This window comes from Pituophis catenifer, unplaced genomic scaffold (genome assembly GCF_029215685.1).
Source record: "Pituophis catenifer annectens isolate HBS135680 unplaced genomic scaffold, rPitCat1.0.hap2 SCAF_6, whole genome shotgun sequence".
Lineage (NCBI taxonomy): Eukaryota > Metazoa > Chordata > Lepidosauria > Squamata > Colubridae > Pituophis > Pituophis catenifer.
The window spans coordinates 35,710,673-35,843,579 of record NW_027256886.1 but is presented as its reverse complement, the minus strand read 5'-3'; the positions used below and the strand labels follow the sequence as shown (position 1 = coordinate 35,843,579).

Genomic DNA, 132,907 nt, shown 5'->3' with positions numbered 1-132,907 from the left:
TTTATACAAGATGATGGAAAGCTCAAAAGCCTTTCTTTAGTCTTGAGAATACAAAAAGCTGTTTATTCAGAATTTATTTTGGTAAATAATACCTGGATACTTTGGAAATCAATATTCTACTTTCTTCAGATCATATAAATCTTTTGCCTTTTACAGTACTAAAGATTTCCACGGCATGGAATGTTTATATTCTATGTTTGTAACTAATTTTGGTCTCTGTCTTGTGGAATACTTTCCCCGTTGAGATCCAGTAGGCTCTATCCTCTTAATCTTCCAAAAAGCAGTTAAGAGCTGACTTTTCCCTTGGTTGGGCAATAGTTCTGTTAAACCAAGTGATTGTATAGTTGGCTGGATATAATTGATAGAGTTAGGCGTTTTTTTTTCTTCATTGTGTGTTTTTATTGTCTTTCAATAATATATTACTGCTGTTTATTTTTCTTTGTTGTTTCACAGCTATAGTACTTTACTGCTTATTTTTTAGATCTGTATCTCCATCTTTCCATAAATAGATGCATTAACAAATGAACTAAATCTATCATCTGTCTGTCTGTCTGCTTTCTGTCTGTCTGTCTGTCTGTCTGTCTGTCTGTCTGTCTGTCTGTCTGTCTGTCTGTCTAGCTAGCTAGCTAGCTAGCTATCTACCCATCTATATCTCTACCTACCTACCTACCTACCTCATCTATCTATTCTTTGACTCATTCTTGACTCCTTGAGATTGTCTAGAGAAAACCGGGTAGCTTTTTAGGCAACATTTTTGGAAGTGGCTTGCCCTTGCCTTTTTCCTAGAGCTGAGAGAAAGTGACCTGCCCAAGGTCAGCCAGCTGGTTCTGCCCTTAAGGCAAGATTAGAACTCACAGTCTCCTGATTTCAAGTCCTTAAGTACTACATCAAATTGGTTCTCATTAAAAATATAATTACACATTCAAATTAGTACATCAGTAAATCTACATCATAATCATATACACATATTCCAAAGTAAACTAAGTTTTGCTGCTTAAATAATACTTTAGCAATACAAGTATTTAACTACTTATATACTTATATCCTTATTCATTTCTCCAACTCTTCAGCAAGCAAAGACTTGCTTAATCCACTTCCTCCTATTTGCTGATGTTTTCTGACAAGTTCCCTAACCGGTGGTGAGGCCTCTCCTCAAGAAGCCGTCCCTGGATCCGGCAATATTGGCCAACTATCGTCCTGTCTCCAACCTTCGCTTCCTGGCGAAGGTTGTTGAGAGTGTGGTCGCGCGACAGTTTCCACAATTCTTGGAGGAAACATCCTATCTAGATCCGTTCCAGTCTGGTTTCAGGCCTGGGCACAGCACGGAAACGGCATTGGTCGCGTTGGTTGATGATCTCTGGAGGGCTCGGGACAGGGGTTGTTCCTCTGTTCTGGTCCTGTTAGACCTCTCAGCGGCTTTTGATACCATCGACCATGGTATCATGCTGCACCGGCTGGAAGAGTTGGGGATGGGGGGCACCGTATTACGGTGGTTCTCCTCCTTTCTCTCCGACCGGTCGCAGTTCGTGTTGGCAGGTGGGCAGAGGTCGACCTCAAGGCCTCTTATATGTGGAGTGCCTCAGGGGTCGGTCCTCTCGCCCCTCCTGTTCAACATTTATGTGAAGCCGCTGGGCGAGATCATCCGTGGCTTTGGGGTGAGATACCACCAGTACGCTGATGACACCCAGCTGTACATCTCCACCCCAGGCCACCCCAACGATGCCCTTGAAGTGATGTCCCAGTGCCTGGAGGCTGTGCGGATCTGGATGGGGAGGAACAGGCTCAGGCTCAACCCTTCCAAGACTGAGTGGCTGTGGCTCCCGGCATCCCGATATAGTCAGTTGACTCCATCACTGACTATTGGGGGCGAGTCGTTGGCCCCCACAGAGAGGGCTCGCAATCTGGGAGTCCTCCTGGATAGGCAGCTGTCCTTGGAGGAACATCTGACAGCTGTAACCAGGGGGACCTTTTGTCAGGTTCGCCTGATCCGCCAGTTGCGGCCCTTTCTTGATCGGGATTCCCTGTGCACAGTCACTCATGCCCTCGTCACCTCTCGCCTTGACTACTGCAACGCTCTCTACATGGGGCTCCCCTTGAGGAGCACCCGGAGGCTCCAACTGGTCCAGAATGCAGCAGCGCGGGTAGTGACGGGAGCAGCCTGGCGCTCCCATGTAACACCGCTCCTGCGCGAGCTGCACTGGCTCCCAGTGGTCTTCCGGGTGCGCTTCAAGGTGTTGGTTATCACCTTTAAAGCGCTCCATGGCATAGGGCCTAGCTATCTTCGAGACCGCCTGCTGCCACCGACAATCTCCCATCGACCCGTGCGCTCCCACAGAGAGGGCCTCCTCGGGGTGCCATCAGCCAAACAGTGCAGGCTGGTGACCCCCAGGGGGAGGGCCTTCTCTGTGGGGGCACCTACCCTCTGGAATCAATTGCCTCCAGAGATAAGGAGAATCCAAGACCTCGGTGCCTTCCGCCGTGCCCTTAAAACCTTCCTTTTCCAGCAAGCCGGGCTGGCCTAATTTTTTTAAGTGTTTTTAAGTGTTTTGTTTATTGTTTTTAATTAATGGGGCCAAATTTATATATGTATATTTTAACTGTATTTTAATATTTGTACTTGATGTTTTTACTTGGCTGTTCACCGCCCTGAGTCCTCAGGGAGAAGGGCGGTATACAAATTCAAAATAAATAAATAAATAAATAAATAAACCTATTCCATATTAATTCAATAAGAATCATCTACAAAATATGTAGTTAATTCATTTCTGTCACATTTCCAACAGATATACATCATCTTGAATCTTAAGACTGGATTCTAATACACTAAACCATAGCATATTAAATTTTGTATAAGCCATGAATTCTTAGCTGCAATAAGTCTATTTCTGATTTAGTCAACAAATCATGATTAAGCCAACCATACTTTATGCAGAACTGTGTACCTGCACTTTTGGGTTATACTTGGTTCTATGTGAGGTGCTGAGATGTACACTACTAAAGTAATGGATTTTTAAAAAAGGAACTTGGGATTTTTAAGAGCAAAATAAGATTCTACAATGCTTTTTGCCCCTTACCTGCCACTGCCAACCTATTAGAAATGCTAACACACAGAGAGAAAGACAGGGAGGGAGGGAGGGAGACTTCCAGGATTTGAGAATGCAAAAAGACATTGGATGACTGTATACATCTCAATGATTGCAAATTGACTTTGTCTGTTCTTCTGTATGGATGTTCAAGAACAAATACTTCTCTTTTAGTTACATAAGAATAGAAGAGCAACCTGTTCGGATTAGATCAGGCATGATCAACCTTTTGGTTTGTCAGGGCCACATTGAATGAAGAATTATCTTGAATCACATATAAAATATATCATATAGTCAATGCATATATATGTACCAATGTTAAAAGTTTTCAATCTTGTGGGGCTGCACTACTAGCTGCTTAGGTCCACATGCGGTCCATGGACCAAAGGTTAGACACGCCTGGACTAGACCCATCTTAGTGCAGCATTTTGTTTCTCACCTAATGCCATGGGAACACAACATAGAGACATATCCTTACCCACTCTTGTTCCCTTACAACTGATGTTTGGAGGTAAGCTATCCCCATCAGAAAGAGATAGGAAAAAAAATCTCCCTGCTTATTTTCTCCAGGCCATCCATGATTTTATACACTTCAGGAATGTGCCCACTTAGTTATCTTTTTTCCAAGCCAAATAGTACAAATATTTACCCTTCTCTCATAGGGAAGACATTCAAAGCCCCTCATGCTTTGGATTGCCTTCTCCTTCATTTTAGCCAGTTCTTTATATCTATTTTTAAGTTTGGCAATCCGAACTGTGCACAGTATTCCAGATGTTGAAACCTCATATATTTGTTTAACAGCATTTTGTTATAATAAGCTTTAGCTGTGAAATTAGCCTTTTTCTTCTCTATGTATATAGACCCAATATCTGATTGTACAGATTGTACAGATTGTGTTTGCCATTCGGTGGAACACTAAAGTTTATTGAAAGAGGTGTCCTTCTGGTGTTTGCCTTCTGGGCAGAGCAAAAAGGAAATGTGTTGGAGGGAATTTAGATTGCAAAAGGATAAGCATATATATTTCACAAAAATAGTTGCTTCTGAATTGTAAAGCCTTTTTAATCTCATCATACTTGAGAATGGCTTTTGTTAGTTCAGCCTGAATCATCAACTAGGTGCTTCTTACATCTGCCACAAATGTTTCAAATTTGCATCTAATAAACTATCTTAAAATGCAATATAAAGTTGAGTTTCATATGTAATTCGTGTAACCCGTCGCTACCAGTTCGCTTGTGCATGTGTGTGTGTGCTTGGGCGTGCGTGCGATGCTTCTGCGCATGTGCAGAAGCTTCTGCACATGTGCATAAGCGTCCGGCGCAGGTGGGCGGAGCCTACTGCTGCCTCCGCTACCGGTTCACCAACCTGGGTAGAACCAGTAGCAACCCACCACTGCTTTAGATTATTAAAATATTATGTTTATATATAATACTTATATGTGGGATGCGGGTGGCTCAGTGGCTAAGATGCTGAGCTTGTCGATCGAAAGGTTGGCAGTTTTTGTTTTGTTTTTTAAATTTGATTTGTATGCCGCCCTTCTCCTGATTCTCAGGGCGGCTTACAATGCGTTAAGCAATAGCCTTCATACGTTTGTATACATTTTTATACAAAATCAGCTTATTGCCCCCACAATCTGGGTCCTCATTTTACCTACCTTTGAAAGGATGAAAGGCTGAGTCAACCTTGAGCCTGGTGAGATTTGAACTTGCAATAATTGCAGGCAGCTGCTGTTAATAACAGTGCTTTAGTCTGCTGCTTTAGTCTGCTGCGCCACCAGTTCAGCAGTTCGAATCTCTAGTGCCGCATAATGGGGTGAGCTCCAGTTACTCGTCCCAGCTTCTGCCAACCTAGCAGTTCGAAAGCAGGTAAAATATGCAAGTAGAAAAATAGGGACCACTTTTGGTGGGAAGGTAACAGCATTCCGTGTGCCTTTGGCATTTAGTCATGCCAGCCACATGACCACGGAGATGTCTTTGGACAGCGCTGGCTCTTCAGCTTTGAAACGGAAATGAGCACCACCCCCTAGAGTCGGGAATGATGAGCACATATGTGCGAGGGGAACCTTTACTTTTACCTTTATAATACTTATACAGATAGTAAAATTTCCTTAGAAGAAAAAACCTTTCAAAAAATAATGCTTCTTTTTAAGGTGCGGAATTAAGAAAAATATCATGGAAATATCGTTAAATGTTAAAATTGATGAAATATTACAACTAATGAGGTGATTTGTTTATATGTAATGTTGATTTCAGCAAAGGAGTTGAACTCTCTAATTTCTTAAATGAATATGCTATATCTAGTGTTATTTTGACATTATCAAAAAACATTTATGCTCATACAATTAAGACATCTAATATTCCATAAATTTATCTTTTCTTCTAGAAGGTTTTCAGATTTTAGGAACCATTTTTCAGATTCTGCAAGACAGGAATTCCTTTGCTTTGATTGATCCCTTTCCATTCTATTTAGAAAACATCTGTTTAGAACAGATGTTTATTCTATTCTGTTTCTATTTAGAAACAGAAAAAAAGAAATGGAATTTATTCAGTTTTATTCAACTTGTGTTAACGAAAATTCTTTTTGTGTCAGCATCAGCTGAAGATGCCTATGGAATTGGCCAGACATCCCTTAACATGGCATATAAAAATCCGAGAGCGGTCACTGAGTAGACCCCTCCCTCTTATCTTTACTAAATGTGCTTTTAGAAGTGGTGAGCAGAAAGAATGGTAATTCCCAAAGTTCCTAAAACTTGATCAGGCTCAGTTCCTTAAGCCATTTGCTATCTTTTGCATTTATTTCTGGTTTTTAATAATACCTTCATCATTACTGAGATGTGTGGGAGTGATTCTGGGAATTCTTAAGTGTCTTGAAAGTTGAAAAGCAAAAACTATGAACATCTGACATAAAAGAAAACCTATGGGTATGCAATGCTTTCCCTTGAGGATTCCTGACTGGAAGAAAAGGAGGAATAACAGGCTCAAGCAAAAACTGCAGGCCTACAGTTGCCTGAGGACAAGGCTTGCCATGCTTAGAAAAACAGAGCAAAAACGCACTTGTATACAGATAGTCCTTGACTTATGACCGGTTGCTAAGTGACCATTTAAACTTCCAATGGACTTATCTGGTGGATACTTATAACCTGAGTTTGAAGTTCTGATGGTCACCCCTACCCCCAGTCACATGACCAAATTTTGGGTGCTCACAACTGATCCATATTTACAACTGTTTGCAGAATCCCTCAGTCATGTGACTACATTTGATGATGGTTTCATCAAACCCCCCGCATTTTTCCAGTTTTAAGCAAAACTGTGACTACAGAATGCTAAATGACAAAAAAAATATATCACAAAATCATGCAACAGACTTGCTTTGCGACCATCATGAGTTATGACTCCGATAGACAGGATTGTAACTTGAGGATTCCCTGTAGCTCCAATCAAGTCCTCAACAAAGAGGCATTTGAATTTACAGATATGAAACTGATCAAGCTTCCTTTCCTTTCCCATTCTCTTCTTTTATGGCACTCTAATTGCTAACACTTGCATCAGAAAGAGGTCACAGCTCAAGTTTGTACCCCAAATTTAATGATTGATTCATTAAATTGTCTCTGTACATTCTGTGCATTATAGCAATCATATTCGATTTGGCAAATTGCATTACTTCCTTTATTTTAGTTACTGATTTTCTACAATCTTGCATATTGACTAGTCCCTATTATATTTTATTGCTGTTTTATGAAGTATACAATAAATGTGACAGAATGGCCATTACAGTTAATGTCTCTCCCTTCCCCTTTTATTTACCCTACCATCTTAATGACAGACTATGATTGTAAAATCTTGCATTAAATGGCATCTCTGCAGTTCAGGTACAAGCTAAGGAAATTACACCATTGGGCCTCATTAATGAAATGGCTCTAAATCCCAGTTTTACATAATTGGTTGAAAAAATAAAGGAAAAAAGCACTGATGTGTATGTCTATGAAGACTCTCGGTCATCCAGGTCAGAGCTGTTCCAAAAGTGGTTTTTATTTTTGAAAAGGCAACTGGACTAATTTTTTGAGGAAGGAGGAGATGTTTCGCTTCCTACCCTGGAAGTTTCATCAGTTGTATTTGGATGGTGTGAGAGATTCTCTTACACCATGGTTCATGCATAGGTACATCCCTGCCTTGTACAGGTAGTCTTCGACTTATGACCACAATTGAGGCCAACATTTCTGTTGTTAAGTGAGACATTTTCTAACTGAGGTTTGCCCCATTATATGACTTTTCTTGCCACAGGTGTTAAGTGAATCACTACAGTTTATAAGTTAGTTACCTGGTTGTTAAGTGAATCTGGCTTCCCCACTGACTTTGCTTGTCAGAAGTTCGCAAAAGGGGATCCCATGATCCAGGGACACAGCAAAAGTCATAAATATGAACCAGTCGCCAAGCATCTATATTTTGATCACATAATCATGGGAATGCTGCAAAGGTTGTAACTATGAAAAATTGTCATAAGTCACATTTTTCAGTGCCATTGTAAACTTTGAATGGCCCCTAAATGAACTTACGTCAAGGACTACCTGTTTATTACTTGTTTTGATTACTTTTCTAGAGGCCTTTAGAAATAGAGGTCTTTTGAAAGTCACTGCCAATAAAAAAAAAGAAAAAAAAACAGCATTGTGAAATACAAATGAAATGATTACCAGGATTGACAGTAATTTCAATGTAGGGGAAAGAAAGAGTTCCTTATACTCAGAACAGTTAGTCAGACTCACAGCAATCACTGACTTCCGCATCTATTATAGCATAGATGATACAGGTGCAATGTGTCTTTTACACATATGCTGAGCCTGAAAATTCAGCAAAATAAGATTTTATTCCTTATTTTATTAATCTTGTCAGAAGAATAAATTTAGTTCTGGATACAAAAAGATTATTCAAAGTGTCAATACTGACATAACTGATTATGAAAGTAGTAGATGTGGAAAGCCGTCAGACTTACTTAAAAGAGAAATAGGTTATATCCAACATTAAGTAGAATAATCCATTTTGGAATATTTGAGAACTGTAGTTCAATTATTAATGCTGTTAAATTCATGTTCACAGAAAAACACAATAAAAGAGAAGAAGCTGGCACTTGGGGGAATTAATGAATTAATTCAAGTATATTACCCGAACTGCATATATTACAAGAACTTTGCAATCATTTTTCAGATATTTCCATGAAATCTTGAATAAAATAGAATAGAATAGAATAGAATAGAATAGAATAGAATAGAATAGAATAGAATAGAATAGAATAGAATAGAATAGAATAGAACAGAATAGAATATTTTGGGCAAAATATTCATTTTGATCGTAGCGATCCTTCCCATAAATGAAATTTGTAAATTTTTCCAATTATCTAAATCTTTTTTAATTTGCAGTAGTAATTTGTCATAGTTGTGTTCCTTAATTGAGGAGCATCTTGCAGTAAGCCAAATCCCTAAGTATTTTTTTTCTTGATTATTTGAATTTTTGTACTGCATTCTAATTCCTTCTCTTGTTTCTTTGTAAGATTTTTAGTTAATAATTTAGATTTATTTTTGTTAACTTTAAGTCCTGCAACTTCGCCAAATTCTTCTATTTTTAAAATCAATTTTGGGTCCAATTCTAATGGTTCCTCCACTATAAACACCAAATCATTGGCAAAGCTTATATTCTTCTGTCTTTATCTGTAACCCTTTTATTTCTCGATCCTCTCTAATTCTCTTCAAAAGTGTTTCTAAAGTTAATATAAATAGAAGTGGAGAAAGTGGGCATCCTTGTCTCATCCCTTTTGTTATATCGAATTTCCCTGTCATATCGTCATTCATGATTACCCTTGCTGTTTGTTTTGTGTAAATTTTTCCAATCATATTTTCAAATTTAGTCCCAAATTCCATAAATTTCAATTGATTTAACATAAATTTCCAGTTCAAATTATCAAATGCCTTTTGGGCATCAAGGAAAACCAGTGAAGCTTGTTTTTCCAGATGTGCCTCATAAAACTCTAGGATATTTATTATTGTTCTCGGATTGTTTTAAATTTGTCGATCTGGCAGGAAACTGTTTTGATCTGAATGTATATGTTTGTTCAAGATTTTTTTTGTTCTTTCAGCTATGATTGACATAAATACAGGGGTGAATGCTCCCGGTTTGGACTGGATTGTCCAATCCAGTAGCGATGGCAGCGGGTGGTTCGGAGAACTGGTAACAAAAATCCCTGCGCCCCCCCCCCCCCATGCCCAGCTGAGCCACATGATCATCAGAAACTGTTTTTTTAACTTTTAAAAGCATTTTTTCTACAACCTCTCCAGCTGAAAAAATGCTTTTAAAAGTAAAAATAAAGCCTCTGATGATCATGCGGCTCAGCTGGGATCGTCAGAGGCTTTTCAAAGCATTTTTTTCTGCAACCCCTTCAGCCGAAGAGGTTGTAGGAAAAAAAATGCCTTTAAAAGCGTCTGGCGATCCCAGCTGACTTGCCTGATCGTCAGAAGCTTCTAAAAGCATTTTTTTCTGCAACCTCTTCAGCCGAAGAGGCTGTAGGAAAAAAAATGCCTTTAAAAGCCTCTGGTGATCCCAGCTGACTTGCTCTTTTGTTTTCCGATCTCTCCGGGATTGGAATTGCTCATAAAGAGATTCTAGCAGAGAATATTTGGGATTTTGGGGATGACACTTCGTTCCCTCTCCTACTTGCAATGATGTCACCGCCCAAAAAACTATTTCTCTTCCAAATTATACCAGTAAAATTAGAGAAGACTTTCTTTGAAACATTAAATAGAACAATTACCAAATTTATATGGCAAGGAAAAAGACCGAGAATTAGATTAAAAACACTGCAAGACACAAAAGATAGAGGAGGAGTAGCACTCCCAGAATGGGAAATATATTATCAAGCATCTTGTATAATCTGGCTGAAAGAATGGATGGAATTAAGGGACAAAAGAACATTAGTGATAGAAGGGCACGACTTGCAAGTGGGATGGCATGCATTCCTTTGGGACGAAAAATATAAAATACATGGTTACTTTAGAGGACACATACTAAGGAATGCATTGCTACAAATTTGGATCAAAATTAAAAAACAACATTACACAAAAATACCAATTTGGAGCTCACCTACAGAAACATTAAAACATCCAAATTTAACTGAGTGGGACAAGATAATAAGATATAGAGATATATTAAAAGAACAAGGAAATCTGAAAACAAAACAGGAATTGGAACAAGATCTAAATAGAGAAATTGATTGGTGGACATACAGTATACGCAAATTCAGTCGAAATATAAAAAAGACACACAACTAAATGCGATACACACTGAACAAAATGAATTGGACAAAATTATACAAGAGACAGAGGAGAAATTAATCAGTAGAATATACAAATTTTTGCTGCGATATAAAATGGAAGAAGAAATAGTTAAGGATACAATGATTACATGGGAAAAAAACTTTAACCACACATTAGAATTGGAGAAATGGGAAAAAATGTGGCAAATAAATACAAAACTAACAATGTCCACGGCATACACGGAAAACCAGTTGAAGATGTTTCATAGATGGCATCTACTCCCAGCTAGACTTGCAAAGATGTTTCCGAGTAAATCTCCAGTGTGTTGGAAATGTAATAAGAGCTACGGAACATACTACCACCTTTGGTGCACATGTCCAGCTGCAAAGAAGTTCTGGGATAAAATTAAAGCTAGAGAAAATAATAGAACAACCTATGAGCGGAAAACCAGAGACATTCTTATTAGGGATATTTATGGAAAAATAGACCAAGGAAATAAAATATTTGATCTTAAACATCATAACAGCTGCCCGTATAGTATACGCACAAAATTGGAAAAAGAAAATATACCAACAGAAGAAGAGTTGATAAAAAAAATCTTAAAGAGTGTGCTGAAATGGATAAATTAACAAAAGAGCTTAAAGAAAAAGAGGATACGGAATATTATATAATCTGGCACAAATGGTATAAGTGGCTGGAGAATAGGAATAGGAATAACGGAGAAGAAAAATAGGGGTAAAAAAGGAAAGAATGAGTATGTCAATGTATAGAAAATATAAAGTTAATAGGGGTCTTAATAAATACACTGTAATTAAAAGAGAGGGGACAAGAAGAAACTGGAATAATATAAAGGGAAAAGGGAGAAAATGTAAATACTAGAAAATTATCACAAAATAGTTGTTAAGAGAGTATATATATAAATGTAGTATGTCTTGTAATGTCATTTTATGTAATAATAATAATAATAATAATAATAATAATAATAGAATAGAATTATTTATTGGCCAAGTGTGATTGGACACACAAGGAATTTGTTTTAGGTGTATATGCTCTCAGTGTACATAAGGAGAATAAAATACATTCATCAACAGTAAAAAGATACAACACTTAGTGATAGTCAAGGTTACTAATAAGCTATCAAATCGTACTAGGAAACAAATAAAAACAATACAATTAACTCTAGATTGATTTGTTGGATGATCCATTTATATCTTTTGCCAGCTATCCATGGAATTATCAGAAGTACTCTCCAACATCATGCAGCACCGTGCCTTCCTTTTGGAGCACCTTGCCCCCCCCCGGAGTGACATTGGCCCCAACTCTGCTGATCTTCCATCTTCTGTAAGGGCTTAAAGACCTGGCTCTGCCAGTTGGTTTGGGACTCCAATGGGGGGGGGGCATTGCAATGGAGGTAGTTGATAAATTAACAACATATCCCGCCTTCCCCTCCTCCTACTCTGCCCTTCCCATCTTTTCATTGGGCTGTTGTATTTGGCTCTGTGTAGTATTTTATTTGTGTAGTTTTTATTTTTTATGATTGTAAGCTGCCCAGAGTTACCCTGAGGTAAGATGGGTGGCCAATACATTTTATAAATTAAAAAATATATGATAAACATCAAACTTCAAAAGCATTAATGTTCTTCCTATCCTGCTTCTTCAACTTTGGTTTCCATAGAATGACTTAAAACCGTTCCGGCTTTGTGGATCAGTGGCAGCAGCAGCAATGGCAGAAAAGAGAGGATGCTTCTACACACGCAGACACCCATTATTGTGAAAATGGAGTTTTGTGTGCCTCAGGCAAGGGAATTCATTGCTTGCACTATCTGATCATGGTGCCTAAATACCTTTCCCAAGCTTTTCATGGCTGTTCTGCTATGTGCTAGTCTGTGGCATATTTCATGGCTGCTTCTTCATTTATAATTGATGGTTGAGCCTAAAAGGCAGAAGCTATCTACCACTTTTGATATTTTCATTGTCAGTTTTAAAGCTGGTTACGGCTCCTTGTATAATTAGTTTGGTCTTTTTAAATATTAACTTTCACTCCCATTTTTTCCACTGTGCTCTACCTTTCATTGCGGAAGCTTCATATTCTTTGCATGTTTAACCATCAGTAATGTTATTAGCATAGTGCAAATTATTATGTCTTCCTCCAATTTAAAAGAAATTAATCTTCTTCCAATCAATTTCCCTTACATATTCAGGGGGAGTCTCATTTTGTCGTCACTCTGAACCATGCTTTGCCAATATTTTCCCATGTTCTCTCAGACTGATTTCCTAACCTCTTTGTAGATTTTGATGAGGACAATGAGATATTCTAGAATCTCATTTTTAAAGCACATTTCAGAGTTTGACATGACTGACATAAGGCCTTCTATAATCATTAATGTCTATAATCAACAGTGAGTTCTTTCTTTCACTTACTCAATTATCCAGTGTACATCAGCAATGTTTTGAATTCCCAGCCTTTTCTAAAGCCCTTAAACACTATTTGTTATCTCCTACTTTGTATAGAGTTCTAATGTTCCCAATTTTTATTTTGTTTAATACTTTGCAGTCTTAAGTTTTTCTGCAGATTTACCTCTTTACATCTATTCACTGTTCTTCTTCTGTCTGGCTAGTTCAGGGGCGTCAAACTCGCCACGTTGTCGTCATGTGACGTATCACAACTTTCCCCCCCTTTGCTAAATTGGGAATGGGCGTGGCCAGCATGTGACGCATTCAGCCCACAGGCTGCTGTTACAATGGTTATGTCTGCTGTCTTGGCAGGATTAGTTTGAGATGTATTCCCTGACTCTCGAGGAGCTGCTTTCAGATGCTCCTGAAAGGTATTTCTGGTTCCTGTCTTATGTAGATATATACCTGTAATGATGGCTTGTTGGGCGTCCTTCTACGATTAAAACTACCTGGCCTAGCTGGTTAGAATCTTTACTAATCGAGAATTTTCTGTCTTTTGTTGTTATACTGTACATGTTTCTGTAGAGATTCTATCAATTTGTATAGCCTTCCAACTTGGCAATGACTGGAGTACTTATCTAAGTTCATTTTCCAGAACTAGAGATACTTGTGACTAGGGAATATCTTCAAATGTATCTTTGATGTTGACATCTCTACTGCATAGTATTTCAATATACTTTTTCCATCTTTCTTTGGTCTTTTTTGAATCAGTTACACTGGTGTCCTTTGGATAGTAGAGAGATAAGCATGCCATAGGAAGCATGTTTCATCCTTGCAGGGTTTTATTTGCTGTTTATTTATTTATTATTTAACACATACATTAGTTACATTAACACGTTCTATGCCTGTGCTTAATGTATTCTAATAATCAGGCACGGGGCTTTTCCTGTTAGCCACTGCATGATTCAGACTCCGTATATAAGATGTTTGAAGCTTTGTGTACTGAATCAAACTATTTGAAAACAAAGAAGAAAATGTCATATAGATGTTTGTGATATCCGGCTATAAATGAACGTTCATAATGGATCGTTTTACAAAGTGCAGTTTCTACACACCATAAAAAATAGATAAATTTTATTTAATTTTTATAGCATTTATGCCATTAAGAAACCATGTTACATTTTAGGGATGGATGACTCAGACCTTCTGAATGCTATTGTACTACATGATCCCTGACTTCCTTATATCATAATTGAGACAGTACAGAGCTGTGGTTCAATTGAAGGCCTAAAGTTCCCTTATTCTGGTTTGTTTTCTAGAACAGACCTTGAAGACAAGATGAGAGGATCCTTAGGAAATAGTATTCCTGAAGCTGCCAATGTTTTCATTCAGATCAGAAAATAAAACTGTGGTAGATAATACTGGGAAATGAATCCAGTTCAATTGTTTTATTCTTCTTCTTTAGAAAAATAGAAAACTGGCTCTGGCTTCAGAGTTTATTTACAAAAAGACCTGATACACCATACAAGCAATAGATTAAAACTTCCAAAAGAATCATTGTTCAACCTTTGATGGTAATGTTTTATAAGGGTTTAAAATTCCCTTAGGATCTAACATAACCTTGAACTGCTGCATGAGAAGAATGGCCTCTTTTGGCTTACTGTAGTGGATGTAATGTTTCTTCTTGAACCCCAGGCCATGCTCTGCACTGATGCTTCCATAATATTGTGAAACCCACTCATACACATATGGCTCAATGGCATCCAGGAGAGAATGACTATATGACTCTGCGGTGACATTCAGGTGCAAGTTTCCATCTCCTGCCAAAGCAAACCAGAAATAAGAATTGACTTCAAAAGAGAAAATAGACAGTATAATTATTCCCTGTCTGTGATATGCATTAGTACTGAGAATTGGTTTCAAAAGAGAAAGTAGACAAAACTTTACTAATTCCTTAGCTGTGATATGCAATAGTATATTTTTTTTAATTAAAAGGCAACAATTTCCATACTCCTTTGCAGTTAACTGGAGATAGTGGAAATGGTAAGCCAATAACACATTGTAATGCTGGTGATCTTTTCTGGAATGCTGAAATCTTGAGGGTACTAAATTGAAAAAGTCTATTCTAAACACGGGATATACCAGTCTTCCATGGTGTTATTTTTGAACAAAAAAAGAACTAAAAGATATAACTATTGTTCTGTCCTCACTACACGTTAGTGGGTGTGCAGCTCGACAAGCAGCTAAACCCACCTATCCTCCAATAAAACAGACCATGTGCGTAGATCTAAATGCTTTATTGAAAGAGGAGGATATGGGAAAATTGGGAAAATAGGAATACATACAATGAGAACCAAATACAGCATTGAGTTACTGCTGAACATAACAATTAATAAATACAAACAATCTAAATCTCACTAGCGATGTTGTGTGTGTGGGATGTGGGTTTGTCCTTGCATGACCATGTGCCATAGATTAAGATGGATTCTTCTTTGTGCTTCTGCCTTCTCCAAATGCTAAAGGAAATGGAGTCTGGCTTCCCAGCATGCACTTGTTTTGAGAGTGCGGGCTGATGGGTAAAGGGGTTGGGTCAGCTTCAGACAATATAATTGGTATTTGTCTCTCTGGCTACTAGATGGTGCTAGAGAGCAACAACAGTATATAAAAATTATATGCTGGGGCATGACAACTATCATATTCTTGAAAGAGAAAAAATAGAGGGACTGGTTTCTTGGCAGCAGGAAATAACTGTATTTTAATTTTTGTCCATAACATTGCATGTCCATATTTGTTATAAAGGCTGGCCTTCTGTCCCTTTCAAAAATGCTCCCTATTAGCTGCTAGAACAACTTTGCCAATCTGTGCCTTCCATAAGGTTAGTTCATGGGCTAAGGAAATAATGCCCTATCCATGTTGAGTAGTCTCTTTCTGAAATTTCTTGTCCAAAGAACTTATATGATTTTAGCATTTCCAGAAAAGATCATCCAAATGTTACAATCCGGCAATGGATTATTTCATTTTGAAAACATAATTTATTCTGGGCCAACAACACTTCCTCCCCTAATATGCATGCTTACAGTAATTCTGTCAAGTCAGCTAATATTATATCCTTGCTGCAGATGCCTGAACTATGCACAAAAACACCAACTTGACTGAGACCAAAAGATAATGGCTTAACATTATCTAGCAATTGAAAGCTGAAAGCTGAGATTTAAATCCAGAACTGAAACACAATCAGCTACTTTGCTACCATGATTCAAAATCCAAATCATCCATAATTAAGGCAGTTTTTATCAGCATAGTGGAACTCACCTAGATGTCCATAGCCAACCACATTCTTAGCAGCTGTATCCAGTCGTACTTTCATGTCAGTCACAAGATCATAGAGTTTTTCCACAGGGAGTGAAATGTCATATTTATAAACAACTCCATCACACGTCAGAGCTTCTGTGATCCGTTCCCGTAAAGCCCATAATGCCTGTAGTTGACCAAATATATTGTTTGGAGGAAACAATACACAATATATGATTAGGAAAAATTATGGTTTTAACTGTGTCTTTATGTTGCTCTCATTTCTGAATGTTGTATTATTTTTATTGGTTTGTTCCGCTTTATCCTGCTTTAGATTTTTTTTTTAAAGAAAACCAGGTTAAAAAGGCCAAACAATAAGCAACTTACATTATATTCATTTAGACGTGCACATTGAGGAGCAATGCTTCCATAGAAAACATCAGCACTGCAGGATTTGGGTCCAAAAGATCCCTTGTATAAATCAGGGATAGGAGGTGCATTTTGGAATTAAGAGCATCATCTGTACACTATTCCAATATGGCTGACATACCTTCTATAGAGAAAGGCAATTACTTATTCACAAAATATGGGCCATTCTATATGTAGCCAGGCCCCCAAACCCTCATTTACTAAAAGGCAATCTGATAAAAATGCTCTCGTCTTCTTTAGACACAAAATGCACTCTGCCAACTCAAGTTGTCTTTGTCTTTTTTCTAGCTCTGGGCATATTTCCAAACAAAGCATCACATTATAGACTTTCAACCACTTTTTTAACTGTCTAACACATATACGGGAGTGACAAGGGGTTTAGAGGCATTCTTGTATAAAACATTAGACTAGAAGCAAAGATGGGACAACTTTTTAAACCTAGAAACTGCACTCTGATCTTCTGTCTTCCCTGAGGGTTTAAGGAATTAAGGTAATGATACTGAGTCTTTAAAATGCAAAACATGCAAATTTTAGACTCTCTCATTCTGAGGGGTTCTGAGGATTGTAGATGGCTACTGGTGATCACACAAGACCCACATATTAAGTTTTGCAGCAGAGTAGTCACATTCCCAGGTCCCATAAGATTTGAGCGATGGAACCCAAATGTCTATGGAGAGTCAGTCATCCAGGTCATTGTTGTCCGAAAGTGCAACTACTCTGTCTGATTGTACTGGACTGTCAGAAACATTTGGAAATAATATTCCCTCAGATAATCTAGACAGTTCTTTGAGACTTTTACTCCAACTGAGCTACAGTTTATAGTTTGAATTTAGCATTCAGTGATCACTTATTAAAATTACATGGCCAATAGTTGCAAATTCAACTCAAGTATGTTTCAAATTTAAATCATGTTTGAATCCAAACCAAACATGTCGGTAAGAAAGAAAAAAAAATTACCTTTATCTTTTTTCCTTCTGAGGCCAGAGTTCCATCTACCACCAAATCTGAGCCCATTACATGTTCCAGGAAATGGCTGAGTTTTTCCTCGTCATGAGTAGAATTGGAGCCTGAAGTCTCAATTAACACATAAAAAGGACTTTCTAGGTTTACAAAAAGCAGAATTAAAGAGTCATACAGTTTCAAACACATACATCAACTGAAGTTATGAGATTTTACATGTAAAAATTAAGTAAAATTTCCTAGGATTATGAAAATTGAATACTATAGAGCTGGGACACACATACACACACACATACACACAAAGTCCTGCTATAGTGATGGGATGTTCCTGGGAGGGATGAGCAAAGAATATCAGGAATGTATGCCAATAATACAGATTCCCAGCAGGGATATCCAAAGTGTGAAAGTTATCCCAGCTGCCCAGCTAAAGTCAGAGTACAGTGAAAAATAGGACTAAAATTAAATATAAAGAAGACCAAATTAATGACAATAGATACAACAAACAACCTTAGAATTAACAATAAGGATACTGAAGTATGAATAATTTTTGTCTTTTAGGATCAACCATCACCGTAACGGAACAAGCAATCAAGAAATGCACCCTACACAAACACTTGGTAGAGCAGCCATTAAGACTTTGAAAAAGGTATTTAAATACCATGATGTGGGCTAGGGAATTCTGCAAATTGAAGTCCATATATCTTAAAGTTGCCAAGATTGGGAAATACTAGTCTATACCTACAAAACTCAGAATTATGCAAGCCATGGTATTCCCAGTGACACGCTAAGGAAGCAAAGTTGGACTTTAAAAAAACAGGATAGGAAGAATATTGATGCTTTTGAACTTTGGTGTGGGTGAAGACACCTGAGAATATTGTGCATAACCTAGAAAACAAATGGATCATCAAATAAATCAACCCAAAGATCTTACTCAAGACATAAATAGCCAAGCTCAAATTATCCTATATTCAACACATTGTTTTGAGAATGGAACTTCTCTCTTCATAAAGATCATTCTCTTTATTCACTACAGGTTTTGCCAAATTATCTTCTGTAATTCTATAACGTCAATGACCCTTATATTTTAGCCAAGATCATGAACAATGATTAATACAATCCTTATGGATTGAATCAGGATTTCAAGAATTTCTGGCCTCAATTAGCAGAATGAAGAAAAAAGTCCAGAACAATGGCAAATCACATTTTGAAAGCATGTGAAATAATGTATAACATCTATAGAGAGATGCTTTTAATAAATGCATTTGTCCAAAATCAAGTTTTACTTAATTGTATTCCTGGAGATTATAAACTTCCTCCTAATTCTTTTTAACTGTTCTACACTAACTTAAATTATAAAATACAGAAAATGGCAAAGAAATAGCTTTTTCCTGATACCATGATAAATTGGAGTTTTGTTAAAATCATAGGTTTAATAAAGATTTTTTAAAAAACCAATATTCTCATGCACAGATCACAATACCTACATAATCATGTAACTATGAGCCAAATATATTGAGACCTAAATTAATTTAGGTAACAGGGAAGCAAATTAAGTACAAATGAATCTAGTACATTTAAAGCCAATCATCAGATTATTTAAGCAAAAATGAATTTGCATACATAGAACTAATAATGGGAATCCACTTGTGGAGCAGCAGGTACCTGTTACTGGATTGGTCAGTTTCAGATGTCTCTCTACCAACTTCATGCATCCATTGTCCATGAACTCATAAGCAGACAGAATTTCTCCCAACATATCCTTGCAGGTTATGAAGGTTCTCAGGACCTGAGAGAAACTTGGGCAAGCTTTATGGTGAAAGCAAAAATCACAGAAAATAAGTAAGAAGACAAACAAAATAAAAAAAATGGTAGGGAAAGCACTGGAACTTTTCATATCTATTCTTTCTTTCTTTAAATATGTAATTGCTACCTTCATTCATTCTACCTTCACTCCATGATTAACAGAGAATGAAGCTGACAAAGTCATTTCTCTAAAACTAAAAGATACCATGTTTCCCTGAAAATAAGACCGTGTCTTATATTTTTTTGAACCCCGAAATAAATGCTTGGCCTTATTTTTGGCGATGTCTTATTATTTTGGGGCATATGGAGTAAGTTGGGGCTCCTCTTGCTGTCTTATCTGATTTCCAGCTCTGTCTCCCTAACCCTAACCAGAGGAAATGGCGGGGACCAGCTGCGTATGCATTTAAATATTTTCAGGGAGGGCTTATTTTCAGGGGTGGGTGAGTATTTTAGCACATGCGCTCAAAAGCCCGATTGGGCTTATTATCAGGGGATGTCTTATTTTAGGGGAAACAGGGTAATAGAAATTGAATTGTTCTCATTTAGTATATGCACGAAAGGCAGAAATTAGTCCATTCCCCTAGCTTTCACGAATGAAGGCAAATATATGTATCCCATTATAATGTTGCTGGATCCAATCTGACTCGGTCACCAGAGGTTTTGTCTTCTGAGCGTTTGGACTTCTGCCGGAGCCCATCCTCAGGGAACACAGAGAAGTTCTCTGAAAAGGGGCTCTAGCATGAGTCTGAAAGCTCGGAAGACAAAACCTCTGGTCCCGGTGACTGACCGGGACCAGAGTTTGGGTGCCCTAGCTTTGCTTGACACTTCCCACTGACCCCCCAGCAAATATCACCAACTGAAGGGAAAACACCCACTATCCATCTTAATATGATGAAACAGGGCTGGAGGAGAAGTTGAATTCTGACATTTGCTTTGTTTTTAGGTCCAAGTGTTTTGTAAAGGTGTTCAAAGGGATTATGACTCTTTGCTGAGATATGTGCTATTCCAAAAAAGTACTAAAGTCATATTCAAAAGCATCCCAGACAACAGCTGTACAGGTGTGGGAAAAGACACACTATGAAACAGCAGAGCAAGATCTTCTTTTCCCAACATCATCATGCACTGCCTGCATCCTGCAACTTATCAGCAGCTATTCAAACTGATTCAAGTTTTGCAACCAGGAATAGCTTGGAGATTTGGTAGGTATTGGGCAAGAGCCTGGTTTTAAAGACCCCGAGTTACCCATTGCTCGAATCAGAAGATCCAGAAGACAGTAGCCAAGCCTCAAAGGGCACCAAAACTAATAGGACCAATAGATCCCAGGTTGAACCCATCCCTTAGAAGCCACTTGACTGCACCACCAACAGATCAGTTGGCGTAATACATTATATTGTATACATGGCAAAACCTATGTCAAAATAAGGAGGAAAATGTTACTTCAAAAGCAGTACAGCTAAGAAAACCTTAAAGCTGCCCAGATATGGTGTAGTGAAGGCAACTCATAAAGGCAGAGGGAAAAAAGGAGATAGCCAGATGTGATTTTGTTGTAGTTAGGTATGAGTGAAGAATTAGTTTGTTTCATTCTACATGAGAGCTGTAATTTGCCACTGACAACAGTTTTGAGGTGACATCTATAAATTAGACAAGATTCATGATAATTCTATTTCATATCCAGTTATGATTTCAGGATGCCCCGGTTTCTCACGTTTGCCTGTGGCTTCCATAGTAAAAAGCAGTTTGCTACTGTGTTTCCCTGAAAATAAGACCCTATCTTATACCGTATTTTTCAGAGTATAAGACACTCTGGAGTATAAGATGCACCTTAGTTTTGGGGGAGGAAAATAGGAAAAAAAAATTTCTGCCTCTGCCTACCAGGTATTCATCTGGCTAGCATCCTTAGCCTGGTCAGCTTCAGCACATTAGTTTGCTAGTTGTGAGCGCGTCCAGCCTGTGGCTTCCGCACGGGTGCTGGTGGTGGGGCCAGCAGCATTGGCTGCGAGCTCAAGGACCTGGTGCTCACTGGCTTTGCCCACATTGACGTGGTGAGGCCTGGGAGGCGCGCAAGGGGGGAAACAGGCGCTCACGCAGCTTGGCGCCTTTGGGCTGCTCGCATTCCACCACCCTCACGGGAGCAGAGGGGCTTGATGACAGTGTGCCAAGGGAGCTTCTCTCTGCTGGACTCCCGGCTGTGAGTGCGCAGGCTGCCCAGAGCCTCCCAGCTGGCTCTCTAAAGGGAAGGCTTGGTTGGCCTCGGAGCCGTTGTTGGGCAATGCCATTTGTGCGCTACCGAAAGGTTGTGATCCTGGGATACCGCTCCGTCGGGCCAGAGATTGTCTGCTGGGTGGGTACCATGTGGCAAGAGGTGCTGGGTGGCTGCTCTCTTGCGAGTGGGGCAGGAGTTTGCAGGCGAAGGGGATGGATGGATGGATGGATGGGAGGCAGGCGAGCACCAAGAACGCTGGGGAGAGATAGAACGAGAGGCAGCTCCCAATCAGCTCAGCTGATCCACGGGTCGCGATTAAGGGGCTCAACTTCCATTAGTGCTGGCCATGCCCACCCTTTCACTAGGGCTTATTTGGGGGGGGGGCTTATTTTAGCGCATGTGTTCATAAACTCGACTGGGCTTATTATCAGGGGAGGTCTTATTTTCGGGGAAACACAGTAGTGGCACAAAATATTTTCTCTGTTCTCATCCCTGTTTTCATTACTAACACTAGTGATCATATCAAATGGTTGCAAAACCTAAATATAAGAAAGTAGCATTGATAAACTAACTGCTGTCTCAGATGCACTCTTCCTGTGTAACACTTGGAAGTACAGAAAATGCACTAAAAACAAGAGACAGCAATGACTCGCACCAAGGAATGCCAGATTCACAGCATTTGGTTTCCGTGGACAAAGGATGGACACAGCAGTGACCATCCCCAAAGTTCCCTCTGAGCCAATGAAAAGCTGCTTCAAGTCATAGCCAGTATTGTCTTTCCGCAGAGATGCCAAACAGTTCAGGATGGAGCCATCAGCCAGCACCTGAAAGAGGACAAACTTTGGTCCAGCATTAATGAATCTGCTTTATTTGAAATAAATCAATGCAATGTTCTTATTTTAAATTTTGTTTATGATGGTTACACAGGCTGAATTAGAGAAACAGTATTTTCTAAGTTACATTTTTGTAGAAAAAAGGAACATACAGTAGTAATACCTTTGAAATAGAATAAAGGGAATGGTAGAGAAAATTTATTTTAAACAATTAAAAAAAAACAAGAAGTGCTTTTTTGAATTTCAACTTACCACTTCCAATCCAAGAACTGTCCCTCGAAGGGACCCATACCTCAGGAGGCGCAAGCCCCCTGCATTTGTAGCTACATTTCCTCCAATATGGCAACTGCCCTTGGCTCCAAGGTCAAGAGGCATGACAAAGCCCTTTGGCTCCAAAAACTGGTTGAGGTTCTCTAAAATGCAGCCCGCCTGGCAAATCAGGATTCCTAAAGCATAAGTATCAAATCACAGTATGTCAGATATAATTCTTTCTAATGGAGCAGCTTTCTCCAAATTCAGGCATAAAACAAGCTGGTTGGATTTGTGGGATACAATTAGCAATCAAAGATCTAGCAACTGCATCTTCAGGACAGGCTAAGCTCTAATTAATTTTAACTTGGCCCAGTTGTTTTCACTTTAGGATGCTGCCTAACCCAGTCTCTGGTGAATTTATGGCTCAATATATTGTGGGGGAAAAAACAAGAAAAGGAATTAAATTTAAAGGTGTGGTATGAACTCAGTTGGATAACCTTGAGTAGGTTTCCAACTCTTCAACTAACCTTCCTTGCAGTAGTCAGGTGACTATTATATATGCAAGATCCTTTCTTAGACCACAGAGCACTTTGAAGTCTTACAGATGAGGACACAAGTATTTTAAAAAAATTATCTGGTATTTAGATCCCTCCTCCCACCCAATGTGGGGAAAAGGTGTGGAGAGGGGAGAGAATACTTTTATTAGGCTTTGTAAGTCTGGGAACCATCTTCCCTGAAAAGACAATTCTATCGAGCCACCAGACTTGCCCCCTAGGCCTTGACAAGAATTTACCAGAAATATAGTCAAAACTGATGATCTGGTTCATAAGTCCTGTAGAAAGAATGATCTCATCAAAGACAGGAACGCTGCCACCAACAAGGCCAGTATTGCCTCCCTGAGGATTCACAGCCAAGTTCTTCTCATTGCAGTACCTGAAAAGGAAAACATTTTTGACTGTTCTAGAAGTTAAAAATGCTGCATCCATGACACGATTACTTTAGGTCTGTCCCCAGATCAAGTCAGAGTAAACTTTCTGGCTTCTAGTCAGAAAGTCAGTATGATTCTATACTAACACATGAGGATGGCTAGCAGTGGGAGTTCATCCAAAATTCAGGAAACAATTGTCAACATTTGCAGCTAGTCCTCACCTTACAACCATTTGTTTAGGGACCGTTCAAAGTCATAACAGCACTGAAAAAAGTAATTTACCATCAGTTCTTGTACTTACAACCATCAAGGCATCCCCATGGTCATGTCATCAAAATTCAGGCGTTTGCCAACCAGCATGTATTTACAATGATTGCAATGTCCTTGGATTATGTGATTGCTATTTGGGATCTTCCCTGCCAATTTTTGAGAAGCAAGATTAATGGAGGAAGCCAGATTTGCTTAATAACCATGTGATTCAGTTAACAACTAGTGATTCACTTAACAATTATATCAAAAAGGTTGTAAAATCAAGTGTGACTTACTTAACAACCACCCTGTTTACTAACATAAATTCTGGCCCCAATTGTATGGTATATTGAGGACTACCTGTAATGTCAGCATTCAGTACACATTTGTACTAATGACTGTCAGCATTTGGTACCTATTTAGTTGATACTGCTTCTTCAAATGGTTATATGCTTACATACATGGATGTATAAATATGTCCTAGGAGAAGCTGTATCTGTTTCCTAGGAAAATTGACATGCAGAACTCCCTTTGACTATAGATGCTTCTATACACTATAGATGTATAGATGCTTCCTGACTGAAGGTTGATTATACCGCTTCCAGTCAAAAGATACCAGCTATTCCATTATTTTTCCACTTTTGGTAGAAAGGCTACAGTAATAAGAAAAAGATAAAAGTGTTGGGAAAATTTGGAAAGATTATAGTCAACAGTATTTAAATCTTCTATAAAAATCATTTGTCTGTGGGAGGGGATTAAACAAATGCATGATGAGTCTGGAAGTAACCTAGGGTAGAAAAATCCATCTATCTGGAAGCACAATTTTGACAGCATTTTTAAAAATCTGTTTTAAGGTTAATGTCTTCTTAAAAGCACAAGGCTGATATGGAGTATATTCTGATGATTTTTTAGTGTTGTCTCAGTTTCTCTTTTTAGACAAAGATTGAGTCAACTGAAAAGTATAGAGAATCGTTCTGTGTCCCCTGCATAAAAATTACTTGTTCATCAATTAAGAGACTATGAGAAGATCCAGGAGATAAAAACTACTGTAATGTTTTATTCTCTCTATGTAGTAATTATAAGGTTTCTTCTATCCTCTTAAACATCAATTCATTTATCATACAAAATCATGAGGAAGTGGGGGGGAGGGAGAGAGAGAGAGGAAGAGAGGTGGGGGAAGAGACAGAGATGGAAAGAAGATTCTTCTTCAAAAACTACAATAGTAACTCCTGAACTATTCAGTCTTCAGAAATGTAACAGGACGTGGCCTGTTTTGCTTCACTCTATATTCTGTTCTTCACATGTCTATGGACAATACAGAAGTAAGGCACGTTCTTCTGAATAACAAAATTTCTAACACTGTGCACTATGTTCAAAGAAACATGTTTACTTGAGAATCTGAGATACTTCCATTGTTGTCCGTGGCTTTAGCAGTACTGTACTGCAGCCTGCAATGGAAATAAGATGAGAGAATTCTATTACAAGCATGACTGAAGTCCAATTACCCAACCCTTCATGCACAGGAGTTAGATGGGGAAGGAAATTAACCCATCCCACCCTCCTGTTTTCCCATCACTTATTTCTTAGCTGCAAAAAGCAACAATCCAGAATAAAGATAGCTACACAATGCAATTTAGTTGGTATTACACTATGGATTCTCCTATGCAGTACAATTCCATCCCCCCTTCAATGCCAAATTTATCCTTAAATAAATAAATAAACACCTGTCCTGGGCTGTTTGCAGAACTGCTTTATCAGGATGGCAACTATAGCAATGTTCAGTTGTAATAAAACATTAAAATGATTTACCTCTCACAGACTTTAGCCAGTCCACATTGAAAGGTTTGAGTTCCTCTGCATCAGTAATGACTCTCCCAGGCAAAAGGTGCTCAAAGAAAGTTAAATCAGAATCAGAAATGCGAGCAAAGGGCAGCCTCTCTACCCTATACCGTTCACATGTGAGCATTACTTCCTGGAGATGAAGCTGGCTGGTGTGCAGATTTCTCTTAGCTATGTTGCTGATGTTCCACTGGAAAGAAGGTAAGAACAGAAGTGCCTCCAATGGTTCTGTGGCTTTCTTCTCGATTCTGGATAGAGTGGCAGTCCTATTCCATATGCTCCTAGTTTTTCTCTGGCATCTGGTAACCAACCTGGGTACAGTCCCAATGTATTGAAATAGACAAGGCCAGACAAGGCTGGAAATAGCCATAATCAACCTGAAACACAAAAATAACCGGATGGAATCCCTCTTTCCAAAAAGCTCCCATTACATTTTTCCCTTTTTAAAAAATGAAGGCCATTTAAAATGTTTATAAAGTCATAGTCATGGATAGGATCACCTGATATAGCAAGTTGCTAAACTACTCTGAGGGGAGGTTAGGGACTAAAAATCCATCACAACTGATTTCATACTCCTGTTTATTTCTACATTGCTATGTAGAAGAAAATGCATTTTCAATAAAGTATACTTGCATTAACTCTGCAAGCTGTGAATAATTGCTTGTGCTCCCATACATCAATGGTCCTCATCCAAAATAGTTCGGTACTTGAAATGAATTTTTTACTATACAAGAAATAAATATGAAAACTTGATTTATAAAGCATGCACAAAGTGCATAATATCCCCAGAAATGGGCAAGGAAGCTGGGCTTTTTAGGTGCAAACCATAGAAGAGACTAAATCAGATAAGCCTTCTAAATCTCACTTTGCCTATCTTCAAATTATTTCATCACTTTATTTAACGCCCTAGTTAAAGGAATACCCGTTCAGCAGTGTTTCCCAATCTTGACAATTTCCAAATATAATATATTAATTTCAGGTGCTTTAGAGTTCTCCACTTGGCAGGTCATTGTGGCTGAGAATTCTGCTAGCTGAAGTCCAGCAAACGAACTTTGACATTTGGCTTGAACCTTTTTTTTCCCCTCTTCCTACTAATTGGAAAATATCAAAAATTGCACGCTATTTTGTGACCTCGAACTGGCTTGCAGTCGGCTTTATTATTCTTTTTTTATGATTGCTAGGACTTAAATAGGAAAGGGAACAAAACGAGGAGGACAAGGCAGAGCTCGATGCTTGTTTTTTTCGAGCTGCTGGGAAAATTCCATCAGGCGTTTAGGGCGGGAGGAGCACGGGAATCGCAGGACCTGGAGGAGAATTCTGATCGACGGTAGCAGAGCGGTAGGGAAGGGAAAGGAAGGGAAGTTTCTTCTGTGCACCTCGCAAGCAGCAGTCATTTCCCTACTCACTTTTGCACCAGACCAGGGCCGACTTTTCCCCCTCGGGCAGATCTAGGCGGTGCCTCGTTCGCTCCGCCCCAGCTTTGCGGGTAAAGAAGCGACGCGCCACGTGGGCTCGCTTAAAGGCTGGTCGCCTAAGCTCGGTTGAATCGATCTGGTACGGATGTTGGCGGCGTTCCTGCTTCCCGACTTTTCCCTCGCAGCGCCGCATCTTTACTTTTAATGTGCACCATCCACTCCGCCCATTCAGAACAGACGCTTCTCAATCTATTCGGTCATAGCCTAATGCCCCCCCCACCCCCTCGGACTGTCGAAGAGGCAATAGAGATACGTTTCAAAAGTTTAACGAATATATTAAAAAAAAATCTAAATTTGGGGGGCTGGGAGTTAACATGGCAATGTTAATATTCTGCTTAACGCTCGTATTAAAATAGCTGGTGCTTCGGGAGAGTCTGAAAGTGAAACTATATCTTGCCCCACCCACTCGGCTTTTTGGCCACAATAGAAAGGCGTGGCGGGGGGAGATAGAAATGTGTTCAATTTCCCACCCACCCAGACTTTAAAATGTAACTGAAAAGTCAGTACATAAACATCACTTCTCATTCTCAATTCAGCGTCGGGAACATTGAGGAGCGGTTAAGGCATTGGCTAAGCATGCTGGCATGGGGCATTCTGGGAGTTGAAGTCCACACACCTTAAAAAGTTGCTGTGGTTGAGAGACACTGGGTTAAGGTGTCAAGATTCAGAACTCAAACTGCAATCACCTGGTGACTAGATGTGCTGGAACTATTTCTTGAATTGAATCCCCCGAGTGCTACTCTTTCTGGAAGGCACAAACTTGGCAGAAGCTGTGCTGTTAGATCACTCATGCTGGATAGTAGCTACTATGCTAGATTTTACTAAGCTAGCATTCCTGGTTAAGATAATGCCATTAAAATCAAGAAGTTGTAAGATGATAGCATTACCTGTTCTAAGATTCGCTCTACCCTGCACTGCTTTAATTAATCTACAGCTCAGTGAATTCTGAAAACAAATCTTAACAATTTTATTTCATTGACTTTTATTTAAATAAACCATTAATATTTAAATTGTAAATGTATTTTTCTAGCACCTTTCCTTTTCCAACAAAGTTTGTAAAATGTTATCATTCTTTATGATGTTTATCAGCGTAAACATTTAGAAGGTTAAAAAAAAAAAAAACTGACCATATTGAATCTCTCTCCACAGCAATCATACTGGAGGTCCCATGTGAGCAGAGAATGTGCCCGTGGACAAGGGATCATTCAAACTATAGCTCTTACCCTGTTACATTGCACTCACAGATCTGAATCTCCTTACCACAGAAAAATAACACAGAAATTCTGATCTCTTCTATGTAGTTACTATCAGCATTTCTGAACATAGCTAAATTCTCTTATACTAACTGTAAAGTTAGGCTACCATTGATGATCCCATCATTAATTCTAATAGCCATTATGTTTTGTTTTACTTTGTTCTATTTTATTTTAATGTTTTAATTTCTTTTAGTCTGTAGCTGTAATAAAAGATTGACGTGAACTGAGTTGCAAAAATAGAGGTTTGTCATCAGGATTTTACTTGGATTTAAAATCTCCAACTAAAATGAAAGTCAAATTTAGAAATGTAAAGGTTAAGTGGAGGATTACAAAATCCTGTAATCACCCTAAGGAAGTTTTGATCTGATAAATCATTCAATGCAGGGAGATTAAACATTAGAATAGTAAGGGCTGAATTTTACTCTTTAGAAATAGACAGGAAATTAAATATTGTGACTGAAATAACTGCTAGAAGTGTGGATGAATTCAAAGTGGTTATGCCATCAAATGTACAACCTTTAAGCTAGATGTTTTGAACAAGAATGGAATGAAACTGGTCAAAACCAATGATTCTTCTTCTATAGTTATCTATAAGATTATGTTATACAGTGGTGAAAGTGGGTTAATTCCATTTCAAATATCAGTTATACTCCAGATTTTGTGTAAAGCATAAAAGTGAAATTTAAACATTCAAAGGGCTCCTGGTATGGAGCTTAAAATAAAAGTCAACTATGCAACTGAGTTTTCTTCCCAAGAACTTAGAAGCACAACTTAAAAGTTCAAACCTTAAATATAGATTATAGATATCTAGATAGATAGAATTTTGTTTGCAAACAAATTCACTTCTAGTTTGTGCACTATTTTCTTTCTCAGAAACAAAATAAAATATATCCATATATTTGTTCTCAAAAATACTTTATTTATATACCTAATATATCCATAACATGATCAAAAATACATTTCACATTTTAATAAAAAGATTTATAATATTCTCTTCATTTACAAAGAAAACATAAACCTAAAGCTATGACTAGAAAATTTACGCTGTGACATTTATTTGTGAGGAACAATGGGGAAAAGATAATATTTCTTTTTGAAAAATGGAGTTCTTTATTTTTTAAAACATGTATTTGGCTCCTCATGTTCAAGTTTCAATAATGAAACAGGATACTGTACAAGCAATATTCAGAATAGTTTCTCAAAAGACAATCAAGGTGACAAGTTCAAAACCAATAAGGATTTTAAAACTTCAAATATAAACTAGTTGGTATCAATGCAAAGCCTTCTTTCAAAATAGACAAGTCAACATGGAACAATTGCTCTGTCCAATACCATTTGTCAAAAATTGGATGATGAAATTTTACTCATTCACTCACTCATAAGGTAAAGGTTCCCCTTGCACATACGTGCTAGTTGTTCCCGACTTTAGGGGGCGGTGCTCATCTTCATTTTAAAGCCAAAGAGCCAGCGCTGTCCGAAGACATTTCTCTAGTCATGTGGCCGGCATGAGTAAACACCAAAGGCGCACAGAACGCTGTTACCTTCCCAACAAAGGTGGTCCCTATTTTTCTACTTGCATTTTTTATGTGCTTTCGAACTGCTAGGTTGGCAGAAGCTGGGACAATTAACGGGAGCTCATCCCATTATGCAGCACCGCTTGCATTCAAACCGCTGAACTGCTGACCTTTTGATCGACAAGCTCAGTGTCTGAGCTACTGCGTCCATTCTTCATTCACCCATACTAAATACCTAATTCCTTGGGACTGAACGAGTTTCAATCTTGTTTATGATAAATTAACAACCTAATTTGCTTCAGGAACAATGTAGCAGCAGTCATTGTTGGTATTACATAAAAAGAGCCTTTACCATCAACCTATAGTACTGTACTCTTTACTGACAGAAAAAACATAATTTAAAAGTAACTGCTATTGTAATATGTCACTTTCTTCTAAATCTGGAATGGAAGGTTAAACGCCATAATTACTATTTGTTAGTAATCTGATCTGTGAATTCTTACAAAAACAGCTGTCAATAAGAATGCATACTGTTTTATTGGAGGCTAGAAAAACTGGCTTTGCAGCTAATATAAAAACTATGTAACATTTCTCAAGAAGGTACTCAATATAATTTTTATTATGCTACAATTGGGATTGTAAAACAATTACCAAGCATCTGGCAGACTGTGAAAGGTAAGTCAACTGATGCATCACTACCTACAGAGGCACCCTTTATTTTATAGCATATCAATATAGTACAACCACAATTTCACATTTATCTTTTGCTCTCTTCTAGGAATTTACCATAACCTAGGGCAGAGACTTGGGAAAAAGCCTGTCTTCTAAAATTCTTTAACGTTGAAAACAGAACACTATACAATGGTACCTTGGTACTCAGCTGCTTTGAAACTCATCAAATTTGGTACTCAATGCATTCTGATGAAAAACTTTTGTCCTGGTACTTGTTTGTTTGGGACTCAACACATAAGGTGTCAGTTGCCTCATGATTCACTAACATTTCCAGCCAAAACAAAGGGTGATCCGTTAGTCACGTGATAGTCCTTGCCCTGTGCACATCCCCTTGCAGTCTTATCTTAGTTTCTGTGGTCATTTTGTGTATTTTTGCATGTTTTTTCCTCATCAGTACAGTTAAAGTGAAGTTTTTATTTTATTTAATCTATTAATTTTTAGGTTTGTTTCTCATGTAATGATATACAATCCTAGCTTTTTACATATTGCCTTAAAATGTGCATTGTTTTTGGTTTGGGAACATATTAAATTTATTGACATTATTCCTTATAGGGGAAAGAAGTTTGGGTACTCATTGCGCCTCCCAGAACCAACGAGTACTGAAGTACCACTGTATAGCTATACCACATTTCAGAAGCATATAAGGACCCTATGGCATGAATACTACATCATTATTTCTTCTCTCCTTAAGAAAATAATGCAGTTTGCACTTTTAGAAAGCAAATAGTTACAGAAAACATAAAATGGTACAAAGAATACTGTAACTGAACTGCATTACTAACTACAAAATTGTGTGTATAAAACTATAAGAATTTGCATTCTTCCATAATAAAAACCAAACTCTTACATAAGATTTTTTTTCTAAATGTAAACTAACAATTTTGAGGGTTTTGCAACATTGTAGAGATCAGCTTTTCCAGATTGAAATGGAGTTCATTTTGATATTGCAGATGTAATGGTGACAATTGTTTAAAGAAAGGTATTGATTGCTAACATTTCTGGCAATCATTTTTACATTACAAGCTAAAACCAATTCTAGAAAATTAGGCAACTGGATATTTTCAAAAGGGTATTCCTCCCATTTAAACTGACTTCACTTTTTATTTTTTTAAAAAAATTAAAATATACTATTTAAAAGCTGAGGGTTGTATGGCAGAATCCTTGGCAAACAAGTGTATGTTTTTGTCTAGCTGAACAGAATTGTCAGGTTGATGAATTATACAAAAGCATGCAAATCTTGATTACCTATGAGAGAATGACAGATGGACAACAAAAAGCAGTGTGTGTATGTTTGTGTGTTTGGTGGGGGAGAATGCCTATCTCTTACCTGAGAAAATCAGAAAAGAATGCTAATATTTACAGTTGGTAGTAGAAAGTATCTTAGTGAAGTCAGAACATGAACATACTGCATAACATTCTATCAAACACTTGTGCAGTTATGTGAACTTTCTGAAACTGTTATTCCCTGAAAACTAGTTTTCCTGGTCCTTTATTTGTTAATCCAAACTCATTTTAAAATATTAAATCTTATTTTACGAGGGATTTATACTATACTGATATCACAGGTATTTGTTATCAGCAGGAATGAGAGCAATGGATCCAGTTTCAGTGAAATAAAAATGAAGTTCAGAGGGGACAGTACACAGAAATAATAAGCATTTTGAAATAAGCATTGTGAACTCTCCTAATCAAAAACAAATTCTGTTCTTTTTGTGAAATATAACTTTGCAAACTTATTTCCAAAGTGGCAAAATTGCACATTGAAAATCTCAACCCACTCCTTGACAGAATCAAATATTATACAAATGGAAAATCCACCTGCAAAAGTGAAATAAGTGATTCTACATCTTATCAACAATGATAAAGATTTTGATACTGGATTTAAAAGACTTCAAGGCTTGCATCAAAAATTATGCAAGCCTATCCTTCTCACATAACAGGACTCTTAGTTCATTTCGAATCTGTTTCCCAATGCTCATTCCAAACCTCTAAAATAATTTTAGAGGATGCATTGGGAATACAAGAGAAAACATGTCATTCCGCCAGTGAAATGGCACTGGTGAAAGCTTCCCAAAAGTGACCACATTTTATGACAACAAAAGATGCTATCTTATTCACATGAAAGGCCACAGGCAGTTTTCACAGATTTCAGTATATTAGAAATTCCAGTGCAGATCTATTCTTATGTACTTCTTATCTTTGATTACAGTGACAAAGAAGTGTAATGTGTAACCCAAATAATCATCACTAATGAACTTCCTGTTTACCCCACTTTTATCATTCACATGGCTAATAAAGAGAACACCTGGCTACTGCATTGTTTAGGCCAAACAAGATGGGTTGGTGATGAAAACAAAATACTGCAACATATGAATATATTAAAACTTTTTTTTTCATATTATACATCATTTCTACTTCTTCTTCTTCTCCTGCGCACAGCGAGGACAGTACCTAAAAAAAGAGAAGCATTATATTTAGCCCTATGCACTTCTATGAAACCACTGTTATTTGACAAAGGAATAAATTGATTTATGAATATATTAGCACAAAGACCACTGGAGGTCCCATGTACCCTATTAATATTATCAGAGACATATTCACTTCACCTATTTTCATTCATTCATTCAATACACATATCTCTGTATGTTGGCCTAAACGTCCTAGACCTACATAAGATATGTACAGTATATTACATGTGTGGATATGTAGTTTTTTTAATTTGCCAATTTAAATTTGCAAATATGCAAATGTATAAATCCTAAAATATAAGTCTCACAGATTTCAATATTTGCAAATAAAGGAATAGTAATTTCTTCATACAGCAATTTGCTAAATACATTCCTAAATTCAGTGGAATATGTTTCCCAACAAATATGCTTACAGTAATTGCATCAGACCACTTTTCCCTAAATTGGTATCTGACAGATACGTTGAGACTATAATTTCCAGCACATTCAAAAGGTTGCTAGATTGAGGAAGGGTTGCCTTATATTATAAACTCAAATATCAAAGGATAGCTCTTCCACAATAATTTAGAAAGCACTGAATCAAATATAGCTTGGTAACAGTATTTTCAACCTTCTTGGGACAAATGATCTATAAAGAAATAAACAAAAAGTAAACAATTCATGGTACATACCATTTTCCTTTGGGTTTGGTCGTGAGATCCACACAAGCAAAGTGAAACCATTCAATTGGACACTATATTTGGGGTTGAAAAAAAGATGAATGGCATTATGTTTTCCTCAACAGTCTTATGAGCAACATGAGTTTGGCTACCTAGTCCTTCGATATCATATGCAGAATAGGAAATTTTATTACAATATTCTTTCTTGCAAAATGCTTACATTGTAGAATTACACGGCTTATTCTTTACAGCAAAGGAAACAGGAGTGTATTATCTGATAATATATTCATGATTTCATAGTAATATGTATTCTGTGTGTTTGTGAGAGCTATCTAGTATAAAATATGGAGCAATGATATATGGAGAATGTTAATGTGTAGATTTTTTTCAAATTAAAAAATATAATTGAACTTTTCCAAAATTGTGTACAAAGAAAGTCTGCAGAAATTCTCCATGGTGTTACTATGACTGTGATTTTTTTTTGCTTTGAATCTTTTTTTTCTTTCCTTTAAACTTATACATCAGTGTAATTTTAAATAGCTACTGCAGTGCTACTTTTTCCACATTTGCAATACAAATTCTTGCAAAATAAATTGTATTTTCTGAAAGGGTACAAAATGACTCAATATTCCAACACTCTGCAAGAACTAGGGATGGGTTTGTGATTTTATGAAGAATCCTATACTGGACTGGCAGTTGTTTTTGCTTTAGACAGCAAATTTGAACTCATAGTACAAATGGATAGCATTTGTCATACTTTGGTTTATTTCAATACTCACATCGGGGTTGTCACACCCAATCATTTCTCCGTAAGATACTTGATGGCACAAGCAGTACGTAGGTTCATTGGGATCCACTGGCATGTCCAAGACATCAGAAGGGTGAACCGACAGGATGGTATCAGCTAATTCAGATCTGCTATGGTATAAATTCAATGGAACTGGGTGAATGTCAGTGACTCAGTAATTCAGAAGGTTTAAGAATTTGTCATTAACTAGAAGAGGTTCAAAAACTGAATTAAAGTTTTGCCAAACTAACTCTATTGCATTTTTAAAAAATCAACAAACATCCTTAATGAATTACGAGAATGCTGTACATCCTATATCATGATTTCAGCAAAACATCTGACAAAGTATTCCATGATATTCTGATAAGCATGTTGGCAAGATCTGGATGGTTGACAATTAAGTGATCAATATCCCTTCTATTTCTCAACATTTTTATTAATGACTTAAAAGAAAAGATGAGAATATGCTTAACAAGCCTGCAGAATAGTACAAGTAGTCCTTACATCCATTTGTTTAGTGACCATTCAAAGTTAGAACGGCACTGAAAAAAGTGACTTATGATCGTTTTTCACATTTACAACTGTTGTAGCATCCCCATGGTCATATGATCAAAATTCAGATGCTTGGCAACTGAGTCATGATAGTTGCCGTGTCCTCGGGTCATGCGATCTTTTGTGACCTTCTGACAAGCACAGTCAATGGAAAGCAACCCAGATTCAGTTGCTAAATTAATAACTGCAGTGATTCACTTAACAACTGTGGCAGGAAAAGTTGTAAAATGGGGCAAAACTCACTTAACTGTCTCACTTAACATCATAAATTTTAGGCTCAGTTGTGGTCATAAGTATAGGACTACCTGTATTATTAACGTCTCAAAGCCAGAAATAAAATTTAACACAATATTAATAAACAAGAAAGAGATACTGCAATGGGTTCAGAAAGGCTATGAGAATGATCAAAGGGCTGGAAAGTAAATTATATGAAGAAAGACTATTTCTGTATGTTTTATTCTTTAGAAAAAAAGGTGAACAAGACAAGATTCTTCAAATCCCTGGAAGAACATTCCAGGATATAAATATGTACGATCTTATGTTTAAATGTTATTATCAACAGATCTTTTTCAAAGATGATACATAGCAGAAAGACATCATCATTAGGTTTTTGAATAGCTTAAACATTTTTCTGTACTGTTTTGTCTTGCTCCAGCTCATAAATTCATGTCATCCAATAAAAATATTCTCTTCCATTTTATTCACTGCAGCATAAGACAGAGAGTTATAAACCTATGGTTTTCTACTTCAATATGCATCTGCAATCATTTAGATGATGCCATTGGTTCCTTTCTGATACCTATAGTTTCATTCATAATTAAACTTACAACTTCATCTCCTTGTAGTATCCATCAGCCACATTAAACAAGATCAGATCACCTTCATTCAGATCTATTACATAATTATCAATGTTCTTTCATTCATTCCTTAATGCTTGTTCTTTATCATTTATTCCTTGTACATTCCAAACTGCAATCTTTTATAAGCAATGGACATCACCAGACTGGCCCACAGACATTAACCTTTGCGGCTTTGGTCAAGCAAAGCTTTCACATGCTTTTAGGAATTATAGGGAAAGTATATACTAGGTTATCAGCTGAATTACTTCTCCAAGCATTTCTCTGTGCCACATTTGAAAATACCACTTTCCTGCCAGATAGCTTTGATCTGATTTCAACTTGCCTTACCAAACTTTACCAAAGGCTGGCAGCAAAATGGAGGTCTACTATGTCTTCAACAAAAAGAAAACAAGCCATTTTGGAATTGTGGTCAAGAGTGCAGTCTAGATGAGCACATTAATGACACGTGTCACATGAAGTATTTCCTGCTAAAGGTATGGATAATATCAATTAGTTTGGGCACATTTTGCCCATATGCTACAACTGTTATCAATGCTCAATTTTTTACCCCAAGCACATGGGAACTACTCTATGTGAGCTAGGATATCTAAACTAGGGATTGATATTCCCAATAGCTGTTTTCTCGTCATTCTCCAACCCTCGTCCAGATTGGGTGTTTTTTTAAAAAACCCATCTGAAGCCAGCCAGAACAGAAGGCAAAAAACAAATGCAAAATGGAGTTTCCCTTCTCTCTTTTTAAGCCTACCTGGAAAGGAACTTTCTTGCTTTTGACTAGTTGTTCAGAGGTTGGGTTCCTAAGCTTTACTCATTTCTGTCCACTCTCTATAGAGACAGATCTAATTTGAATCATCTTGAAATCTTTTGTATTTGAATGGGATTTTTCCTTCTTACAAAAAGCTACAATCCAAAACATACTTACCCTAGAATAGTTTCCTGGAGTCTGGAATGAAAAAGTGTTTCTACTGCAAGTTGACTTGGGGGGAAAAAACCCAAACCCAAGAGCTCTTTCCTATAATTTGTACTAATTTCTAACCTTCGTTTTGGTTTCTTTTTCACTGGAGCATCTTCCTCTGATGTCCGCCGGCCTCGACCACGGGAAGTTTTCTTATCCTTTGGAATTCTCCCCTCTAAAATACAAGTATTTTTCATTAACTACATTGTTAAGGAAAATAGTATGATTTTGTTTTAAATGTGTGTACTAGTATTATCACAGGAAGCTTTTATCCATTGCCACTTTCAATTGAGAATGCAGTTTCTCTCAAATTGTTTCAGGGACTATCACTCTCTTGGCAGCTAAAGAGTCCTGTTACAGGAAGATTGATATGTCTGGTTCAAACAACTTCTCTTCACAAAATCTGCCTAACTGAAAGCATCAATTTGAAGTACAGGTAGACCTTGACTTATGACCACAATTAAGACCAAAATTTCCATCACTAAGCAAGACAGTTGTTAAGTGAGTTTTGCTCCATTTTACAACCTTTCTTGCCACTGTTAAGTGAATCACCATAGTTAACTTAGTAGGATGGTTGTTAAGTGAGTGACTTCCCACTGATTTTGTCAAAAGGTCACAAAAGGTGATCACATGACCTCAGGATACTGCAATTGTCATAAATATGAGCCAAATGGTAAACAACCAAATTTGATCATGTGACCATGGGGATGCTGCAAGTCTTAAGTATGAAAAACAATCAGAAGTCACTTTTTTCAGTGCCATTGTAATTTTGAATAGTCACTAAACAAATGGTCTTAAGTCAAGGACTATCTGTACCAAAGTAGATGTGTCAAATCTGAAAAATTGCATCCCTGGATCTTTCTCATTTTTTTCTCCCAAGAACAATTTATCCCATAAATCATGTTTGGTCACATAATAGTCTTTTCTTTCTCCATTCCCATATTTGAGTATATAATTATATCATTAATCATACACTTCCTCATATTACGAACTTCCCCATATACAAATATGGGTACACACCCCAAGGACCAAGTTTGTTGGCTGAGGCTGATTAAAAAGTTAATTCAAGTTCTAGAGACTGTATCATATTAGTCACAATATCCATACTTTTTAAGTTTTGTGTCACAGGACTTTCAAAATCACTGCCTTCCAACTTATCCTTCAGATCAGCTTCAAATCGGGCAAGGTCAGCATCTAGCCGTCGAATGTGCTTGTCCACCTGAAACAGACAGATACCCCACAGAGCTGAAGAAAACAAATTTTCTTAAATAGTATTTTAATTAAAAATCAGACTGTTTTTCAGTAATACAATATTAAATAGAAGTTTGGGTCTACATGTTTAGAAGGTAAAATAAGACTAGGTTTAAAGTACAAGGAAGCAGATTTTGGTTGGATGTCAGGGAGAATTTCCTAATCATAATAGCTGTTTAACAACAGAACAAACTGTCTCAAGGGACAGCATACTCTCCTTCACTGCAAGGATATAAACATAGCCTGAATGGCCATCTGATGTTATAATAAGGGATTCTTACACTAGATGATTAATAATGTCCCTTCCAACCATTATATTATTCTTTTAATTAAGCATTTTTAAGAAAAGGAAAAACAGGAAGAGAGAAAAAGAAAGCATCAAATAGATTAATAATTTATAAACAGTATAAAACTAGGTCACATTTTTCAATATTTCATTAATTTTAAATAACTGAATATACAATATTCATATATTGTATATATTTTTATAATTTTATAAACCACAGAAAAATATTTGTACGTCTTTCCTCATTTACTAATGCAGCTAGCAGGCACACTAAATTTGGCTGCTTGCTAGCTGTTCTGAAGCTTCCTAGCAGTAATAAAACATATGTGGTGGTTACAATTCTTTTTTTCCCAGACATCATTGGAAATATTTTTCTATAAGTGCAGAAACAAGGGAACGTTATCATAAGAATGGCACTTCTTTTTATTAAGCAGAATCAGTTATGTCTCAATGTCAAATGTGCACAATATAGTTATTCTAGCTGTCAATAAGCCAGGTCAAAAATCATGACTTAATACAATGTGTGAGTACCAATTCTTTCAAAGCTGTTAATATATTCTTCAATGAAATTCTAATCCACTCCAGAAATATGGATGAAGAGACAATTTTGATAAATGTTTTTCTGACAAATATAGTTACTTGTCAGACACATTCACTCTGGACTTCACATTTTTTACTATTTCTTCATTCTGCAAAAGATTAAATGAAGAACAATCTTATACACAATCCCTGAATCAGAAAATTTATAATGATAGGTGTTAGCTGAAGTCCAGCACAGCATCTCCATTTGTCAGTTAACAGTTACTAAATATTAAAAAAAAAAGTTGCCACCTAAAAGACAAGCTAAAAGGTTAGATAAGAAATTTATTTATTTATTTATTTGTTTCCATTTCTATACCGCCCTTCTCCAAATAGGACTCAGGGCGGTGAACAGCCAAAGTAAAAAACAGAGCATACAAAATTTAAAAAACAGTATTAAAATAATTAAATATTTTGGCCGTAAATTAAAACAACCCAATGTCATAAACATATTAGTCTTCTGCAGTATCATTGCTCTATTATTTAATCTTACCATCTCATAGGTCTGCATGGCCAATTGCACTTTGTCATCACTATACTCTTTGCATTTTGTATAAGCATTTTGGATCTTCTGCAAGATTTCTACTCGTTGCTCTGATGACAGATCCCGCACCGTTGAAATATATTGTGCAGCAAGACTATCAATTTCTGCTTTCTTGTCTGAAGGATAATGAGAAACAGTATAAGTATAAAACTGAAACTGCAATCCAAACTTCATCATACCAAAAAGCCTCAAATTGTCTAAGTAGAGAAATAAGAAAATGTATTTCAATGCTGTAGTTAGGAGTTCATTTACCAGGGGATGTTTTACTAATTTGATTTGGATTTATTTTCACATAAACACAGTAAGTATCTAATAGTATTTTATAGCTGAAATGTTTCAAGAACCATACAAAATAACTTATTTATTTTAAATACAAATATATTTATTTTAAAATATAGGATGGAAATCCCAACCCTAAAATGTCATTTTAAAAGTCTTTAGCACTGCAATTTCTAAAATTTCAATATCTCAATCTCCAATGAATTTATTTCACCCACAAATTCACTGGCAACCATCTATCACAAAATCTTTAAGCATACTACCAGATGGATGGAGCCTATTACTGGATATCTCATATGTGATTTGGGATGCTAAGCAAACACTAGCATCAGAAGAGAGCTAAACAAAATATCTCACTTTGCCACAAAAAACCAGCTAGTTAATGAAAGACTAATGTATTATTTGACTCTCTGAATGTAAATGTCTAGAATAATAGTTCTGAGGATTGAAACATTAAATTTCTGCTGGTAGAAGGAAACATCCCTTTGTATTCAGATCTCTGAAATAGTTTGATTTAAACAACATTTTTCCAACAATATCTTATAAATGCAAACACAGTACTTGTTTCCCATATGCAAGCAGAGGACCAAAGTCAAAGAAATAGGCTACTTCTAATATATGTTTTGCTAATGAATAGCACTGCAGCACCAGACATGTACTGTTTGTCCTTTAAAACATGTCATATACAAAAATAAAATATTCAATAATTTGATTCTTATCACTAGTTATTGTCAAGATGAGGAAAATAATATTGTTTGACTTTTAGTTTAAAAATGTATGGCAAGTCCTTAAACTTATCTTCTCAGATATACATTACATCAAAAATGGGAAATCTTTCTTTCTATTAAAGGCTATATTGCTTAGGAGCAAAATGAGAAATATATTGCTTTGAAGGTAACGTGAAAGATATGGCTTAAAAAAATCAGTGAATGGGGCTAGAACCAAAAGTACATAAGTCATTCTTTTTCTAATGCCTTTTTTTCTCTCATTCTCTTTCTGATACTTTTCAACTCTCTTCCAAGAATAAAGTGTGGGAGAGGATGTGTATCTCTTACCATGATTCTGAACTGATCTCTTGCGAAGGGCTTTTTAAATTAGACCAAAGGCTACATATGATCCTAAACTATCAGTTATATCCCTGTATTATCTGAAAAAGATCTGAGAGTTAGTATACTTGAATATACCTTCTGTTCTCTGATCCAGTTCACGCATAAGTTGGAAGTTTCTCTGTAATTCACAGGGCAGGTTTTCAATGCCTGAAAAAGAGAAAGACTGAATTCTTTTCATATCACAAACCTATTCAAATTAAATTTCTGACCACAGTTTGTAACTATCATTATGGTATCTTCCCACCACACATCATTCCCAGTTGCATATGCTGCTTGGTTTCATGGGTCCCAGTGCCTAAGGTTGGAAAACAAATATTGCTAGAGCCCAAAATACTTTAAAATCTCCAAATGGGAATTAAAAGTGGTAATTGTAGCTCATAAACACTGCTCACTTCACTAGTTCTGTTCACTAATATTCTTGCTGTCTCTGAATGTTCTGTTATCAGAAGATATTAGCAGGGGAAAAAAGGCAAAAAAGCTAAAGTTGCAGCAATGTTACCATGCCATTTCCCTGTTTTCTACAATATTATGAATAATGGCAGAAGATATTGCTCAGAAGTCTTTCACCAACTTTACTTCTATCATCAGCATGTATAATATATTTTTGGCACAGAATGTATGCCTTTTCCATTATGATAAAACGTTTTCTGTACATTTGATGTCTCTGACATTTTACATTCTAATCCTATGGACCCTTTATCAATGCTGTTGGGTATCTGAGAGAATTCCTTATCCTCACAGTGGTCTGTCCATCTCACCAGCCTACTGTATTACTGAGTAAGGGGGGTCTGAATGCAGTCTTCTATTGGAAAATGCATTAAAACCTTCTATGTGAATGATCTGTTATATGGAAGAGGAGTATAAAAGAGATCAGCAACATGCAAGGCTCTAATTCTTCTGTTGCAAGACCACTCATCCCATCCAGCCATGGGAATTTGTTGTTTCATAGACATTTCTGTTCTTGCTGCTGAAGAGAAAAAAATATCAATAATGCCACTTTTCTTCTTTCTTTTGTAATGAAACTATTGATCTTGTAGAGCAGCTCTTCCAAGAAGTTGATATTCCCATGTACTGTATCTACAAATGGACTGCCAGTGACAACATGGTTCCTTACTTTCTTTAGCTCCTCTGTCAAATCCAATATTTTGCTTGCTTCTAATGAAGTATCTTCAGCTTATTAAATGAATCTACTTATTTTTGTGATACTTCACTCATTGCCCAGCTGATTCCTGGGTTCTGCTTTGCTGCCTTTTACTAATAAAAATGTGAGTTTCAGAGAATTCAATGTACTGTACGTTATTTCAGCTGCTTGCTCAAAGTTGTATCTCCCTGCCACCCATCTTTCATCTCAGTTTTCATGTAATAAAACAATCATTTCCTTGGAAAAATTAAAAAATGACCAATATAATAAGCTGATAGACTACTTAGTCTCAATCCTAGTTCAGTGCATATTCAGGGCTGGAGAAAAGCAGAACACAACATCTTTCGTGTTGCAAGCACAGTTTTCCAGAGCCCTAGGCTAACCAATCACTTAACATAACTTTTGATACTTTTTATACAGTATAGGCAGCAGTAGATCCCTTGCTACAGAAAGGAGGTACAAAGACAGAAGCATCTGGGGGGGCATCTGACTTCCATTTCTTCAAAACTTCTCCCCTGATCTTTTCTAGTGCAATAAATCAATATCAGCAATCCCCAAACCAAGTTCAGAGAACTCTAATGATGCGACATGTTAGGCCTGAGCTGTATGTATTTGTAGGGACATACTTTTCTCCAGCCAAGGATCTGAGGCATCCACATCCAAGAGGGTATATGGATAAGCCTAATAATGGGGGCAGAACAGATTCTCAACTCAACTTTTATACAGGTAGTCCTCGACTTACGACAACTGAGCCCACAATTTATGTTGCTAAGTGAAACATTTAAGTGAGTTTTGCCCCATTTTACAACCTTCCTTTCCCCAATTGTTAAGTGAACCACTGCAGTTGTTAATTAAGGAACATGGTTGACTTTGCAGGGATGCTGCAATGTTGTAAGTATGAAAAACGGTCCCTTTTTTCAGCACCGTTATAACTTCCAACGGTCACTATATGAACTGTGGTAAGTCGAGGACTACTGTAGATAGTGAAAGCTGGACTGTAGCCGACTTCCCTCTTTGCCTCTTGGGAGTTTTTCCTCACTGCGGTTCTGAATTCAGTAATGATAGCCTTAGTTTCGACGTTTGCACAATTCTCTCGTCGGTATTGAAGGGAAGCTTTCGGTCGAACCCTTCTGAGCCAGTCAGAAGAATGCAACTTCGCTTTAAAAATCCGCGACAGCTCAATTGTTTCAAGAGCGAAATCGGTAAAAAGATGGTTCGCTTTTTGCTCTTGAAACTGTTTTAAAGTAAGTGTTTTAAGCAACCGCGCCGACCCGCAGCGAGGCATAAAAAGGAAATACTTTCATGGCCACGAGGTTCTTCAAAGAGAAGATGGGGGCCTGTTGTAAACGGGGCGGTCACCCGGGAAAATGCTTCAAGTTTAAAGTTTAAAGTGTTTGTGTAATAAGCTTACAGGTGGCACTGACGGCGAGGAACGCCGAAGCGGCCCCTACAGGCCAAGACCATCAACTACATCCCCAGAGCCGGCTGAATGAATGTGTTTTTCGGCGCGCGGTTAGAGGTGTGACGCAGCAAAAATACCTCTCCGGTTAGTTCCTCTCTGCACCCCCCCCTCCCCTCCCCTCCCCTCCCCACACACACACCGGGGCTATGACGCAGCTGTAACAGCCGGCGAGACCACGCGGCGCTTCAACCCTCCCCAACGCCGCACTCACTCACTGTCCAGGTAGTGCTCCAAATACAAGGCCGCTGCCGCCATCTCGAGTCAGCCAACCGCCAACCAACCGGCCGACGCCCACCTTTCAGCCGTCGCGCGCTCGGCGCTGTCACCCCAGCGCCTTCGCAATGGCCGGCCAAGCTTTCATCGCATAGTCATGAGGCGCCGCCACCGATTGGTCGCGCCGCCACCGTGCCGCCTATCAATGAGAAGGCGGGGACGAGGACTGGAAAGCCGGGAGCAGTCCGGGTACAGCTTCTCCCCCAGCGGGCGAAGTTGGCTGGATGCTGGAAAGTTTGCACGACACGGCCCGATGCGCGCCTTGCAAGGAAACCCAGCCTTTGCTTAATATCAAATGCAGTTTGGATGCCTAACGTTCTCGGCTCTAAGTCTTTTGGACGTTCGTATTTTGTTTTTTCCAAGTAAAGAGAGCTCTCCCCTTGTCCTGTTCCGGCCACTGCCCTTTCTCTTTAAGTCACGCCAACGACGAGGCATTGGACTTAAAACGGGCTGCGAACTGCTTATCCCGTTTGCCAAACCCTGAACATAAAAGGTATTTTGCACAACGGATTCCCTGAAAATAGACACTTTTCACAACGGATTCGGTTATAAAGCAAAGCGTGCTACTTTGGAGGGTTCTTTTCCAATGGAAAGAATTAAGGAGTGGGGGGAGAAACAAGATTTTGAGAGTGATGCTTTATTTGTCACTTGCAGAAATGGTTTGAAAAGATTCAATCCTTCCAACTACCCGCTTAGTTTATTGAAGGCAGCCAATCTCGTGCAGAGTCGTTGTGCGGATAAATGAGGGAGTGCCACGTGCTCAGCCGAAGCAGAGGTTTGGCGTACTTAAGCACGAATAAAAATCCTCGGAAATTATATCCATATATATATATAATTTTCAAATGAGTTTAGGACGTTCTCTCGCTAAATAAAAATACTGCATACGAAAGTCGTCCGCGATCGCTGTCTTGAGTTACCACCCCGAATTAACGATTTTTAAAACCGTATCTCGCAGCACGTGCAGTTCTTCCACCTACCCCCTGCAAATTAATCGGCGACTGTTTACACTGTATGGAGTTTTTTAGAAGGTGGCCCCTAAAAGATTGGTGGTTAATAAATGCGGTAGGTTAAGAGATAAAAGCGAGAAGAAGCGAGCAATCGACTTCCCTGCTCGCACCTTTCATGAACTCGTAGTTCTTTTTGGTGCTCAAAAGGAAATTCGGGTCCCCCCTCCCCCTCTTCTAGTTAAACTTTATTTCTTGGTATTTTTCCAGGATCTCGTGTAAAAAAAATGTTCGCGCGTTTCCGGTTTCGCCTTCCTATTTGATTACCATGGCGACAGGGGCCGCTCTGCACGCCGGAAGTATCATTTCTATGACTGTTAAGCGCGGGGAGTTGCAAGTTTGGTGACTTGTTGTTGCCTCGGGTAGAGACTGGGAGGTTGTATCAATGGCGGGCCGACGAGGGGCTCTGATTGTCCTGGAGGGCGTTGACCGAGCAGGCAAAAGCACACAGAGCCGAAGGCTCGTGGAGGCTCTCTGGGCAGCAGGGCACCAGGCCGAACTTCTCAGGTTTCCCGGTAAGTGGAGTGCAGACCTCGGGAGTGGATCCATACTGCAGGAATGGCGTCGCCTCTAATTTCGTTAGAGAAAAATGATCTCAATAGAATGTCGCAGAGCAGACTGAAACTCAGTGGGTACAGCCCTTCAGAACCAGACAAGCATGGTTTAGATGATTTGGTTGAATTTATATTTATTGAGCAACTGATAGTAGAAGAAAGACATGGTAACAGTAAGAGGGTTTTGCGATGGTGCTATTGATGGGGAAAGTGTTTTACACCATCTGTACTTTATTATAATTGTGATTAATCTATAGTTAATAAGTACTCAAAAGTAATCCTGTCCTACACTTTGAAGCTTTTCTTTAAGCTATTTCTTTTGGAACACTTGGAACTGGCATTTTCAGCAGCTGGTTCTTTATAGAATATGCTTACATCTAATTATGTTCAGCATACTAGTGAGATTTTAAACAATATTTCCTTTATTTCCACTGCAGATTATTTGGTACAGTAATGCTTCGGTACTCATTCTTAATTGGTTCCAGGAGGCGTGATGAGTACCAAATTTTTCCCATAAAGAATAATGCAGTGAATCACGAGGCAGCCGACACAAGTTTTAGCTTGTGCGTTGAGTACCAAACAAACAATGAGTACTGGGACAAAATTTCCACGTCAAAATGCATTGAGTACAAAATTCAATAAGTTTCAAAGCAGTTGAATATCAAGGCACTATTGTACATACAGTATTTAACTAAATTAATACTCCATTGGGATCTTGTTTGTATGTTCATTTGGATTATGGCACTATAGAGGGGAAGTGCACATACAGCTTTATTTCTTACACTTCAAGACATGAAGTGTAACTAACAAACATGGAATCATAATCTTTATATGTACTTGCATATTGAAGTCATGCCATACTTTTCAACTGAATTTTGAGAGAGATAAAAATTATCAGATAAAGCAGTTATACTTTATGTAATGCATGTTTAATGCTTGTGCTGTATGTTTAAAGAAGAGACTGAGGAATTGTGTTATATTTCATTTTTTCCTATTTATTTATTACAGAAAGGTCAACAGAAACTGGACAGCTAATAAGTTCTTACTTGGAAAAGAAAAATAACTTGGAGGACCACACGGTGCATCTACTGTTTTCTGCGAATCGTTGGGAGCAAGTGTAAGATAATTTTTTATCTTGTACTAGGGGGTCCAAATATTTCCCATTAAATCCAATTTGATTTCACATTTTACTTCGGGAAAATTATGAATGTATGACTTTCAAATATTGTGTTAGGCTGCAATCCTATGGTCTGTGTAGAATATCCCAAGATCCAAAATATTTTAGATGCCCTTCTCAATTTCAGTTCCAAGAAGGAAATCAGGCATAAAGCCCCTTCTCCCAAGAACATTCAAAACTTCAGTAGTTCTTTTCAGAAAAAGATGAAAGAAGCAGGTTGGAATTTGATTATTGATATTAACCACTTGTTACTATAAACTAGCATGAATTATTTCAAGAGGTTAAGCATTATTTCTGGGAAGATAAAGCAGAGTGCCTTTTCTTATTTCTGCCCTAAAAAGTGCACTAACCACACAGATAGGATTGTTCTCGACATATTTCTTGAAAAGGATGGGAAAGGTACCCAGGAAACAAAATCAGGAAAAGAATACTATCTCTTGTCAGGATTCAGAAATTTCAGAATTATGATATAGACTTGCTGGTAAAATATTTGAAATAAAGAAATGTTATAGAATAATATAATGAAGCAGGTGCAAACTATCTTTAACACAAGTTTAAATGATATTGTTCCAAAAGTTTTTTAAAGAATAGATTCTACCACCCATTTAAACCTGGTACAGGTATGATACAGAATGGCATAGTAAGAAAAGAGGATGAAATCAACTTAGAATTATAACACACAATTCCATAGGCCATAAGATTGCAACTCTGGTGTAGTATTATATAAACTTACCCAAAAATTTGTACTGAAATTCTTGTAAAGACTTATCTCTTTATGTGCCTTTGAGTCATGTTGACACCTGAAGACTACCTGGATTAGCCCTTGCAGTTTTCTTGGCAAGGGTTTTCTTAAGTGGTTTGCCATTGCTTCCTTCCTAAGACTGAGAGAGTGATGCCCCATGATCACACAGCTGGTTTCATGCCTAGGCTGGGTCTAGAACTCATGGTCTTAATTTCTGGTCTTAAAACAGCATCAAATTGACTCTCAAAAACATAATCCAGTTTTTAAACTGTAAGTAACAAAATGAAGGCATTGAAAACTATGATATTAGCAAAATACATTTTAATTTAATTTAATTTAATTTAATTAATTCAATTTATATGCCGCCCCTCTCCGAAGACTCAGGTCAGCTCACAATACATTTTAAAAAATCATTATAAAAAAACATTTAAAAATTAAAAAACATTAAAAACATTAAAAACTCATTCACGCCAATATGGCCGGATCTTGCCAAATCATAAGAGCGAGATCAACGGCCCTAAGCCTGCTGGAAAAGCCAGGTCTTCACCGCTTTTCTGAAGGCCAATAGGGTGGGGATGGTCCGGACCTCAGGAGGTAACTGGTTCCAGAGAGTTGGGGCAGCCACAGAGAAGGCCCTCCCCCGCGGGCCCGCCAGCTGGCATTGTTTAGCTGACGGGACCCGAAGGAGACCAACTCTGTGGGATCTTACCGGTCGCTGGGAGCTATGCGGCAGGCTATACTGTCCTTAAAGAGCTGCCCAAGTACCAATGACTATATATGCCTTTAAAAATTATCCAATGAATTAATTGGTTATAAAACTAATTATAATTGATTATAATTTTGAAGTAGCCCAATTTGTGTGGTATATTATTTTCATTATATTAAAGGATGTTATGAAACAATGCAGTCTTAAAAGTAATCTATATAAAGGAGAAGTACTGAAATCACCCATTTTGCACCATTGCTTTCTTCTGGAGTTCTTCCCTAAGATGTGTGAACATTGACCCCTCCCACACACACTAAATGAATAGTCATGGAATGCTAGTATTGTAACTTAATTTATTTTTACTTTTGGTAAATAAAATGCCATTCTCTTGTTCAGGCCATCTATTAAAGAAAAATTAAGCCAAGGTGTCACTCTAATAGTGGACAGATATGCCTTTTCTGGAGTAGCCTTCACAGGTGCAAAAGAAGTGAGTAAATCAGAAATGTACTAGCCTAGCATTGTATCAAAATTTTATTTTACCCTTTCTAGCAACAGTCTCTGGAAATCAGATAGTTTATGTCAATTTTCTGCTTGCTGATAAGATTTTTTTATACATTTTGCAGTGTTGCAAAGTTTTGTTAGTATAAAGGCTTTGACAGGAAATCCATTTTAACATTAAGATTGCTTGTTGTATATGCTTATTTGTCTTTATTGGACTCTGGTTTACTGGCTAAAGGCAGTTATAAATAAATAAAATTGAAATAGCCTGGCCTATTTAATCCTATTTATACTTCCTAAAAAAAATAGCATTTATCCTAATATATTGGGCTACTGTTCTCAAAAGTCCCAGTCATAGTCGAGTATCTAAATATTATGGGGAATTTTAGCAGAATAGATGATATCCTTGGGGAAGAGTAGTAGTTTGTAGCACATCTGGTTGTACTGTATGTAAAGGTCTTATGTTCAAATATTTCTACAAGGTATAAACTGACAAGATACAAACACTACAAGAATATTTATCTGTTGAGAACTGAAAGTATGGATATTAGTGAAGAAATAAAACTATAATTTATCTTCCTGTAATCTTATCAAATGGTTATTTGTTTACTTTTAACTATTTACTACGGCTCTTAATTCTCTCTGAACAGAACTTCTCTTTGGAATGGTGCAAGCAACCTGATGTGGGGCTTCCAAAGCCAGATTTGATCCTTTTTCTTCAATTGAGTACATCGGAAGCAGCCAAAAGAGGAGAATTTGGAAATGAACGCTATGAGAACACGTCTTTTCAGGAGAAAGTTCTCCAGTGTTTTTACCATCTGATAAAAGATAAATCTTTAAACTGGAAGGTAAGAAATTAAATATTAAAAAAATAGAATTAGCTGGTAGTACTTGTAGCTTTTGGTTAACCATAAGCTATTGGTTTTTTAACTTTTTATGAGTAGAAGATGGAATGAGTCATTTCTCTCTATCTGAAAAGCTGAATTTAGGGCATTCATTCAATGACACTTTCTTAGTTGAATAATAAATGTTTCATTTCTGTATGTTTTGTTTTTGAATATAGTTGATTGATGCTTCGAAAAGTGTAGAAGATTTGCACAAAGAAATTAAATCCTTTACAGAAGAGGCTATGCAAGAAGCTCAGCACAAACCTCTAGGAGAACTGTGGAAATGAAATTTACTTAACTCCTAAAAGTCAGAGCTTATTTAATCAAATCCTGCACTATTTGCATTCACATATTTGGTAAACCTGCATGTGTGTATATTTGAGAGGCCAAGCAGGTTTCATTTGCTAATCTTTACTATTTATCCGCTCCGTTCCTCTACAGACTGTGGAGTTTTAGAAGAGTGAATATAGAATATGTTCTATATTCCATTTAGATAAGACTTGAGATGTTCAGTACTAAAGTTTTTCTATATGTTGAATGAAATCATGTGCATTAACTTTTTCTCACTATAGTAAGGTTTTGTGTGTGTGTTTGTAATATTTCATTTGTAATATGTAGAGTAAGTATCGATAAAATATTTCCAACTATGCAGTGGGCATGTCTGGCTAAGGATATTTAATAACTTGAGGTATTAACAATGTGAGTGAGTGAGTGAGTGTGTGTGGGTAGATTCTAAAGGAAGTTTGATGCCACTGATGTAACAGCTTAAAATAGTGTTTGTATGTATAGAGGCTGATAATAATCCTCCAAGCTGACACAGACTCTTCCAGGCATTGTAGGAAGACAACCAGGTTGGTCTTTGGAAGACAAAAATCTGGTAGCATCATTTTAAATTAACATTTTATTCTATTGTATATTGAATTAAAGCAAAATAATAACTTTTTTTGTCTCAATTGATAAAATTTTTGTCAGGAATCCTAGAATAATTTGTTCAACCTTTTTATATTCTTATTTTAGTCTAAGCAAAGCCATAATTATTATTGAATAACTTATTTAAATTCTTTAATATGTTAATTTTTATATTTATGTTTTCTTATATGTGATTGATTTTATGTTCAAATGGAATTTCTAAAATAGTGGATATAATTTTTACAAGGTGAATTTGAATGCTATTCATATACTATTATACAGTTTTAAAAATTAGACAAGCAAATTCTTGGTTTTTTATTCAACTGGCAGAAATATATTGCATTACAGAGGATTATAATAACTAGCAATTTCAATCAATAATTTTTCTATTTTAATTCCTTGAATTTTATTATTCTCAATACAACCACTGACATTTCAATAATTAAACACAGACTGGATATAGATTGAAGCAATAGTAATTTGTTAAATTATCTAATAAACACAATTTCCCCCCCCCCCCCCAAAAAAAATTATCTTTAACACTGTCCTGTAAGTTTCTTGTAGTATAACGGTTAAACTGAAATAACCTAATTTCAGGAAGTTCCTCATAAATTTTGAGCCCAAAATTTATGTTGCTAAGTGAAACAATAGTTAAGTGAGTTTTGTTCCATTTTACAATCTTCTTGCCAGTTGTTAAGAGAATCACTATAGTTAAGTTAATAACATGATTGTTAAGTGAATCTGTCTTCCCCATAGCTTTGCTTGTCAGAAGGTCTCAAAAGATGATCACATGACCTTGGGACACAGCAATGGTCATAAATATGAACCAGTTGCCAATCGTCAGAATTTTGATCATGGGGATGCTGCAAAGATTGTAACTGAAAAATGGTCATAAGTCACTTTTTCAGTGCTGTTGTAACTAGTCATTAAATGAACTGTTGTAAGTCGACGACAACCGTCCTTGATTTGTTAAATTTTGTAAGCTTGGAACGGACGTTGACTTACCTGAACATCCATTTTTGGTGCGCTGCGGGATAATCCAAGCGTGGATTATCTTTCATCTATTTGCCAGAGGCTGAGTGTAGATTTTTTCTTTGGCCACGCCTTTGCTTGGCTGAGCTTCAGTTGTTTCACAAAGGCGCAGTCATCCAGCATGTCCTGTGAAGGAAAGGAAACCCACCCTGGGACCTAATCAGGAAGCCGAGAGGGCAGGTTGGATTATCCCGCAACTCACCGAAAATGGATGTTCAGGTAAGTCAACGTCCATTTTCCAGTGCACTGCTTGGTTAATCCAAGCGTGGGATATACCCAAGCTCAAGAACACTGAGCGGGAGGCTGACTGATCCCTGGGCCCTGGGTGGAGTGTACACTCTGCAACACCCGCCGTCCAAAGGACGCCTCAGCTGAGGCATAGCTGTCTAATTTGTAATGTATGAATGATGTCAATGAGGACCAAGTGACCGCTCTACAAATGTCGCTGACGGAGGCCTGCATAGCCCAAGACATTGTTGTGGCAGTGCTCTGAGTTGAGTGAGCTAAAATCCGTCCAGGTAAAGGCTTGGCCTTGAGCTCATATGTTTTCACAATACACGCCTTCAACCAATGGCCCACCGTAGAGGAGGAGACCTTCCTGCCCATTGATGAGGGGTGAAAGATCACAAAAAGAGCTTCAGTCTGTCGAAACGAAGCCATTTGTTTAATGTACCTGCGGAGGGCCCTCCTGACATCCAAGGTGTGCCATCTTTCTTCTGGTGGGTGGTTGTGTTGTGGTCCGTCAGCGGCCTGTGCAGTTAGTAGCTGATTCCGGCAGCGAGGAGGCTGGTGTGCTGCGCCAGCAGCCTGTGCAGCTGGCGCGCAAGTCAGACAATGAGGAGGCTGGAGAAGATGTGTACTGTGCGAGTCATAGCTAAGGATGGTAGACAACGCTGCCACCTGCTGGCGTAGGGTGTTGGGGGCCAGCCCCTTGTCCAGCCCTGATTGTAGGAATTCTAGGACCTCAGGTATGGAGGCTGAAGTAGGGTCGATGTGCTCCTTGGAGCACCAAAGACAGAAAAATTGCCAAGAAGGGTTGTAAATCTGTTTTGTCAACGCACGCTTGAAAGCCTGTATGGTTTGTATCACCTTCCCTGAAAGATTATCCTTCCTCAGGAGGATCTTTTCAAGTGCTAGATGGTCAACTGAAGCCACTGGGGCTCCGGATGGAATATGACCCCCTGGCTGAGAGAAATCCTGTCCTGGGGAATCCTCCAGGGTTGGGATACGGAGAGGCTCACCAGGTCGGTGTACCAGGGATGCTGTGGCCAATGGGGGGTGACTAGAAGCACCTCTGCTCTTTTGGCTAACAGTTTTTGAATTACCCTCAGGATGAGTGGGAGGAGAGGGAATGCATAGAGCAGCCCCTGAGGCCATGCGCTGCAGAGGGCATTGCATTTTTCCGCCCCTGGGCTCAGAAATCGAGAGAAAAACTTAAGAAGTTGCATGTTTTCCGGCCGGGCAAACAGATCGATGATCGGTAGGCCAAATCGTAGCGACAGTTCCTGAAAGAGCTTTGGATGAAGACGCCATTCTTACGGATCCAGATGTTGTCTGGTCAACCAATCTGAACGTTGGAGGAGCCGAAGATGTGCTCTGCTTTGAGGGAGAGCATATATCTCCGACCAGCTCATCAACCTCTCCGCCTTGGCCATGAGAGACTGGGAACAAGTGCCCCTTTCTCGATTTATATGTGCTTTTATGGCCACATTGTCGGTTAAGATCAGCACATGTTGACCTGTCACTGTGGTTTGAAAGTGGCGGAGGGCAAGGTGTATTGCCCTCAGTTCCAGCCAATTGATGCTGTTTTTCCGTTCCGCTGGAGACATTGTCCCTGAGCCACTTGAGAGAGCAGATGTGCGCCCCAGCCAAAGAGGCTTGCATTCAATGTCACTGTGGGGTCCTGGAACACACACCTCTTCTGAAGTGCGGCAGTTGTCCACCATCGGAGGGATAGACATACTTGAGGTGGAATGGCCCAGGAGCTGCTGCATCCTGTTCTCTGGAACGGTAGTAAGAACTATTGCAGCAGACGAGCATGCCGGCATGCCCAGGGCACAATCATAATACACAAGATCATTTTCCCAAGCAACTTGAGACAGGAGGAGCAAGGGGACCAACCGTTGGGAGATAATTTGTGACACCAACGCCTTGACACCAATCCGGAGACAGGTAAACCTGGCCTCTGAGCGAGTCGATCACCGTCCTTAGGTGGAGTATGCGGGTGGTAGGTGTCAGATGACTCTTTTTCAGGTTTAGAGAGAAACTGGTGTTGGAGTATGTGGAGCACTGTCTCTTAAGTCCTTTGTGGCTTGTGCCTGGGAGGACGACAGGATTAATATGTTGTCCAAGTAGCACAGTATGCGTTCTGTAATCAATCGGAGCGTCGCTGCAACTGCCGCTAACAATTTGGTAAATGTCCTGGGGGCCGAACAGCATGGCCTGATATTAAAAATGGCGATTGGCATACGCAAAGCGCGGGTACTTGGCGATGTGCTGGGTGGATCAGGACATGTAGTAGGCTGCCTTGAGGTCCACTGATGTCAAGATGTCAATTAAATATTTTATTAAAATAAAGGATTTCTCCCACTCCAATTTCAAACCCCATTTGAATTATTGAAAACAAATGCTTGATTGAAGTCTTGAATAACATGAGCTTTTCAATAACAATGAGCTTGGTTTGCATTTGTTTCATTGCCTCTATTGGAAGAGGACAGCTGATTCCTTGTTTTACCTCTTATGTTTTAATCCTTTTAAATTTTTTGCAAAGCACCTCTAGAATGATTTGTATTTGGAGGAATATTTAGTTCATTTAATCAGTTAATAATAGTTAAAAACTATTGAGTTGGAAGAGTAAAGGTTTCAGCATATTCTCTGGAGAATATGGAGGTTAAACTACCTTCCCCAAGGTCTATAGAATTCTTAGGTAATTAGGATTTGTTTTTAATTTGTGTGTGCATGTGTTGTCTGCCTTGAAAATTTCTCTGTTATTTGGTTATAAGATACTTACAAATCTGCACAGACACATGGAAGGAACTGCCTTATTTTCTTTCCTCTTGTTGGTACTTCTTTTTTACGAACTACCGTACATATCTGATTTACATTTAATGTGTTTAAATTATGTATTCAAATATTAAATTGTTTGTAGTTTTTAGTGCTATGTTCTTCAAATTCAATTATTTGTCCACCAATTTAAAGGGAGAGGCTTTAATTGCTTGTATAATTTAACTTCGTGTTCTTTTAGAGCTGTGTATGTCAATCAGATTCTCAATCCTATATACCAGTAGTGTTTGTTATGTCTGTGCACAAAATTTAATGAGGAAACCTAAGTACTATATCCTTCTAGATTGCGAAATGTTGTATTAGAATATTCAGAATGTGTATCATTTTTAAAATACACAATACAGGTGAAACTCGAAAAATTAGAATATCGTGCAAAAGTTCATTTATTTCAGTAATGCAACTTAAAAGGTGAAACTAATATATGAGATAGACTCATTACATGCAAAGCGAGATAGTTCAAGCCTTGATTTGTCATACTTTTGATGATTATGGCTTACAGCTCATGAAAACCCCAAATTCACAATCTCAGAAAATTAGAATATTGTGAAAAGGTTCAATATTCTAGGCTCAAAGTGTCCCACTCTAATCAGCTAATTAGGCCGTAACACCTGCAAAGGGTTCCTGAGCCTTTAAATGGTCTCTCAGTCTGGTTCAGTAGGAATCACAATCATGGGAAAGACTGCTGACCTGACAGTTGTGCAGAAAACTATCATTGACACCCTCCATAAGGAGGGAAAGCCTCAAAAGGTAATTGCAAAAGAAGTTGGATGTTCCCAAAGTGCTCTATCAAAGCACTTTAATAGAAAGTTATGTGGAAGGGAAAAGTGTGGAAGAAAAAGGTGCACAAGCAGCAGGGATGACTGCAGCCTGGAGAGGATTGTCAGGAAAAGGCCATTCAAAAGTGTTGGGAACTTTCACAAGGAGTGGACTGAGGCTGGAGTCAGTGCATCAAAAGCCACCACATACCGGCCTGGCCTAACCTCTCTTAAACTGTTTTTAATTTTATTAAATTTTAAATTTGTCTTGTAAATGTGGGGTGTTTTAAATTTTGTTCTCTGGGCCAATTTATTTAATTGTATTTTAATGGTTTTTTAACATTTGTATTATATGTATTTTATCTTTTGGCTGTTCACCGCCCTGAGTTCTTCGGGAGTAGGGCGGTATACAAATTCAATAAATAATAATAATAATAATAATAATAATAATAATAATAATAATAATAATAATAATAATAGTAATACAGACGGATTCTGGACATGGGCTTCAAATGTCGTATCCTTTTGTCAAGCCGCTCCTGAACAACAAACAATGTCAGAAGCGTCTTACCTGGGCTAAAGAAAAAAAACTGGTCTGTTGCTCAGTGATCCAAAGTCCTCTTTTCTGATGAGAGCAACTTTTGCATCTCATTTGGAAACCAAGGACCAAGAGTCTGGAGGAAGAATGGAGAGGCACACACTTCAAGATGCTTGAAGTCCAGTGTGAAGTTTCCACAGTCTGTGTTGATTTGGGGAACCATGTCATCTGCTGGTGGTGGTCCACTGTGCTTCATCAAGTCCAGGGTCAACGCAGCCGTCTACCAGGAGATTTTGGAGCACTTCATGCTTCCTTCCGCAGACGAGCTTTATGGGGATGATGACTTCATTTTCCAGCAGGACTTGGCACCTGCCCACACTGCCAAAAGTACCAAAACCTGGTTCAATGACCATGGGATTACTCTGCTTGATTGGCCAGCAAACTCGCCTGACATGAACCCCATAGAGAATCTATGGGGCATTGCCAAGAGAAAGATGAGAGACATGAGACCGAACAATGCAGAAGAGCTGAAGGCCGCTACTGAAGCATCCTGGTCTTCCATAACACCTCAGCAGTGCCACAGGCTGATAGCATCCATGCCACGCCACATTGAGGCAGTAATTGATGCAAAAGGGGCCCAAACCAAGTACTGAATACATATGCATGCTTATACATTTCAGAGGTCCAATATTGTTCTATGTACAATCCTTGTTTTATTGATTTTATGTAATCTAATTTTCTGAGATTGTGAATTTGGGGTTTTCATGAGCTGTAAGCCATAATCATCAAAATTATGACAAATCAAGGCTTGAACTATCTCGCTTTGCATGTAATGAGTCTATCTCATATATTAGTTTCACCTTTTAAGTTGCATTACTGAAATAAATGAACTTTTGCACGATATTCTAATTTTTCAAGTTTCACCTGTAGAGCTTTTATTAAAAGAAACTCTGATTCTCTTTTAAATTTATCTTACTTTCAATCAGTGGTGCAGAAAAAAGTACCAGGAATACAAAAGCCTTTTTAAATTTGTTTTATTCAGATACAAATTGAAAGCAGTTGATGAATGAAACACAATCCGACTATGCTCTTCTTCCAAAAGAAGGAGAAGCACAGCAAGCTATAACAATGACAAATAAGCAACATGGTTCAAATTTGATTTCTAGTAGCTAAATAGGCAACTGGACCTACTATATGCAATTACTTTATAGATGGCTATAGTACCATCTGTAGTTTGACAGTTCTGCTTATAAATGCAGGCAAGAATGCTCTGTAAACATATTTGCCACTGCAACATCCATTGATTGAGCTAATGCTTGGAACTGATGGGGTTCTTGCCAGCCATTCCTACCTTTTAGAAACAGAGGAGCTCTTCTGCTATTTTGGAATATAATAGGCTGGAAATCCTGGCCAGAAAGCTAATCATTTAAGGGATGCAGAATTTGCTTTAAGTTTCGTTAGAATTTCATTATAAGAACTGAAACAAATGAAAAACAAAGACACACAATATAAATAGCCTTGTGTAGTACTTTCAAAAAGGGGGAGATGAGAACACACCTTTAGCCTAAAATCGTGACGTTAAAATAGCTGTTAACGCAAGATTTGTGTCCATGAACAGTCTAAACTTTATTAAAAGGAGGAATCAGAAGTACTTTTAATTCGTGAGCTAATGGATGTTTTCACCTCATTTTATTAAATAGCAGCCATATTTTCAATACAAAATAGAAAAATGTCCAAATAAAAATTAGGTATAACGAAGCAAAATCTGAATAACACCATTCTGTTTGTGCATACTATGAGAAGAGTCAAGTGAATAACTGAGAGCCTTCCATATTATGTAGTGATGTTCTCTTGTCATCTTTAGAACATATTTTAATATGTTCCGTATGATATGCTCTTGTGATTGCTAGAATGCAGACTATTATATTTTTAAAAATAAATTGCAACTTTGAAACCAAAAGTATGGAAGCACTGTATTAGAGAAAATCTAAAGTACAAGTTGGAACATTTGGTGTAGTCAATCTTGAGGGAGCTTGTGGCCCCAAATAATTCAGAACATGGCCGGCTGGTTAGGGAGACATAACGCAGATACCTGTCTCACAGCTGTTATGCTGGTTTTCATTTCACACTATAAAAATGGGAACAGAAGTAATAAGACCCGCTAATAATAGAGAGACTTAAGCCAAACACTCTGAAGGGCTTTTACTATTATAGTCAAGCCTTTGTGCCTGTGCCTGTTCCTATGAAAATAATTTCCAGCTCCTAGGAAACTTTGCATCCCGTTCCCATGGATATCCTTGCACTGAAAAAGTAACTAAAGCTATTAAGGCCTTAATGACGACCCGTTTTCTTGATCCCACTGCAAAAATCCACTCTGCTCCAAGGTTGCACAGAATGCTGGGGTAAATGGGAGGCAAGGATGTCAACAAGCACCTATGAAAGCTGGTAGCCCGAGGCTCTCCAAGGAGCTCCCCTCCCCCCTCAACCCAAATTGGCAGTTATTGTAGTTTCTTTTGTTAGAGTGATAAGATTTCAAAATCTTCATCCTCCGAATCAAAGAATCTTTCCAATCTGTCTGCATCAGAAGAATCTACAAGAGATGAACGATTTATATGCTTCAGTATTACTTTTAGACTGTTCCCACAACACATTTAATCATAATTAAAATATAAGCTATGCGAAACACCAGCTGTGTTTTGCGTTCTGAATAATAGAAACACTAGGTAATGCCAGTCAGTTTAACTATTATTTCTAGCAAATGCACATGGTCTATGGTAATTCAATTTGCATCAGCCACAGTACATGGGTAGAATGATAACTTAGCCTTCCTTATCTATTTTCAGAAATTTTTACAGGGATGAAAAGCTAAAGTACAACAAAAATCCTGCAAGAGCAGCTCTACTTTGCAGGATTTAGAAGTAATTCTTTTATAAATCACTGCATTTTATGAAACAATAACAATGTAATGAATAAAGAGGATGACTCCCTGGATGGAAGACTCTCCTCACCAAATGTAGGTCCAGGTGAAAAAAATTGTTTTGAGAAAATGCCTCAGACAGCCATCCTCTCCAATTTTTATGAAGATAAAAGGGAGGGAAGTTTTGTTAAACCTGCACGATTCTGTTACTGTCGCTCAGGAATGTCAAGCTCAGGGGTGTCAGCCTGCAGGGTGTTTATATCTGGCCCATAGGGCCGCCCCGGAAATAGTGAAGGACCGGCCCAACTCTGCCAACAAAAACTGAGCTTGGGAGGGCGCACATGGTCCTCCCGAGCTCTGTTTTCAACTGACGGCTTCCTGCAGCCCTCTGCCAGCCAAAATGGAGCCCGGGAGGACCATGCATGGCCCTCCCTGGTTCCATTTTTTCTTGCAGAGGGCTGCAGCAGGATCCCGCCAGCCCCGCCCAGGCCACCACAGGTGCTCTCAACGTGAGTGATGTCAAGCTGGCGACGCCCATCCTGGCCATGTCCACCCGCCGCCCTGAGGTCAAACACAACCCTGATGCGGCACTCAATGAAATTGAGTTTGATACCCCTGCTATAGCTGTTCTGATAAAAGTAACTTTAGATCTGCACAATGTCTGTCTGTTTCATAGTCTGGTTATCTGATACAGCTGACATTAAAATATTATAGTATGGAACTGCATCTAAAAACAATCCCAATGATTTTTAAAGATCAAATATCAATTTTGAAAGCTGGTAATCTTTCTTAGGCAATGAAGAAACATGCTATCATAATTTATCCGGAATTTTAAAAAAACTCCAAATATTAAAATTCCTTCATTCATACAACGTTCATTCCTTCTATAACCAAATAAATGAACATTACCTGGAGTGAGATTCAAGACATCAGGACTAGAGAAGTGTGAAGGCTGATGTTCTATTAGCTCAAACATGGGAAGGGCTCCTCTAATCAGTGACAACTGTTAGAAATATATTAAAAACAGTTATATTCCTTTACTATTTCTAGGGGTATTGAATATTTTATATAAATAATGCACCTTCAGTTCACAGTTTCACTTACAGAACAAATTAATTTCCAATCTTTATGATTGTAAAGACTTGCTTAAAATGTGTGAATGCACAGCATATTGCAATACTAAAAAAAATGTTCTTCTGAAAAGTATAGTGGTTTTACATCCTTGGTATAACTCTCTTCAGCTTCCAACAATAAAAAGAACAAAGTAATAAAAGCACAGGAAAATATACTGTATTTGAGAATAGAATATACACAGTCCCACTTAAAGAACACAAATTAATGCAGCCAGCAAGACAGCAGCTTTCAAGTGAGATTTGAACCCAAAGAGGGCAAATTTATATAGTTTGATTTCACTGTTTTTCATTACATTAATCTATCCTTATATGTTAGCTTGTACAAATTTGAATGTATACTTTTGTGTGCATTTTCCCCTAACATGCAGAGTTGCAAATGCAATTTTCTTTAAAGATGCATTGTTGTATTGCAAATTACCTCTAAAATGAGGATTAGTGCAGATGCTGGAAAACTAGGAATTTTGCTTTTTATATATATTTGTGAAATGTATGCTTATTTATATTAATCATATTTATATCCACTATCTCACCAAGGGAGACCTATTGGATGAGCTTAATTTTTTTAACCTTTCCCCCCCATTCCTGTAATGTACAATTAGGTTCCCCTTCCTTTTTTCCACTATTGATTTAATATACAAAAGTAGGGAAGTTGCTACTGTCACAAATCAAGTCTGCATGCCTTTTAAAGAAATTAGGTCATTTAGACTTTGCTACTGTGTAATATTTTCTTGTTCCATCCTCTTTAAATACCAAAAAATGTTAGCTTCTTGAAAGCGAAAGCAATGTTAGAAGTGCTACAACTAGCTATTGCTCAAAGCCCTTCTAGAGATTTAAAGCTAATAATATTATTTTACTGTCTAAACAATTTCATATTTCATTGTTGAACTTTCTATCCAATCATTTTAGTGCAACCTAAAATCTATTTTGCATTAAATACAACTGGCGTGGAAATACTGTTTCTAGCACACTATCATTAAATTAATACTTTAATAATAGGCTACAGGATTTCCATCACAATATCCAGCTCTTTACCCTATTTTGTATATTTATTCTTGAAACTACATTCCCAAAGTTCCTTGCCTAGGATTTAGTTTGAAGTCTTTAATGTACCTTACATGAATTGCAGAAAAATCTTGGGCTTCAATCTCAAGCAAATAGGATGGATAATTGTAACTAGCTGAGGACCTGTTGATTTTAATGAAACTTGCAAAATGACCAATTGAGATATGGTTATTTCATGTTTTATCATTGAATGTTTCAGAGTTAAGATGATTTGTTTCAGGTGCCTTACGGATTTCATCGTTTCAAGCGGGAATTTGGGAGAATTCCCCAGTGATCATGTGGGCAGTTATGTTCACTGGCAATAGGGGATGATGCAGACACCTGCTGAGACCAGCCTCCTTCTATTGGCAGATGGCTCCCTAGTGGACTGAGGAGCTCCTTGTAAGCGACGAGGCCAAAGTAATGTCTGGAGGGGCTGAAGAGGAATTTATTTTCCTCTTTGAGTGTGTTGGTGGGCTGTTGGCCAGTGCTCTTGTTTAAGGTAACCAGCTCTCTTCTTGGGAGGTGATGGAAGATAATTTCCCACCCAGCTACTAGGACCAGTTTGCATAGTACATTACACATAAAGTTATACATTAAAAATTCAATTTCTTATCTTTTAAACATTTTCCCCTAATTTCTTATCTCTTCATGAATGGGTGGAGTTCTTGTGGCTTAGATGCCCACCCCATTCCTGGTTCTTCTACAGATTGCACTTCACTTCAAGAGGCAACTGAAAGAAACTGCTGTGTCCCCTCCTTAATACGCCTCTATAGATTCAACCATTTTTGACAACTCTCACCCTGACTCCAAAAAGGAAAGATTTATTAGAGGGCAATTATACAGCACCCTCCAAGAGGATGATTATCTGGATCCTTTGAAGACATGGGACAAAACCAGCATTGATTTCTTACATAAACAAATAATTCCATGGTAAATCTTAGATCTTGTTTACCAGATGCTTCAAGATAACAGAAGTACTTTTATTTGTACATTTCCCATATTTTATCACTTTTAAAAAACAAATATTCAATGGATATCTCTGAAGGAGGTAAAACATTGTCAATATCAAATAAAGCCCACTGATTCATCTATCCTATAATAGTAAAATGATTGCCTAATGATTAGGCAATCCAGAAAAGCTGTAACCTCTAAAAAAGATATCTAACAGAGCTAACATATGATGACATTGACAAAAGGTATCTTGACAAGATTGCTAGTCTTTTAAAACTAACTCATTTTACCCTAACTCTTCCAAATGCGTTCATTTTTATTATTATTTTTTAAAAAATCAGTTGTCCTAGTTCTGACCATTTTTGTGTTGTTTTTTTTACAAAAAAACTACATACAAACCTTCTTGATTTGCTGGCACCAGTCACTGAAGTCTTCTTCTTTCTTGCAGAAGAATCCCTATAATGACAATATTTTTATTATTCTAAAACAGATTTAAATTAAGAAGACCCCTATTAGATAAGTCATGAATCCTTCTCCTCCAGCATTCAGTATTACAGAGTGGCCAATAGATGTACTTGGAAAGCTCACAAGCTTGTACTTGGTGGGTAATATGAATTCCCGGTAATTAGTATTTAAGACAAGCTGCCTATGATTCCATCAACATTAGTAGGCACTAATAGCCTGATTGTCCATCAACTTGACAAGTTTCCTCTAAAACCACCCCAGTGTTTTGCCATTATATTTACAGGGAGAACATTCTATATTTAATTAGATTCTATATGAAATTATGTCTCTCCTGAATCGCCCTACATTAAATTTCAATGGATGATCTTTACTTGTAATATTGTAATATAATGTAAAGAATATGGCATCTGACATTCACTTGTCTAGATTTGTCTAGGATACATGTCTCTTTTCTGTTACCCGTAATCTAAAAGCCGCAACTATTGTAATCTGGAAATAATTATTTCTCATGCTTCAAAACAGGAATATATTTAATTTTATGATGAACAGGGGAGCACAACAGAATACGTTCATAAAGAGAGGAATCGGTAGCTAATTTGAGCAGGAGTCTCCAACCAAGGGGTCTCTCCAAGACTTGTGGACTTCAACTCCCAGAGTTCCTCAGCCAGCTTTACTTTGCTGGCTGAGGAATTCTGGAAGTTGAAGTCTACAAGTCTTAAAGTTGCCAACGTTGGAGACCCCTGAAATAGAGGATTGTCCGAAATTATAGCACTCCCTTGATAGGAAAGTGAACTTCAGGTATGCATACTCACTACTGCAATAGAAGGATCCAGTTCTGCAATACTCATTCTGCAAGGCGGATGCTGGCAATGAAAGCTTTCATCAGAGATGTGGCAACTGTCTACAGGATCCACTGCAGGCTGAGTAGTGTGTGGGTCAAGATAGATTAGTTCTTCACCTAAATAAAGATCAATGGAAAGATCATGTATCTACAAGCTCCTTAATATTATCAGTAAACTCTATGTGAGATATATCCATTGGAAACTTAAAAGATTACCTGCAAAAGAACAAGCTGCTTTGGAGAAGGTCACTTTACAATTGACCAGTGCCTCATACTTGAACATCTTACTGAAATATAGCCCCAGAGTAGTATCTCGGTCCTGCCTTTATCTTGATTCCATGTCTCAGACAAAACTATCCCAAAAGGTGTATAATACCACCACTGATCACTGACTGATTTCTTATTCATGAACCACAACAAAATATTCTAATACTGTATGTCATTGTGAAGGATATCTGACAGTACCCCGTTCCAGTTGCCAACGCTGTAAAACAGAACTGTACATCAGCACCTTTTGTATTCAAATTGTATTCAAACGAAGTGGTAGACTGACTTGACAATCTGAATTTTCAACTACCCAAACAGTAGAGAGGCATATTGCTATTCTGTTTGTTTATTCATTCAATTATTAAGTTATAAACATATGATGCAGTAATCCTTCAAGGACCCCTATTGGACTTGAATGTTTTTGTACAGCTAAATAAAAAGGAATAATTGGAAATTAATTACAGTGCCCCATCCCAAAAAAAATGACTGCATTTGCCAATTGACCCAAAAGGCTCCCCAGGCCTATCAACAACAATGCCAGTGAACAAATGCTAGATAAATAAATACCTAGCAGTGGTCCTCCAAACTAATGGAAAGAAAATGGCTGCTGCTAACTATGTTACATAGAATGCACATAAAAGGGCAGTGGATATTTTAAAATTTTACTACTCTAGTAAAGGCCAATATAAACACCTGCAGCTCTTAAGCTTTTTAAGCCAAGCCTCTAGCATAATTACTATGTAGTACATAGTTTGGAACACTCCACAATCTTTCTTCGTTGAAACTCACACAGTCCAAATTTCTAAGGGCAATTTTGAGTCCTCCACCTAATGCATATGGGGTTGGAATGGCAAGTGTGGAGATGAGAATGTGCAGACCACATTAAATTACTGGCTGAAGTAAACACTTCTTCCATCAGGTTTAGGTTAGCTTCCAAAGCAAATAGAAGCAAGCAAATTCACAAGTTTTTGCTCCTATGACTTTTCCTCTCTTGCCTAGCTCTATTTAGGTTATGAGCAGGTAACAGTAACATTTAAGAAGCAACTGTTTGATATAGATCATCAAATCAATGCAGGCAATACTTCTCAATTTCTCATGGCTAATAAGATATACATGAAATACCAGGTAAATGTTCTAACTCAGAAGGGTTTTCACTCCAGCCTTATGAAATGCTTTCTCCTCAGCATTGCTAGAAGATGTAGGAAGATACCCTATCTGCCAGGACTATGCCCCTGGACTTAGAACAGGTTGAAGCATGTTTTCCTATACTGACATTTCTGCAGTACTCTTACTCCTCTTTTGAACAACATAATAGGATTTACCATCATGTGCAAATCCTGCTTTTTGACCTTGTTCTGGCAATTGCTAAGTGAATCATTGGTTGTTAAGTGAATCTGACTTCTCCCATTGCTTGTCAGAAGCCAGCTAGGAAAGTTACAAATAGTGATATGATCCCAGGACAGTGGAACTGTCATAAATGCATGCCAGTTGCCAAGTGCCCAAATTTTGATCACATGACAATGGGGATACTTCAATAGTCTTTAAGTGTGAAAGATGGTCATAAATAGCTTTTTTATGTGTCACTAAGTTCAAACAGTCACTAAATGGGTGGTTATAATTTCAAGGACTACCTCGAATTTTGTGTATGTGTAATTCTGTGTTACTAGGAAACTTGTTATATAATCTTAATAGTCTCCAAAAATACAGGTTAAAGATTGTCAAACCACTTTATCATAGTACAGGCTGGAAACAAAGTTCAATACATTTTTGCATAATCATGTAAGAAGTTACCTTTTTACAGATCAAAGTTTGAGGGAATATAGATTTTAGGAATGACTATGTTTGAACACAAACAGATGTTTCCTACATAGTATAAATATAAACTTAAGACCCCATGTCCTCTTCACCTTCGTCTCGTCCTCTTAAGAAGAATGCTTCAAGATATGTCAATAAATAGCACTAAACCTTGTTTAGGCTATCTTGGCTCACAGCAGCTGGTTTGCACCTGAGAAAATGGTTTGAAATATCTTACAGATCCATACTCATTAATATATTCAGCATATATACAGCTTAAACTTACCAACATATCCAATGAAATAATGAGCACTATTCGGTTTTCCTCCAATCACACCTAAGGACTGAGGCATCATAAAACAATGCTGGAAAGTAATATATGCACAATTAATCACAGCGGAAAACAACACTCACAATAAAGGGCATTACACAGCTATTCAGAATAGGGTTTTTTACACATATCCACTACTGAACATTCAAACAAATTACTTCAGCACTGGACATTTTTAAGACAAGAAACCACAGGGGAAAGCCATTTACAGTGCAATAGTTTTCATGAAATAACAGTGTCAAAACTATATAATTAGTAAACTCCAATAAAGGGTGACTGACAATGGTAGCACGAAATGATGATTGGCTCCCTACACACAATACCACCACCACAATTTTATGCATAGTATTTACTCAAAACTAAGCTCTATTCTCAGGAAAATGTTTATACAAGTTTGTAGTTTAATCATATTAGTCAATGAAGATACACTTGTTTAGAATTAGCTCAGAGAAAAATATATGACCTTGAATTATTAAATAGAACTAGGATGATTACAAATGTGCATTAGGTACCTGCATATTTAAATCACTGCAACAATCACTAAAACAATTCTATCTATTCAGAATGAACTGCTCTAATAATGACAGTTCTGGATAGCACAGTTGAATATGTTGATCATGTATTTCAGACATTCTGAGCCTTATAAAGAATTTATCTTGACATGCTATTGCATTCACAGTTAACACTGTTAATTATGAATATGGACCAGAATTATAAGTATTAAAAATGCATACACCAAACCACATGGTTTCAGATATCCAGGTAGTTAAAATTATTGTATACCTTTAGTGTTTCAATATAGGCTTCATTGATATCTGTGAGACCAAGGCGAAGAGGTATCAGCAGCACTAGTGGCTTCCAAAGCAATAAACTGTCTGTAGATACATCTCCATCTGGATAACCATTGGAAAGAAAATCTGATTCTGCAGAAGGAAATGCTGAGGCTCCAGGACATGGACAATTGGGCTTGCATAACCTTCCTGCCAAAAGATAAAAAATCAGCAGAAATAGCCTTGGTTATGCCCATATAGTCTAATTTGCTGTTGAATAGCAAATAGAACTACATACATACAGTACATCTACCACATATTACTTACATCTATTATTGCTAATATAAATGTTTATTTTATTGTAATGGAAATATTTATAATCAACATTTCAAAACCTGGAAGCAGGTTCTTCCATACATTCTGTTGCTACCATAAAGCTACAAAAGGAAAACTTTCTTTTTTATATGTAGAAAAGGTCTGTATCTTTAACTTTGAGAGCTCAACAATTCAGTTTTACCAGACAATAATAAATACTGAAATATAAAATTGCACTATTTCAGCAATCCACCTCTAACAACAGTACCAATAAAAACTTACTCAAACCAATTATAGATTTGATACACTGCAGCAGGCATCCAGTAAACCTAACAAATGTCTTGTGACTCTTTAAGCCCAATTATCTTAAAAACCATATCCCTTCAACAATAGGCACACACTTTTATAAACAGTACAATGATACTTACTTATTTCCTCTATCACAACAGTATTGTCCATGGCTATGTGCACTGCCAAAGAACTCCACATATCAAATGTGGCAAGTTTTCTAAGGATAAAAATTAAAGACAAAGGTATTTAAGTGAATAAGGTACACATTAAGAGATCTAGAAATTTGCCAAGGGCAATCACATCATCTGGGTCAGTATCAGTGAATCAACACAAAATGTCAAGTTTTAATCTGTCATATTTTTAATGAAGTACACAAAATGATAAAGTTATAAAGAGGATATAAATATGTATTACAAATTACCTACATTCTTCTGTTCCATACAATTTCATAATACTTAATTTTTTATCATTTTGACCAACAGAAAAGAAAGAGCTTACAGAGAAAAGGACTTTCCACCTATTGTTAATATGTTCTTGTTATGGTCATTTAAAATACACTTAACTCCTGATGAGATGCAGTTTACTTGGCAGTATTTTGAAAATGATTTCTCAGTACCTTTTTTCTTCCAGAATTCAATTCTGCATATTCCTAGTCTAGCGTTTTTAACTACTATACCAAATTTGTTCTATTTGTAATGCTATCAATACTCATTTATATAGTGCAATTGATGTATGTAAAGCTTTTTTAAAAAAACAGAATTATTATATTGTTTCAAGGGTCTTTTGAGCTAAAAATATTGTTTTCTTCATTAGACAAAAACTCATTTCCTGCTTATGGTCTTTATATATATATATATGGTTGTCACCTATAGGATCAAGATGTTGAATCAGATAAGCGTTTGGCCTGATACAGCAGGGCATAGACCAAGGAGTGAGAAATGGAGGCAAAAGAAAGGTATAATTCAATATTATATGAGTTATATGAACTTCATTTTGAAGTTTCATTCAATATTGAGTCTCAGTAGCTTTTCTAGAATTTTTGGAAATTCTAGAAATATTTATAGTGAACTATATGGAATATTTTATTTATTTATTTATTTATTTATTTTTTATTTATTTATTATTTATTATATTTCTATACCGCCTTTCTCCCATAGGACTCAAGGCGGTGTACAGTCAAGAAAAATATAGATACACAAACATCATAAAATTGCTAATTAAAATTATTATAACATAGTTTGGCCCAATTAAATAGAACCTAAAATTAGATAACATTTTAAAAACATTCACATGTTCATATGTTTAGCCCCGCTTGTTGGAACATCAGGGTTTTGAGGGCACAGCGGAAAGCACGGAGATCAGGGATATTTCATATCTCAGGGGGCAGTTCATTCCAAAGGGTTGGAGCCCTCACAGAGAAGGCCCTCCCCCTGGGAGTCGCCAGTCGGCATAATTTGACTGACGGTATCCTGAGTAGTCCCTCCCTGTGAGAACGAATTGGTCAGTGGGAGGCTATTGGTGGCAAAAGACGGTCTCGTAGGTACCCAGGTCCTAAGCCATGGAGCGCTTTAAAGGTGATAACTAACACCTTGAATCGCACCCGGAAGACCACCGGGAAACAGTGCAGCTCGCGTAGGAGAGATGTTACATGGGCGCAACGAGCTGTGCCCATAATCACCTGCGCGGCTACATTCTGGACCAGTTGGAGCCTCCGGGTGTTTTTCAAGGGGAGCCCCATGTAGAGAGCATTACAGTAGTCCATATGGGAGGTGACTAGGGCATGAGTGACCATGCGCAAGGCGTCCTGATCCAGAAAGGGATGCAACTGGTGGATCAGGCAAACCTGATAAAAGGCACCCCTGGCCATGGCCGTCAAAAGATCTTCTAAAGATAGCCGTGAATCCAGGAGGACACCCAAGTTGCGGGCCCTCTCTGTGGGGAACTCTCATCCCCAATTGTCAGTGATGGTACCAGCTGACTATACCGGGACGCCAGAAGCCACAGCCACTTGGTCTTGGAGGGGTTGAGTCTGAGCTTGTTTCTCCCCATCCAGATCCGCACGGCCTCCAGGCAACGGGACATCACAGCAAGGGCATCATTGGGGTGGTCTGGGGTGGAGATGTATAGCTGTGTGTCATCAGCATACTAATGAACACTCACCCCGAAACCACGGATGATCTCGCCTAGAGGTTTTACAGAAATGGTGAACAGAAGGGACGAGAGAGCTGACCCTTGTGGCACCCCACAAATAAGGTGCCTCGAGGTTGACCTCTGCCCCTCTGCTAACACAAACTGCGAACAGTCAGAGAGGAAGGAGGAGAACCACCGAAGCACGGTGCCCCCTATTCCTAACCCCTCCAGCCGGTGCAGTAAGATACCATGGTCGATGGTATCAAAAGCCGCTGAGAGATCTAATAGGACCAGGATAGAGGAGCAACCTCTGTCCCGAGCCCTCGAGAGATCATCCACCAACGCGACCAATGTCGTTTCCATGCTGTATCGTGACCTGAAGCCCGACTGGAACGGATCCAGATAGACAACTTCATCCAGGTATCGGGGTAGTTGTCACGCCACCACACTCTCAACAACCTTCGCAACAAAGCGAAGATTAGAGACTGGACGATAATTTGATAATATAGCCGGGTCCAGGGAAGGCTTCTTGAGGAGGGGCTTCACAACCGCCTCTTTCAAGGCGGCGGGAAAGACACCCTCACTATGTATATTGGTAACATTTTGAAAAGCCATTCATTCTGGAGTTCAATAAATTGCTCAAACAACTATATTTCAAGGCACCATATAAACAATAAGGAAAAGCTAAGCATAAGATGAAAATTTACATAATATTTGGCATAAATTCCTCTAGCAGGAAGACAGAATAAATGAACATCATGAGACAGAGACTCTGCTGATATCCAATTCAGACTATACAAGAAATAGTATCTCAGTATATTGATGACAACTATAGCTTCAAACTGTGAATGATCTTTCCAACAGTCTTCATGTTGGCACTGATTAATATAGAAGGCAAAGTTGAATCTCCCCAAACAGGTCCATTCCCAAGGAAAAACCTTGCAATACAGTATCATTTTATTTTCACCCAGAAAGGCTGAAATGGAAATACTAGATGGCACCTTCAATCTCCAGCTATCGTAAGCACTCCAACAAGTTACTGTAGTCAATAATATCAAAATTCACAGAAAGATCCAACAGAATCATATCCCCCCCCCTTTCCTAGTACAGAATATCCAAAAAAGTGATCAAGATTGTCACCACATATAAACCGGGGAGGAAAGGATCAAGGAAAACTGACTCATTTAAATACTCCTGAAATTGCAATGCTACCGTCTTCTTCACCAGTTTGTCTTAATATAGAACATCAGCTACTTATGAAGCTTATTAAAATCTATTAAGTCTAATTATGGTCTTATTTGAAGCAAAAGCCTCATCTTTTTTTCTTGTAAGGTTACGGACAATTCAACCTGCAAAAGAACTGAAGAAACTGATCTGAGTATTACTGATCTGTCATTGGCAGAACTGTTTGAGGCTGAGGATATTAAATAAAATATAATATTTTATTATAAATAAAATATTACTACTTTAGAGAAGTAGTAATATTAACAGAATGAAACCTGTATCCACATTATCACAAAACAAGTAATGAAACTAATTCAGATTCTAATTAATAGAAAATGTGATAGATTTCCTAGGTATAGCTCTACCTTAAGTACCATCAAGCTTATCACAAAGCTGAGCAAATAAAGCTGCAAAGAATAATACAAATTGCTCAGGTGATTTTGGGGCACAAGCTAGAACAACTGGAAGATCTACCCACAAACTCTAGAAATAGCCCATGGAATTTATCCCAACACTAGATACAGAATTTTGGAGGCCTACTGAGTGGAAAATCAATTTTAACATTTCATTGGGATAGGTAATTTAACTGCTTTATTTTATACAGTATCTAAAACCATAACTGTTGGAGCTACTGAATACTTACTTAAGTACTTGTGCAACTGTATTTGGTCCATACCATTGGCCTATGGATTTGCCTTCTCCAACTCCCATCTGGGCTGCAACAAACACATTATAATTGACCCATTGTATCATTCAAGGCTACTTCTCAATCACTTAAGAAACTTAATTGGACAAGTATTTAGACTTAAGAGAACTGAACTAAAGTCCTTTTAAAAATGTGAAATGTTTTAAATAATAGCATACCTATCCAGCAGAGAAGTATATTCGTGATCATTGGAGAAATGTACTACAGTAATTTTTTGGAAGGTCATACATAAAAATTCATCAGAAAAAATCTTTCTACCCCATCTATAATAAGGAATCCCACTAGGCTTCAAAAGAAGACCAATAATTCCAGGCATATTAATCTATTGCAATGTTTGTCAACCTTAGTAACTAAGAAATTGGGACATCAACTCCCAGAATTCTGGGAACTGAAATCCATACATCTTAAAGATGCCAAGGTTGAGAAACATTGATTTATCACCATCCCATGCTGCTATAAAATCATTATGCTCTTTAGGACAAGGACTTTTTCCTCGGGAAGCATTTTAAAATCTCATCTCTGAGGCTGCAGGCAAGATGTCTGGCAAAGTGATGACCTTGCTGAGTGAACATAGTTGAAAAATGTTGCCCTTTTTCATTTGTTAAGATATAGAAGACGTTTAATGATTGGAAATATATAGATGAAGCCTTGCAAAGATGTCATACTTTAAAAAGTGAAAAATAAGCAGTAATGCTTTATTTTGCCATTTTTGGTGCAGTCTGCGGGCTATACATTTCAAATTATGAGTTTTAGTGTGAATGGCTCACCCTGGTGCAGGATAAAGCCTATTCTGAGAGATGCAAAGAATGCAATCTTCGCACTGAATAGAAAGGCAACTTCTCCCTTTAGTATCCAGACACTATGTTTTCCTGTATACTCCATTAATTCCTTTAAGACAAAATGCCACCTTTTCTCATTATAGCTACTTAAGTCCTTCAGTCACATTCAGTCATATTTCTTTGTGATTGCTAGTAAAGTTGAGAATGCTCCAATGCAAATTAATGTCTCAAGAGATAGATTTTTTAAAAATGATTCTCACAGCAAGAGATTATCTTCCATAGAAAGAGAAGAGACACAAAAATAGACAAAAAAAGGCTTAGATAATAAAAGTTGCTTTAGCAACATTATTAAATAAGTATTTTGAACAAATTGCTGGTTTAAAACAATGGTGAAATCTAAAATGTGTTACTACCGGTTCTGTGGGTGTGGCTTAGTGGGGAGGGGTAATGTGACTGGGTGGCCATGGCCAATTTCCCCCCCCCTTTTTTTAAACCATTTTTTCTACAAACTCTTCGGCGAAGAGGTTGTAAAAAAATGCTTTCAAAAGGCTCTGAAGGTCCCAGCTCAGTTGCCTGATAAGTAGAGGCTTTTTTTCTTATAAAAGCCTCTGCCGATCAGGCAACTCAGCTTGGATCGTCAGGGGCATTTCAAAGAAAAAAAGCCTCTGCCGATCAGGCAACTCAGCTTGGATCGTCAGGGGCATTTCAAAGAAAAAAAGCCTCTGCCGATCAGGCAACTCAGCTTGGATCGTCAGGGGCATTTCAAAGAAAAAAAAGCCTCTGTCGATCAGGCAACTCAGTTTGGATTGTCAGAGGCTCTTAAAAGCATTTTTTCTACAACCTCTGAACAGGTTGTAGAAAAAATGCTTTTAAAAGCCTCTGATGATCCCAGCTGAGCCGCGTGATCATCAGAGGTTTTTTTTACTTTTAAAAGCATTTTTTCGGCCGAAGAGGTTCTAGAAAAAATGCTTTTAAAAATTAAAAAAAAAAATCCTCTGATGATCACGCGGCTCAGCTGGGCATGGGGGAGGGGCAGGGATTTTTGCTACCGGTTCTCGGAACCACCCGCCTCCATCGCTACCAGATCAGGTGATCCAGTCCGAACCGGGAGCATTTCACCCCTGCTTTAAAACGAATCTTAACTAAAATGTCTCCTGTATGTTTTTCAAAGAAGAGTTTCCTATCTAGAACTAAGAGAAAAAGGAAAAATATAAAGATCTGAATAAAGATGGTCTGATTCGTACAGGGGAAATGGTTATACAGTACACAAGGAAGAAATATGGATTGAACACATAGTGAGCACTATACAAGAAATATGGTAAGGTAGTTTCATCATGTAGAGAGAATGACTAAAAGTCAAATTGTAAGACAAATAAATAAATTTGAAAGGAAGAGGAAAACTGACATCGGATGGAACGAATAGGATTCTCTAAAAGAATTGAGAACTTTAAAGAATGAAATGCATCAAGCAATGTTTGGATATGATGGAAGCAAAGTTTGTATAAGAGTTGTTTCTCAGACTAATAAATATTCATGTAACCTTTATGTAAAATTCAGCAACCATTATGTAAACTCTGTAACCAGGTGCAGAGTTCCCAGTTAACAGTGATGAGAAGAACTCCTCTGCTATATAAGGCGATGAGAAAGAGATGAGAAAATCTCTGTTTTGATATATAAGATATATCAAACTTTGATATATAAGATATATTCTAAACTAGTTCTTATGCAGCAAAACTTGTGGGTTTTTTTATTTTAATAAATTTTGCTAAAGATATCTCTGAATTTGTGATTTGGAAAGAAGTATTTTCAGCTGCCATAAGCATAATAGAAGTTTTGTAAGGAGAGGAGGATATGAAGAGGTATAGTGAAGCATATTAATCCCTTAAAGTTAAACACATTACATTTCCTTTACCTAGCTCATGTTTTTTAATTACCTTGGCTTAGTATTTCTGATTCCCTTGTTTCAGTTTGTACAATAACACTGCTTATCCTGAAAGGGATTAAAGTAGGATACATGTACCGTATGTATGGTTTACATAATTTATAACTGAAGGCAAACTGAAGTGTTAGTTTATTGCATCTTATAATCCACAGAATAAAATGTCTTTAGAATTTCTTCTCCAACACAAAATATAGAAACTCTTCTAAATAATAAAAGTGGCCCTATGTGTTGTTTGCATAGATTATAAGGGGAAAATATAGACATGCTCACATCTGAAGGTAAGTTCTATTAAACTCCATGGAATTTATTTCTAATTTGTATAGCAGTTGGCCCTTACACAATTATGTTTTATTTGGAAATGCCTGTCCCTAGATAACCTAGATCTATAATAGAAAAAAAAAATGAAAGGCTGGACCAGTTTCTACATTATTTCCCTAACTCAATTTCCAATAATAAAACATGGTAATTTATACTATGTTTGCAAACGAACATATTCTCACAATTGATTGCCTATAGTGCTGATAATCATCTTACCTATTTGGTGAATTGAGTAGTAACTGTCCTTTTTATCAATGAAAGCATTGAGAACATTGTAATAGTTGTCTGTCTGTTTCTTCCCTTTCATCCACCTCCAATCTAAGAAACAAAAGGCAATGTTAAAGGGGGGAAAAAAAGAAAATCCAACTGCCACCCTTACATTTTCAAGGTATTCATACAAAAATAATCAGCTTGCTTTAAATGGATCCTTTCTAAATCAAAGGTTAATGATTATAGTCTGAAACTGCTTGAAAAGATAACTTCAAATACAATCTGCATGTAAAATGACAAACACTTTTCTGCTTTTATTTTTATTGTATTTCACAATCAACACCACTATTTAATTTCTATGGAAAAATGTATGTACAAAATATACCTTACATTGCAATAAGTAAATAAACTGATCTGTCATCATTGATTTCCACAGCCCTTTTAATTATGACAAGAATTGTTGTCATATTCATGCTGGTGGCACTTCCAGGGTGAAAGGATTAGTTGGTGACATCACCATTGCTCAAGGGACACCCATGGGGGGGGGAATTTTCATGTCTCCATTAATGGGCCCACCAAAATGGTACCTATTTAGGTACTCGCATTTTTACACACTTTCAAACTGCTAGGTCAGCAGGAGCTGGAGCGGATGACGAGCGCTCACCCCATCACATAGCGGCACTTAAACATGGACTTGCTGATTGTCAACCCAGTGTTCTATCCATGGATAAGATAAAATAAATATCCATGGGTAAAATAAATATTCATGTGAGCCACCGTGTTCCCCAAGAAAAGAATTATACATTTTGTATACATTTTGAAAGAAATAATGCTACCAAGGGGAACTTGGAATATTTGCAAATAGGCCTGCTTCATTATGCATTCCTTTACAGTGAAAAACACCTTTATGAAGGAGCTTGTGTTACCTGAATATAAGGAGTATCATGATTTTGCATTATAATCAGCACAGTAATGTGACTTACCTCTGCTTAAGTGCCTGCCAACCAAAGCCTGGGCAAAAATCATCTGGCCACATCTTAGCATACAACCCCAACCAGTGTCAGATGTCGGACCTGTTCCCCCTGCATAAATAGATCACACAAACCAACCTTTTTGACAAGTTTGACACTAATAATTTGAAGCATTGGAGTTTTATGATGTACCTGAATAGGTTCGGGGGCCAGAAGTCAAAATACAGTTGTAAATATAAATATGTTGATCTGATATTATGCCCCACTATAAGGAAACATGCAGCTACAGGTAGTCCTCAACTTATGACCACAATTGAGTCCAACATTTCTGTTGCTAAGTGAAACATTTATTAGGTGATTTTTTTCCTCATTTTACGACCTTCCTTGCCACCTTGTTAAGTGAATCACTGCAGTTGTTAAGTTAGTATCATGGTTGTTAAGTGAATCTGGCTTCCCCATTGACTTTGCTTGTCAGATGATTACAAAAGGTAATCATCTGACAAAAGAGCCTTGATAGTACCGTGGTCTAGGCACCCTGTTATTAACACAGCTGCCTGCAATTTACTGCTGGTTCGAATCTCTCCAAGGCTCAAGGTTGACTCAGCCTTCCATCCTTTCTAAGGTAGGTGAAATGAGGACCCAGTTTGTGGGGGCAATAAGCTGACTTTGTATAAATATACAAAAGTATGAAGGCTATTGCTTAACGCATTGTAAGCCGCCCTGAGTCTCCGGAGAAGGGCGGCATATAAATTTTTTTTTTAAAAAAAAGTGATCACTTGACCCCAGGACGCTATGACCATCATAAATATGAGTCAGTTGCCAAGTGGCCGAATTTTTACCACGTGACCATGGAGATGCTGCAACAGTCATAAGTGTGAAAAACAGTCCCAAATCACTTTTTTCAGTGCCGTTGTAACTTTGAACAATCACTAAGTGAACTGTTGTAAGTCATGGACTCTACCTGTACATATATAGTGTTATATCCTATTGAGTGTGAGTAATAATTTGTTTCCTTCTCTTGTGTTGTTCACTCAGCAACTCAGTAAATTAGAGAGCAAAATAAAGGAGAACATAAATATACACATTTTAGAACAATGTTATTAAATATAAATTCATATATATATGCTCATGATAATGTTAGTTTCCTAACCATTTCAAAAAATACAAACATCTATTCCTAGATATTAATGTTATAGATGAATAATTAAGTCCCAAAATATTAGACATGACAATTTAAAATATATAGCCCAAATGCACTATGAATATTTAAAACATGAATTTTACGTATGTTTTTAGCCTCCCAGTTTAGATGTAACAACAAGGAACAACTACTATAAGAGAATTTTAAGCAATCCAAAAATTCAATCTTCTTAGTAGTACTTCTGGCTCTCAGGCCTTTTTAGAAATTTCACAATGGCTTAATAAAGGCAGCTAAATTCTTTTCAAACTTGAAAACTTTTCTATTTTTATCATTTGCTTTTTAATCTTTATGCAAATAGAAAGGAAAAAATTAATCTAAATGATATAAAGTTGGCTGAAAGATGGATGGCTTATATGGTTTAAATAAATATACAACTCTGATTTAAAAAAGAACACCTTTTTATTTTCTTCAATTTCCATCCTTCCATACTATTTTCAAAATGGAAGAATCTTACTTTCAATAAAGTGAAAACATACTCAGAAGTCCTCAACAGACCATAAGCCAATGTTATTTGCTGAAACCTAGATAGTTGAGTACAAACTTAAATGTCAGGATGCTTTAACAAACATTAAATGGAATATTTATTTATTATGAAATTTATTTGCCGCTCCTCTCCTAACCAACAAATATGCCAGACCAATATTCCAATTGACTTCTTTACGTTGTAAAGAAATACGATTTTTAGAAATAAATATGCACCATTTCCACAACAATTTGGAAAATGAAAACTGGTGCTTACCAATGGCTGGAAAACCTTTTCTATATGTAAACCAAAGACGAGAAGTCACATCCAACAAAATCTCCTCTTTCTCTAAAGGGATGAAAACAACATTTCACTACACTTGCAGAATTTAAGTTTGCATGGTTTCAATGATAAACGTTAACTGAAATACATTCATTTTTAATTAGGGTTATTCAATATTTAAAGTTAAGAATAGTATGGCACATATAAAATAGTATATGTGATGTAAGTTTTTTTGGGGGGTGGATGGGAACAGTTTAATATCTTTTGGACTTCTCTCATATCAATAGGAAAGTAGAATACCATCCAGCATTTATGATCTTCAAAATACCATGTTTCCCCAAAAATAAGACCGTCTTATACTTTTTTGGACCCTGAAATAAGCGCTTGGCCTTATTGCCATGCATTCAAAAGCCCAATTGGGCTTATTATCAGGGGATGTCTTATTTGGGGGGAAACAGGGCATGTGCTTTCTCTAAAAGGTTCAGAAGAAAGCAAGGCTTTTGTTAGGATGGCAGAGCTGATCCAGAATAAGATCAGGAAATTGGCTTACATGCATTCTAAGGCATGTCAAATCTATAAAGAGACAGCAGACTTTAAGTCATGGTACAGAATCATAAAGCCCTTGAAATATTAGCAGAATAAGTACCTGTTAGTGCGCTGTATTTTCTTCCCAGGATCCAAACAGGCTCTTTTGTTTCTGGGAAGTCTTCATACTCAAACCTGAGAGTATCATAAGTGAGAGTAGCTGCTCAAAACAAACAAAGACAGTAGTCTCAAAATACTTTTTAGGATCTGCCATTCAAAATACAAAAAAAGTTTTCTTCAGAAAATTTCAACAATGTAAAACTGTTTTAGATGATGAAAAAATAGCAATTATGCTCCAGGTTCTAATATCAAACAAGAGAGGCAGATACTATTATATTCCATTCTGCCAATAGAGAAGAATATTTGTAGGGTCAGGGTTGAAATGAGAAGTCCTTGGTGCTCTCTGAGCTTGGTTGTTTTCTTGCAGAAGTTTCATTACCAAAACTAGGTAACACCATCATGGTCACTAGCAGTGTTGACTGTGAGCATCTATTTGCTTCTCTGCTTTCAGAAATTAAAGTTTGTTGTACTTATTTTTTTTAAAAAAGAACTGAGAATCAGTACAATGCAGTCTAGAGTAAACCTACATCACATCCTTCTATTTGTCTCATAGTTGTTAAATCCAAAAATTACTGTCCAGATAACCCATTCAGTTCAAATTTCACATACTCTGCAACCTTGCCTTAGAGAACATCATGTCCCATACACCATGTGATTCAGAATGGCATTTAATGTGAGAGGTTCCAAGAAAAGACTGCTAAGCCTTTTTCCTCAGTCTAGTCATAAATACATAACATTCATTTTGCACTTGCTATGAAGTCTCAAGTCTGTTACATTCAATACACTGTTTACATGAAGTTAAAACGTTATCAATACATATATTCCAAAATTTAAATTATCAAATATCAGAATTAACATGGGAGATTAGACTGGGAAATAAAAATAAAAACAGAAAAAGAGAATGCCAAATTTCAGAACAGAACCTAAAAAGCGAACTAATATTACTCAGTCATCTATTCTTATATAATATTAACATATATTCAAATAAAGATGGAGAAAAGGAAGTTTATAAAGATTTATTCTGCTAATGTCCAAAAACTCAAAATGTCTAATGAGATGGAAACAACAACTGTTATAGGAGCCAGGCTGGAATAAATTTATTTAAATATCCCAAACATATTTACGTAGAAGTGCAAGTATAAGTACCTGGGCCTTATTCCCCAAGTACAGTATAGCATATAGGATTGCAGTAAAATTGCAATATTTGAGAATAGTATAGATCTATTGTGGAAAAAGTATGTGTATTTTATATGCCTTAAAATCAATTATTGTTTATGAAATATCATTAAATAAAAGAGAGTTTTCGAAATTCATTCTTTAACTAGAGAGCCAGGAGTCCATGAATTCTAGTCCTGCCTTAGACACAAAGCCAGCTGGGTGATCTTGGGCCAGTCATACTCTCTGCCCTAAGAAGCAGGCAATGGCAAATATATATATATTTAATCTGTTTGGGGAAAGTCAAGAAGTTGATAAAAAGGAGAGTATTACCTATTTGCCTTAGAATCTTAGTTTTTCCATTTGGGCTATGGCACTTTGGTAGGTAGCATTAACACAGCATGATTTTTTTTCCATCACAACTCAGGTCATTATATTAGTTATATAAGGAACCAGTGCATTCACTTTTAACTACTTGAACAAGAACCTTGGGTCCTTATAAACTTTAGAAAACTTTAAGATTATTTCCATACATCAAAGCACTGAAGGACGAGCACGAAGCTTTATAAACCATGCAGTCAACTAATGCTAGAAAAAAACATGGGAATGTACAGTACAGTCTTAAAACTGACATGCTTTGTTATAGTGGAGTTGCCTCTATTTGAAAAGAGAAGGCAAGGCAAAGTACCATATTAGCCAAATTGCTTTAGCAACTTCTATTAATCACAGTCATTTAACAAAGAAAAAATACCGTAAGAAAACACAGTTCCCAAGGCAACATAACTGACCCTTCATCGACCTCTCTCTTTTAGGCAATCCATGCTCACAGTTCCACCGACTAGCCCAGTCCGCAATTTAGCCCTCTGCTGAAAAAACAAACCGACTCCTTCCTTTCCACACCCATTGCCCGCTACCCCAAATATAGAGAGCTGCATATCGACCCACGCAGCTTTCCCAATTGACCCCACCAAACATTTCCCCACTCACCCGCGTCCATCCTGCCCCCGCCCTCTTAAGCTCGGGGGGCCCACGGCTGTCTCCTGACTGACACAGATCACCCAAGCGGCGCACTTTATACTTCTCATCTCATAGCGCTGCTTTCGCCCAATGGCGGAATTGTCCAACACTCGTCTAAGCGACGATTGGCTCGTTTCAGATGCAATGGTTTCTCCCGCTATATGGCAGGTGCCATTTTGTTGTACGGAAAGACCGATGGGTGTGCAAGGTTACTTAAATCGGCCTTGCTTTCCTTCTGAAGCAGGAATTTTTTATTTTCCGTTAATCACTATGTGCTGCTTTCTATCCCTCGGAGTAGTTTAACTGACATATGGTGTTTTCAGGTGTAGAAAGTAGAAGGGAGCCGCCATATTCTTGTACGGAGTATTAAACACCATCCACTTGACCGAATATGGCGCTCTCAAGTAATTCGCATTGTAGCGTGGTTTTAACAACATTGGTCCAACAACAGAGTAGCTGTTCTTCGCTGCTTCTGGTTTGCCTGACAGCGAGTCAACCGGTCAGATGCAAAGGGGGGGGCAAAAGAAAATTAAGGAGGGTTGCGGGTGGCTGCAAGCGCCGCTTCTCTCATCTACTGAACCACCGAAGGCACGTGGGGTGTAACTGAATGACAGCTTCTTCCGTACGGAAGTTACTCTGCAAGGGTGTGGCGAGACAGCTGTGTGACTCGCTTGGCTTCGCCATCTTGTTGTACGGCTGAAGGGGGGGGGCGGAGAGGGGGGTGAGGCAGGGCCGCCCGTGCGGCCTCCAGCGATGGTGATCTGTTGCGCGGCACTGAATTGCTCCAACCGGCAGGGCAAAGGTCCCCGGGGCCAAGTGGCCGTCTCTTTCCACAGGTAACCAGGGGGAGGGAGAGGAGCGGTCGCACCTGCCCGTCTCCTGCTTCGTACCTCGACACGGGGCTTCTCGAGGCGCACCTTTCCGATCGGGTAGACCGACGCGGAGCTTCCCGTTTCTCTTCCGCTTGCAGTTCTGTGACAGGCTGATGCCCCCCGAAGCTAGCCCGGCTGCCCCCTGCACGTACCTCATTGCACTCGCCTTCTGGGGCTCTTTCTCTTTCGCTGCCTCGCATCCCTCACTGCTGGTCTCTCCCAGACAGGCCAAGTGAGCATCCCCCCAACAATAGGGGACCAATTTCCCCCACCGCCCAAAAATAGGGGACCAACTTCACCCCCCCCACACAGAGCCACACACAGACTAAAAACCCATGCGTTGCCTTTCTCATCCTTCTTATTCTCCCCCCCCCCCATTCTTCTTGCTATCTGTGCCCAGTTTAAGATAAAATCGTGAAAGGGGCTGCAACTTCTATGAAAATGACTGTACATGTTTTGAGCTAAAAGTTTCTCTCTTTTTTTTGTTTGAGAAGGGAAGGGACCGACTTTGTACTTGCTTGGTTATAGTGACATCCTCCACGGGCTCCCTGCACCATGGATTTGTAGTTGAAGCATTTCCAGTGTTAAGATGTGGCTCAAGCTTTAGCTCTGATTTTTACTTATTTATTTAGTTATTAAATTTCATATGTGGGACAGGGATGCATGAGTAAGCAGTATTACTGTTGTTCACAAGTTTACCTGTTCTGTCTTGTCTGAGTTTCGCAAGTATACACCCATTGGAGAAACCAACTTGATTCAGTTGCAAATCTGTCTGTAGGTGGCTTGTGGAGCAAACACTTTCATAAGGGAAAAAAAGCTGACTGTAGATTTTCCTGTCATATCCTAATCTCTGATTTGCTCTGAGACGTGGCATATTTGCCAATCCTTGCAAGAGATAGATTGTATTCTAGAAGTATCAACTGAATATGGATTGTTTTTTTTATCCAATATATGCAGTTGTGTGTGAATCCTTATTTAAATTAGAAAAGGAACACATTACAGCTATGAGAAAATAAACACAAAAGTGAGAGTATTGTTTAGTATATTGTCAATGTAAAACAAGAAATGTCATCTCTGTATACTCAAACTATGAAAGCATTCTCATTTTGTTTATTGTGCATTCAACAGAAAAACAAATATATCATTATTGTTACAGTGGCTGGTTCCTAATGATTTTGATACTTTTAAGAATTCAAACATTCAGTAGTAGCCATTATTTCCTATCTAAAATTAATTTAAAAAAATTAAAATGTGAAAGTAGTCCAAAAGTGAAAATATGCAAGATTAATTTAATTCAGTTGAAGAAATTTGTATGTATTTAAGATAAGGGTTGGGTGCTGGATAGTGACTCTGCTTAAAAGCATCAAATGAGATGCATCTAGAAATTCCCAAGTATAATGCAAGGACAATGTCTCGGCCATGTTTGCTACTCAAAACATATATTCTCTTTTCAGCATAGGAGTTTGATTCAATTATTACAAATAGTGAGTATTCTTTGGGTCCCAGATTTTTCTTCTGCAATTGCCTTGTGATATATATTTTTTTGTACATGTGAAATGAATTTATATTTCTGAAAAATATTATGAATGTATGCTATTTCAAAGTATGAATTGATTAGAAATAACCATTGGTTTCTAATGAACTGAAGAAATCTATGAAGAGTTTCCTATGTAACTATTTGATATGCACTATAATTATTTTTGCTTGTCTCCATATTTTAAAGATGGCTTATAGTGTTTGATTGTGTCAATTGTTTATTTTCTGGGACCAAGGTGGGACAGATTGATTATACAAGGATAACTTCTTCAAGAAGTCTTTTCACTGATATATCTTTTTCCTGTTTCTTTACTGTCAACTGAATCTTGCATTGTTTAGATGCATTGTTTAGATTGCATTGTTCCATCATCTAAACCAATCTAAACATCCCCCATCTAAAATGGGGTAATCCTTAACAGTTTTCCAGAATTTGGTTAAAATTGAATTATTTCAAAGAACTTTGATGTGAATTGTAACATCATCAAGCTTGTGTTACATGGTTTTAATTTTAAATTAAATTTAACAATTATTCTGATTGTTTTTTTTTTAATTTGATTTATATGCCGCCCTTCTCTGGAGACTCAGCGCGGCTTACAATGCGTTAAGCAATAGCCTTCATACTTTTGTATATTTATTCAAAGTCAGCTTATTGCCCCCACAAACTGGGTCCTCAATTTACCTACCTTATAAAGGATGGAAGGCTAAGTCAACCTTGAGCCTGGTGAGATTCGAACTTACAGTAATTGCAGACAGCTGGTGTTAATCACAATGCTATCAGTCTACTGAGCCACCAGGCCCTAATTTGTTAAATTTAATTCAAGTCAATCTCACCTCTAAGGGCAAAATAAATTATTACAGCTGCTTAATTTTTGCTGCTTAAAAATTGGAAATAGATGTGTGACATCTTTGCAAAATTCCAACTATATGTTTCCAACTATATACCGTATATGTGATTAAATTTCTTCTGTATCTTAACAAATGAAAAATTCCGGTCCCAATTATAGTAATAACTGGAGGATTACTTAAAAATACATAATTTCTATAACAAGAGGTCTATACACATTTCTTTTAAGTTCCATTAAAATGTTAAAACTGACTTCTAAACATGCTTAGAATTGCGTGGTATCTTCTAATTATGATTTGCTATAACATATAATTTGAGTTACACAAATATTTAGCCTTGACACACTAAACTAAAAATGGGTGAAAAGGGAAATTTTTTACTTGATTAATTAAATACATTTATATGGCTGCCCATCTTGCTTAGTGTGTCTTTGGGCAGATAACCAACAATTAAAACACTGTTATAATGTCAGGTGCAAGGAATCAGAAAACAAGGCAGTTCAAATGAATATACGTTTATTGCACATAGCACTTTCTACAAGAATCTGAACTACTAATGGTCAAAACAAATTGGCGGTAGATAAGAGTCAACATAATTCAAGATGGACTGGACTTAGATCCCTTGTGGACACGAAAGGATTGAGACTGATGATGTGCTTGACCCCTCTCTCAGGGCTCAGCCTGATCATCACCTGTATCTATTAAAAACACTTTGAAAAATAAATAGAAACAAGAGTTCTGGAAGAACATCCATCTAAAAACACAATACAACCATCCAATCACATTGAATTCTAATCTACTTCAACATATTCAATGATGTGGAACACACAGTTCATTTCACTAACTGATGCTGCTTTCAAATTGCTATTATTGCTAGAAAAAAAAGTTGTAAAGTTCAATTGGCACATACCGTATTTTTCGGAGTATAAGATGCACCGGAGTAAAGACGTACCTACCTTTTTTCGTTGTTGTTTTTTTTTAAAAAAAGGCTTTTTTATTTTTTAGACAAGCACACATACAAACATACAATGTATTTTCTTTGAACAGAGTATTTGGCTGGTTCACAAATTTAAACAGTGTTTAGTCATTTCAATTAAATTTACAATTTCTATATTTCCTTTTTGCTATATTTATTCCTCATCTATTTTTTAAAAAAACCCCAATATTACCCTTCATCCTCATCTCTAATCTTAATCAAATTCAATTTTTCCCTTCTATTCTATATTATACCCCTTCCCGTTGTCATCTATTTTTATATCCATTCTCACATTGGTTAATTATTTAATATTACAATTGCTTAATACAAATTCAACATTTTTATATAAATCAATTAGTTATAACTATCTTTTTTGTATATTAATATGAACATGAATATTCCAATTATTTCCATGCAATCCAATTTCTTACAAATCAATTAATTATATTTACCAATAATAATAAACCAAATAATTTTCTTCATATATTCCTCCAAACCATAAGTTAGCCATTTCTGCTTTCAACACAATATACAATTAATAGCATCTCAATTATTACAATTCCCTAATTAAATAGACCTTTTTTTCTTTTGTGTTTTAAAATCTTTAACTCTCCTCTTTTGCCCTAAATTTCCCATTGTTTGCACCTACCTTTTTTGGTGAGCAAAAAGAAAAAGAAATCTCTCTCCCTGCCTCATTTTGTCACATTGCAGCAGAGCCTGCTTTACTTTCAGTTTCGTTTTAGCTAGGGGGAAAAAAAATCTGCTCCAGCACTCTTTACAGCAAGCAAAGAGCTTGCAAAACAAGAGCTTGCAAAAGAGCCTGCGCAAAACAGCTGAGAGTAAATCAGCTGAGAGTCGGGAGGCCAATCTAATCAACTTGTAATTAGCCTATGCTGAAGCTGAATGGGGCTGTTTTTTCTTGCTGTTTGCTTGCAAGGAGGTAACTGCTTACCACCCCTTGCCAGTGGGTGGGCAAGGCTACATTTGGTGTATAAGGACACACCTAAATTTTCATCCCCTTTTGGGGAATAAAAAGATGCTCTTATACTCCGAAAAATATGGTACTTTTCTTCAACTTTAATATATTATTTAGTGTACTAAGCTAAATGTTACTGCATTCTGGAACAATGGAGAACAGGTTTGATCCTTTCAGGTACTTGAATAGTGCTTTCATATTTTTTCTCTGTTTTTTTAAAAAACTAAACAGACCCAATTATTTCTATCTTTTTGTTAGATTGTGATTTCTAGTACCTTGATAGTTATTGATCTCTGAATGTGTTTTCTCTGAATATTTCTTAAAGTATGATATCCAGAATTGAACACTATACTTGAAGTGGGGGTGTAACCATTCAAAATAAAGGGAAGCTATAGCCCCATGATTTGGAAGCTACTCTTTTAGTTGTAGCCTAAAATTTTTGGTATCTCCTTGATGACTCATAGCCAGTTTAGAGCATTCTAGGAATTTCTTACATATAACCAAGTCAAGTATCCTCAAAAGAGTCTGAATATTTGATAGTAGTTTCTGAAGAGAACTTTGTGTTTGATTCTATTCAATTTAATACTATTTTTATAGCCTGCTTTTCTAACTTATCAAAACCATTCTGAATTTTTAATTCTGTATTTCTCATCCTATTCTTTTAATTATGTATATCTCATCCTATTCTTTGTCATTTTTAGTCTGCAGTTTGATCGTATGCAGTTAATTGACTGAGAACCTTTGGAGCATAATTTCATTTAGGATTAATGTTTGGATGACAAATCTTTTAAAATCTAATTGTTGAACCGCTTTTTGGAAATGATTGTTTTATAAAAATAGCTATTGAATAAATCAAAATCTAAACAGCTTGGCATCTTTATGAAATACTGGTTTTAAAAATGTAATGAATGCTACTTATGTCTGTATATTATATCTAACTTTTTCAGAAGATTGAGGTTAATTTAGTTTAACCTTATCTATGTAATTTTCATGATTCCAAGAAAGAAAAAAAAAAAAGAAATGTATGTAGTAACTTTCTGTTTTTATACTTTTTTGAAGGTTTCCATTAAAGGATTCAAAGCGACTAATCCAGTGGTTGAAAGCAGTACAACGGGACAATTGGATTCCCACCAAATATTCCTTTCTCTGCAGTGAACACTTCACTAAAGACAGCTTTTCAAAACGGCTGGAAGACCAGCATCGGTTACTGAAACCCACCGCCATCCCAACTATATTCCATATTTCTGAAACAAGGAGCAACAGCAGGGGTTATGTCAAAAGAAAGAGAAAAATAATAACCCAGACTCTACAAAGAAATGGCAATCAATCAAATGAAGGAAATGGAGAGGTAGTTGAAGGAATCTTATCATCTAGCCAAGACTTGCTTGTGGAAGGAACTAATAATACGGAGCACATAACTCTTCAAGCTGAAATTGGGTCAATGACTGAGCAGGGGGAGAATTTTCAGGTTCAACTTGAAGGTTCTCTCAGAAGGATGTTAGCAGATAACTTAGTTACAAAAGTTACTCAACATAAGCCAGAAAAGCATTCTATTGAGGATCATTCTGAAGTGGTTATCCATCCAGGAAGTTTCAAAATTGATAAAAATGGTATATCAGAGGATGACTTCACACCTCCAGTGTCAGGTGCATGTAAATTTATTGGATCCCTTCATTCTTACAGCTTTTTCTCCAAGCATACTAGAGAGAAATCATCATTTCCAAAGGAACAACTAGAAAGAAAAAGGTTAAGGAGAAGTGTGGAATCAAACTGTGGTAATAACCCTGTGGAGCAGGACACTAGGTTTAGAGAAGCCTCTTCTACTTCGTCTCTTACAGCTATCCCCCAGAAATCTTCCCAAAGCATGTCTGCATCCCCTGCAGATCTGACCCCTAAACCAGCCACAGAAGCTGTAGTAGGTCAGAAGGGAGAGACTGATGCCAACCCCATGTCAATCAATGAGGTCATTATGTCTGCTTCAGGAGCATGCAAGCTCATTGATTCCCTTCATTCCTACTGTTTCTCCTCTAGGCAAAGTAAAAGTCAAGTATGTTGTTTGAGAGAACAAGTAGAAAAGAAGAATGGAGAGCTGAAGCAACTGAGGCAAAAGATCAGCCGCTCTGACAGCCAGGTTAGAAAGCTGAAGGAAAAGCTGGATGAGCTGAAGAGGACTAATTTCCCCTTCTTGAACAACCTGTTGTCCCAGGACTGTGGTTAGTATACTGTGCACTTTCACAGCTGAGAAAATTTGATGGCAAAATATGCAGGTATCTAGCATAAAATATGATGTTTCTTTTCTTTTTTTTTTTCCTGTTCAAGAAAGATTCACACTTGCCTCTTGCCATAGCTCTTTCTCTCAGTACTATTATGATCTTCACTACTTCCTCTATATTCTATATTCCTCCAATTCTATCGTTCTCAAGTTCTGGTCCTGCCTGCCTAGAAGGATTCTCACCCATCACTCTCTCATCTTAATTTTTAATTATACCAGTCACATACTCCAATGTTCTACACTTCTTACCCATCAGCAACCCCATGTCCTTTCTCTATCATTTGGCTTCCCTTGCCTGAGTTACTCAGCAGCCACTACTAGTTGCAGAAATCCCATCTAAATGTCCTCTAATTACCCTAATCCCAACCAAGATCAATTATATTTCCACTCTCCCCAAGTAGACTCCACTCGTATCCATAATTCATGGAAAATACCAGCTTTAACTTCTAACTCCCCAAACATACTCTGATTATTCTCTGTCTTGCAATTGGAGAAGACCATATATCCTTTTCTTTATCAACATACTCCACTTTTATAACTTTATCCTCCCATATCTTTACCTCAAATAGATTGTTTTTCCAAATAACCTTCCACAAAACTGATTCCATCTACCACCTTTCCAAAATTAGCCAGTGGTCCTCATGGAATAGTTGAAGTTGTGGTCATTTCCTATCTGTTTTCTCCTTGTTCAACAATGAAGACAATCAAATCACCTCACAGAATAGTCCTTATGGATATACCCAGCCAAGTCAACCATGCGGCTTGAACAGGTAGTAACACTTCCAAAAAGATAGGCTGTATTTCTGCTGCCTATAATGCTCTGGGCCATCCATCCCATTTTTACCAGCTGTCTCACTTTCAGACCACTTTCACTGTTCTACTCACTTCTTGCATGCCACCAATGTCTTCCACCATCTGGCGCCTCCAACATTCCATTCTCATGTTTAACTAATGTTCCCACCTAGATTCTCCTTTGTTGCATGCAGTATAATTTCAATCTGTCTTTCTTCCCTTCCATTTTATCTTCAGTTGAGTTCTTCCTGCTCCAATAAGCTGACATACTAATGCTTCCATCTTCTCATCTACTCATAGTTCACCAGCTCACTTTCACTAATCTTAATTTCCTGTCACTTCATGCTGCTATGCAGTTACTCCCTCCTCATTATTATTAGTATTTTCTCATATTTAAATTTAAATATTTAAATCTAATTTAAATATTAAATTTAAATTAATAACCCTTGATTAGTATAGCGTTTCCTAAGAGATAAAATTAATTCTGTTTGAATGGAAGGCTTGGCTGCCAAGTGGTGGAATAGAGACCTATATAAATATAGGTCATGCCAAAAATATAACTCAACCAGCATTTGAATGAAGTTTCAAACATGAATGACACCCAAAATAAATTGGAAAAGAAATAAACAATGCAATGCTAAGGGCAACAGCTGTAGTTACAGAATCTTGCAAAGTCTTAAATGTGTTGCCTCCCTCCTACACTTTATCTTGTTGTGAATTAGAGGGTCTTGTTTTTTCAAATTAGTTCTTGGCCAGACTCAGTCCTCTGTCAATCAATCTAGTTTCTTGGTAGTGACTCTTACTCCTGTCCTTCACATCCATTTCCTCTGCTCTTTACAAGTAAACTGTGTATTTAGTAATGCAAATTTACCAAAGCCTGCAAACAGGGCCAGATGATGGTGGCCTGTATGTTTCCAGTTAGAATCGGCAAATCCTGCCTTTCACTATATCCTACCCACTCAATCCTATTGAGGTTATCAGCACTAGGGACCAAGTTTTTTTTCTCAATAGTGATTTAAAACAGCATTTACCCTTGATGAATGTGGGCCAAAGGAAAAAGATTTTTGAAATGAGGTCAGAATGCTTTCTTTGCCTTGCATTCCAAGACCTCTTAACGGTGGGTATTCCTTGCCCCAATTTCAATTATATCGCTGATTATAGCTGTTGTCCCAAAGAAATCTATGAAAGCCAAGTGTTACATTTGAGATTGTAAAAGAACAAGTGTTACATTTGAGATTGTGATGGAAACATTTAGAATTTTTATATAATATGAGTTAAGCACCAAAGAATTGACTGTTGGACTGTTACGATTTGGCATTACAATAATCCCTATTGCTGTAATTTTTAATGATCTACTACTAAATTATAGCTTTAGTTACGGTATGTTATATGTGCTATACTGAAGAACTTTTGAGGGATGATTACTGTTACTTATTACTTGTTTAAGGAGACTAAAGAACACAAGGAGATATATTTTGGTATTCTGTAGGGGAAATTATGTGCTCATTTCTTTCATTTGGAGAACAATTGTTGCCAGCCTTCAGATTTTTATATAATGTTTATTCTGAATGCCTAATTTCTTATCTAATCCTTTTAATTTATTTTTAAAATAGGATACAATTTAATAGGAGTATGTTGTCAATTTATTTAACAAAATTTATATCCTTCCCCAATCATGATAAATACAGAAACGAAAAAAACCCTAGGAAAAACATTCAAAAGAAGAAAACATGGATAACATTTAAAACCAGATAGTCAAGGCATTTTGAAGGAACTAAGTGTCAGAAACAAACTGGATCAAATTTTTAATGGATTTTGTGCTTACAAGATCTGCACTGACTTTCATCTTTTTCTGGTCTTGGCTCAAGCAGAATTAAATTGCAGCAGTGCATTGATGTTTCTGGGTGATCTACTCATTGATTTCATACTTATGCTTAAATAGCATAGGATGCAGGATAGAACTCTGCTGCATCAGATTTTTCCTTAAGAGAAACAGGTAGGCAAGGTAAGATAATTAACGAAGTTTCTTAGCATAGAATATTTTCAAAGGCCAGTTGCTCTTTTTTCCCCTCTATATACATTTCTCCTTAGGGGTTGGAAATGTCAGGTAAGTAGGACTAAATCTGCTTCACAATGGTCTTGATGACTTTGCTGGGAGATGGGTCATATCAACTGTTTTGATTCCTGCCCTCATGTGCTACCTTCAGAGGGCCTTGTGTACAAGCGTTGAGTTCTGTTTGTGAGAACCAGTTGTTAAAATGACAGACTAAAGTGACACATCTAATACAGGTCCTATTGCTGATTTAGCTCCAGTGATAGTGGTGTTTTTTTCACACTCTTTGGGCTACTAGTCTCTATGGATTAGCCTGCCAATCCAGTTGATGGGTGAGAGATTGCAGGCTGGTTGCTCAGCTGGGCCACATTTTCATTGGTTACAGGTGAGAGCTATAGTGATCGGAAGTCCTGTGTGGCAGACAGGGTCTCACTAAACCAGCACAGCCCACAGCCTCCCCAGGGGTTTAACAGATGAAACTGGGTAAGATTTTTGCCTGGCGGGCAAGCTCTTGCCTGCCCCCAATCACATCTCCCAACTCAGAGAGTTACAGATGATAATTGGAATACATTGCTGCCTAATTTAGATAACTTGGGTCTAACCCTGGTCATGTGCACCTGCTTTAGGTCAGTGCCATATTGCACATTCCAAACAAGAAATCTAAGAACTACATTTATTCTGTGTTGGCTACAGTTACCTGATGCTACAGTTTAAATCTGGTCAAAAGAACCCACAGGGCCACATTGCCTTTTTAATATTCCCTAATTAAATTATAACCCTAATTAGATTTATAACCATTTATATTTTACCGATAAATTAGAATATTTGTAACTCAGGGTTGTACATCTGTACATCTCCACCCCAGGCCACCCCAACGATGCCCTTGAAGTGATGTCCCGGTGCCTGGAGGCCGTGCGGGCCTGGATGGGGAGAAACAGGCTCCGACTCAACCCTTCCAAGACCGAGTGACTGTGGCTTCCGGCGTCCCGATATAGCCAGCTGGCGCCATCGCTGGTTATTGGGGGCGAGTCATTGGCCCCAACGGAGAGGGCTCGCAATTTGGGCGTCCTCCTGGATGCACGGCTGTCTTTAGAACAGCATATGATGGCCGTGGCCAGGGGGGTTTTTTATCAGATTCGCCTGATACGCCAGTTGCGTCCCTTTCTGGATCGGGACTCCCTACGCACGGTCACTCAAGCACTCGTCACCTCCCACCTGGACTACTGCAATGCTCTCTACATGGGGCTCAGAATGCGGCCGCGCGGGGGATTATGGGAGCGACGGGGCGCTCCCATGTGACACCTCTCCTGCACGAGCTGCACTGGCTCCTGGTGGTCTTCCGGGTGCGCTTCAAGGTGTTGGTGACCACCTTTAAAGCGCTCCATGGCTTAGGGCCTGGATATTTACGAGACCGCCTTCTGCACCAATTGCCTCCCACCAGGCAGTACGTTCGCACAGAGAGGGCCTCCTTAGGGTGCCGTCGGCCAGACAATGTCAGCTGGCGACCCCCAGGGGGAGAGCCTTCTCTGTGGCGGCACCCACCCTCTGGAACAACCTACCCCCAGAGATACGCACAATACCGGACCTCTGGACTTTTCGTCGGGCCCTTAAAACTCACTTATTTCATCTAGCCGGGCTGGCTTGATCCCATCCTTTGGTTTTAATTTGAAATTAATTTTAACTGGTTGTTTTAAATTGTGGGCCGACATTATTTAATATCTTTTAAACTGTTTTAATTTTTGTATGCTGTGTTTTTACTTTGGCTGTCCACCGCCCTGAGTCCTGCTGGAGAAGGGCGGTATAAAAATCAAATCAAATAAAAATAAATAAAATAAAAATAAAATAAAATAAATGAGGGGTCCTTCGTGTTCTTTGTGCTTGGTTGTTTTCTTGCAGATGTTGTATTACCCAAACTAGATAACATCATCAGTGCAAGTGATAATGTTACCTAGCTTGGGTAATGAAATATCTGCAAGAAAACAACCAAACTCAGAGAGCACCCAAGACCCCTAATTTATGCTTGGAACATAAATTTATTTTCATATATCACTGATAATGAACTGTAATATTGTTGAGGTACATTTTCATTTGTAAATGTGTATAGGCTGCTACCATTTCTATCCCTTGTTTACTTAGCTTATAAAAAAGAAAGCCTGGCAAATTGGATTTCACTAGCAAAATAATTATTTAATCATGCTAACATTTCTCAGTCTGGCTTGTAACTTCCTCCTTCTTTGTTTCTGCCCTGTTTTACAAACTGAATACAGTACTGAATGCTTGCCTTTGTTTTATGGGATGCTAGTATGTGCCTTATCTTTATGAAAGAGCAGAAGGAACCAAAAAGAATTATGAATCACAATCTATACCAAAGTTTCACATCAGTTCTGCATAACTTGTTAAATTTGACTACAAGTCCCAGAAAACACTGCAGTAACCTTTATAGAGTCCAAAGATTGTTTCCTGTTTTGTCTTAGAGAGTTGCAGCTTTTCATGGAGACTAGGGAAAGGATTAGTGATCTTAAGTAAGCAAGCTATAAATAATATTGCAAAATATGGCCAGCAGTGAAATCCAAACAGGTACTGTATAAAATAGTTACTTTTTAAAATCGAACTACTAATACATTTTGCATATAGAGATATGGGTTATGTTTTATGTACTATATATTAAATTACACTGCTAAGTGAAGCCTGCACTTGTGGGAATACACTAGGAAGAAGAAGATATTAAGTTACACTGCTCATTCCTATTTTTCCTTTGCATATAGAAAACATTTCAATCAGTACTGCACAAGCACTAAATTCTATAATGTTGCAATTTATGCTGCTTGTTGATTGTTTCTAAACCAAAAATAAGAAAATTCCAGATTTACACACTCTTTCTCCCACTTTGTTAATGTTAAGTTAATGTTAAAAAGAGACCAGGAAGTTTCTATATGTTTTTGAATTCAATTGTGTCAATGTTTATTTATGATGGCAAGAATTTGGCTAACATTGAGCTCAAATTTCCAGGACATGAATGCAAACAAAATATTGTTGTATTCAAGATACATACACACTTAAAAATGTAAAGCATGTTATTATTTTTCTGTGACTGATCATTTCTCAGTAATTAAGTCCTCATAAATACTATAATACATTCATAAGCTTTTAAACTATTATTTTTATACTATTTACTATTAATAATAGCATCTAATAGCACAACTATTAGATGAACTAAAATAAAAATAAAAATAAGGCTGCTTGCATGATCAGGTTGGAAAATTAGTTAAATTATGATATAGAAGAATAAATCAAGTTGTGAGCAAAATGATTTGGAACAAATCTATTAAAATGTATCTTTTGGATTTTAGATCAACTTTTATATTTAAATTGTATGGATCATGATATAAAATTTCTACTGCATGCCAACATATTTAATATTTTTTCTGTTCCTTTATTTGTTCCACCCTGGGGAAAATATCCAGGGCTGGTTGTGTTCTTATATGTCGGTACTCAGCTGCATTAAAATATCTGATTTCTCCATTAATGTTTATGAGTAGCTTTCATGTTCATCCCTAGGGAAATTTAAAAATAGTTTTAAGTGTGATTGTAGACTGCTTACTCAAACAATAGCATAGTTCAATCCATCCTTTTATTTCTTACATCCTTTTCTGCATTCATTGTTAATAGCCACCAATACATTCTATTTCCCTCCCCAATCTGTTTTCATTTTTTTCCCTTCTGGTCCCTAAAAATCTAAAGCCAATAAAGTTGCCCTCTTTATTCCCTCCTTGAGTTAGTGTGTTTTGTTTACGTGTAGGTGTGTGTCAATGAGAATGTATGGAAGTGTAATGCCTACAGAGCATGTATTTAACTTGAATCTGTGAATACCTTTCTATTGTGCATGATGATACAGTTCTGGCTGCAGTTCCATAAGCAAATATAAATTAAACATTTGCAAAATGTTGCTTAATTTGAAAAGTAATAGTGTGCTGTGTATGTTTATGTTCTGAGTTACTATAATGTGAGTTCATCCACTAGATGGTAGTATAAACACTTCTTTAGCCTCCCTTCATTTTTCAAGTTTTGTTATTTGAATTCATTCCCCCCCAAAAATCTTATCAGTTTTTAGTTTCCATTCCATGGAAATACTATTTAACTCCAAATTCAGCCCTGTCTAAGCTTCATGTGATCATAAGTAAATATATTTCCTGTTAAAATAATCCTTTTAAAGTAGATTATTGTCTATTATAGCTTCCAAGAAGCCCCACCTGATATCTGTGGAACAAAATTAACTTGATTTTTTTTTATAAACATTGATTTTCTTCAGGTTTTCTCCAAATTCAAAAGAATACATTTTTAATAAAGCTGTTAGAATAGATTATTGTAAATGTTATTTTATTTTGCAATTAAAAAGCTGGTATGAGGCTCTATTAATTTATTATTTCTTCTGGAATTTTATACAACTTATTAAGGAAGGTTGCCTATTGCTACTTTCAAAAAACTGGTACAGTTTGATACTCTCAGATTGTTTATTTATTTAGAAGCTGCACAGTTGAATCCTGTGATTGAACCGCTCTCCTGGATGCTGGGCACTTGGCTTTCAGATCCCCCAGGAGATGGTACCTTCCCTTCAATGAAGCCCTTCCAATATCTTGAAGAAGTCCACATCTCTCACGTTGGTCAACCCATGTTGAATTTCTCGTGAGTTTTCTTCTTTTTTTTTTTCATATGTTTAAGAAGAACACCTCTGAAAAAAATATGTAATAAATAATCTATTGCTTTGACTTCCTAAATAATAATGAGGCAGAAAGAAAATCTTAACTATAGAATGCTGGTACACTAATTTTAGAAGGAAACCCTCTTCTAAACTGTAAGCCCAAAAACCACTGCCACAGAGACCTTGACTTATTTAGCTCTCTTTATTAATAATTAGAAACTTTTTAACCCTTGTGGGCTAGCTTGAGGGAATTGGTGCTTTTTACATTATTTGCATAGCTTTTTAGGAACCATCTAAGCTAGACATAAGCACCTAACCTTCCTTCGTGTAGCATGAAGGAATTAAAGTAGAGGAAACTATTCTGTTACATCATAAAGGTAGGAGAGGGAACAAGGAGGTTATATGAGAAAGCATGGTTTTTGCCTGTATCACTTTTGGATCTGTTGTTTAGAAATAGCACTTTTTTCCAGTATTAATGCTCTCGAACTGATTAAGATGATCAATGAACAAGAATTTATAATGAGCAAAAATTGGGGCATTTTGTGCCTACAGGAAAAGCAGTATCCCACTACTTTCGCATATCTATTTTTGAATTTCTCTAATGTCAGATAGTCCAATAGTTATCTAATGACATTGACAAATTATTTTCTGAAGCAAGGTTATAAAAATGGTCCAATATTATAACAGAGAGAAGTATGTCTTGCTTCAAACAATAATTTGATGACAAACATATTACTTTACATTTGAGCACTGTTCAACGGTGCTTCTACTTAGAGAGAGTATATGAAAATGCCACTCACATTTCCTTCATTCAAATAATATTGGGGGGAAATGGCTGAATGAATTCTGATTTATGTGGATTTGTTAATAGAAGAATGTAGATAGTACTGTTTTTTATCCCAACAGTTTCAATGCTTTCCATCCAGACACTAAGAAACCAATGCATCGAGAATGCGGATTTATCCGCATCCAACCTGACACTAACAAGGTGGCCTTCATTAGTGCGCAGAACACAGGTATTAATCTTATTGCATTAGTTGTTTTTAATCCCAGTTTTGAAGTTGATTTTCCTGAAAGCACTTAGAAAATTTTCTGCTATCTACCTTTTTATTTTCGTACATGATTAGTTTGGAGTATAGTTGATATAGTTTTGTGAAGCCTATGGATATTAATGTTTGTTTGTTTGCTTTATGTAGGGTTGGTGGAAGTGGAAGAGGGAGTGGTAAATGGGCAAGAGCTTTCTATAGCTTCCCACTCAGTAGCAAGGATTTCTTTTGCCAAGAAACCTCATGTAGAGCAAGTGAGTATGCTTAATTGTAATTTAGTTGATGAATATGTATTCAGCATCCTATTGCTAGCCCAAACAATATAATTCTGCTATTACGTTCCCGCGGTGACACAGTGGTTAGAGTGCAGTACTGCAGGCTACTTCTGCTGATCACTGGCTGCCAGTAGTTTGGCAGATTGAATCTCACCAGGCTCAAGGTTGACTCAGCCTTCCATCCTTCCGAGGTTGGTAAAATGAGGACCCACATTGTTGGGGGCAATATGCTGACTCTGTAAAACCGCTTAGAGAGGCCTGTATATTTCTGGTCAATTCCATTCTATATGTTTGTGATAATTTCTATAATTATTAATTCTATAGCATTTTTTTCTTAAATACAAAACACAAAAAGTGATTAAAGATGTATTCATGATAAATCTTTGGAATTTCTGAAGAACCTAGTACAGTAATAAAGTGGTGAATTCATCATAGCAAATCTAAAGAGAGAAGTCTGTAATGTTATGCTATTTGGACAAAGTGATGTGAGAACAATTGCCTCTAATGCTACTGAAAAGTTTATTTTTCTACTCAATTGAACCACAAATATTTTTTTAAAAAAATATTGTCCAATTAAGCATTACTCGGGACTTATACCAATGACTAAGTGGATGGGCCAGAAAACTCAGCTGTCGTATTATCACTATTGTGTGTTTTCTAAATCCCTGGCTATATTACCACTGTGGAAAATGACTAGCTATTTTGTAAACATATAGATTTTAATTGAATCATCACACATCATGTCACTTCTAATATTTTGTAATCATTTGACCTTTCCATTTAGTTTTAGCTAGGTGAAAATGAAAGTAATGAAATGGAATTTAGGGTTAGGACATTTGCAGCTAATTCTACCAGCAGTACATTTGCTTGATGCAAAGGGTTTTTTTTTCTTTGCTAATAAAATTTTTAAAATTCTTCAAATAGTAATTTTACTCACATTCCTGCATCACTGCTAGGATTTTTCATCTAGTCCAGTGATCTAGTCCTCCTTGTTTTAAGACTGGTAGTGCAGAGGTTGCTTTGTACTGTTTTCCAGAGATTCTGATGCTCTGATGGAGTTTTGCATGTCCCCAAAGCACACTGTTTTCCACTGGATGGCTGTGTTCAATTTGGTCAAGGTGAATCTGTGGACTGTGAGATTGGATACTGATTGAAAATCAGTATCTCAGATTCTGCTTAAGATACTCCCGGCATTTTGACACCCAAATCGGAAGAGGCTGTCCAAAGAGAATACTAGAAGTTGAAGACTGCTTTTAGCTCTTGCTAGACAAGTTGATTTAAAATGGTACCTGAGAACTATCAGGTTCTCTGGGATCAGATGCACTGGGAAAAAAAATAATTTTAACACTAATTAATGTGATAATATCAGGCTATGGAACCCACAGAAACCCATTCTGCCTCTAGCCATAAGGCGGCAATGTTGATGCAGTTTGGAACTGCAAAGATAGCTTTCAAAAACTTGGACTGGAAAGCTTTTACAATATTATACTTTATAAAAGTACAAATCTGAATCCCTATAGAGAAGGTGCAAAATAATCATACCAAGAAAGACCTTGTTTACGGTGTGAATACATTGAGCAACACTGGTCAATCAAGAGAAGTATATGCTCCAAGATAAGGAGATCTGAATCTGAAGCCCAAGATATTTATAACCTGCTCTATAGGAATCCCATTAATTGACCATTTATGCATATCTAATCAAATATTTGGAGTTGGAAAGAATATAGGATTAAAGTCAAATGGTAGATTGGGATTGAGGTTAAATAAAAATGGGTACTGGCATTGTTCTTCACAAATCTTTATGATATGTAATATAAATCCTAGTTAAAGTATGAGAATCTTTGAGTATGTGCTAATTTACCAATTCTGCCAAAAAACCAATAACAAAAATACTTTTACCTGCAAAATATAAATATAAAAAAGTTTATTCTGAAACTGTTGATGAATCTAGAAAACACTGATAGCAGCTTGATCACATTACAGTATAGCCTTGCCCATCATCAAAAGACAAGTGGCTTTCACAATTAAGTTACCAGGTTTGCTTTAAAAGTATTTTGTTCCTCTTTGAGTGGCGTAATAGCATCCTTTTTTCCTTAACTAGCAACCAAAGGTTTTCTAGAGTTGAGGAAGAGCAAAGAGATTTATAGCAGCTGTCAGTTTCTACCCAAAATATTTGGTCAAATTGTCCCAGTGCCCTCAGTGTCCCTTCACAGGACTTAGTTCATGCCCTCCTGATCTTTCTAGCTACCTTCCTCTCAGCTAGCTTCAAATAGTCTGCATTAAGTGAAGTGCCCAGAACTGGACACAATGCTCAAGATAGAGTTTGACTTTATTCTGAAGCAGTTACTTCTGGTGAGTCCTGTATGAAAGTACTGTTCATGCAATTTAAAATTGCATTTACCTTTTTTTACAGCCACTTGCAGTCTCAAAGTTTGGACTAACTTGCTAGTCCAAATTCTTTTTCATAGCTATTCAGGTCTCCCTCTTTCTATATCTTTGATATTTATGTCTTAAGTGAAGAGCTCTATTTTGATATTTACTATACTATTTCTGGGTAATTATCTAACAATAGTGAATTTCACACCCACACACTCCAAAAAAAATTCCATTCCATTTTCCATTAAAAATGTGGTGTAGTGATTAAGGTGCTGGACTGGGAGCCAGATCCCCAAATTTTACTCTTCTGGTCTTAGCTCTGGATTGGAAAGCCAGAATACACCTATTTGCCAGCCTGTACAAAACTAGCCTTGTAGATTCTGGTCCATAAACATAACTGAAGAGGCCTTTATCTTGCAGTGGATTGATTTGGGATATAAGAATAAGAAGAGTAGATAAACAGATTTTATTGCAATAGTTGTCTTTTTTCATAATATATCCCTCAAAAATAATTGGTCCTTTAATAGACATTAGTATGTTAATATTATTGCTGTGCAATTTTTATTATTCATCTGTACCAGGCAAACTTTTTCAAGTTGTTTTGAACATTTGCCGCAAAAGAACAATTTTTGGCAGAATTTCCTGGGGAGGATTTTGCAATCCCAGATATTTCATTCTCATTCTAAAATAACTATTTCAAAGAGACAAAGGGCACCACAGATTCAAAACCTAGATGAGAAACAGAATTGTTTTTTAGAAACAATTTGATGAGCATTGCAGGAGGCCAGTGCCAAGGGCAGGGGTCAGCAACCTGAGGCTCTGCTGTGGCTCCCTGTTGCTGGTCGCCTCCACAGTTGATAGGACTTTCGGTTAGGACAGGTAGAGGAAAAAGGATGCTGCGCTAGAAGGAGATTCTATGGTGGGGAACCAGACTTCCGGTCAACAGAGGAAAAAGGATGCTGTGCTAGGAGGAAACTATGATGGGGGAACCGGACTTCCGGTCAGCTCCAGAATTGAACGGGGGCTTCCGGTTAGGACCTTTGTGGCTCTTTGAGTGTTTAAGGTTGTTTACCCTTGGCCAAGGGGTACCCGGTTTAGGTTTGCTATGTGAAATTTATTTTAGTTATTTATTTTGAACTAGACTTCATTATTTTTATATGTAACTCAAGGTGGTGAACGTACCTAATAGCCCTTCTACCTCCTATTTTCCCCACAACCCTGTGAGGTGAGATGGGCCAATAATAAACTTTTTGACATAATGTCCTGTAATTTTCAAAGGTATTTAATGTAAACTATTCTTTGCTACCTCTCTTTTTAAGAATTACTGTTAGGTTTATTACTTACATTGTTTAATTGTAACTTGACAAATTAGAAGCAAATGTAGGTTTCAGACAAAGCAAAGAGATCACCATGATTTACTGACAGATTTCTGTACTTTTATTCTAAGGGTACCCATTAGTCTGTGCTTTTTGTATTACATACCACAATTCTGGTTTGTGTTCAGAAACCTTCTAAAAAGATTTCTCCTTCCAATAAGTGTCAACATGAAAAGATAAACATTGAAATAAGACTCAATATCCTGCTTGGAATTTTGTGAGGATTTGAAGTATGCATAATATAGTAGTACTTGCGAACATTTTTATTCGTTTATGGCCCTTAATCTTAATTTGCTTTGCTGTTTTCTTGAATTCTAAGCAGAACCCAATAATACATAATGACTTTTTATATTCTTTTTAGATTACTAGAAAATTCAGGCTCAATTCTGAGGGAAAACTAGAACAGACGGTCTCTATGTCAACTACTACGCAACCAATGACTCAGCACCTTCATATAACATACAAAAAAGTGATTCCTTAAAAAGGAGGATTTGTTTCATGAAGAAAAAGACATTGCATGGAGAGAAGTGAAGTAGCTTGAAAGTAAAATATGACTTTGCATCTTCACAACCCAATTCATAACCAAGAGTAGAACTGCAGTTGCTGAAGTTTATTTTCAGTTTCTGTAATAGTAGACTTACAAAACCAAACAAAATCGAAAGCCAATAAAAAAGCTTTTATTTTTAAAAGTGTGACTTGGAGTGGCATTCTGTTGCTTTAAAAATGCTTGCAAAGGGATGCATTAAAACTTCCAAAATATATTATTTATATAATAATGAAAATCAAAGGGATTTTATCTTGGGAGTTTTCTGTCAGTACAATTAGGGTTTGCAAATAAAATATTGCATGCAAAGGAAGATTACAGATGACCATTTCAATGCAGCCCAAAGTTCGAATCTGTTAATGACCTTATGATAGTAGTATAATTGAAGAACCCCTACCTGCTTAATGCTAAATGACCAGTGATGAATCTGTAGTTCATGTCCAAATGCGGCTTGTGAGTCCTTTGCCCTTATACCTTGAAGCCCATATGAATGGAAGTGCCGATTTCTCAAAATAACCCACGCAGAAGACACTGTCCATAAATTAAATAAAAGGGAGATGCTGGAACCATTATTTTAAGAGTGAACAACTGAATCAGTCTTTTCCAGCTCTACTTCCCTTTTCACAGAATTCAGTGTTTTGAGTGTTGGGATGAGTCAATTTTCCTTTTCCGAATTCTTCAAAAACTAAACAATCTTTAAATGGTTTTGAAAAAGCAGCCTATATTTGATCAGTGTATACAAATGGTGATAAATCAGATGAAGGCAAATGGAGCCAGGAAGTTAAAAAATTCATTGGTTGGGCAGGTTGCAAATCCAGGGAGTGGGTGTTCCCCCACCCCACCCCACCTCCCCGGTGCTAGCACTTCCCCCTAGGACTGAGTTTGGGAAGCTCTGGGAAATCAAATTATCACTGGAGATGCAGATGATCTTTGTTTAGAAAGATGCACAGATTTGGCTGGCATTCAACTCTGTCTTTGCCAGAGAAAATAACATGACCTCAGTTGTACATGTTACAAAAATCCAGAGATTACATCTGGTGCTATGGCTAGGTTATGGCTCTGAAAACAAGAGCATGTTACTACTACTTTGCAAGCATATTAGCTGCCAGCCCTAATTTAAGATGCTGGCATTTATTTACACAGCTCTAAATAGTTCTGAACCAGGCTATCTGAGACCATTTTGCCTAACAATATCTAGAATCTGAGATTTACTAAGGAGAGATTGATGACAGTCCCATTTGTAAAAGAGATGTATTGGCAGACCTCCACTGTTTAATGAAGCCAGAACTTGGAATAAACTTCCAACAGGCCTCTTTACTTTGGACTTTTTAAAACAGTTAAATGTATGATTAATTGGCCATTTCCTGAAATATGAACGGGCCCCCTGAAATTGATTTAACATATTTTTACAAAGTTTACATATGTAATGTTATTCTTTGCATGTTTGAAATCTTCATGCTATTTTTGTGTATCATTGAAAGGCACCTTGAGTACCATGAGATGGTAAGGCAGTACATCTAAATGTATGTCATGGAATTCAATAATAATCAAAATCTTCATAGGAATGTACTTCAGTAATCATGGATAATCTGGATTGATATTGATTTCATTTGCCATACTCACGTGACATGTTTGTGTGAAATTTCAGTAAGCATAGGGCACTTTTCTTCCCTTTCTCATGCAACATTTTAGACTTATCAACAGTCAAACTCTAAATAACCACCAGTCTGAATATATTTAATATTTAGAGTTACCTTACCGTATATAAAGTATGAAAGCTCTGTAAAAAGCTACATGCAAGTGGTTAACAGTGTAACTTGCTTGCTCTTTAAGCATATTGTACAAATCCAGCTTCTCTTTATCTAATATGGCAGAGATGCCCTGTTATATTTGTCCATTCATTCCTTAATTCAGAGAATAATTCTTATAGTTGTCATGTTGCTTGATGATCATATATATAATATGTAAAAACATTTAATGCACATGTTTTCTTAGGGTATTTATTCTTTAAACCTAGAATTTTTTCACATCTTTATATATTTTTTTATTTAGGGCTGTGATTGTATCTATGGCAACAGATCTCACAAAATGTAGCAGTGTACACTACTTCTGCTCTGGAGCTGAAATATTCAATTTCCCCCCACAATGTTATGTATTTTCAGAGTATGTTAAATATAGTTTTGAAGGGTCCTCCCACTTTCCACACTCAACATATATATTTCTTCTCTTAGTGATGGATCTTTCAAGCCTGCTCCTTAGCCCTGCATCATTTTGGCTTCATAAGGACTCCTTCAACAAACATATCAGCATATACAAATATTCTTTTTAAACCATAGAATGGTGGAAAGAAGTTCTATAGAGGAAATCGAGACATTGTCCTGCCTTCTATTCATCAAAATGGAACTCAATTTTCACTCCTGGAAATTCTATTCCATTTCCTTCCTTGCAGAAGAAAGATCGAGTAAAAAAACAGGCTAGGTCCAGATGGAGTCTTCAGAGAAAAAAAAACCTCTTGAAACATCCACAAATGTACTGTGTTTCCCCGAAAATAAAACCCTGTTTTATATTTTTTTGATCCCTGAAATAAGTGCCTGGCCTTATTGCCATGTGCTCAAAAGCCTGATTGGATTTATTATCAGGGGATGTCTTATTTTGGGGGAAAACAGGGTATCCTTTTTGAAAAGGCAGTTAGGTAGCCACTTGGAATATTGCTGATGCCACAAATCTAAGATCCACTCCTGACTGCTTGACCCAGGGCAAAATTATGACTAAGTGATTACAAAGAGTTCCAGAAGTCGTGTTCTTCAGGCTCTGTTGTGTTTTATTTAGTCACAATAAATCAACCTCTTCAAGGTGTCATTTCATTATACAGAGTGTTCAAATTCTGTTTCAATGTTTAACACCAGAAGCCCAAAGCTTTGCTGTTTTCACAAATTTCAAGGGTAATCTTCATTGCTAATCCCACTCCCATTTACCAGCATTTTTCACACTGTAAATTACAAAGTAGAAAGAAACAAAATGAGTTGGAGTATCTTTAAGATGTTTATACACTTCATTGTGTATACACAGTTCTTTATTTGCATTTAGGCATCAAAGCAGGTTTAGAGTTCCTTCTGTCCTGATCATGCTTGTTATCATATATGGGCTACAGTAGGATTAAAATCAAAAGCACACAATTTGCCAATTGCACCTCACATTGTATGCTCCAAATAGGGTATCTTTTTGCTATATTCTAAAAATTGTTGTGGTTGATGCCTCTGGATCCTTTTATTCAACATAAACATAGCTTGAAAAAAAAAAGACGGATGACCTTATATTTTGGTGCCTCAGGTGTAAAAATATAAAGATGGAATATGTAGATGGGCAATCTATGATGTATAATCCCAGTTTAGTTTCTTAGACAGGAAGTGTCTAAAACTAAATTTCAGTATATCGGAGAAACTCCTCCCTTTCTTTATTTAGCAATCATTAACCAACAATTTAGAACCCAGAATGAATAACACTGGATGAATAACTGGAAAATACAAAAAGTTTAGGATACAGTTTTCCTCTTTGCACAACTCCAAATCAGCTTCCTTGTGTTTTTGGTACATTAAAATGTGACACAATTTATAAACAATAAACTGAGTGGCAAGTTCTTCCGTTGCTCAGCCTTGTGAACAGATCAATGCAAATCTCAAAGTACAAAAGATGCTTGGTATAAGTCATGAACTGAAAAAAAGCTTCCCATTGCAAGGAAGATCATCTCTGTAACTGTCACTGAGAAGAAAATGGAACTTCTTTTGATAACTAGATATCATCTTTCTGGCAAGAGCACAAAAAAGATGGCCTTCAAAAAGTGCCCAAAATTACAAATGGCAGCCACAAGCCAATGGGAGCGAAGGCTGGGATCAGTATTCACTACACATTTTGTTATGTCTGCCTGTGGTAGAAAAGAAAAAGATAATCAGCATTTTTGCATATGTTATAGACTGAGTACTTGTAGAGCTTTGCATGATTCCTGCCAGATTGATGGTGAAGGATTTATCAAAATCCCTAAAACACTTCCGTTGATCAGAGCTTTGGAAAACTTGAATAAATCTCCTGTTGGAAACCTTGAACTTTTCTCAATCCACTTCTGAATACTGTCTCAGAGATTTAAATTTTCAGGGTGGTGGTGGACAGGCATTAGGGGAGCATAGGTGGAAGAAAAGACAGCAGAAGCATGAGTGCTTCTGATGTCATGATGGCTCTCCCATTGACTGCTGGTGGGAAACCAGCAGAGAACATCAGAAATTGTAGCCATGTAACAGTAGGAATATTGTGATGACCCAAACTCCAAGCACCAGTTCTAAATCCTGCTTGTTCAGTGCCTTCGGAACTTTGAATGGTTGTTGACTGAATAGTTATAATCTGAGGATTACCTGTACCTGTACAGGTAGTCCTCGATTTACAACAGTTCATTTAGTGACCATTCAACATTTCAAAGCCACTGAGAAAAGTGACTTATGACCAGTTTTCACACTTACGGCCATGATAACATCCCCACGGCCACGTGATGAAAATTCAGATGCTTGGCAATTGACTCATATTTATGATGGTTGCAGTGTCCCAGGATCATGTGATCCCCTTTTGTGACCTTCTGACAAGCAAGAGTCAATGGGGAAGCCAGATTCACTTAATAACAGTCTGACTAATTTAACAACTACAGTGATTCACTTAAGAACTGCGGCAAGAAAAGTCATACAATGGGACAAACTCACTTAACAAAGATTTCACTTAGGAACAGAAATTTTGGGCTCAATTGTGGTTGTAAGTCAAGGACTACCTCTGTAAGACTGTACATAATCAGCTCTATCTCCATGTGTAGCATTATACTATTGCCTAGCCACTGAAAATGGCAGTTAAAAAACAAGTGGAGGGGTATCTTCCAAGCTACAAAGTATCTTCCAAGCTAAAAAGAGCCTTGGTGGCGCAGCAGACTAAAGTGCTGTTAAGTAACACCAGCTGCCTGCAATTACTGCAAGTTCAAATCTCACCAGGCTCAAGGTTGACTCAGACTTCCATCCTTTTGAGGTAGGTAAAATGAGGACCCAGTTTGTGGGGGCAATAAGCTGACTTTGTATAAAAAAAAAGAACACCGCTGGAGGGGGGGCAAAAAATCTACTAAGCAGGTATATACAAAAGTATGAAGGCTATTGCTTAACACATTGTAAGCCGCCCTGAGTCTCCGGAAAAGGGTGGCATATAAATCGAACCAATAAATAAATAAATAAATCTGTAGAAAGGTGCCCCTGAATAAGTATATACACACATCAGGTGACTAATAACTGGCCAAGGTTTCCTATTGTGTCATTATCTCTCTTAAAAGCACAAATTCCTATAAACGTTATCACAAGTCAGCAGTAGCAAATTAAGCAAATGAAATGAGGCTAAAAACTTGAGAAAAAAGGCAGCCAAAGTCCCAATGGATCAGATTCAAAGCTACACAGAGAAACTAATACAGTCTGAATTCAGACCAAGGATGGCAAGAAGGCCTGACAGACAAAGTTCTATTGAAGGAGAACTTTGTCCTCTCATGAAATACCCATCTAATTTGATTCCTTCCAGTAACAGTCCCATGGCTTATCCTCTCATGCTTTTAAGGAAGGTGTAACTGTATAGGCCCACTTACCCAGCCTCCTCTCCTCTTCATCCATGTCACCAAAGTCTTGCGTACAAACTCTCCCAAACAGTCCACAATAGTATGGACCATGGCTGGCTGGGCATGTCTCACACAGTCCACAGCAAGGCCTGCTGCCACGGCATAGAGAGATGCAATTTTACCCCATGTTATTCCTACAGCAAGGGGGAAAAAAATCAGACATAGTTGGCACAGAGCTGGCAGGAAAATGGTGAAGTTAGGTAGCTATAACCTGTGTGTTTAGGTAAACCTCTTCAGGTAAGTATTTTTGCATTTGGCATTGTTCTTTCCCATCTCCCCACTATCATCACATACCAGAAGGTTGGGCTGGATAGGTGTACAGCCAGATTCTATACAAAATTATCTGTACACATAGTTTATTTTCACATAGTCTGATCCAGGCTATAGACAGTATATGGAGCAACTGTTGTGCAGTGTCACTTGTCCAATTGGTACATTAACATTGCCTATTTTGTAATTGCTCCCCAGGGATAGGCATTGACTGAAAAGCTACCATTGGATAAGAACAATTCTTTAAAGATTCCAATTAGATGAGATGCCATTCACACAATTATGGGAACAACTTATAAATATGTATATATATAAAGATAATGATAATGATAATGTCAGCCCAATGTAAAGCATTTCAGGCACAGGTGAGGGTTGCCAAAATTGTTGTTTTCATTATTTAGATTTTTTTTTTTTAATGTAATAGACAACACCCAAGGACAGCATCAGGGTACAATCTTATGTCCCCAATAATTCAGAAAATTAACTTTCATTAGTACCTCAAAAGAGAACAGAACCAAGAAATGTTATTTTTTAAAAAAAAAATATGGTAATAGAAATGTATTTCAGCATTCTGCATTCTACATTCTGAAAATTAGGAACTTACTGAAGTATGAAGAAATTTGTTTTCATGTGTTAGAGCAAAAACTAAATCAATGGATTATTTAATGATATCTGATCTGAATATTCACATCTACATTATTCACACATGACTATCAATTACAATGTATTATATAATACAAGATAATTCCACATGGTCAGGTGTTTATTTGTTGCTTAAGACTTGAGTATCACAAATACAAATGGTTTTGATATTTATTTTTTCATTGTTCTTTCTTTTTTTTTCTTGCCACAATTTCACTTATTTTTTTGGGTTGATTTCCTTTTTTCTTGCATTATTATTATTTTCTTTTGTTATTGTTAGGTTAGGTTAAAAAAAACTACACATCTTTTTAAAGGGTTTTTGTCTAAGCAGTGATTAATATGCCAGCATAATTTTGCTGCAGTTTCTTATTTTCTAAATGTACACATTATATAAAGCTGCAATATGGTTAATAAAAAAAGAAAAATTGTAGGCCAGAAAAAAATATAAACCAGTTATCCCCAAAGAGTTATTTGTAGAGATAAAATTATTATTGGATTCTAATGATTATACTAGAAATTCACAATTTGTGTTTCAATCGTTTTTAAAAATGCAACTCTTAGTGGAGGCATATACAAAATTTCTGACCCCCCGTGGCCACAAAAGTTGTCAGCCAGAGAATTACACACACATACACAAACACACCATTCTTCTTAAGATTGCTGAGAAGAGGGAGAGCCCCCACCTTCTCCCTCCCACTGACCCTGCTTACATAAAGTGGGGATAAATTGCTTGCTACTTTTCTTTCCTACGTACAGCAGGCGGTGGGAGCAGTCACAAAATGCATCTAATAAAAATGCCACCAGGTCAGATTCCAGCTGGGCAAAACTGTCATTCTTTATATAAGCATCTTCCTAAAAGCTGTAAAAAAGAAATCAGCTTGGGGAACAGGCTCTGTGTAGCTCAAAGGAACTGGTTTTAAAACCAACCTCTATTGCAAAACTATGAGAGAGCAGAAAAACAGCTGATTCTGCTGAATTATTTTTTTAAGAGCCGACAGATGGAAGCCATCTGTAGAGCGGAGGTATGTACCGTAAATACCAAATGGCGCAAAACAGAGAAAATAAATGAGAACTGGTCCCCTGCTTTAGTCTCCTAGATGTTGGAAAATCTCCAGGAAACCATGTGGATAAGCGTCTGGTCAGTTTCTGAGTTCACAAAACGACACTTCCTTTCACTGTACAAATAAACTTATCCACTTGATGATCAAAGTGCACAGCTTTCTACTCCAGTCCAAAACAAACTTGTGATGGACTCTATTACAAGAAGGGGGTAGGGAGAGAAAACTGAATTAGTGTGTGTTCTGCTTCAATGTCACCACCTTCTCACCACTTGCAAATGACAATAGTAAGGATAACATACTTACTCACCTTGAATAATCAAACCATGTTTTATTTAGTCCAGGATTACTCAAGATAATAAGCCACAAATAAGTCAACTATTTTAACTTAGCATATTTTGGAAATCTAAGTTTTAATTTAGAACTTGCTCAACTTAGTGGGGCACTAAACCTGGGGACACCCATATTTCGAGAGAACTGGAATGGATGTTGTAATTTTCTATTCACCTCCAACTTACTATGAATGTAACTTCTGCCAATGTTTTTCTGAAAGTGAGAATTTCTGACTTGTTCTAGGTCAAGATTTGCTTGCTTTGTTCTAGGCAAATCCCCTCACTTTGATTGGTGACTGAGTAGAGGCAGGAGTAGTCCTCATTTTAAAATCAATAGTTTTTATGGTCTACAATCTCTTCTGAAGCTACCTTTATCAGTACTGTAGTTATCTAATTCCACAGTGGTTATAGTTCTTATCTAGAATATAGTTGCTTTGAACCAGCAATATATACTGTTTATTACTACAGATAGTCTGCGACTTACAACAGTTTACTTACTTAACCATTCAAAGTTACAACAGCACTATGACCATTTTCCACACTTATGACCATTACAGCACCCCCATGGTCATGTGATTTACATTTGGATGCTTGACAGCTGGCTCACATTTAGGACAGTTGCAATATCCTGGGATCATGTGATCCCTTTTTGCAACCTTCTGACAAGCAAAGTCAATGGGGAAACCAGATTTACTTCACAATTGTGTTACTAATTTAACAACTGCAGTGATTAACAAATGAGGCAAGAAAAGTCATAAAATGGGACAAAGCTTACTTAACAAATTTCTCAATTAGCAAAATAAATTTTGGGCTCAATTGTGGTCATAATTTAAGGACCACCTGTATTCTTTTTCCTGAGCTATAGTATATACTTTTCTATTGGGGGTTTTGAAAAAAGTAGTAAATCCACCAGTGCACTGTTTCATAATTCTCCTAATTTTCCCAGATGTCTGAAATAGAAGGATTTCACTGCCCAAGAGCCCATCTGATTCATATACATATTTTTATTTTTGTATGTATATGTGCAAATACATATAAAAGCATTTATATCCAATAGAATCTGCCCACTGAAAGGAATGTGGTTGACAAGTGTTTCCTGGAATGGAAAGCCACAGCAATCAGGACATAATAGCATTTAACTCCAGCTTCACTCTTACAGTAATTCCAAAAGTAAAAATTAGCTCCTATCTTGCTCTATTTAACATTAAGCAAATAAAGTTGTGACAATGCATTCAGTGGATCTAACCAATTCTAGTGGTTTAGTTTAACAGATTTTTTTTTTAAATCATGAGTAAAAGAGATAGAAGGTAAATAGAATTTAGGCTCAAAGTAAAATAACTTTTATCCATATTCAGTGTGTTAAGTCAGGAAAAACACACTGTAATTATAGGTAAGCATTGCTCATAATAGTTGATAAAAAATAGGAAAAAATGACAGTTTGCAGGACTCCTACATTTTTCAAGTAAAACTAAATCAAAACAATCGTTTTCATTCCATATTAAGGCGTACAGTTTTAACACACATTTCTATTAATTCTAATGTCACTACAGATGATTGTTTTACAATTGAATATAACTTCATCAGCTTCTTTAACAGAGAAATTATTTTCTGGCACAAGACACAATCAGAAAAAAATGACAAGGAAAGGTCTATGATGAAAATTCTGTTCCAAGTCACTGAATCTCAGAAAGATCCTGTTTAACAAATATAGTTTACATAGAGGTCAATAGTCAATGGTTTATTTTCAGCAGAACTTTTTAATAGCATAGAAACCCTTGCCTTTTGTATATCTGTTATATTTTATAAACCCTACATGAATCATTCAGCTAGTAATACATTGTGATAGCAAATGGTAATCATTTTGGGATGGCAGGCTCGGTACAAAAAGATGGAAAATAAGTTTCAGTCAGTCTTGGTCTGGAATGATTACTGTTATCTTTCATTTTTGCTCACAGTAAATATAGGGAATATCAAAATAGATTAGCAGATAGAAAGAGGATGTGGAAGGTCACCTCCATCCTGCCAAACTGACAATTAAGGAGTTGTTTGTCTGGACTCTGGAGTCAACTCCTTGCTTCTTGCTATTTATTTGACAGAGAAGAGCAGAGACTGATTGTTTGACAAAGAAGAGCAGAGATTGAGTATATGTAGTTTCACCTTAAATAAGCCCTGAATATCACACACTAGTTTATACAATGTCTTGTTTATAACAGAAGACAGTTTCTCTCCACTTCTTCTGACGGTCTCTTAAAATAACTGAGATGACTCCTCAAATGAACATCCATATGAAAGATGCATCCCTGACTTGACTGGGTCCTTGAAGTTACCTTAGACTAAACATGATTTGTTTGGGTTTGCCTCTTCACAGGAATGTCTACAGCAGGGGTGTCAAACTCACGTTGTCACAGCAGCATCAGGTGACATATCGGGATTTTTTCCCTCTTCGCTAAATTGGGCATGGCCAGCAAATGATGCATCCAGCCTGCAGGCTGGGAGTTTGACAGCTCTGGTCTACAGCAGAGGTAGGTTTCAGCAGGTTCTGACCAGTTCTGGAGAACCGGTAGCGGAAATTTTGAGTAGTTCGGAGAACCGATAGTAAAAATTCTGACTGGCCCCACCCCCATCTATTCTCTGCCTCCTGAGTCCCAGCTGATCGGGAGGAAATGGGGATTTTGCAGTAATCTTCCCCTGGATTGGGGAGGGAATGGAGATTTTACAGTATCCTTCCCCTGCCATGCCCACCAAGCCATGCCCACCAAGCCACACACACAGAACCAGTAGTAAAAAAAATTTGAAACCCACCATTGGTCTACAGGATACGTTTTTTGACCATACCTTGGCAGATACCCTTGCCTCCTCATGTTATACAACAATCCACAAGTTATAGAAATCCAGCCATAAAATGTCCACTTCCAGTTATAAACTGTATTAGGGGTCCTTAGTACTTGCTTGTTTTTTTGCAAGAAAACGAGTAAGCTCAGAGAGCACCAAAGACCCCTCATGTCAACCCTGAGTTACAAATATTGTCCTTTATTAATAAGCTATATTTGCGGAATACTTTTGCCAGTGTGTAATAGAAACTGATAAAGTGACATTAAAAGACTATCACTAATAGTTTAACCTCTGGATTTAGGTAAACTTGTTTTTTTCAATTGCTACTTAAATTGTGACAACTAAACAATACAATTTAAAGAATGGTTTTGTATTGTAATTTACTAAGGAAATATTTTTGTTGTCTACCACTATCATTCTCAGAGATTAGGCGAACAAGAAAAATACATTATCAATCATGGAGGATGATCTTCAATTGAGAGGTGTTTTTTTAAAGGTTTTTTTAAAAATAATGTTAGCATTTCAGCCCTTTTAGGAGATTGCTATACTAATATTTAAAAAGTATGCAGCACATTAGCTAGGCAACTTGATGGTGTTGTACTGAGCTTTAGTTGACATGAGCCATAATGGTGCAGTGGTTAGAATGCACACTAGTTCTGCTGACTGCCGGATGACTGAAGTTTGGCGGTTCGATTCTTACTGACTCAAGATTGACTCAGCCTTCCATCCTTCCGAGGTCAGTAAAATGAGGACCAAGATTGTTGGGGACAATATGCGACTCTGTAAACCACTTAGAGAGGGCTGTAAAGCACTGTGAAGCAGTATTTAAGTCTAACAGCTATTGCTATTGTGATAGCTACTTCCCCATTTATATTTATACTTAATACCATAGGTTAGCACATCCATTTTCAAAAACCCAAGAGAACGATTATTTACAACGTGAACAACAAGTCCTGGATTACAGTGAAATAAGTAGATGAGCTTCTGTATGTGTTTGTCTATGTGAGAGAAAGTGATGGCATCACTTATGTATGTATTGCAAGTGGATGTAAGCGCAAATGATAAAAATCCAAAGGCAGACCTACCTACCTCCCTTTCTACTGAATACAAAAGGAAAATAAACACAGTACTTGGGAAATTACCATACTAAGCACACTGTTTGGGAAAGACAAGACATTTTGTTTCTCCACTTTTTCATTTTTTAACAGAGCCAGTGCTTTGTTATATTGTCACATAATTCTAGAGAAATAGAATAAATCATACATACCCCATTCAACAAAGCTAAATACAGTAAACATATATACAGGGTTTCAGCTTTAATCTCCCCACCACGCAGAAATATCAAACACCTCCCTCCCTCAGCAATCATAACCTCCCACTTTCTTGATATTGTGTCTTATGCAATGTAACCCTCCTGACAAAGGAGATAAAAAAATGATCCTTCTGTTTTCAAAGAGGCACTGAAAAAATAATATATTCTTTTTAAAACCCATTCCTTAGCTTCTTTTAAAAATGGCCTATCTGAACAAAACAACTGTGTTTTACAAACGTACATTTTGATAAGTTTCTAAATTGCGTATGTGTTCAAAGATTCAAGAAAGCCTGAAATACATTTGTACAGAAAGGTTCATCAGTGCTAAATCAATATGATCAAGTTGGTTGGTTTTTTATTGGGATCCGGGAAGCCCAGTTTCAAATTCGACAGACTCATGGGCGAGGCTGAACTATCCCTGCTAGCATTCATGCAATATGCTAAGCCACATGGTACTTCGTTGCATTAATCTTGTTCTAACATAGAAACTTTGTGGTTTTTGTCTGGTACAGAGTGGCCAGCTGGATGTATTGATAAGTTCTCAACCTAGACTGAAGAGCGATTGTCCCTACACTGTTGCTTTCAGCAACAAGAATTTAAGACGTGCTGCCTACAATTCAGCAGGTAGTAAACAAGAATCACTGATAAGTCTGATTCTCCATTAAAATGTCCAGACTTGTTCAGAAGAAGACTGGACATTTAGCCAACACAGTTTAGCAATAACCATGTGCTTATGAAAAAGCATTTCCTTCTGTTAGTCTCTGAAATAGTTCTGAATGGGAAAGAACAACTTATCAGCCACTTTGCAATCACTACTGTGCGTGTGAGGAGATAAACTCTCACAGACAGTCCTCAGGAAGCCAACACCAAACTTTTATGGTAAGGAACAGCATGCCTAGGAACTGGATGCTGAATAAATCCACTCCATTCCAGTGAGAAATATATACACTACCTTGCAGGCAGTGGTGGGATTCAGCCAGTTCGCACCACTTTGGGAGAACCGGTTGTTCACTTTCTGAGCAGTTTGGTGAACTGGCTGTTGGAAGAAATCATTAGGGCAGAGAACCGGTTGTTAAATTATTTGAATCCCACCACTGCTTGCAGGGCTACATTATCATTTCAAGACTAGCTTTGTTTGTTCTGATTTCAAATAAATTGGTGCAGAGCTAGGGAAAAAAATCAACCTCACTGTTTAAAACACTCAATGAAATGCAATAAATCAGGTCTGAAACTGGTTCCAAAGTGACACAAAAACTTAGCTATTTCACAGTGTTGCAATATATATTAGAAAAAGGGGAGGGGCAAAATCATAAATATCAACACGAGTCTCTGAGATAAAGACAAGATTGATACTCCTTGACAGGAGTGAAATCTACTTACCTTCCCTACCGGTTCAAAAGTGTGTGCGCGCTCATGCGCCCGCCATCATCAGGTCCAATTTTTGACCCACTGCGCATGCGCAGAAGGTAAAAAATGGGTTACTTTCTGGCTAAAACCAGAAAGTAACGATGTCTGGGTGGGTGGATGGAGCCTCGCTCTGCCACTGCTACCGGTTCGCCAAACCATGCGCCGCCACCACTACCGGTTCGTGTGAGCCGGACAGAACCAGCAGGATTTCACCACTGCTCCTTGATTTTCCATCTAGACCTTTTCTTACTGCTTTGTTACTTGAGAAACAGAGTAAAATGAAGCTCATTCTGCAGCCAGGAGCATATACAATCTCACAAACCAAAGAGAGGAGAAAAACAGAACTGTCTGTAGCAAACATAGCAGTTGCCAAGAACGTATAAAAATAAGCACTTGACATTAAAGAGGCTCCCTTTCTGGAAGACAGAAAACAGGGAGAGGCTAAAATATTTCTTTACCCAAGAAAAATGTGCATTTGTCTTACAATATATGTTTAATGCAACATCCATTGCCTCTTTGCTTATGCCAGTGGTATTCTTTGCCAAGTGGCCTCCACTCACTCCACTGACCAGCAACTGCTATGCTCTACATGCACTGGCTTCTCTAATTTCTCCTTCCTTTGCCCATAGTTTGTATTTTAATACATCACCTGATGAAAAGATTTGAGTGGCCACAGCCAAGAATGCATCCGTCACCACGGTTTCTGAATGGAGAGAGATGTTTAGCTGCCGTGCTATGTTTCGATAAAGATTGGGCCTGATATACTCCAGTTCATCCCCTAAAAAGAAGAAATACAAAAAGCCTTTTATATACATGCAAACATATTTATTAAAATATCTGAAACCTACTTTCAGTTAAGACATTCAAACGGGATGAAAATCCACAAAAATCAATAAAATTATAGGATGAAATAATAAAACTAATAACATGTTCTTACAGAGTAGCTAAACTGCTGGGATCCCGAATAGAGCGCTATTGGCTCCATCGAAGGGAGTCTGTTGTGGCACCAGATTTCTTTGTTTCTGTTTGTATTGCTTTTTTTGCCTTTATTGGTTTTGTATAATGGTTAGAAGCCACACAGAATTATGGTTCTAAAATGGGCACTCAAGCAAATCTTTTAAATAAATAAATGCATACTTTTCATTGAGACTTGGGATTCAATTTTTTTTTACTACAGGTTCTGTGGGCGTGGCTTGGTGGGCGTGGCATGGCTTGGTGGGTGTGGCAAGGGAAGGATACTGTAAAATCTCTATTCCCACCCCACTCCAGGGGAAGGATGCTGTAAAATCTCCATTCCCTCTCCACTCCAGGGGAAGGTTATTGCAAAATCCCCATTTCCTCCTGATCAGCTGGGACTCGGGAGGCAGAGAATAGGTGGGGGCAGGGCCAGTCAGAGGAGGTATGTACCGGTTCTCTGAACTACTCAAAATTTCTGCTATTTCTCCAGAACTGGTCAGAACCTGCTGAATACCACTTCTGACGTTAACTATATTTAAAGGGGGAAAAACACAGCAACAGGAGTTGCTGCTGCTTTCTGAGCCTCATTGTTTGCTTGCAGAAGTTGCATTACCCAAATACGTAATACCATCAGTGGGAGAACCTAATTTTCAGGAGAGACAGGACTATGCTCAATTGGAACTAGGAAGGATAGTGTGCCACAGATAAGTGTGCCATTAGTAGAAACACCACACCTCTCATTATTACCTGATGGACTTCCCTTGGCAGATGGATTTCCCTTAATAGCCCTGAAAATAAAGTCTTAATGAGAATATCAAAGGATAAAACAGGAGACCAGTAATCTGTGCTTTAGAAATGCAATACATCCTCTGGAAATGAGCACATCTAAGTTATCTGGGGATCATTTACATGATTTGACTTTTATCTAGATATAGTGTGATAGCCATGTAGCCAACCTAGAGATATAAATTAATGAACTGCCACCTAACATTAGTACCCAAATTAAAATAATTGAAAATATTCTCAATTCAATCAGTTGTATAATGCTTTTTGGCAGTGAGTTCCTTTGTTTCCTACTCTGGGGTGACCTCCTTAGCCTGTGCTTCACAAGCATCTACTCCCCGTTGTGGAGTCAGATACCATCTGTTTCCTCCATCCATACCAATGGATCCAGTTTGAAGAACCGCATATTTCTCTTATTAAGATTTGTTTAACATACTAAAGAGTACATTAAACTAGGAAATGGTGATATTATCAGATGTTTATGAAGGATAATATTCAGCCTATTTCTTCTTTTGAAATTCCATATTCATATATCTGTTCATATCTTATGATTCTTGATGAATGTATCTTTTCTTTTATGTAAACCGAAAGCGTATGCACCAAGACAAATTCCTTGTGTGTGCATATCACACTTGGCCAATAAAGAATTCTATTCTATTCTATTCTATTCTATAAGATATACATTCAATGCATATTCCTCTAATGCAAACAGTTTATAAATAAGCTAAAAAAATAGTTCTAAAAATGTTTCCACAAATCTTATCAGGTCAAGGACTTGAAAGTCAGCCACTGTTTATTTCTTTATCCCTCTGATCCTTCAAAGAATTATTTTGTGACTTTGAGTTGACCTAAAGAGGTGTTGCCCTAATATGGAATTTACATCTCAAAGTGGACATGCAACTAAAAACATCCACAAGAAATGAAACCAAGTCACGTATTCCGGCCTTCATACTGTGTGTGCACGTACTTGTGAGAAGTAACACCTTTTCTTTCTTTTTTCCCTTTGCCCTACACTTTTCCCTTCCCTTCTCCCTCCCTTATTTCCCCACTATTTTCTATTGCGTTTTATATTATAAACTAATAAATAAAAAGATATAACGAAAATGGGCTGTTGACCATTTTCTAAAAGATCAGGGAGGCAGCCCTTCCCTCAACTGGCCTCTATGCTGGGAATTCTGATGTTTTTACTCCCAACACAACAAAAGGATTATCAAGCTGAAAGAGGCAAACATGCTATTTCTTCAGATGAGGCTGCTACTTCAAATTCAAATGGCATAATTTTTTTCCTCTATTGGAAACATGGCAAAGTGCCCTTCTGCGCTTATGCTAGCATGGATAGCAAAAGACAATATAACCTATGTCTTAATCCTGATTTCATGTGATTCAGTAGATGCTATTTAAAAAAAGGATTAAGAGCAACCGGATGAGGGGGAGGGTACATTAGCCTTATAGGCTAGTCTGGTATATTTTTTACTATTCAGTTATATGGTTATGAATGATTTACCAGATTTTCTTGCTTATGTTTTTGTTTTTAATCATCTTTGAAGCTGTTCTGGATTCAAATATTTAAAATAATATTTTGTTCAGACTTGTCCCCAAAATCTTTAGAAATGCGCTATTGTTTTGCTTCAGATATGTCTAGAAAAATGTGATAATCTTTCCCATAGGACCCCAGACAAGATGAGGATTAACTTTTATTGTTGAAAAAAAGGGTGTATCCCATTAAAGCAATGTGTCAACCTCATCTCAAGCAAAACAAAAAACGATTTCCATGGTTGGAACATGATAAAAGTTTATGGCTTGCCTGAAGCAGTGAAACGTTCATCAGACAGACTAATGTGTTACCAGTTATTTCACACTATGGCAGACATGAGGTGCTAAAATCAGGAACCTTATTTATTTCTTGAGTTCTTTCCTAGCTTGCCAGCCTCCCCTTGATTCTCAGTATAGCCTTCCCACAGAAGCATAAAAGAAAGATTATCTCATCCAGAAAAGGCCATATCCAACATCAACTTTCCCAACATCATTAAATATTTTTTGAAAATTGGAGTGAGGACAAGGAGGTTGGAAAGTAGCCAGGAATGCTTGTTATCTTTGCAAAAAGAGAATTGCTGAGGATAAGTCTCCAGCTCCATCAATTCCACAAACTTCTCTAGACATTTTGCAAGTACACTTTCAGTAGGCATAGAGTTGTTGTTTTGCATGAAGCAAAATGATTTTGTCAGAAGCTCAAGTCCTGACAGCTACTACTGTAGTACAACCAGAAAATAATCTAATTAACAACCCTCAAGAGCCACTACTAATCAGTGTATAAAAAATACACTTAAATGTTAGATTTGCTGGATGAGAACCAGTGGTGGGTTGCTCCCAGTTCGCACCGTTTCGCAAGAACGGGTAGTAAATATTTGTAGTAGTTCGGAGAACCGGTAATAACATTGGCTGGCCACGCCCCCGAACCGGTCCCTGGCCCGGTCGCCGCTCGCTTACTCCGCCCACCTCATCAGAGGCTTTTTTTTTTTTTTACTTTTAAAAGCATTTTTTCTACAACCTCTTCGGCTGAAAAAATGCTTTTAAAAGTAAAAAAAAAAAGCCTCTGATGATTGTGTGGCTCAGCTGGGATCATCAGAGGCTTTTAAAGGCATGTTTTTCTGCAACCTCTTCAGCCGAAGAGATTGTAGGTAAAAAAATGCCTTTAAAAGCCTCTGGTGATCCCAGCTGAGTTGCCTGATCGTCAGAGGCTTCTAAAAGCATTTTTTTCCTGCAACCTCTTAAGGTTGTAGAAAAAATGCTTTTAAAAGTTAAAAAAAAAAGCCTTTGATGATCATGCCGTTCAGCTGGGATCTTCAGAGACTTTTAAAAGCATTTTTTTCTGCAACCTCTTCAGCCGAAGAGGTTGTAGGGGGAAAAAATGCCTTTAAAAGCCTCTGGCGATCCCAGCTGAATTGCCTGATCGTCAGAGGCTTCTAAAAGCATTTTTTTCCTGCAACCTCTTAAGGTTGTAGAAAAAATGCTTTTAAAAGTAAAAAAAAAAAGGCTGGTCATGCCCACCCAGTCACATTAACCCCCACCAAGCCACACCCACAAAATAAGCCACACCCACAGAACCAGTAGTAAAAAATTTTAGTACCCACCCCCGATGAGAACCTATTGTATTCCTCACCTATTTGTTCCCATTGTACAAACATTCATAACTGTTGCCATTTTCTATCCACTCCTTTCTTTATTTTGGATCCTACATCTCCACCAGCAGTTTGAATTAGCCACTAGTTAGTTCTGCCATAAACATAATTAGGAAAACATGGTAAATATGCATTTATTTCTTCTTTCATGTGTGTCTGTGCATCATTCCTTAATAAGAAGATTTATCCATATTTTCTTTTCAGCATCAAATCAGTGTGAACTCCTTCCCTCCGACAGGCATTTTCAGTTAATTTTAAAATCGTGTCTTCTATATGGAAATTGGAAGAAAGAAAAGGCAAACCATTCTGCATGCTGATAAAAACATTATATCAACATGACTATGTTATCATCAAGAATCACTCTAGATATGGAATATACTGCTTCAGGAATTGTGCTTGGACATCACTAGCTTTTGCAGAGAAACCAAAATGCTTTTTTTTCATTATAATTCATTATTAATTAATTTTAGTATTAGTTCTTCTAGCTTTTAATATTCTATATTTTAATTTTTGCTAGCTGCTTTGACTTCTCAGTTAAACAAAAAGAAGTATACTTATTGAATAAATTAAACTGCTGGTTGAAAAGGCTTATACTTTCTTTTTTGAAAACCTACTAGTATTATATTTCATTTATCCTGTATAGTGAATAGCATCCTGAGAGTTTTATATTTGAAGAATGACTTAAATGTTTTTTTTTAAAGTAATAAAATAGCTCTCTATATGAAAGCCATTTCTCCCTCCATTCCTCTCTTTTGTTTTATGTATTACTTACACAATCGTTTGGAAATCTCATTTAAACCAACTTATGAAATATTTGGCAGAAAGCTGTAACATTTGACCCTCTGAAGGCCTAAACTGTTCCATGTAATCTGATAAAAAAGAGAGAAAGGAAACATGGCATATACATGCACAGTCTGATAAGAAACCTTCTGAGAATAGGAACTTTCTGCCCAGAGTGTGTAAAACGCCTTCATGAGATAAAGCAAAAGAAAAGGCAGGAAATCAAGGATGGCAGCTTTTGAGAAAAATAAAATCACATTTGGATGAGATATAACTGAAACTCCTAAGGGGAAGCTATTTTCTGTCATATAAACTGATTATTTTGCTTGGGAGAAGGCCTTCTAATTATGGCAGACTGCCTGTGCCACTACGCAAAGATTTAAAATATTTACGTATCTGCACCACTCATTTTTTTATGAACATGTATCTTAGCAGCAATCTCCTGCTGGTAGTCCTTTCACAATAATTTTAGAATGTAAACAGTTACAAAAAGACAATGCTGAGAGCTTCAAAAAGCTAATCTTCAGGGTGCGAGAACAAATCAGCAAGCACTCTGCCGTGCAAGTATACAAGGATTGCATACTCCCTACTACCCCCATCCCTAAATTCACTCATATACTGATGGAGTCTGAGTTGACAGCTGGTGACTAAGAGAATCTGAGGTCATAATGGATAGATCAGGCTTCCCTAGCTGTTTGAGCACATTTGGAATAGTGAGAGTGTATGTTGTAATTCTTCCAAAATGATTTGTGACATCTGCTGTGACAATCAGGTGTGGAAATTCCACAAAGAAATCAACAAAAAAATCAAAAACACAGCATTGTGCTGCAGTCTCTTCTTAATTAAATTTATAAGAATGCCTCTAGAATGTATTTTTGACTTACAGGCATTTTTGGAAATGCAGATTCTACCCGAAGCAACATTTTGCTTTGCAGCATACCAGGTTCCAATGCATTATTTTAATAAAATTAAAAAATAGGTAAGGCATGGAATTTGATAGGTGCCAAAGAATGTATCTCAGCATGCACACAGATTGCCTTGTCGGAGCGTAGTGGGGACCGAATATCATACATTCATCAATACAGTTCAGAAGAAGATGACCAGGTGAGGGCAAATTCCATGTTAGGGAAGTAGGAAAGCAAAGAAAACTAGCGTAATCCTTTAGCAAAGATATGAGGCACCCAAATCTGGACTATTAAATATAATCATGATTAAGAATACTTTTTATTAATGTCAAGAAAGGGAAACTAAATCAATGAAAGAGCTTGATCAGTGCCTTTTTAAGGAAAATTACAGTATTTCTGGATTTTTAGTGTTATTTTTTTTAATAAAGGAAGTGACATATGTTACAAATTATCCAGTGAAGCTGAATGATAAGACATTCTGGAATAAATAAAAGGAAAGACTTTGGGAAACCCTGTGATTTCACTGTAATTTATTATAACAATGACCACCAACTGAGATAGTTTTAAAAGACTATAAATCAGGGACGTCCAACCTTGGCAACTTTAAGACTTGTGGATTTCAACTCATGCTGGCTAGGGAATTCTGGTAGTTTAAATCCACAAGTCATAAAGTTGCCAAGGTTCGACACCCCTCCTATAAATTGTTAGTAGTTGTGGTGATTATCTGATCTGAGAAGTAGTAGTGGCTATAACAGAGGGGAGTGTAGGCTGAAAAAATATCTAGCAGGCACTGAGATTTTCACTCAAGATAGATTGAGCTTTTCTTCCTGAAATCTGTACTGGAACATTTTGATGACTGGATTTGCATGATGTGTTGAATCACAAACTTTTATATTTTTTCCCCATTAAGTAAGTTTAATGTAACCATGAATACGTCATGCAAGCACAACTTTTTTATCACAAATTCACTCAGGAAAAAAGTTTGGGCCTACTCTCATCTACTTTATTTACAGTATCTGCCAAACTTTTAGTACTGAAATATTTCTAAATAATTGCCTAAAACAATTCAAAAATATTAAATTAGCACCAAGTCCATTGAGGTAATTGTAAAGGGAAAATCGCAATCATACTTTTTTTGTCCACCATGCAATTCCCAGTTATTTTCATTAAAGTAGTGTTTCTCAATCTTGGCAACCTTAAGATGGTTGGAGTTCAATTTTCAGAACAACTGGAATTATGGGAGTTGAAATCCACTCATCTTAAAGTTGCCAAGTTTGAGAAACAGCATTAAAGCTATAGCATGTTTGGCTTACTGAACGGGGGGGGGGGTTCAGAAGTATATGTATTTCACTGTGAATTTGATTTCATTTAATGCTAATCCTAACTTAATATATTGTACATTTCACTCCAGTCTTAACTGGATTTAATAGCCAGGGTGATTATCAAGTAGATACCTTCAAGTCTTGTACCAACATCTCCCACTCATTTAAATATTTAACACCAACATAATCAATGGAAGGCAAGCTTGATATTTCTCTGTATCGATTAAATGAAGGGGTGCAAAATCCAAGAAAAAAATATCAGGACAATTAGACTAAGAAAATAGATGGAAAGATCAAGAGCAAGAAAAAAATAAAATTAATTTACCTCCTCCTACACAAAATCTTCTGGAAAGGATATTGTAGAAAAAAATTAAATTTCTAGTAGCATCATGATGGACTAAAAATGACATATCAAGTTCGCTGACCTTTTATGCTATAACTCTCATCCTGGACAATAGAGTTTAAAAGTACTGGAGGATGACAATCATCTGTATAGTTATGTTACTGCATGTAAAACTTTTAAAACTGATGTTCCAAACTGAGGATATAATTGATTAAGTTTTGGAATTTGATACCAAACAATACAGTGGTAGCTATCAGCTTAGCTGGATTCAAAAAAGGTTGGACCAATTCATGACATCATATATATGAAATAATTTAACATACTTTGCAGCTATTTATCAATTGCACATTCAGCTTTATGATAACGTTTAGAAATTAGAGTTAATACTTTTTTCTTTATCTTTAAAAGTTAAAGTTATCTAACCATCAGAGTGATCTTAATCTCCAATCAAAACTGTATAAATAACACTATACCCAAATAAAATAATGTACTACTTATGTTTTATAAATATATATATATATAAAAAGGAGGGTGGACTTCTCAATAGTATCACCAGTGCCTCTTGTTATTTTTCTCTCTCATTTCATTTTTGTAATTTGGATTATAAATTACTTTCATCCTATGACCACTTTTTGGGGGGATGTTGTAACTAATAAAGGTCACTAATGTGAGGTAGGATAATAATCAAATAAATAATCATGCTGAGAAAGGCTATTGGCCTCCTTGTGTACATCATTAGCACTATTTAATGTTTAATGTCACAGGAAAAAAATCTAGACAAACAATAAAGAAACCAGAAATAGTTTTTGTTCCCCTTCAAAAAACCTTTGTAGAAGAAAGTAATGTGGCTTCTCTAGGTACTGGCTAATAAGTGTCCCAAGAAGCAGCAAATTCCAAACTCAGCTCAAAAAATAAAGCCTAAAACACCTCTAACCAAATTGATGTCTCGTTATGAAATCTAACATGCATAACCATCTTACTCTGGGAATAAAGAACATCATCAAAGCTCTTTTGGAATTCAATGCATAAAATCCAGCACGTACACCTCCCTCTTCATCCATGCAAGCAATTAGGAAAATATTGCTCCAGCATGACACCTGAAACCCTAGAAGCCATCTCTTACTCCTGGCTAATCTAGGGCTAGTCCTGGCACAGCCCAAGCCAGTCTGAGAGCGTGAGAAACAGACTTTACCTTTGTTTTCAATGAATTATAAAATTCATTGAAAACATAATTATAAAAATTATAAAGAAAGGTGTAGGAAGGCTGCTGCTGCACTCAACAAAATGGGCTCACAAACTCAGACCAAATGAAAGCAGATCGACTGTATCAGAGGTGGGTTTCAGCAGGTTCTGACCAGTTCTGGAGAACTGGTAGTGGAAATTTTGAGTAGTTCAGAGAACCGGTAGTAAAAATTCTGCCTGGCCCCACCCTCATCTATTCTCTGCCTCCCAAGTCCCAGCTGATCGGGAGGAAATGGAGATTTTGCAGTAACCTTCCCCTGGATTGGGGAGGGAATGGAGATTTTACAGTAACCTTCCCCTGGAATGGGGTGGGAATGGAATTTTACAGTATCCTTCCCCTGCCACGCCCACCAAGTCACGCCCACCAAGCCATGCCATGCCATGCCCACCAAGCTACACCACAGAATCAGTAGTAAAAAATTTTGAAACCCACCACTGGACTGTATGCTATAGTGAGATGTATCTATTGTAACTGCCATCAGCACATGTGATGCTTATCACAGCTTAGTTCAAGGAGAACTGGAAGCTAATTTACTCTTGGCAAGAACAGATGCAAGCTTGATCTATTACAGCACAGGTGTCAAACTCATGGCATTACGTTGCAGTCACGTGACGTTTCGTGACATTTTTCCCATTCGCAGAGCTGGGGTGGGCGTGGCTTGCACGTGATGCATCCGGCCCGTGGGCCACCTCGTTTGACAGGGAAGTTCAGAAAACTTAGCCACTGAAGGGATACCTCCAGTGGTGAAATCTAAAATTTGTTACTACCGGTTCTGTAGGCGTGGCTTGGTGGGGGAGGGTAATGTGACTGGATGGGCGTGGCCAATATTTTTTTTTTAACTTTTAAAACCATTTTTTCTAAAACCTCTTCGGCGAAGAGGTTGTAAAAAAATGCTTTCAAAAGGCTCTGATGATCCCAGCTGAGTTGCCTGATTGCCGATCAGGCAACTCAGCTGGGATCGTCAGAGCTTGGATCATCAGAGGCATTTAAAAGAAAAAAAGTTTTTTTCTTTTAAACGGCTCTGACGATCCCAGCTGAGTTGCCTTGATCGGCAGAGGGTTTTTAAAAAACCCTCTGATGATCAGGCAACTCAGCTGGGATCGTCAGAGCCATTTAAAAGAAAAAAAACCTCTGATAATCGCGCGGCTCAGCTGGGCATGAGGTGGGGCAGGGATTTTTGCTACCGGTTCTCCGAACCACCCACCTCCATCGCTACCGGATTGGGCGATCCGGTCCGAACCGGGAGCATTTCACCCCTGGATACTTCTGATATGGCAATGGTGTCAAAACATGTATTTCTACTCAATATCACTCTCAAGACAATGTAGGTGGGCTGTTTTGGAGCTTAGTTGATCTCATAAGAGCCTTTTCAGATCCAAGCAGCATATAAATTACAGTATTGAAAATAAAAAAGGTTGAAGCTCTATCTTACATGACAAACCTCTGCATGCACAGAGAATGTTGAGGATTTCACCCAGGAAGAATTTTATATTATACATTCCTTATAGCCAGTAAAAAATAATTTTAAAGGATCTAAATGGTGGGATACCTGATTTAGGACTATAAGAGTTTTAAATTTATATAAAATCTCTTATATTCCTAAATCAGGTATCCCACCATTTAATTGTAATCATATGCTTATTATGTATTTATTATATTAAAATATATACTATATATAAATGTGGGTTATTATATATACATACACACACACATATACATATACACACAATGGTGTATGTGTATATGTATATATGTGTATGTATATAGTAATAATTGTATCATATTTATACATAGTACATATTTTAATAAATGTATGATTATAATTATATAAACACACATTCATAGCCCTGATGCTGCCTTTAGTCAAATAATTTTTGAAGCACGGAAGAAGCTTGCTTTATTTATATATTATACCTTTGGTCCCGAAGCAGATATACATGCCAAGTTCCAAAAAACATGTTGCCTGCCACTTCTTTTCTCCCTCTTCTGTAATTGAAGAGCAGCCTGTTTTTAAGTACTTCTTCAAATATTAACATATATACATGATGGATAAAGGACCAAGAAATGCAGCCCTTGGCCATCTAGCACTACAGATCGGCTAGACATGTTTTCCATGGTGAAAAAACAGGAAGGGTGCCAAAAATACAGGCAAATAGGTTTATTAACAAGCCGTGTAAATTTGTCCCTCTTTTCACTGAATGCAGGGGAGAGTGGGATAGATTTTGCCAATTTGGACCCTGAGAAGAAGAGAGAGCCTGAGACAGAAAGAGACAGAGGCAACAAATTGTTAGATGGTTTCAACATAGGGGATAAGATTACAAGTAACTTTTGGCGAAAAGAGCAGAGGTATGACAAGCATTATGCCATTGAAACGTTACTAGCCAGACATATCTTTTGTCCATTTTTGCACTTACCCAACCTTAAAAGTATGCTGGACACTTCTGCTAACTTGCCAACTGGAACAGGTGAGCTGTGCTCAGGCTTATTCCAGCCAATTCCAGCCCGAATGAGCCTGGAGTGAATGTAGTCCCTGCAAAGCACCTTGGCTTGAGATACAAGCTCCTTGTCAGTGGGAGTCCGGTCAAACACTTCCATCACCTCTGCAGCAAAGACAGAAGAACGACGGAGGACTTCCATTCTATCACCGATCTTCAAACATGCTGGGTAGAGTCTTCTTCAGGATTTCATTGGTGGGACATCTGGAGAGGAATCTATACCTAGAGAATGTGTTCTTAGGATACTGCTTCGCTCCAATTTTCAGTCAAGATGTTTGTTGGTGTTCCCTGAGTGACAAATGAACAAGAAGAAATTATTCAACTATAATTAATAGCTGTTCATGTTAGCTTCCTAATAAAGCTGGTTTATGCTGAAATCAATGTGCAGCGTCATCTGATGCTTTGACATTCAAAGTAGCTTTCTCTAGCTTGATGCCTTCCATATGTATTAGCATTATATCTCCCAGAATTCCAAACCAACATTAGTAAGGAACCAGATCAAGGAAGGCTGAATCAAATTAAGTTCTTTTTCTGTGGCGCTTACATACAGATAAATGAGCGCATGGTTGCAATTTTACCAGCACTTGACAATATGGAAGTAAACACTGTTGACTACAAATCACATGGCAGACTTCAAGATCTCTGCAAAACCAATGGGAGATGCAAACACACACTTTTATAAACTTAATTTTCTGAAGGGTGTTTTCAGACAAGACTTTTATCATTTGCTTTCAAGATGAAATTTTTACAAGAGATTCAGAAAATGATATATTTGTTTTGTTACCATCCTATGTTTTTCCATTTCAACTGCCTTTTGCTTAAAGAAAAACCAGAAACACATTCATTAAGACAGAAAAGCTGCAAAGTGCCTTTTAAATGACAGAATAAGGCACATGAGTCTGGAAACAGCCTCACACACCCTCTTAAAAATCAGCAGTTATAAAAACAAATTAATGGAATTTTGAAATAACATTTGAAGGCATCTTATTTTCTGCAAAGCAGAACAACATATGACAGGCAAACACCAATGTTCAGTGGCAATGACATCAAAAGAAATAGACATGCCATATTATATTACTGAAGAAGAAAAAAATAGGAATAGTGACAGTATCTTCACCAAAGATGGCATTCTGTTGAGGTCATCTTTTAGGATGCAAAAAAACCCCAAGCCTTTTGGTATAATTTTTAAACTCCATCTAAAATAAAATGACATGGCCATACAACACTATCTCTCAGTTCTGCAAGGATGCAACTTTCCTCAAATTTCATCTCTACCGACTTTATGTTTTAACATATTTAAATACTTCTCTTAGTCAGAAGGTAATCTTGTCAATGGTGTGACTTGAAAATTTAACGCAGGAACTAAGAGTTACCCTAGAAGTTTCTCACAGGACACAGAAAACATTTCCAGCCAATCCGTTATTGATAAAATATGTTTTAATCAATATTGAGGTAAAGAGTACAACCCTGAGTATCCAAGCAATGTCCTCAAACCCAGGTACACCTAAACTGAGAGTTATAAGCATAACAGCATCCATTGCCAATCTATACCGATTTCTACAGGGTTTGTATGTGGCCAAAATACATAAAATTTCACCCGGAACATGACACAGGGAGTTAGAAACCTACTCAGGGATCAGACGCTTTAGCTGTATTCACAAATCACACAGGAACACAAATGAGCCAACCATATATTAACCTAGTCTCTTCTGCAAATTCATGAGAAATCATCTAAGTTCCATTGTGCCGTGCGAAGCTATAAAATCGAATTAATTGATAAACCATAGCTAAGTCTACCACTATGTTTATCAACAAAGCTTCTGACAGGGCACTGTTGCTCTTACTCAATCTGTCCTAAATCAATAAAAAGGCAGCAGCAACGTCCACCCGTAAAGTTTCCCAGCGATGTGGCTCCCCAAGGCATTTCCACTCCGCAGTGATGTTTTGCAGTGCAGGAGGTTCCTTACGTGCTCTGCTTTGCTTAAAGGAGCGTTCCTTGATTCTCCCCACTGGGACCGGGTTGGGCAGAGATCCCAAGAATTCTTGGTTGTTGAAATTCCGCAGAAACGCCTAATTCTCCCCCAAAAACTCCGAGCCGCCGTTCCTTCTGCCTTTACGAAGCTTCGAAGATCCCTTGCGCTCGCAAGATTCCCTCCGTGGAAAAAGACCTTCTCGCTATAGCCTTGTAAGGCAAGTGAATTAGCCAAGAGGAGGAGGAGCTAGAAAGAATTCGCCCGCCCCTTTCTTCTGCCTCTTAAGGAGGCACCAGGAAGCCGGGCCGATGAGGGTTGAAAGCTGTTTTGGGCATATTGGACGAGCTGGTCCTCGGGTGTCCAGCGCCGCCTCGTTCAAACTGAGAGCGGTTCCTTTAAGGTGCTACGGCCACAAGGTGCTTTCGTCGGTCTGGGCTTAGCTTCTGTGAATTCATCCGATATAGGCTGTAAGCCTGACTTATTTTCTGGTGAAGGCAGCCAACTCTGCTTTATTAAGTAAGCTCTATCGAAGCAAAACGTGACTTTGCATGTTGAGCAAGCATCTCCCAATAAAACAGCTCTTGAAAATGTACAGGTATCTCTAGGCATAAAGGTGTTCCACAATACTACCCTTCTGAGTAGGGTTTTTTAAACCTGGTGGGGCTGTAGCTAGATTTTGCTGCTCATGATTTGTAGCCTTCGGTATTATTTTATTTTTTTAAAAAACTTGTATTTTTTTGAGACGGAATCCATCAGTCTCATCATACTCTCAAAGGAATCTATCAATGCCCCGAAGAGGTTATGTTTTAGAGCAGGGGTCAGCAACCTGCGGCTCCGGAGGGCTCTTTGGGTCCTCTGCTGTGGCTCCCTGTCACCACTGGCTGGCCCCGCCCCTCGGCCTCCCCTCTCAGTCACTCCTCGCCTGGCTTGAGAAGGTAAGAGCGACAGTGGGGGATGGAGAAGCGGCCAAGCCAGAGACAGAGAGATACAGAAAGAGGGGGAGAGAGAGAGACATAGAGAGATACAGAGAAAGAAGGAGAGGGGGGGACTGCAGAGGGGGGGGGGTTGGCCCTGCCTATTGAAATGAGACCCATCCACTCCACTCATAATTCATGCTGAATCAGGAGTTATTTCTTCTGCCATCTAAACCTATTCGGCTCTGCCACTTCTACATCAATTACATCAGCCAATCACTCAAAGCTGGAGCTGTTAGCTCAGTTGCTCCTCTGCTCTTTTCAGTTATTGGGCTCAGACATTATTAGACTACTAAGCCATAATACTTGGTCTGGCTTACTCTGTTGTGTGAACCAGCTATTCCTGTTTTAAATTCAGCATGTTTGTGAACCAACCACTTATATATTCAACTAACATAACTGGCCCCTGAAGTCCTGAATGATGTTCATTACCTATGCCTAGCAAGGTAAAACTTTTTTTCTGCGGCAGCATAACTGTATTCATTATGAATATGTACCGACTGTTGTGCAATAGCCATGAACATTCAACTGGCATTTATCCATTATCCGTTTGAGGTTGACACATCTTTCACCCCTTTTTTAATCTGATGTAACTTCACTTTTTCCCAAAAAGCATTTGACAAATGTGCGCACCAGCATTGCACAGCTTCAGCATAAGAGAGTTCATCCTTATATGTTTCAAAGAGTAAACAGAGTCCTGTTCAGCACTTGCTTCCATCAAAGGGACTAATTCAAAAATATCTCAGAGGAAGGCCGCATTTCCATTGCAAGCAGGCTTCAAGACAAGATGACATTTTACGGTTACTAACTTCCACTGCCACATGGACTAGTCAGATAGGCTGAGAAGCTCCTTATCATTAAAACTGTATAGACTTTGATTGACGCATTCTGCTTTCTTTAGGGGCTGGTAGAGAAAAACAGGATGACTGTTTTGGGTTTGCTTCTGTGTTTTATTTCCCAGCTGCCTGTTTTCTTTCCTCTCAGGCCCTTTTTTTTTCCTGTGTTTATTATGATGCCTATTAGGCATTGTAAAACTTAACTAGAATAGATGGACACACTATAAAGAATTAAGATTAGGTAAACTCATAAAATAGACCTCTGAGGCGTCTATTCCTACAAAAATCAGATTTTCTCTGTGATACTCTATGAAAGCAAATGTTTTCAGAAGCAGAATAGGAAGAATATTGATATTTTTGAACTTTAATGCTGGAGAAGACTGCTGAAAATACCATAGATAGACAAGAAAACCAACGAATGATCATCAACAAAAAATTCTCACTCAAGGAACAAATGTCCAGCTCAAATTTGGATATATTATGCAAAAACCTACTCTTTAGACAAGTCTATAAAGCTAGGAAAGTTGGAAGAAAAAATAGGAAAATAATCAGCAGTAAGATGGATAGACTCAATTATAGTGGCAATTGCAGGACCTGAGGGACCAGGTCAAAAAACACATTATTCTCACTGAAATCTAGATGGTCACTGAGAGGTGACACCAATTTGATGGCACATATTCAATCAATCTCTCATCATAGAGAGGATAAGCAGGAAGGGATATTTTAGAGTCAGTATTTCCTCCTGGACTCTTATCAAAAAATATTGTTTCTTTAAAAAAAAACAATCTGAATGAAAGGCATAGGAATGAAGGACTTACGGTTCAAGCTCTTTCAGACTTACACAAAAAACCTGGATAAAAAAAATAAAGCCAGCATACAAGACAACATCTGAATCAACAAGTACAATGTTATTGGTTACAAAACCCAAAACCATTTTTTAATTGCCTCCTACTCTTCTCTTACTTAAGACATCTATGCCTCATGCTCATATAATAGTTTCAGCATGTAATAAATATATTGTGTTACTTATGCGATTACAATTATATTTTGGAAATCTACCATCAATGTGGAGTGTCACACAGTTTATAGTTACAGTATTTTCTATGGTGGCTTCTAATACTCATATTGTACTTGATTTATAGCAGTTCAAGAGACACAATAAATACAATGACAGAATAGTTTAATTGAAATTGAAAGACATAGTGCTAATTTCAAAGCTACTAAAGGATTAACATATTTTGTGCAATATTAAAGATAAATGATAATTAATTTACATCTATTACATAGTATAAAACAAACACATGACATGGATGGACACATTAAAATTCATTTTATTTTGAGATAGTGTGTTTACCACTATGAGGCTGAATAGTTTTCAAGTCTCTGAAATGTCCTTCAAAACATATTTGTAATCACCAATTAGAACATAGTTGTAAATGTTGGAACTCCAAGTGGTGTAGGATACATAGTATAAAATGTCTATGGTAGCAGTTGTCAAGACTGGGACACAGTGAATCTCTGTTAAACTTGCAAGGAAGTTTGCCTCTCCAATCTTGGATTCTAGTTCTTTCATTCTAATGCAAATTGGAGCAACATGCCTAGTAAAAGAAACTTTTAGATAGGAAGAATATACTGTTACAAGTCAGAGAGACTGCAGAATTTTTTTCAAGGATTACAAGTTTGGATACATGAGAAATGGTGGCACTCATGAACAGTGGCTCAATAGACAGGAATGCAAGACAAGTTTTAAAACTGAGAAAGCATACACTATTACAACCTGTTAGACTTCAAAGTAGAAGCTATAGTATATGAATTGTAAATAAAATAATCGTTTCTGGATTTTCTGAATAAGGGGATGAGTATAGGGAAGGATTTGCTTAATAAAGGGCACAATAAACATTGAGCAGAAATATTAAGGATCCAAACCTTAATGGTTTGGATCCTTCACTTCTTGTTTTTTAAAACAATCTAAACATCGAATTGACAAAGACAATTTCTATTTCTCTTACTACTCTATATAAGAAGGAAGATCCACAACAGAAACCTGCCTGTTATAAAATGTCTTCAGGAAAGATAATTCCTAATGACTATTGAATATAGCATGGTTACCAATCTTATTGTGAAATGGAATTGAACTATTCCCTACAAGATTGGTAGGAATTTACAGCCTGGGGGAGAAAGTTGGCCACCCACATTGTTGTGATCCTTATCCACTTATAAAGACTCTAGGATTCCTAGGAATATGACTAGATCAGATGAATCAGCTGCTTCTCAGAACAATTTCATCTACTAAGTCTTAAAGATACAGGAGCACTTTGATCTATTAATAATATTAAAGATATATTAAATAATTAAATGGTAAAAGCTTGAAAGGAATGATAATTTCTGCTTTTTCCTGGTGAAAAATCAGATGTCAGAGATTGTGATGTTTCTACAAAACCTTACATCTTCTTACATTTCATCTTAATACTATATAACGGTACTTTATGTTTTTCTTCTGTACCAAATTCTTATTTCTTTTTTATTTTACTTTGTTTTTCTGCACCTTCTATTTTTTATTCCTTTAAGTTTGCATTAGTTTTTTTATTTTATAAGTTGTAATATTTAATAAAATTATTATAAAATAATGAAACAGCCTTTCCTCAAAGATTCTTTTGGCCCCAACCTTCTTGGCTTCTTTTAAAGCATTAAAGATCTGGAAGCTCCCACATGTATTTGGACCAGGTGGTTGGGTGACCCCCAGTGATTGTTAATTTAGTCTTTGTGACTGAAGTAGAACATATTTTTTTTCTTTTGGAACTCATGCATGTTGTGTATGACTTTCCCCCCCTATATATTGTGTATATTGTTCAAACTGTGTTTTGTTGTTTGGGTTTTAATTCTTTGTAAACTACTTAGACCAGGGGTGTCAAATTCAAGGCCTGTGGGCCATATCTGGCCCACGGGGAGCTTAAATCTGACCCGCGGGGCCGCCCTGGAAACAACAAAGGACCAGCCTGCAGTGTCTCTGCCAAAAAAGATGGAACTCAGGACGGCTGCATGCAGCCCTCCCAAGTTCAGTTTTTACTGGCAGAGGGTTGCAGGAGGCCATCACGGCTGAAAACGGAGCTCATGAGGGCTACACGAGGGTTGCAGGAAGTCGTTGCAGCCAGAAACAGAGCTTGGGAGCCTGTTTTCACTG

General features: G+C 37.5%; 6 protein-coding genes across 11 annotated transcripts; 2 read left to right on the top strand and 4 right to left on the bottom strand.

Moving 5' to 3' along the window:
* Positions 1–13,927: 13,927 nt before the first annotated feature.
* D2HGDH (D-2-hydroxyglutarate dehydrogenase) lies at positions 13,928–27,018 on the bottom strand. Of its 2 annotated transcripts, XM_070945107.1 has the most exons (10): positions 26,965–27,018; positions 25,529–25,935; positions 25,110–25,167; positions 23,336–23,475; positions 22,543–22,736; positions 22,113–22,281; positions 19,114–19,257; positions 17,449–17,591; positions 16,084–16,249; positions 13,928–14,591 (listed from the first exon to the last, which is right to left on the bottom strand). In XM_070945107.1, the coding sequence occupies exons 2-10, from the start codon at positions 25,926–25,928 to the stop codon at positions 14,326–14,328; spliced, it is 1,680 nt and encodes a 559-aa protein (XP_070801208.1). In that variant the 5' UTR covers positions 25,929–25,935; positions 26,965–27,018; the 3' UTR covers positions 13,928–14,325. The 2 variants fall into 2 exon arrangements, with proteins under 2 accessions (XP_070801208.1, XP_070801209.1); XM_070945108.1 differs by lacking the exons at positions 25,110–25,167; positions 26,965–27,018 and having other exon boundaries at positions 25,529–25,603.
* A 2,169-nt stretch (positions 27,019–29,187) lies between these two features.
* Positions 29,188–43,862, bottom strand: ING5 (inhibitor of growth family member 5). 3 transcript variants are annotated; one of them, XM_070945330.1, is made up of 8 exons: positions 43,680–43,862; positions 40,937–41,008; positions 39,423–39,589; positions 37,921–38,032; positions 36,895–36,988; positions 34,442–34,577; positions 33,675–33,736; positions 29,188–32,986 (listed from the first exon to the last, which is right to left on the bottom strand). In XM_070945330.1, the coding sequence occupies exons 1-8, from the start codon at positions 43,717–43,719 to the stop codon at positions 32,947–32,949; spliced, it is 723 nt and encodes a 240-aa protein (XP_070801431.1). In that variant the 5' UTR covers positions 43,720–43,862; the 3' UTR covers positions 29,188–32,946. The 3 variants fall into 3 exon arrangements, with proteins under 3 accessions (XP_070801431.1, XP_070801430.1, XP_070801432.1); XM_070945329.1 differs by having other exon boundaries at positions 34,442–34,580; positions 43,680–43,859; XM_070945331.1 differs by having other exon boundaries at positions 34,442–34,580; positions 43,676–43,858.
* A 1,211-nt stretch (positions 43,863–45,073) lies between these two features.
* Positions 45,074–50,247, top strand: DTYMK (deoxythymidylate kinase). Its single transcript, XM_070945442.1, has 5 exons — positions 45,074–45,256; positions 46,304–46,412; positions 48,317–48,407; positions 49,069–49,266; positions 49,482–50,247. The coding sequence occupies exons 1-5, from the start codon at positions 45,127–45,129 to the stop codon at positions 49,590–49,592; spliced, it is 639 nt and encodes a 212-aa protein (XP_070801543.1). The 5' UTR covers positions 45,074–45,126; the 3' UTR covers positions 49,593–50,247.
* A 6,325-nt stretch (positions 50,248–56,572) lies between these two features.
* ATG4B (autophagy related 4B cysteine peptidase) lies at positions 56,573–79,803 on the bottom strand. The gene is made up of 13 exons (XM_070946517.1): positions 79,735–79,803; positions 77,594–77,692; positions 76,942–77,013; positions 75,014–75,112; positions 74,037–74,138; positions 70,719–70,791; positions 66,859–66,938; positions 66,129–66,325; positions 65,301–65,379; positions 62,925–63,070; positions 62,047–62,103; positions 59,429–59,522; positions 56,573–58,192 (listed from the first exon to the last, which is right to left on the bottom strand). The coding sequence occupies exons 1-13, from the start codon at positions 79,742–79,744 to the stop codon at positions 58,119–58,121; spliced, it is 1,182 nt and encodes a 393-aa protein (XP_070802618.1). The 5' UTR covers positions 79,745–79,803; the 3' UTR covers positions 56,573–58,118.
* A 667-nt stretch (positions 79,804–80,470) lies between these two features.
* On the top strand, positions 80,471–100,545 carry THAP4 (THAP domain containing 4). 2 transcript variants are annotated; one of them, XM_070945949.1, is made up of 6 exons: positions 80,471–80,600; positions 86,027–87,180; positions 94,608–94,767; positions 95,690–95,799; positions 95,980–96,083; positions 100,218–100,545. In XM_070945949.1, exons 1-6 carry the CDS (start codon positions 80,518–80,520, stop codon positions 100,335–100,337), a joined length of 1,731 nt encoding a protein of 576 aa, XP_070802050.1. In that variant the 5' UTR covers positions 80,471–80,517; the 3' UTR covers positions 100,338–100,545. The 2 variants fall into 2 exon arrangements, with proteins under 2 accessions (XP_070802050.1, XP_070802051.1); XM_070945950.1 differs by lacking the exons at positions 80,471–80,600; positions 86,027–87,180 and adding an exon at positions 92,562–92,661.
* Positions 100,546–103,200: 2,655 nt separating this feature from the next.
* On the bottom strand, positions 103,201–128,091 carry BOK (BCL2 family apoptosis regulator BOK). 2 transcript variants are annotated; one of them, XM_070945335.1, is made up of 5 exons: positions 127,911–128,091; positions 125,863–126,231; positions 114,586–114,714; positions 106,054–106,217; positions 103,201–104,322 (listed from the first exon to the last, which is right to left on the bottom strand). In XM_070945335.1, the coding sequence occupies exons 2-5, from the start codon at positions 126,083–126,085 to the stop codon at positions 104,197–104,199; spliced, it is 642 nt and encodes a 213-aa protein (XP_070801436.1). In that variant the 5' UTR covers positions 126,086–126,231; positions 127,911–128,091; the 3' UTR covers positions 103,201–104,196. The 2 variants fall into 2 exon arrangements, with proteins under 2 accessions (XP_070801436.1, XP_070801437.1); XM_070945336.1 differs by having other exon boundaries at positions 103,201–103,389.
* Between the last annotated feature and the right edge of the window lie 4,816 nt (positions 128,092–132,907).

Excerpts from the sequence above, each read along its gene's own strand:
- THAP4 (XM_070945949.1), top strand. The coding sequence starts at position 80,518 with ATGGTGATCTGTTGCGCGGCACTGAATTGCTCCAACCGGCAGGGCAAA. Across the intron at positions 94,768-95,689 it reads CAACCCATGTTGAATTTCTC|TTTCAATGCTTTCCATCCAG; the intron begins GTGAGTTTTCTT and ends TTATCCCAACAG. Across the intron at positions 95,800-95,979 it reads CATTAGTGCGCAGAACACAG|GGTTGGTGGAAGTGGAAGAG; the intron begins GTATTAATCTTA and ends TGCTTTATGTAG.
- ING5 (XM_070945329.1), bottom strand. The coding sequence starts at position 43,719 with ATGGCGGCAGCGGCCTTGTATTTGGAGCACTACCTGGACA. Across the intron at positions 41,009-43,679 it reads TTTGGAGCACTACCTGGACA|GCATTGAAAACCTGCCCTGT; the intron begins GTGAGTGAGTGC and ends TCTCTTTTTCAG. Across the intron at positions 39,590-40,936 it reads ACTGGATCAGAGAACAGAAG|ACAAGAAAGCAGAAATTGAT; the intron begins GTATATTCAAGT and ends ATTATCCTTCAG.
- DTYMK (XM_070945442.1), top strand. The coding sequence starts at position 45,127 with ATGGCGGGCCGACGAGGGGCTCTGATTGTCCTGGAGGGCGTTGACCGA. Across the intron at positions 45,257-46,303 it reads CGAACTTCTCAGGTTTCCCG|AAAGGTCAACAGAAACTGGA; the intron begins GTAAGTGGAGTG and ends TATTTATTACAG. Across the intron at positions 49,267-49,481 it reads ATAAATCTTTAAACTGGAAG|TTGATTGATGCTTCGAAAAG; the intron begins GTAAGAAATTAA and ends TTTTGAATATAG.
- ATG4B (XM_070946517.1), bottom strand. Across the intron at positions 70,792-74,036 it reads CTACTCAATTCACCAAATAG|CCCAGATGGGAGTTGGAGAA; the intron begins GTAAGATGATTA and ends TGTTTGTTGCAG. Across the intron at positions 66,326-66,858 it reads TGTTGTGATAGAGGAAATAA|GAAGGTTATGCAAGCCCAAT; the intron begins GTAAGTATCATT and ends ATCTTTTGGCAG.
- BOK (XM_070945335.1), bottom strand. The coding sequence starts at position 126,085 with ATGGAAGTCCTCCGTCGTTCTTCTGTCTTTGCTGCAGAGGTGATGGAA. Across the intron at positions 106,218-114,585 it reads CACTCAAATCTTTTCATCAG|GAATAACATGGGGTAAAATT; the intron begins GTGATGTATTAA and ends CCCTTGCTGTAG. Across the intron at positions 104,323-106,053 it reads TGAAGAGGAGAGGAGGCTGG|GCAGACATAACAAAATGTGT; the intron begins GTAAGTGGGCCT and ends TTTCTACCACAG.
- D2HGDH (XM_070945107.1), bottom strand. The coding sequence starts at position 25,928 with ATGGCTATTTCCAGCCTTGTCTGGCCTTGTCTATTTCAATACATTGGG. Across the intron at positions 22,737-23,335 it reads CAGTTTTGACTATATTTCTG|GAATCCTGATTTGCCAGGCG; the intron begins GTAAATTCTTGT and ends CTTATGCTTTAG. Across the intron at positions 19,258-22,112 it reads TGTGAATCTGGCATTCCTTG|CTTGCCCAAGTTTCTCTCAG; the intron begins GTGCGAGTCATT and ends TTCACCATAAAG.